We start from the raw sequence: 136,110 nt of genomic DNA, 5'->3' as shown, positions 1-136,110 counted from the left end.
GAAAAAATTAATTAATTGGGGTGGGAGGTACTGCCTCACCCACCATACTCGCCCGATATTTCACCATCGGATTTCCATTTATTCCGATCGCTACAACACTTTCTACGTGACAAAAAATTTGAAAATTTAGATGATATCCAAAATGCCCTCCCCAGATATTTTGCTCAAAATCCAATTGAATCTTATCGATCTGGCATTGAAAATTTGCATATTAGATGGCAAAAGGTTGTTGATAACGAGAGTGATTACATCATTGTTTAAAAATTAAAACTTGTTAAAAATTTATCTGTTTGAATTTAATGTGAAAAAACGACATTACTTTCCGGTCCCCCTAATATATTATATAATAATCGTTTTGATCGTTAAATCGTTAACATATAATTGCACGTGCTACTCTAGTCTTTCTCTCTCTCTCGCCACTTACAGCTTAGATCTACTAATATTAAAAGAGATAGTACAAAAAATGGCTGGGATTGAAGCAGCTGAAGAAATGACGTCTGATCAATTAGATGCAATGGCAGGTGGGGATTTATTGAAGAACGAGGTAAGTCAGTGTCATCGTACGATCGTACACCACCAAAAATATCATTCTACTGCTGAGCGATTGCTCAGTTTGTTTTTTTTTTCTTTCTTTTATGCGATTCGTATAACCAGACGTCATTTATGTTTACGTTTTTCTCTGCCTTGCTTTATCGTAGTCCACGATAGACGTAAGCGTTTAGTTTTCTACCATCGGTCTAACTTGTATGCAATATATATTTTTCTGTATGTGTGTATGTTAAACGCAATAATTACACAGATCGACTAATGCGTGAAAAACCCTATTCTTTCAAGGCCGGTTACTTCAGCCAGGTCCGCAACACGAAGAAATCTTCGATGCGTTTGAAGGATGCTCTCGCCGAGCATGATCTCGCAGTCGCTTTATGCCTGTTAATGGCTCAACAGAAACATTGTGTTGTCTACAGAGAGACCGACAAATCTCACCTCAAGCTTGTTGGTAAATACTACGGAAATACGCGGAATCGAGATAACGATATTTTGTCTCCTCGCTTGTCGACGTTTCCCTCTGACGGTCTTATCTTGTTGCTACAGGTAAACTGTACGACCAGTGCCAAGACACGCTGGTGCAATTCGGAACGTTTTTGGGATCTACTATGACTGTGGACGAGTATGTGAGACGACTACCCTCGATTCACTCTATGCTCCAGGACAATCATATACACTCGGATGTCGCATTTTTCCTGGCGAGACCGATGTTCGCACACGCCATAAATGTTAGTCGAATGTTTACACGCATGTCCGAATTTACCGGTACCGATGCTCGTGTGCGAATGATGCCGCTTTTGCAAAAATCACCGATTTCGAGCGAATCAGTTTCCTTTCCAATTATATCTCGGAGACTTTTGATTTTAGAGGCCACTCTCTCTTACAGACTCTTTGCTGTAAACTCGTTCGATTCGATTATTCAGAATTGGATATGTCAATCTGTTTCCGTGGTTTAGTTCTTAAAATTCGATTTCATATGCTCGTAGACAAAGTACGACTCTCTTCGTAAAGCCGATCCTAATTACAAGAAAATGTCCACGGCCATGAAGCAATTGAAGTATGCAGAGGCCGCGCAGGCCGTTATGGCACCTGTCGCTCAATCAGTAAGACCGTTGCACCCCCTGAAAGTGTGGGAGGACATATCGCCGCAATTCTTGGTCACATTTTGGTCCTTGTCGATGTACGATCTGTACGTGCCGGTTGAAAGTTATCAGAGGGAAATTGGCAAATTGAAGCAATTATCGACTCAAACCACCGATTCCAAAGATTTGGTAAGCGAAGACACTCGGCGCGTTGGTTATCATATTAATTCTAACTCTAACTTTTCGTTGGTAGAACGTGAGTAAAGGGAAGAAGGAGCAAGAGAGGTACACCACTCTTATCGAGAAACTACAAGAGGAAAAGAGGAAACAAGAAGAGCACGTTGAGAAAGTCTTCGCGTATCTGAGGTAAAGTGGCGAATTGATAGAATCTTTCGTAATATTTCGAAGATCGTTTTCGACTCGGGGTATTCTTGATGGTTTACGAAATTAATAAGATCCCTTCTCCCGGATATCTCTCTCTTTCTCTCTCAATAGTTCTAACGATTCTTTCACTAATACACAGACAGGAAAAGGACACATGGTTCTTGTCGCGAAGCGCCAAATCTGCAAAGAACGAGACGATAACACAGTTTCTACAGTTATGCCTATTCCCAAGATGTACATTCACGACTGTGGACGCCATGTACTGTGCGAAATTTGTACATACCATCCACTCCCTGAAGACTGCGAACTTTTCAACCTTGCTTTGCTACGATCGTGTAAGATATCTCGCCATTCGTTCATGCAACATTGATCTATCGATAATCATATGTTTAATTGGCAGAATTGGGTAATAACTAAGTTAATCGGTTAAGAGTCAAGTTAAAAAAATTAATTACTTCCAATTCTTAATTTGGTTTTGTTTAGTTTTGTTTTGTTAACCTTTAACTTGGTTAAAAATTAACTTACCCAATCCTGTTAACAAGTAATTGAGGTATTGATCTGATAAACAAGTGAATTTGTATATCGATCTATAATATCTCTTCAACTTTTAAACAGTTCTTCATACCTTATCATTTTTATGTTTCTGATATTTCCAGCTTTTCTGTGATATTACATATTCAGTCACCTCGTGCACAGAGAACGAAGCGAATCGATATGGCAGATTTTTGTGCGCCATGTTGGAGACTGTGATGAGGTGGCATTCCGAGAAAGCCATATTCGATAAGGTAATAACAATTATAGATCCAAAAATTTCACAAATGAAAAGTGACTTTCAGAAAGAAATTCTCGTAATTTGCACGAACATTGATTTCAATATGTAATAACCTATTGATCAGCATATTATTATTTTTTGTATTTTGCCCCGTAGGAATGCAGTAATTATCCGGGATTCGTGACAAAGTTCCGCGTGAGCAATCAATTTTCTGAAGCGAATGACATGGTCGGGTTTGAAAATTACAGACATGTGTGTCACAAGTGGCATTACAAAATCACAAAGGTACTTTATGCGATCTTGAATGTCTATGCGACGTGTTGTCTTAAAAATATAAAAAGTTACTTCCATACTGACAATGAGTAACACTTCTATAATGATATTTGTTTCTTTTAAATAGGCCATTGTAGTATGCCTCGATTCAAAGGATTACGTGCAGATCAGGAATTCATTAATAATATTGATTAAGATATTGCCGCACTTTCCTGTCTTGGCCAAACTTTCTCAGATCTTGGAACGAAAGGTAGAGAAGGTGAGAGAGGAAGAACGTGGCCAGCGTCAGGATCTGCACGTCCTAGCTACGTCGTACAGTGGGCAATTGAAGGCCAAAACTCCCAGTATGATACGCGAGTCAGATTTTCATCACGTGGGCGACAAGGTTTGGCGGCTCTAAAATGTGTATTAAGACACTGAAAATTTAACTGCAGCATTTATTGGCATTTATTAGCATTTATTTAACGGCGATAAAACGCGAACACCGCGACAGAATTAATTTTGTTTTTGCAAATCACGTTTTATTTTGTTATACATAATCAGTTTTGGTCATTCCTTGTTTTTTTCTTTTTCCATGACTGAGAACTTTGATATTGCATTTTATGTTGTTTCAAGAGAAATAAAGTTATATTTTTTCTGAATCTTTTTTCACATGCGTCATAATTATGCAATTTCGAAAAATTACACTACAGAGCAAGCATTTGAATCGCTACTTTCATTTGTGTAGGCCGGAAAGACACAAGACACTGCAAATAACGATACAAACGAAAAAGTCAGTAACGGAATGGCGGTCAAAGAGATCAATAACGGAGATAACCGGCCGGAGAAAGAAAATAAAGAGCAACGAGAAAAGCGGAATTCATCTAACCCAACACATCAGTAAGTATATAATATCTATATACGTATATTGTGTATATATCTATATACGCGCGCGCGCGCGCGTGTGTGTGTGTGTGTGCAAAAGTTATGTGAAAAAATATCTTAATCATAAATTCTTTTACAGCTGTAGAATCTAAATGTATTTTGAGAAAATCTTACAGATTTAAATAGAATTAGTTTAGAATTATTGTGTTAACTTGTAATTGAGACAATTTTTTAAATCTAATTATTTACTATACATTCTAACATTAGTTTTTTGAACAGTGAAAACACCGAGAAGCTCAGAAAGAAAGAAGATAACAAAGACGTTTCAGAAGTGAAGGAGAAATATATAAAAAAAGAAGAAGTGAAAGAGGATGAGGGATTGGATAAGAAGGAACGCAAATACTACAAGGTAGATATTGCATCAATACATGAGAAAGTGATTTTCATAGATTATGAAGAGGTTGTGAAAATTGAAATCACATGCTTTAACTTTTAGGTTAAAAATAATTAAACATTAGATGTTTACATTACCTATAAATATTAAAGAATATTCTTTAATGCTTAAATATTTATAAGTCTTTTTATATACTCATAGGTTTACTCGTATGTTTTCATAAATTTATACTTATTATTGTTAGTGCCTTATTAACTGTTTTATGTAGTCAAGATTTGCAATTTAAGACCCCTGGGTACTCGCTATGGCTAAAATGTCCGGAGGCTTTCTTTCAACCTCAACAATCAATAAATAGCCGAAAATTTGTACAACATGAAATTTACGTTTTTAACTTATCTTTTTTCGTGATTTCTGTTACATTAATCTTATGACTATTTATTTATTATTCAGGTTAAAGGAAAGCATCCGGATATTTTTACAAGTGTGCTAAATCGAATGTTATTTTGTGTATATATTCTTTCATCTCTACATGTGGCGTAATATATTTTGGCATACGATTTCTCGCTTCTAACATCATCAAAGAAGGATAATTATAGCGAGTACTTTAATTTTCTTCCAGTTTTATGTATTGTAAATTTCACAATTTCAGGAAGAGCACTATTACAGCAGTGGTGTAGACAATTTAGATCGAGATCTTTCTAGTGTGTCAAACAGTAGTGCCAGTTCGGGACCGACACAAGAAGGACTTGAGAGAGGTTAGTGTTGTAACTATAGTTGTAACATTGGTTGTGTTCATATATTTGTCAGTACTAAAAATCTATAGTATACGTGATACGAACTGTAGATTTTCAGCAGTGGCTATGAATATATGAACACATCTATTGTCTATTTCTCTTGATATCCTGGATCCTTGATATCTTCAGGATGTCCTGGCAGTAGTGCCAACATTCGTGAAGGCGTAAAACGGATTAAGGCGAACAAAAAATCCCATACCGTTTTACGATATTCGCAATAATTAATAATTATTATGAATACCTCAAAATAGTATGGGACTTCTTTGTTCACCTCAATCCGTTCTACACCCTGTATATGTATGAAATATCTTAGAACTGCAGTTGGGGGTATTCTACATTATTTAAGAAGATATTTTAAACATCTCTTATATATTAATATAAATAATATAATAATAATGTGTACATTTTTTTATATTTAATTTCAGATGCAAAAAGAAGAAAAGTGGAGAGCACTCCAAAGGTGATTGTATCTACATTATAAATTTTAGCTTTTTTTTTAATATCTCCTTGTAAATAAATATATATTTGTACATGCAGCAGGAAGTAAGACGCGTGGAAGCTGTCCTTGACAAGAAAGAACGCTCCAGCAAAGGGAAAACGCGTGACGAACAGAAAGAGCTCCGCAGGGAAAAGAAACAGGGACGAAAAAGAGTAATATGCGTAATTCTTATACAAAGAGATATATATAATTCGGAGAATCGTACGATTCTTATACAATTTTTTTCTTCCGTAGGATCGGACAGAAGAAACCGTGACGACTACCGAGCAAAAACGAAGAAAGGATGATGAAAGAGGTCCGTAATTACTTGTTTCTTAGTATAAAAAAAATTAATATGCACGAATTGACCTTTCGCGCATAGCAATTGTACAGAAAGCACTCGCAATAGATATTAAAAAATGAATATGTTTCTCAGCCAAAGGGACACATCAGAACGGCGACATTCCTGAGCACAGAGAGAAACATCATTATAGTAAGGTTGGTAGTATTAATTAACATTTCGTTTTAATAACGTCGTAACAACACGATTGAAAGTTTTCAATAGAGGTGTAGTTTTTTTTTTTCTATTACTTAGTTTCACTAATTCTTTCATATTCTATATAATTGATCTCAGGTACAATAAGTGACAGTTTACTGTTACTTATTTCTACTGTATCACAAAATGTTCTGAGTCGCTAACAAATTATAGATTTTTCTTACATATCTCAATTTCTTTTTAATATACAATGTTTTTTCAAGTTGGTTACGAAACTTTTTAGGGCTCACACGTTCGCAGAGCACGAGAAACACTTAAAATTTTAAGAAGTGTCCAGTGCGATTAGATCGATGACGAAATGATATTGTAAAGCGCAGTCTGATGCACACATTTTGTGGGAACTATACTCTTCTCTGAAATATACATAGAATACTGTTTGAATTCTATTCACAGTCCTATACCCTTGGCAAAATGCGCGTGCTTCCGATTTTGTACTTGAAAAATACTTCGATAAAAAAAGAACGTATTACATCGTGTATATTGCAATATTTCTTACGTAGGAAATGCAGTCTTCCTTTATTTTTGTTGTTTTCTGTAGATTTTTCTAATTAGCTGGCTTCTTTCATAAAAGGAGAATCCAGATTATTATTTTCTTAACAACTTTCTATTACTTGACTTCATAGTTGATAAAGACGTCTACTTCGAGTACGTTAAAGGGACGAAATGGACGGCAATAGCAAAAACAAGAAAGTATAGGTGACAGTCTCAAGTACCCAATGTCAGCCACAAGAAATCGTGGCGTACGGCAGATTCATTCAAGAATCTATTTTCAGGAAAAGTCTCCATACGCAAAGGATCGTCCTCATGAACGCGAAGGCCGCGAGAGCCGTGATAAACAATATCCTTTTTCATACTTTTATTATAAACATCGAGCGCAACGGCGCTGTGGTGTGAAAATATTCCCGCTGTCCTTGACGGTTACGATAAACAACGATGATGCGCATTGATTTGAGACGTTCTGACATCTGCATTGCAAATGTTAAATATAATCCTTAACTTAAGTGCACCAGGAGGAGTTCAGACCCGAAACGGAGATGATGTACAACAACGGAGAAGACCTCGACTTAACATTTTCTATGCTATGTTTGGTGTTGCATGTAATGATCGTAGAATTCGAAATAAAGCAAGAAGAAATAGTGGATAATTTGTATATTAAGTTAACATCCAATTTTATAAAATAAACTATCTAATTGTCCGATCATTGACAAAGTTGGTTTTTTTTTACGCTCGTTTCAACTCAGTCTTTCTTTTCCTCTTTAACGCAGGAGGACGGAGGAGAGTCACGACTCTTCTGGACGATGTGTGTGTATGTGTGTGTATATGCGTGCATGGTGTACGTCATGCGACGTTAATCGTAATAATACGGTGATACGACACGTAAATGGATGAACGAATTCGGCGAACGATGTCTCTTCATCGGATATCTTATTGGCTACGAAGAAGCGCTGACGAAACTGCAGAAATACTGATCGGCCTTCGAACTCTCCTCTTCCAAGCGTTTCAGCCTCATTTTCGCGTCCTGCAGGATATCCTCCGTGGAACTGCTCTCGCTGACGACGATCGCGTTCGCGCTGACGGAAACCACCGGCGCTTCGACGCCGACGACCGATCGCAACGAACGCACTTCTTCCAGCTGACGCGACAGCTGTACGCTTCGCATAGTGATCTGCTCTATCCTGGTGCGTTGCTCCTGCACGAGATTCGACAGCTCGACTTTCTCTCTCTGCAGTGCCTTGCACTCGTCCATCAACGCACGGCTCTCGGTCTGCACGTGAATGTTCCTGACATCCGTTGCTTGGCAGTTCTGACTCGGCGCGCCTTGCGACATTTCCTTCTGCATCTTCACCAGCTCCCGTTGGAGCTTCTTCAGATCGCCTTCGAATTTCCTGTAACTATCTCGTTCTTTCTGCAGTCTAAAAATATAATATTCCAGTCAGCCTGGAGTTTTGATATACGCGGAAAGAGATTCCAATCGGGATCACGTAAATGTTAATTATCAATCAACATTTGATAACTATGAGTATTTTCGTCAATTACAAAGATTAGTCTTCTTAAATAGTAACGAATACCTGTTGGCTTCTTGTGTTAAAAAGTTCTGTTTCATAGACAGCTCCATTTCCCTCTGCAAAATATTTCGCGCCTCATTGTCTTCCTTCTCATTCAACTGCTTCTCTTTGAGCGTCAAAGATTGCATTAAATCCTAAATAAATAAACGGGAATTATACTGAGCCTTCTATTTTAATCTATCACATGTTTTATCTTAGTAGGAGTAAGGTAGGAATAAAAAATAAGTTCAGACAAAAGTTATTCGGTCGGTTGAGGGGATCATCTGATGGTGATCTTCATTTGACCTTGGATCAAGGTCAGAGAATTATTTTAAGGTCAACTTTGTTTTTTTTTAAATGAATACTTTATGCGACATTTTACATTTTATACTGAAAAACATCAGAATATCAACGAAGTTAAGGTCACCACTTTATACCCCTCTTCAAATCCTATAACTTTCGTCTGAACTACTTTTTCAATTGCTTCGTTTTCAAGATATTTCACTGTTTCCATTAAAATGGAACACCCGTATTATAATTTAAAAAAAAAAAGTGGGATCTAAAAATACATATAAATAATATATATCTAAAAATATGTACAATTGGATGTGTCACCTGAGCTTCTTTCAATTTTGCATTCAGAGAACCAAGCTGATGTTTTATGATGGAGGCTTGCTGTGTCAGTTTGTTCTCCTTCATCCTCAATTCGTCATCGTACAATTGTTTCTGTCGCATAATTTTTCTCCTCATTGTTTGCACTCTCCTTGCACCTATGTCTGCCTCCAGAGCTAAATTAGCTTGCGTCTCCTTGTCATACAGAGGACCTTCTCTGACCGAAGACTGAGCGCCGACCATAAGAGAGTTTATACAGTTTAGGATAGATAACAGCAGAGGTGCCTCGCTGTTCAGGTAACTCGATATGATACCCTGGGCCTCGGGCTTCTTTGGATCGATGCCCAGTGTTTCCAGGGTATGCTCTATGTAATCACTCTGCAACTTAAGCCTGCTACCATTGCCTCTGTCATTGTCGCCAGAGCGCTTTGGCATGCTGTTGCAAAAGTTTACTAAAAGCGGAACCTCGCTAGCAAATATCGACAAGGTGAAGGAGTAATTGTGACTAAACAGGTACTCGGCTATTAACATATCGTGAACGTACTGTTTCGCCGATCTTGCCTCCTTGCTCTGGCATAGGCCCAAATCCTTACCCTTCAGAGCGTTCACCAAGTTCTGGCGTAGGTGTGTCCTGATATTTGATATGATCCCGCATCTCTCAAACCTGATGAAACCACAATGCGTTGGTATTACAAACAGAAATATAAGAAATAATTTACAAATACAAAGTGAAAACGAAAACTATAAATGATGAATTGTATACACAGGTGTTGTGCGGGAAATATTGTTAACTTTGAATGCCGTTAAATTTAAATACTGCGAAGAAAATTGACATCCAGTTAACCTTGAATATTTCCTTACGTTGTAATCAAACATGATATTGCGTGCACGTTGTTTATGCGCTTACCAAGCATATATGGTGGAATAGTAATCACTGTTCATATCAGATCGAGAGATGTACACGTAAAACGACTTTGACGGTTTATCTGGCAGCGAGCACAGGACGCTCGAAGGTGTTGACACAACACCCGCCACTTCCGCCCGATAAATCAGGGATAGGATTTGCCGCCAATTTTTCCCCGTTGATAAAGTCACCGGTAGTTGATCAATCGGTTACCTTTACTCAGCCGACAAGAAGCGAGAAGCAAGAGTCGCCGATACGTCGCCGATAGGTGTCGCACGAGTAATAAAAAAAATGCAACAACGGTTATTAAATCGCGTCGAATTTTCGTTGTAATTTTCATATTATCGGCTGCCTTGTTATCCATCACATCGGCGGCCACGGCATATAGAAGACCGCATATTTGTCCGCATCGATATCGACGAAACGCGTCGATATTTTTCTTCCGATCGGCGAACAGGATACCCGCGGCGGCAGCGGCAGAGAAGAGCGGGACAGGGCGGCGGGGGATGAAGTGACGGGAGAAAGAGCCGATATGGAGAATCGGCAAAATAGATTCATTAGCGCGACATCACCGCAGCTGCGGCCGCAGTGGTGAGACCTCCGGTCCTGTGTATTCTCAGGTTAGTGGTTTCCGGCGAGTAATTATTGCCCGACCAGTGTTGCCCGAAGTCCCCTCTCCCTCTCTCGCTCATCCCCGGCGGGCCGATGAAGATCCGCCCGGCGTTGAAAGGCCGCCCGGGAACAAAGCGGCAACAAAGAACGTCGATTTTCCCCGTTCCGCGGCGAGCGATGAGCCGATTAACCCCTCGTTGCGCGTCCCGGTTTTGAATTCCGGCCCGGTCTGGTAAACGATATTCGCGAACGAGAACGCTCCACCACGCGGAGATATTATTACCGATGAAAAAAATATCGGGTCGCACAAAAGACCCTCGTCTGGAGGAACTTATCCAGGTAGGAAATGACGCCAAAATGATGTCGAAGTGATGAGAAATGATCGAAATGTGAGTCACTATAGTCATTTTCTCGTCGTTTTGACGTTACCGTGAGAAGCTTCCCAACAAGAGACGCAGTTGAAACAGCTGTAAACACAGTTGTAACAAGCAGTCCTTGTAAGTGACTTTCTATGACGACATAACGTGACATAAGTCGACACAGCTGCATAGCAGAGTCGAATAATTTAATAATTGAACCAGTATCATGGCTGCCAAATTTTTAGCAATATTTATGTAATTTTTATATTTGTAGCATTAAAAATATATTGAAGAATTACTTTCTTTCTTCGTGATACTTTTCGCGGCGATTCTTGATGCTTTAACTTTTTCTTTAACGTAAAGAAATGTAACACGTAAATTATACATTACACTCTATAAAAAAGCTATACGTTCTGTAATTAATAAACTAATGACGGAGTATTAGCAGTGTTTTATGAAGATGAATATAATGAACATTTCTCAATTTCATCTCCGGACGTCAGTATTTGCATTGCCTGCAATAGTTTTGGCGTATTTCAGTTACGCAGGCAGGACCTAATTTCAGATGCGCGCATGGAGACCTCAAAGACTTTTCGAAAAATTTGTAGAAAATAAATTTTTGCTCCCCTTCCTCCTTCAGAGATTGAAATCCCCTATACCCATGAGAATATACATTAATTATTTCATCGTTAAAGTGCTTATGTTACGTCCCGAGTTGGGTAAGTTAACTTAAAAGTTAAAAGTTAATTATGCAAAACTATATATATAAATCTAACCTATTTTCTTTCTAAATTATATATATATATATATTTTTTTTTTATTTATAACTTTTAATTAGTTAGCTTTTGTTTAGGTAACTTTTAATTTAACTAAATTAATTGTACAGGCCACTAACTTTTAACTTAAGAAAAAAAAAAGTTAATTCATCCAACCCCAGTTATGCCATTGCGTCCGAATACTTTATATGCAGCGGTTTTTAATACGCACTGATCCGGCGTAGTGCAGATGACCGAATTCGCTACAAGACCATTAGCTTCTAATTCGACGGCAAATTGCACAATAGCGAGTGACGGGTAACGAGGTCGTGCATCATGAGCCCGCGCGACTAATTACGCCACGCGAGTTGAACGCGACTAACTAACTAACGGGTTAACAACACCGGCTCGGGGGNGGGGGGGGGGGGGGGGGCGGGAGAGAGGAGTCCCCTCCGCGAAGGGGACCACAGTGCTTTGGTCGACGGTCAACCTATAGGCGTGCCGCAGCGCGTGTGCCGAGAACGATTCGCGCGCGGTGGCGGCTAGCTGATTAATTAGAACCTCTACCCTGTCCCCCCTCCCTCCCGTTTTCCCCCCCATCGTCAAGGGAACTCGATGTAATTACGGGCATCGGGCGGTGCGCGCGCGGGGCGAGGAAGAACGGGGGACGAGGGGATGCCTCGGCGGAGAGATGCGAAATGACTGCGCGCGGGTTGGCCGCTGTTGCGAGGGGGGGAGAGGGGTGGCACCGAAAAGCACAGTGGTTCGCGTGCTGCAGTTACCGGCGAACGGATGGACGGACGGACGGAATGGTTGGAACGGACGGATGGATGGATAGATGGTTAGGGATGGATAGGTCGGGGGAAAATCTCCCTGGCGGTGCGCCGTAGAAGGCGGTGGAGTTCGACAAACTGGATTCATTACGCCGCGGGTGGAGGCAGAGAGCGGGGTGACGACGTGGAGAGAGAGAGAAAGAGAGGGAAAGAGAGAGAGAGAGAGGGACTGAGCGGAGAAGAGTTGCGGAGGGTAAAGGGATAGCAACGCGCGTCGCAGAGTACCGCCACTGACGCGCGGACACGAAGGGGTGAATTCCTCCGTCTCGCAGTGTCCGGACGATCTTTGGATCTTCCGCCGTTAATTCCCGTTAATCTCTTCCAGAGGAAGTTCTTTCTTATTTCGGGAACCGTGAGTTTTCTCTCGCGTGCCTGGGCGGAGGAGGTGACGATGGTACCGCTGGGGTGGCTTCTGCGAAGGGTTGAGTCGCGGGCGCTCGTTTAACGGAAGCAGGGTGACGTAGATATGTACACCCGTGGGCAATGACTCGTCCCCTCCTCTCCGCCTCCTAAGTCTAACGGAGCGAATCTAAGGGACGCTTATCCCGTTTTGTCTGAAAGAGTCATCACATAAAGGATCAGGCTAATATCGGAGATTAAGTTCAGATCTACGATAAGTGTAGTAAGCCTTTAGCTTTGAGCGATAAGGTTTAATGTAATTGTTAGAAAGTAGTTCTTCTCGCGAGAAATCGTAACAACGCTTGAATCTCAGTAATTTTCAGCGACGTCCGGTAACGTTTCTCGCTAGTTCAAATTTTTTTCGCTAGTCTGATACGATCTTTACGTGAATATTTTCCTAGTCAGAACAAGTCGGAAAGAGACAGACATCTTTCTAGCATCACTAGATCTGTGGGGGACGAATCGTTGTCCACCGGTGTATATTGAAACGTCTGACTTTTATTTCTTTCTCTCAAAAGATCGAGACGGGTTTCACGTAAACTTCCAAGGTTTCGGCGATACTTCACGATCGCGTTCAGTGGAAAGTAACCGTGGAAATATAAAGGATAACACGCGATAAAGGATTTCTTCTTCGCGCGGAGCCGTTTTCTTTTTTTATTAGAAAGACAGACGATAGATTGGTCTCAGAAATTCACGAGCGACCGCGCGGCGCGAAGAGCAGGCGTTAAATTTCCTGCGCGAGGGACTCCTCAACCGTCCCGTCTTAGCCAGGAAGACTTCCGCTTAATTTACCTCTCATTGGGCTGGCGGGCACTCGCAGTCGTTGCCCATCTATTTAATATGTCGATCTCCCTCCCCGTCATCTCCTCGATCGATCCTCCCTTCGTCTCTCTTCGCTACTCTTTCTCTCTCTCTCTCTCTTTCTCTCTTCCTTCCTTCCCCTTTTCCTTCGCGCAAACTCACTCCTAATATTTCCTTTATTCGCCTCTCTTTCCGCTCGCTGCAGCATCCGTTACGATATCGGATGCGCCTATTTCCGACTCTCACGAAAATCGCCTTTTGTTCTTAGCCCTCCTTTACACGTTTCTGCTCTGCTATCGCGTGTCTAATGCGAAACCAGGAATTACATATCTCCGATTGAAATTCCGAAAGCCCAATTTGAGATATCGTTACTTCCCAAAGTTAACTATCCTGATAAAAAATTATTAAATTTTAACATACATATGACTTTAATTTGATATATTATTGATTTAATTTAATATTATTAAGCATTTAATTTGATATTATATATCAAGTTCCAATTCGATTTCGAGAGCTGACCTCGGGAGGAAAATAAGATAAGACGATTTCATCGGAGATTCTGAAGAAGAGCGATCAGCCAACCGTACGAAGAGAAGAGAGCTGCGTGCACGCGCTGTGGTCGCGACTTCCGATGAGATTGCACACACAATGCCCGGTGCCTTCTCTCCGCTCGTTGCGCCGATGATGGTCGCCGGCACAGATCCGCTTTAAGTGATTACTGCATTTCCATACGCGGCCGGAACGCCGAAGAACGGAAACAATGTATCCCGGAACAAGCGGCTCGGATATCGCGCATTGTGTTCCGGATATCGTGGCGATTCGCTAAACAAAACGGCCACTGGTTCGCCTCCGGTCCTCCTACCCTGTCTCCCTCGCTCGCCCCGTTACCCTTCTGCCTGCTAAACGAACGACGCAACCCTCCTGGAGCCTCGATGGATCCGACGCTCCTTCCAGCAAACCCGCCGCTGCCAACCGCGAGGAATGCCGAATGGCATTCGCTAATGCGCGGAAATAACAACGGCGATGCGATGCGCTTTCACGTCGGTGGTCCGTAATGAGCCACGCGATTCGGAATCGCACGTAAGAACGTGAGGGGATCGGCGAGACGAGGTACGCGGCGTACACCGAGAAAAAGATTTCCCCAGATTTTAATCAATTTTATCGCATCCAAACGAATCTCATCATTGGCATGCTCCAGAAAAACTAACCCCGCCGATTAATAAATATGATTGTTAGGCTTTTCAACGAATATGTATCTTTATCTTAAATAAAAAATTCGCTCGAAACGAAGGACAATTTTCTTATAAAGGAATGATTTGCTTATCGAATGAATTTTACATATTTTTGTTGTGACCAAATAATATTTTATTTGGCTGAAAGATATTATTTCAAATAATTAGCGTTCCTTATGTCAATTAATAGAGTTTTCTCGAATGAGACGACAAAATTTCTATTCAAACAAATATTTTGTATATGTTGTTTCTGTGAATCAGATTTTAGTCGATTAGAATAGAAACACTACATCCAAAGAAACTTTTTTCTCTGTTCTACAAGTCGCAAGCGTGACCGAGTCGCACTCGGTTCCACAAACTTTTTACGCAATTGCGGAACCGAGGTTGACCGAGTTTTTCAATATCTTACGTATGCGTAATGTTATATCTGTTGATTACATCGTTATTGCGTAATGACAGTTACAGGATGAAATCGCGCACGAATTATTATTTATTGCGTTAGACTTCCTTCAAGCTCCGTTGAAATCAAAGTTGGAACGGTTTCACGTTCGGTTATTCGCCACGATAATACATACAAATCCCTTAATTCTTAAACGATTATTATTTAGATCAGTTCTGAGAAGTTAAAGAAAATTGTATGTGTGCACTTTTGAGAATATTTAATCGGTATTGTGATTTTTTCATGTATTTATTATTAAATATTATTAAATTTTTTATGTATTATTATTATTTTCATGTACTTATTATTTATTATTAAAAGCATGACAATGTATCAAGCGTTTCGGCTATTTACTAGCCCTTTTTAATAATCAATTTTCAATAATTAACCATGTCCAAATTCATGTCGTTATCAAACAAAAGTCTATGATCTATAATGGCCGATCTTTGTTGTGAGCAATGTGTCTTCTTTGCTCGTTTTTACCCGTATTTACTTGTGTTTTTAATTTTCTGCTGGCTTGACCTACATATAAAGCGTCACAGTTTTATTTATAGGATTAAACACCACGCCAAAGCCTTAATTAAGAATAACAATAACACATAATTTTCACCGGAAAACAAGTCTATGCTTATAGCCACGTGCGCACGCAAGCGGAACCTGTATTGCCGATGGAGCGTGACACTTTGAAGTATTTCCCATTGTGACCGCGTGGCACGCTGTTGCCGATAAACATATGATACATTCAAATAAAGTGTATATGTGTTTCGGTCAACGGTGTCATGTTGCGTATTAACACTCCGTTGCATTTCGCGATGATTAACAGTGTGTAAAAGTATTGCGACGGTTCAGTTAGCTGTAGGGATATCAACGATATCGGACAATCGACATGGATCGCGTCATGCAAAAGTGGGTGACGCAGCGTGTCTGCCTTTTCATCGTCGTGTTGTTTCATCTCGCGAATACCAGTCATTGTTTACAAAAGGAAAAAAATGCCACAGCTTTACCGGTGCCGATAGTGCTGTGGCACGGGATGGGTGAGTCTTATCACATTACGATTATTTGGACCGCATTGGATCTGCTTTCCTACAACATTCACTTTCTATATTTTCTCACATTATATTGTCCTTCTCTTTTTCTTGTTCTATTCTCCCTTCTAATATAACCGAATTAAATGTAAAACAATGTCGTGATGATCATCTGATTTACATATCAGCAACGTCAGAGTTTAACTAATCGCGATAGTTTTTCTTTTCTCTTTCTTATTGTGCGCTGCAATAGTTTTTAACTTTCCCCTATACATATATACATATATACTGCTGTGGAATTAATTATACTTAATCTTGTTATGAGAAACAGCTGTATCTATTTTGAGATAATTAAGTTTACCAGAGAGAAAATTTTATCTATGCTTATTAACGCTTCTCCTTAATATATGAGCATTGTGATTAGATCCATTACCACTTACAGATGAAATGAGTTATGAATGGAATGTTTTTTTATCCATGATTATATAGCATAATAGTTAAACATTATTAACTTGTAGGATGGATACTTGCGTTAAGTGTTTTACATTTAGCATTCACAGAAATACTTTATTCGTTATTTATTTATCATCTTAGAGATAACTTAAGACATTAAATTTATCGTAAATCAGATAATGTTGTTAGATATCATTGAACTTTGTTGAATATAGAATTTGAAATGTGTTTTTCTTGTAACATAGAATATCATTTTTAATAATTAATCGATATATAATTTCCAGTCTTCTATTGTTTGGTTTATTGAGCATAATATATATTTTACTATAATAATAAAACTATATTTCCTTGCAGGTGATAGCTGTTGCTTCTCTTTTAGTCTTGGAAGAATAAAACACTTTTTGGAAGATGAAATACCAAAGGTTTATGTGAAATCTATACGTATTGGAAATGATATTACACAGGTAGGACATCATTATAAAACAACTTATTATGAAAATAAACTCAGAAAAATATTTAACTTCTCTATTTGATATTTTTTGCTATTGCTATTTTATATATTCTCTCTATTATACTATCTGCTCACTTTTTATGTTCAATTCCTTTTTTATTTTATTGCGGTAGATGAAATATGTTTATATAAAGAATATGTTTACAATTTTATTTATTTTACTTTTACCTTAAAATCACATACAATATAATATTTTTCACTTCATTATTTTAATTTATGCTCTCGTCTCAATATAAAGATATCTTGTCTTTTCTTGCAGGATGTGGAGAACAGCTATTTAGGTAATATCAATGAGCAAATAGAGCAGGTGTGTGAACAACTGCAGCAAGACTCAAGGCTGCAACAGGGATACAATGCTATTGGCTTCTCTCAGGGAGCTCAATTTCTGTGAGTCAGCCAGTCTGTTGCGACTTATAATTTTAATCTGTGTGTTACATTCTTATTAACTAACCTTGTATATTACAATCTTTCGCTATTCTCTATTGTAGGAGAGCAATAGCTCAAAGATGTCCCGACCCACCGATGCGAAATTTGATATCTTTGGGTGGTCAACATCAAGGTGTTTACGGCTTGCCGAAGTGTTCAGGCACATCTCATTTATGCCAATATATACGGCGTTTGCTCCATTATGGCGCATATTTACGGTACATATTGTATATAGTCAGTAATTTGTTTTTACCGTTTTATATTATCAAGTGTCACATGTCCAGTGTTTCTTTAGGTTTGTTCAACGGTCGGTAGTGCAAGCTTCCTACTGGCATGATCCCCTGAACATAGATGAATATGTGGAGAAAAGTATCTTTCTCGCTGATATCAATAACGAAAAAGTAACCAATAAGGTATGCAATCACGAACTATAATTTTAGATTGCTAAAATATGATAATGTGCAAAAGCATCATCAGTTGTATCACATCGTGCTCATTAGCAGTACACGTAGAAAAAAAAGTGTGGAAATTATTAAATAATTAAAATGTTAATTATTCTTTTATGTTAATTATTGACAGACATATAAGGATAATCTTCAGAAGCTGCAAAATTTAGTTCTCGTGAAATTCGAGAACGACACAATGGTGCAACCGGTGGAAACGGAGTGGTTCGGATTCTACAAGCCTGGTCAAACAAAGACGATACAGACTCTGCAGGAGAGCGAATTGTACAGAGACGTGAGGAACCGAGCAATCGATTTAGAAACTTTCGACATGCTGTTTGTAGCTTAACGTATATATTGTTACTTCATTATTCGCAGGACCGACTTGGATTGCACAAGATGGATAAGGCCGGCAAAATTCATTACCTTTCCACACCAGGTGAACACTTGCAGTTTACGAACGCCTGGTTTACTGAGAATATAATTAAGAAGTTTTTAATTTAACTGGCGAAACATCGTGAAATATTTCCTAAGTAAGTTTGAAGATCTTGAAGTTTAATATATGACACAAACACGCGCACAGGAATATAAATGACATGAATATGAGTGATATGAATATAAATATGAAAAAAAAAAATTCATATGAATATTGAATTTGAATGATGAATTCATATGAATATTGAATTTGTGATATGTAACATCGAATAAAATTTAACTATTACTATTTTCAATCGATCGCTATATATATTCTCGCTCCTGTTCTCTTCCTTGATTCTTTACTTTCCGCCAAATATCGGTAACTTAATCTTTCTAGTTTGACATTTCTCTAACTCTTCTAATCGGAAATTCTCCGCATTGCAGTCGTATTGTACACATCGTATTATTCGGAAAGTCGCGAAAGTAATGAGAGACGCAAGATTACGCGTCAAGCGAAGTAAAAGCTGAACGAGCCGAAAATTCCTGCGCGCGTAATACGATCTTTCGAGTGTGCGCGTCATCGTGTCAATTCGAAATACGAGAGATCAAGTCTCGGATGTTATTCTTTTAAGTGTCTCGGGTATCTTTAATCTCTGCTCGTACCTCCCTTTCCCGCAGCAAGGATAACGATAACGGACCGAAGAGTCTCCCTAACGAGAAGGACGGTACATCCCGTTCCATATTTTTCCTTTCACTCTACGATATGCATAACTCGCAACGTATAATTCCTTCTTCGTCAGTACCTTCTAATTTACCTATTTTCGCCGAGTCCTCGCAATCTCACGCTGGTGCCTCCTTTCTGGCGACACGAACAATGACGCGCGGCGAAAGCCCGATCGAAGAGAGAGAGAGAGAGAGAGAGAGCCGCAAAAGAGAATGCAACGTAATTCGTACTGTTCATTGTCGCATGACGCGATTGTATATAGACGCAGGGGGTGGATGAGAGGCAGAGAGAGAAAGAGAGAGAGAGAGAGAGAGAGAGCGCAGGACGGCGGGGGGAACGGCAGAGAGCGCGGCTCGGCTCCGCGGCGGGAGGGTGCGCCGCCACCCTTCTCCGTCCACCCTCGGCGCGCCCTTCTCCCTTGCCCGCTCTCGCCCCCGCGTGGCACAACAAAGCCGCGGGATGAGAAAACATTAATCTAGGCATGTTTTGCAATCTCGCCGCCCGCGGTGTAGCTACATATAATGGAACGCTGTTATTGCTACGCTGTTATGGCGTGCGCACAATGTTCGTTTCGTGCCTCTTCCTCCCGCCACCTCCCCTCCACCTCCTCGCAGTAGTCGTCGTTGTCGTGGTCGTCGTCATCGTCGTCGTCGTCGTTCTCCTCCTCGTACAGATTGCTGGTGCGCACGTGTGTTCGCCAGAAGCGCCCGAGATTAATATTTCGAAGGTAACGAAATGACGACGCGAAGATTCGGGGGCGTCGCGATTCGTTGAGCGCGCGGCGGACACAGGTGTTCCGTGTTGCGCGAGCGGGACGTGTGTCTTTCCGATATCGATACTGTACTCCCGCGGTATCGTAATCATAATTGTAGTAATCTATATATAATAGGAGGACACTTTTGTGTGAGAGATTGTGTAAAGAGAGATTATAGACGGATAGGCGTGAATAGCGCAACATTCTACTATTGACTGTATATAATATGAATTAATAAATTAAGCGAAGGAGAAGAAAAATCACAAGATGAAAAACACAGGGATTTATACGGCACAACTAATTTTATATCATATAAAATATACTATAATATATAAAATTGTGTATAACGGAGAGTTTTGGAAAGTTGTCGGTGATTTGTGAAAAAATTCAAATAATTAGAAGACTGGAGTTCAATATCATTTACAGTCTACCGGTGTGAGAGCTCGGCATATGAGGTTCGAGGTTGCGAAATAAGTAGAATAGGAGCCATTGCATTGACTCAAAAGTTTAAGAGGAACATTAATTTTAACGGATTCGATTATAAGTGGAGAGTCTACCAGCTGATTAAATATGCTAAAGATAAAAGTAAGGTATCGAGCGTGTTGTATTTTTATTAATTAAGCGTGAGCGAGTTGCGAACGATCGTCTCGATAGATTTTCTGTTTTTTTTTTCTTTTTTTCTCAAGATCGCAGGAACGCATGTTTTTTGCATTCGACGTTATCGTGTCTTGCAATTAGACAAATAAAATGTCTCCGCGCGATGTGCGCCTAAACCACCTCCGGACGCCCCTTCCCGCTCCGTTTATTCCATCCCTCATTAAATGCCAACGATGGAGCGGCCAAGGACACCGCGAGGATTATTACCGAGAGGCCGGCACATCCCTTCGGCGTCCAATCGTGGGTGTCCTTAGAAGGGCCGCCTCTCGTTGCGATTTCATCCCTGGAGGGGTGAGCGGCGCCGGAAGGAAGCGAGGGGTGAGAGGCAAGAGTGCAATAAATAGCGGATGGGCCGTGAGACGCATCCTGTGAATGATAAACAGGATAAATCGGGAAACTTGAGATCGACGAGATGAGATCAAGTACAATTGATTCGAGTATACTTGATTGTTCGTCAATCTATGCCACTTCGAAAACGTTTAAATAAGATTGTTGAAACGAATGAAAAATTGAGAATTACATACTTTTTGATGTCAAGTATGTATTATAATAATGTAGAGGAAAAGCATCAAAACCAATCACTTAAGTTTTGAGCTCTGAAACCTTGTTGGAAGTGTAAAATTAAAATTTATGCGTGTTAGACTGAAAAACCAGTTTGATTAGATCAATCTATAGATGGACAACTAACACACGTTTTAGTTAAAGAAAACAAGATTTCTGATTAAACTTTGGAATTTCTGTCGTAAGAACCAAATTTAGTGCAAATCAGCAATACTTCTCTACCAAAATATATGATAGCTTTATGAAAATTATTACATATTTCCTTGCAAATAACTATTTTTTAAGATGTTCGTAGATTGAAATTTCTAGAAATTATTTGTGTTGCTTTTCAACATATATAAAATTTGTGCGGACCGTTTAGGTCGTGTGAGATGTGTTAAATTTAACGCAAAATTTTTACTGTGTACTTTACAACAAGATCCATCGGTATGTCGGCTTATCGCACCTATGTCAGGTTTCGGTGCTTCCCCTCTAATAATTGCATTTTATGCGAAGTACGAGGGTCTCTTATTGTTTTTCGAAACAATAATTAAATATAAATTGGAATTCAGCGGGATTTTCTTGCGACGTCATATAAAAATTCTTTCTCCCAAAATTACCAAGTTAAAGCGTCTACTCTTTTCGTTGCGACACCGCTCTCAACTCCCGCGATTCGCTGGGTATCGACGACGTGTCGCCCTTTTCTCCGTCAACGGAAGTTTTATCGAGGAGAACTTGACAAGTTATTGATAGAAGCCTCTGCTCTGATATCCCGTTCCCGCTTCCGCGAATTAACATCCCTAAGGCTCTCCGGCGAGATCTCGATACGGCGGGAGTACTGACGGGGAGAACACGGGGAGGAGAGAGACCGGAGAAACCGTATAGAGATATAGATAACGTATTGCTCTATGATAAGTTCGCGTAATGTCTCGCGAAATGAATCTTTGTTTATTCGAGAGAAGATATTTTGTCACGAGAAGAACTCGTTACAATGAGATTGCGATTTCATCGCTATAAAATGAGCCTCGTGTTTCCGATTATTATCCACCGTAGTGCGTTGCTTGATTGATAATAACTTCTGTAAAATTTGGTATATAACAAAATGCGAAAGTAAATATGTTATTAGTATCGAATAAATATTTTTTTAATTTTTTTAATTTTTTCTCCTAGTGTATTTATTAATAGTTAACAGTGCTGTTTGCTTCTTGTCATGACTTAAATAAATATCTTTATCTTAATTTTTGATCATCGATATTCTCGAACTTCAGTTCTGCTCACTAAGCGGGCAGGCAATTAAAATTGCGCGTACTTCTCAAAAGAATTCACCGTAAAATATCGTCGTATAACCAGATTACAAATGCTAAGATTCCGTCGAGATAAACGTCAGCCAATTGCGAAAACAAACGGGTAGTTTTGCGCTATTTTCCCTCCCGGGGGCCCGGAAATTTAATTTTCGCCGAAACCACTTGAACGCTTCAATCGTTCATCCCCACCCCCGCTAATCGATGCCTCGACGAATTTTTATCAACGTCGAATCAGCTTTGAGTCGGCCGAGGAACACAGACGCGAGAGCACGAGACGCGCCGCGAGGAGGGCTAAGTTTAATTACGAATCCGAGTCGTGAGTGGTGCAGCGATGTTCTCGCGTCAACGACTCCGAGTGAATTCATCAGCGAGCGACGCGCCCCTGAAAGGGAGCGGATTTTTGTCCGATGAATTAGGAGCGCGGTCGTGCCCATCGTCGCTCCTTTGACTCGGACGTGACAATATGAATATTAAACTATTGTTACGCGCACACGCGGTCTGCGTGCACCACCCTTGTCCATGGCTCAGCCCGTGACGTTCGAGCGGCTCCTGACCGCAGGGATCACTCCGCTTTCGCTTCTTGTCTCCTCCGTTTCCCTCTGCTCGTCGAATTTTAGGGAGCGCGGAGAGCCTCCGTAAATCCCTTTCATCGTTTGTTCAACGACGAGCGTCGTCGAATTCTTTTTAGAGATTTAAAGATCGAAAGTTCTACTCTTATCTTTCTTGGGCCTGTCATGAGAAAACACATCCGCAGATTTTATGTTTAATATGACAAATTTAACATATGGGAAAAATGAGGTGGACATTCATTCATCGTTCCGAAAAATCGAAGTCTCAAAATTCGGAAAATCGTATATTATTGCAATAATTTATCAATTTATTTTCAAAATGAGGTTACTTTGCCAATAATTGGGACGTTCATCTTAAACCTAAATGAATTTTTACTTGAATTAAGTAAATGTTACTTAAATATGGCACTTTTTCTACATTCAAGTAACATGTATGTATGTATTGACTTTGGTCTAAGTAAAATTTACTTAATTCAGGTGAAAATCTACTAAGGAGTATTGGAGTAATTATTTACTTGAATCTGGCATTCTTTTCATCAATATTACCACTCGATTACAAATACAACGAGACAATTCCAATATTTTGGTAAGATTTTATTTTGGGAGATTATGTCGATATTTCTTCGGATTTTGATATCATAGCTTCTTAATTGTGCTACTTTTTAAATTTCAACGTAAGCTTCTTTCAGAGCAATACAATGTTCGCCACAAACTATTCTCCAATAAAAATAATAGGAAAAATGATTTAGCAGTCTTGGATCATCGAACATTGAAATATTCAGATTCGCGGATCTTAGAAAAAAACCGTAATGTAAGGCGTGTCACCGCTTAATTATTCCAATGTACAATTTCCATCGAGTCTCACAGAATGTCATCCAGAAATACACAACAAATTCCTCCCTTTTTCTCTTTGTGTCGTGGATAAAAATGATTTTGTGGAATTCCACTCTTTTTCGCGATCCTAGATCTCTGCTTTCTACCACGGGCAACCCTTCCTTTTCACGTGGCGCGCGCGTTCGCATCGTTTTACCCTCGCCGTCATCGGTAAATTTTCTCTTTGTAGATTTTTGTCGGCGTACCTTCAGCGCTGGGCGTGCGCTGTGCGAAAGATACACACACACACACACACACACACATATACACAATACATACACACACGGCCGTGTGTATTCGTTGGAATTACATTAACGAGATACATCTAGGCGTGCGCTGAGAGACTGAGATCCCGCTAAAATCTCTCGCGCGCACGCGCCTCGCAAATTAAGTAACGCGCCTTTAAAGAGCGAACCATCTGTCCAAATATTTATCATGCATTCTGCAATAATAAAGCGGTGAATAAGACGCGATGACGTGAAGTGAATTTTCGCATTCTCGAGTTTCTTATCTTTATTTCACTTTTTTTTTCTCTCTCCGCGTTCTTCGATTCCTCGAAGATCCCTCTGTCGGACATTTCGCACGAGGGGATAATTCGAATCAGGTTCAACAGTCTCGTTTTTTTTTCTTGAGAGTTTACTTAAAGTTTTTAGTGAATCGTGAATCCGTTTATTTATTCCAATCACTCGATCGACGAGACCGCGACTATTAATCACGATAAATTCGAAGTAGATCGTGGAAATATCGCGGCTAATGTCACGTAATTGCGCCATATTAAATAGGCGGGCGCAATTCACTGGCTACGTCCGGTTATATATCGAGATATTTAGAGCAAGAAATAGAAAGGCAAAGCCCACCACTCATTATCTTTAGGGTGGATTGGCTGAGATATTATGTACCGCGTATACCCCCGTCTACCGACGTAATCAATGAATGGACCAGGCGGACAATCCCTCTGTGACAAAAGCCCGACATTTTCCGGCTTTTCAGTCTCATTACCGTAATAATGCAAATGAAAAGGAATTTCGCGAGTTTGTTCGTTGTCCGCTTTTCTTGCTTTTCGCGAGCGGCCTCTCCATTTTACGGCCGCCGTTCTACCGGCGAACTTAATGCCGAAAAGATAGAACGTTGATTAGCCAGGACCCACGTCCATACGTTTAATTAATTGACGTACCTGCGCGTCCTGTGTCACTACAGTGTGAAAACACCGGCGACCTCAATAACGCGAGTAAAATAAGAAATTGCGACAATGCGCAGTAACAATTAATACAGGACGGCAATTAATAACAATATTCGTGGACAGAGAAAAGGTTCCCTTGGATTTAGTACATGTAAGAAACTTGCTTAAACTTAAGGAAATCTTTTTCTTTGCGTACGTACTCGATTGCACGAAACATACTCGATTGTTGAAAAAATATCTGCTGATCCTACGAAAATTTTAAACTCTACGAAAATATATTAATTTTTCCAGAGAAAGAGAATTATGTAAGAGAATTATATAGACATGTAAATTGTGCAATAACATTTCGATAAACATGAGCTTTCATCGACGGAAAATGTGTAACGCGACGCAAAGAGCGACGTAAGAAATAACGTTGAAAAACTCAAACCGCGGCGAAACGTGATCGATCAAGCGAGAGATTAATATTTTATGCGCGATGGCTTTTCAGATTTTATCCCGGACGATGTTTCGTCCGAATAAATAAATCTTCCCCGCTGCGACGGATGGAAGCACATTCGGAGAGCGACGACTGAAAATTGCGATTGCGAGTAATCGCGATCGTAATCGGCGGACGTCAATGCGACGCGATGCATTGTCTCGACGTGGAAAGTTTTTACGTCCGCGTGATATCAATGCGATAACGAAGAAACTTCGCGGACTTCGCCAGGGGCATTCTCGAGTCCCACCGGACTTCGCCTCGATTTTCGCGCTTCTCCGATATATTTTTACGGTGAAACGTAAAGAGGAGGAAGTGGGTCAAAATTCATCCGAGCGATATTCGCGTTCATTTTACATCGCCCTAACGAAGAACCAACTCTTTAATAAGAAAAATCTTCCACACAATTCATCGGGCAAAATTATTCGTCATTGGGGAAGTGCGTGGAAAAAAAAAGTCGGCAAGGACGGGAAAATACGAGGAGTCACCCAGGCGTTTTCTCTCACGTGGTGAGACGCCGTGATGCCATTAACAACGTGACTTGACGCGGTTTCTCATCGAAGACCGCGCTAAAAAATAAACAAAAACCGCGGAAGAAGAGGACGGGAGGAGCAGGAGAAGGGACAGGATCGGACAGATGTCCGATGATGACCCGACGAGCAGCTCGACGTGCAATATTCGCGACGTAACGAATGCGCGCGCGGTGACCATCGACAAGAATGACTCGCCCGTCGAACGCCGCGCGAGAACATAAGGAGAACGAGAGGAAGAGAAGAAAAGGGGGAGAAAAAAAGACACAGAGAGAAAAAGAGTGAGAGAAGAGAGAGAGAGAGAGAGAGACAAAATCGTGCGCTCGCGGAGGGAAAGAATCGAGAAGCGCGGATGCTCTCGTGCGTCGGTGGTGTTCCTCAGACAGAGACACATAGCCCCGAGCTATGTAATTCATTACTAAAGCAATCTCACCCTGGCACCCTCTCTAGCCGTGCACCCTGCCGGCAGCCCTGCCTCCGCCCCTGACCCATCAGAGCCGCCCGAGAGAGCCGCACGTTATAATATAAAAAAAGAAGATGGTGCGCGCCGGGGTGGCGGCGGCGGCGGTGGTGGCGGCGGCGACGACGACGGTGGCGGCGAGAGGGTGGATGTACCCGGTTCGGGGAGGTCGAAGAGGGACACGGGACGGTCGGAAAGCGCCCGATTAGAATAGCGCCCCCTGACAACAAAACAAAATGAAACACAAAGCAGTGTTTTCATAATTAAAAAGATTGCGCGCGCTTCTTTCTTCCTACCGTTTCTATTCATGCCTCTTTTCATTCCTCCTCTCTTTCTCCGCGCTTCGTCCTGTTCTCCAATCTCTCCCTCGCTCGCACCCACAGGCGCACCATCTCTATTTATCTGTTTATCTCTCTCTCTCTCTCTCTTTCTCTCACTCTGTCTGAACAGAGACAGTACACGCAAGACAGAGAGGCGGAATTCAATAACCGTATTAATACGCGTCGTCTATGGAAACCGACAGACGTATTAAAATGTTTTAATCAACTCACGTGCGAGTGTACGCACGAGAGAGAAAAAGAGAGAGAAAGAGATAGAGAGAGATCGAACCGAAAATGGCGAAATGAATCCAACCGGATTCAACCGTATAGAGTTAAACGCGAACTGTTCTCTCTGCGCTCTCACGAGTCACGGAGTTTTCCGAATTAACCGAGAGTACCGACGTAAGTTCGAAGTTCATAAGGAATTTTCGGTGTCTGCTTGTTAAAGTCACACACCATTTTCCAAGCGTGCACAGTAAAAAGTTCTGCATTAAATTTAACACAATTATTGTTATCTGAGAACCAGACGAGAACAGTTTACAGTTTAACCGTGTGTGGGTTTTAAAGCAGCCGAATGTCCTTGATCGAAATACTGTTCTTCGTCACCGAGTCTTCGCCTGGTTCTCATTTCGTTATACGAAGTGAAATTGTTTTGCGTAATGCCGCGAATTTCTTGAATTAAATAACAATCAATTTTCATTATTTTCATCTGGGCAAAATCGGGCGAACTATCTGTGACGTACGCTTTTGTGATCGCTTTTATTTCAAATTCGTTATCGCGTGATATTTTTAACGCACAGGATCCGATCTGAAATGAAAATTTTGTTCCCGAAGCTGCTGGGAACAGTTCACGACAAAAGTGCTGCCTTACACGCTAACATATTGGAAATATATCGACCCGATAATTAGGACAGATATTCCGATCGCACCGTCTGCCTGTTAATTGAAAAAAAAAGAAAAAGAAAAGAAAGAAAAGAACGAGAGAAAAGCAAGGAACCTGCAGTGTCTCCGCGCTTGCAGTCAATGCGTTAAGTATCAAAGGAACGCGAGCCGGGGGGAAAACGTAAATGACGCATCCCCCCGGGAACGCGTGGCACAATGTATCAAATATATACAAACTTGCATCAATCAAATGATTGCATATTTATCCGTCGTTCCACGACCGCGTCAAGCCCGTCGCTAATTTACGGCGAGTTTAACGGAGTTTAGCTTCACTGTCGATTGCGTCGTCGATTATTTTATGCGCATACAACGCGACAAAAGCGCGAGCAAACGATTTTTCAAAACTCTCGTATCGATCAACTGGTCCTTTTTCTTTTTCTGTTTTTTTTCTTTGGAAAGTAAATGGAAGCTTGCTTCGCCTCCTCCAAATAAGATGATAGTGAAAAGTGTACAGTAGCAATAAACTAATAAGATGCAACAATGCGAGATGGATTACGATTTGTAGAGTTAGTATTTCTGACTTCAAAGGGCAGTTTTAAAAGATGTGTTAAGGTAATTTTCTAGGAAGAATCGCGTAGCGTAAACGCGACTTTTTTTTGCGCGAATTCTGCCGCGGATATGTGCGGCTACTTGTGTATACACGGTGAACCAAAAAATTGCACTCCCCCGACACGTGCACATGTACTGCTAACGGAATTAAAAATAATATTAGCTGTTTCGATTGCAAATTATTATTATTTTTTTTTAATCCTCCATTAGTCATAATATTTTTCACCTTTGAACAGTTGCAATATGTCTCAGATACACTAATTTTCTCATTACTTTCCTCTTTCTTCGTAAAACAATTTTTTCTTTTATCAGCACTTAGCTAATAAACTAGGCATGAAAACAGTGGAAAATAAATCAACAAAGTAAGACGGTATCTATTAGATATTTTAACGCAAGATTAATTAACAAGTGAGTGTGCGTGTGTGTATTGTGAAATCTCGTTGATGACACTTCAAGCAGAATGAAATGAAGTTCTTCGGAAATACGGATAAAAATAATGAAGATTCCTTTCCCGGTTATCTTCACGCAAATTCTCAGTATCGTGTAACGAACACTTCCGGAATACTGTAATATTTACATTTTAATTCACACCGTGAAGCGTGTCCGCTGAAGAATTAGAGAAATCATGTCTAAATTCGCGACAATTAAAGTGAGGAAGCGCGCGACTTCCGCTACACCCGGTGTAATACGTGTCTGTATGCACTCACATGTCATGTTTAAAGCCTATCGATGCTGATCGATGCCACCACCTGCGTGCCGACAACGTCCTATACGATATACCGTTTTACCGAGACCGTTTTGCCCCCGGAAGTCGAAGAAAACCACCTTCGCCGAGCGATCGAGCTTATTTCCGCCTCGGAAAACGAAGACGCGGGAGAGAAGGAGAGTCGGACGAGAAGGAGGAGGAGGAGGAGGAAAAGGACGAAGAAGGAGGAGAAGAAGAAGAAGAAGAAGAGGAAGAAGAAGAGAAGGGTAAAACCTCCTCCTTCCCTCACACACACACACACATACACACACACCAAAAGGAGGAAGAGGGAGAGATAGGGAGAGAAAACGGATAAAGCACGAAAGGAACGGGTGAAGAATGACGAAGAAAGAGCACAAGCGTGGGCGGCAAGGAGGGAGCGACGCCGGCGGGGCCGCTGCGAGGTCGCCGGGCGGGGAGAGGGGAAGAAGAGGACAGAGGAGAGAGCGAGCAGAGGGAGAGAAGAGAAGAGATGAGGGCTGCAGACCGCGATTTAGCGGATTTTCAACATAGCTGCACCGTCGTCGCGGAGGGGTGTGCGCGATTCTTAACGCGGCGGAACCGCCCCCCGGTGGCGACGCGGCCAATGGCGCCGCGCAAACCAGTTACCCCTGATGCGCGAGCTCGCGAACGAGAGGGTTGCTCGCTCCTCTTCGCTCTCTCTCCCTTTCTCTCTCTCTATCCGTTTTTCACCCTCTCGCCGTGCGCCGTTCTCTCACCCTTCGCCGGAACGAGGCGACAACTCGCGGCAGTGCTCTCGCCATGTTCGCGCCGAGCGAGCAGCCCGTCCTGCGACAGTGAGGATCTCCGCTGGAGCCGCCAGTGGAGTCGCCGAGGAGAGTCGCGCGTCGTCGTCGTCATCGTCCTCTTCGTCCTCTGCGCGCAACCCCGGGACCGGTCAAGGTAGCGCCGTAGCGGGACCGACCGCCGCGGCCGCTTTCTCCCCATGGCGGGCCCGTACTTATCGCCTCTCGGGCCCCAGGCCGACCTGCTCACCGAGTACATGTTCGGTCGTCGTCGTCAGGTCAGTGTACGTTTCTCTTAATTCTGTATTCGTTCCCCGTCAGAGTTCTTACGAGCGACCGGGTGCTGATCGGCCCCGTCTCGGTCCCTCGCGCCGATCAGCCGTTTCTTTTTTCGGTTCCCCGAAGCAATTCCGTCGGCGTAACTGAATGTTTCGGGGACCAGACGCAAATTCGTTTGCGGAAACGGAAAGATTCCTGCAGGAGGTTTCCACTCAGCCAATTGTCTTCGGCTGTCTCGGCCGAATTCTAACGCAGCTTCGAACGTCCGACACGAATGTTCTCGGTCACAGAAACAGAGATACCACTTCTTCCCGTTCGGATTTTCATTTCTCATCACCGAGTTTTCACCTGGTCTCTATCCCGTCGCGAGAATCGAGTTCTTTCTTTCACGTGATAATGCTGGCGTTCAGCAGACAAAGCTTTTAATTTAGGTTTAGATACTTTCGTGTTCATCATTTTATTATTCTACAAAATATAATGAACAATAAAGGAAGAATGACGCTTTCCGTACGACAGTTTCCAAAACGAACTTAACCAAATGGCCTCAGTGGGCGCGTAGCGATTATTGATCCCAATTGACACATTCTCTAATTCTTTTTTTCCGTGCAGAGAACAATCACTAAGCGTTCATTGGGCTTTTTTCTCCGATGAACGCTGTTTTCAATTGATACTCCACTACTCGAATCGCGCGAGTATTCGAGTATTCATACGTGATCGCGGATGGTTTGCGCGACAAGGTCTGGGTGAAGTACACGCGGAAGTCGAGATCGGTGAAATAAAGCGCACTGGCGATTCCGGTGAATCGCGATCATGTGAAGTGTAACATATAGAAAAATATATATTTTATATACCTGCGAATATATCACAAGCATCAAATTTATTCAAAATATATTTCTGATATTCTTAGTAAATTTATTACCTCAATTAAGAATATTAAATCAAAATAAGTTTTGCTTATTCAAATTAACTGAATTTAACTTTTCTTTGATAATGTTTATAATATTCCTGAGAAGAGAGAGAATAAATTTTTCTCTTAAGTGTGTGATAACGAACTTTTTCCAAAATTTGTGATATTTATGTTAAAACTGTTATATATCAACAAAATATTATTTTTCGAGGATAATTATTACTTAAAAGAAGGAAAATAAATTGAGTAATCGCTTTTCTTAGCAGTAGAATGATCTTTTTTTTGTGTATGACGAGTAATGAGGCGCATAAAGAAACACTGAATATCCTGTTGAAATTTAATTGCAATTTATATCTTTTTTATCTTTATTCCCTAATTAACAATAGTCTTATATTGTTGTTTATTTGAGTAATACCCGATTGTTAAATACAAATCGTAATACTCGCGGGACTATTCTAAACAGAATTCTATCCAACGAGCTGAATATTTTTTGGAAATTTAATTGCAATTTAAATTTTTCCTGTTTATATACGTAAAGTAACATAATAAATCATCGTAGAATTTATCTAACAGATAATGACAAGTTCGCGTTATTAAATTACAGAGGAGATAACAATATACGATTCTCTGATATAATATCAAGGATCAAAGAGGATTTATATTTTCTTATTTTGTGAATATCTGCAAAGGAATATCGGCGTTAGCTTCGTGTACGAATCTTCGAGACGAATAAGAGAAATATCGTATTTCAGGTATACTCAAATTCACTCACATTTCGTTCAATTCCACTTCCACTTTGATTCTCTGGCACACACGCACACACACACATAAACGGACTAGAAATAATTATGGGATATATTATTTAATTCACGAGATATCTCCTTTTTCCCTCTGGCACATTTTTATGCGCAAAATGTGTGTGAACGTTAATGAAAAAAATATTACCGCGTTCCGACGTGACATATCAGGGCTGATACCATAATTGATAGCCGTCGAGTAATTTAACAGCCGTAGTTTATCGAGAATACGTAATAACGAGCGAGCGCTGAGCTTTGACGTTTCGTGGCGTGTGTAATAGTCGAATCCTTGTGACTTTTTCAAGCAGAGACGCAATCGGACGACGTTCACGCCGCAGCAACTTCAGGAACTGGAATCCCTCTTCCAGAAGACGCATTATCCCGACGTTTTCCTCAGAGAGGAAGTCGCGCTACGGATATCGCTCTCGGAAGCACGTGTACAGGTGAATCCACCATGCGATCACTTCGCTATCGCTGTTTTGCTTTTTTAGTATTTGTTCAGCTCCCGCATCTCAATTTTCCCTCTCTCGGAGATTTTTTTTCTTTTTTTTCAAATAATATAACATCGATTTGAAATGTCCCCAACGAAAACACGATCGAAGCGTCTCGTGCGAAAACAGTCGCAAAGCGGCCGATTAGAAAGATTATCAACTCTACGGTCCTACGTCGATTCGCACATTTGACATCACGATTTCATCCTGTTCGATTCTAACCTTTTTTTTTATTTATTAACAATATGCACGGAGAAAAATAATTTAAGGCTCCAACAAATTGTATGCTGTCGTGACAAATAAATAATAATATACGGGGTGTTTTCTTAATTTTTCCAAGACTTTGAAGACAAGTTTTTACTTGAAGCGGTGATTTTATTGTACTAAAAATTTTCTTTTGCACGATAAATCTTAAAACGATCAATGATATAGAATACGTGTATCATGCTTAGCATTTGAATCTGCAATCCTTTGTTCGCAAGTCTTTTCGCGAAATAAACGAGTAAATGAATAAATCTCCATTGATAGATTACAGATAGATTCCGTGGGTTAAGTATAAATATTTTTTGGTTGTACACGTAAGATATTTGTTTATTTTACCGAAAAATGTTGTTTAAGAAGCGTCGCGATCTCACGAATTTCAACTCAATGGATAATATTTAATCAAAGATCGTTTCGAGAAGAGCGATCTTGAAGGCGATCGGAGATACTCTTCAGTTTTCAGTATTTCGTAGTTTTGGGCAAATGTCGACATTCTTGATCTTTCCGCCGCTCGATGGGTAGGAAGACAACCCTTTTATCTGGGAAACTATTCGAGATAAAAGCCAATGGCCATGCCTTTGCCTGCCCGGCAACCAAAGGGCTAAGAAAACTTGCAACCTCAAAATCTACGAAATGCGAGCTCCCAACGGATTACCTCATTCCCTAAAACCGTTCACTAATTAAAGCCCGAATAAACTATTTACGGAAAACACGCGCGGTTCAGCTCCATTCGCTTTCCGAGCACGCTCGGAAGTTTGATTAACCAGCTAACGATCGTAATTTATTTCCGCGCTCTCCATTGGTCGCCGTTATTCCCGTTATTAGCGAGCGTATAAACATGTGAAACGCGTGTAAAATATTACAACGTTTATGAGACCGCGAATTAGAACACGAGTTTAAATGCGGGACAGCGTGAGGGATCGGATTAATAAATTCTTTTCTTATTTTGGAAATTTGAAGCGTAATTACGAAAGCGTCTTCGCAATCAGCGGCAGTTTGCAATCAGCTCAGATCGGAAAGAAAGACAGCGCGAAATTCAAAATCCTTCGCATTGTTCTCTTTTCTCATTAAAAAGAGAAAAAGAGAGATACACGCCACCTATTGTTCATTCTTTGTTGAAAAACAAACTTGACATTGAAGAACGAACTTTCGTTTGTTTGCTCAATTTCAAATTTAACAAATTTGCTTCAATCAAAGAGATTTCATTGAATCCAAAAAAATCTTTTTCTCTGTGATGTATAATCTGGACAAGATTATCACGGCGCGTTTCTGTTTCATGAATGTTTACATCTTCGTTTACATCATCCATCATCGACGGAGATTCAGATTCGAAAAGACACGGATTGTGATTCGAAGAAACGGTCTTTCAGTCACCCAATCAATCAACTGTTGTGACACGATGTACGGATTGTCCGGTCGATTAATTTCCTCGCCGGGTCGCAATCGAGGAAGTATCGGGGCGATGACGACTTTTCAATTAGGCCGGGTTGTCTCGCGCAGATGTCTCGATTCATTAATGATATTAGAACGCGAACAAAACTGGCCGACTCGATCGTATCACAAAGGCGCGTACATCTGGCTGCGATACGCGGCTGTTACGCGCGCGGACCATTGTGCGGAAACGATTAGGCGGGCAAGGCCGATGAAACGACAACGGGGCGATGCTGCCTTTGCGTAACGGGCGCGAGAAACTCGGAAGTTCGGCAAGCAAATCCGATTAATGCTTTCGAATCTCCTCAGCCGCGAGTCTCTCGTACAAAAGGGGCAAAAGGGGAGTGTAAACTATCTTAGCCGGGGCGTTTGATAATTGGCGGTACCGCCGGAACAGCGCGGATCCTTCGCGCGTTTGATAGATCTCGATGTCGGAGTGCGGCATAATTTAATTTCTTCGAATAGCGCTTAGGAGAATTTGTTAGAACGCGGTTTATATAATTGAAATGTCTCAATTAGTGACAAAGTAACCTCATCGTGAAAATAAATTAATATATAAATTAATCAATTGGTAATATACGTGTTAAATTAGATACGTAAAATTTATTTTGTTCGAAAGTTGGAACATTTTGGATTCTAATTATATTAGATGTTTTATTTAATTTATGATAAAATTTTAGCTAATTTATAATATGTTCTCGAAAGTAACGGAAGTACCATTTAGTGACACGTAATTGTGATTTTGTCTCGATTCGTGACACGTGTACACCTTTATTATCGCAATTGCATCTGCATCTGTAGTATCGAAGTATCGTGTAAAGGCAATGTTTTTACTATCACTTCGGATGAAAATACAGCCGACTTTCGCTTGTTTTGAGTGAGATTCCACTCCGCGAAATCGAGAATGTGCACTGAGAAAAAAGACTTAAGAATTTATTTGCAAAATATACGGCTTACTTCACAGCAATAAGCATTTATTTAAATACGGCGAAATAAAATTTTCCTCTTAGCAATTAATAAGAAAATTTCGTTTATATTTGACAAAAATACATGTCCCATCGTCGCGATGAAATTTTGTTCTAACCAATAAACATCGAAGGAGGAGTATCACAAGAAACATTTATTTCGCAAAATTTCAATCTCTTCTTCTCAGTGCGCCGTCCGCGTATTCGAGCATATCCCTTCACTCATTTGGTCATCGCTTTTTATCACTTTAAGTCTTACTTAGTAGTCGCTTAGACGTTCGCCATTTTTCCTCGCCCCCGAAGCGGTAGTGGTGGTCGAGGGGGCGGAATTACGGCAACGATCGGTCAGGTCAGCGGTTCCTCCGCAGGTATGGTTTCAAAACAGACGGGCAAAGTGGAGAAAGCAAGCTCGGTTACAATTGCTGCAGGACGCGTGGAGAATGCGATGCTTGGGTTTAGGGAGCGCCACTCCGCTGCTGCTCGGCCGGCCGCCCCCTGTCAGCCCCGGCGGCCTCGAGAGAACTGCCGTGGACGCCTCCTCGACCTCGCCGTCCTCCTCGTCGGGAGGGAACCTCGCGGGCTCGCCGACATCGAGCGACAAATTAACCGAGACCGGCGGTCCTATGCCGCCCGCGGTCTGCAGGGACTTCAGGATCCTGCCGCCGCCGCCGCCAGGGTGAGAGACGACTTATTATTTTTCAAACTATATTTTACAACCCACATGTATTTATTACAAAGGAAGGAAAAGGGGTGCTAGAATGAAGTAAATGTAATTATCTATTTTCCAGAGCCTTTTAGATTAAGTAATATTTTTATCAATTCAACTTTATTTTGCTCTGGATTTTATCGTATAAATACTTCCTTGAACGCAGTAATAATTTAATTTGTAAATGAATTACCAAATGTAAGTGTAAGGTGGTTCTAAATTTCAGAGGATATTTACTACAATTAATATTTCTTTTCCGTTGAAGAAACCTAGTGATTTTAAATTTTTTGATTTTTCTGTCCGGTAAATATTTTTTTAGAAATAAATTCTGATACATTCTCCATGTTACAAATTTAATACTTGTCGCAAATGTTTAATATGTACAAGTAAATGAATGCGTTCAGCAAATATCTGGATATCTGGAAAATATCTAATCCAAAACTATCGCTGGATTTGTAGATACTCGGTACCTTGTGACAAGTCGCCCGACCGGATGAAGTGCCGTTGCGCCACGCCGCCGAGGATCTGCGCGAGTCCTGTGGATCGGAGCGACGTCCTGGCGGCGAGGGAACGGCCGCAGGAGGCTGAGATGGACCTCACCCTGAAGGGACACCATCACGCCTCCACTAGGCATCCGCCGGTCACGACGCTCTTTCATCATCTCGGGTCGAGCAACCCTCAGCAGCAACAGGACGTCGCAGCGAGCATGGACGAGCCTCTGGACGTCACCCTCAACAGCAAGAACAACTGAGCTGCGAGCTGCTAGGTGATTTCACTCCGAACGACGAAGACGGTGCGCGATATCGGCCGTTACGCTCACGTTACGTCACAATCGTAGATAATTCCGATAACGCCCACGTCACGGAAAGATATCGTTACTTTGCATCAACGTAGAAAGGAAGATGTCGAGTATACTGAGTCGATCATTACGACGTGGATATCGCGATATCCACGTTCATATCGTTATATATATTTTATCTCGTTACACTTCTTGTATATTGAATGAGAATGCAATTTAGCGGTGCATTTAACGTATCGGGAATATCTAACGATACCGTCTTGTCATGCAGACGATTGTAACATCGAGCGGTGTGTGTTTAGTAATTACGCGTTGCGGATTGTAATGATGATTCAGAATGAAGTATTTTTAAAGCAATATTTTATAATGGCGGGCATATATACACACGCATACACACACACACACACACACATTTATTAGACACTAAATATCTTCCACAATAAGCGATCTGAAAGTACTCATTTTTTACATGCAGAATGGATATATCTACGAGTGATCGGTAATTCGTAAACAATCGTTAGAAATATAACATATTATTATTAAATTGAAATTATTTATTCGCAACTCATGCTATTTATAAATACTCTGGCGATTTAAAAAAATACACTTCTTCTAAAAATACTTCTAAATAATACACTTCTACGTGTAAAGCTAATAATACTTCAAAAAAATGTTTCAAATGCTTCTAGGAATGCTTTTAAAGATAAACCTGAATTAAAACCGATATTTCTATTTGGAGAGAAAATTAAAACCCGACAGCACTTTTTAGCCGGTCATTTCTTGATGCATTCTGTCATACAGAAATCTCGCGTTTAGAGAATGAAATTCAGGGAGAGATCCCGCGAAAACTTTGCATCCTCTATTGCGCGAATTGTGAGAAGACACTGAACGACTATTTCGAGATAAAAAAAGGAACGAGTGTTAATCTTTTTTCGATTATTATTAGCCGTTCCTATCATCACGATTGAAATCGAATCGACGATTAACTCGACGGAATTAATCAATCGCATTAGTTCGGCTAATTGGCCGATAGAATTGGTCGATTTCGTTTAATTAATCGTCAATTGGAATTAAATCGTGATTGTAGAAATAAGCATAAGTCAATTGTTAAATTTAACTTTAGTTTGAACTTTCTCTCTCTCTCTCTCTCTCTCTCTCTCTCTCTCGTATTAACGTGTGTACGCTTTTCAAATAACGTGCATACACACATACACATACACATATACAAAAGCTCTTTCAGCCCTTCAGGCAGAGGTATAATGTTACGAAATGCTACAAAGCATTCTTCAACTTTATTCGCCAAGTACATGTATCGTCTTCGTAGAGAAATTACCATTTATTATTAACGCTCTCCGTAGAAGAAAATGAATAAATAATATTTCTATGATAGAAGGGAAGGACTGAAAAAGGATACAGCGTTAAAAGTGCAAACGATTTTTATTTCAGTAGAGTCGTCTCATGATGAGCATTTTCGGAATTGTGAGATCGTAACGTCGACTAAAGGCTGCATTCCAATATTCATTGGTAGTTCCGAAAATTTATGGTTTATGTTACACATATTATAGATACTCAATACACCGTCAGTGAATATCGAAGGATGCAGGACCTGTAAAATTAAACTTCGCGGATTTGTAACTTGTCGTTGTTCACTCTCTCGATGCATAATTTTCATCTGTAAAAATTCCCGGAGGAGGAGGTAGACGAGCGTTTGCAAGAACGCGTTTCTGTACAATAAATAATAATGTAGCAGCTTCGATCGACAACGATCAATCGAGGAGATAGCTCTGTTAAGTGTCGGAACGCGTCTGAATTTTGGAGAGATTTACGATGTAAGATATCTGGTATGCGCGTATTTGTACGTACGATTATAAATATTATTTCAGGTGCATCCATACACCTCCCATTTTGCACCTGCGCATACGACATGACGACTGAAGAAGGTAGGAAGTGTACTCTCTGAATGAGACTCTTTCGTCAGTTGTTATGCTAGAGTTTTTGATAATAAACCTCGAAATGTTAATGCTCTGTAAATAGGTCTATAATTATAATTTATATATAAATGAATAAATATATATATATAAATATGGCAATTAAAATTTAGGATATATATTTGTTTTAGAAATAAATATTAATCGCAAAGCATGTCTCTTCTCACTTACGTCGATTATTTACAATTCCTTTCCCACATTTGGAAATAAATTACGTTACTCCATCTTATTTCTTCGTCGGATACAAAATTGTTGTATTTCTCTGCGTAAATCCTTCTCAGTTACTAGACAGAAATTAATAAACTGTCCAGTAACTAATCGAAAAATGAAATTTCTACCAGGGGGAAGAAAAATTGTTGTAAATATTTAAATGCTTCTACTTAAAAAACGTCTGTCAAATCGATGAATGTTTTGTAATATTTGTGTCGAAAATAGTCACTTCTTATTTATGTTTCTAAATAAGTGAAAAATGATAAAAGTGAGTCACTCCCATACCTGCATTAACCTGTTAACCGGGGAATTAATTTTTTTTGTTTGCGTTCAAAATATTACGGCAAATTTCCATGACGAAAAATGTCGTCATGCCCATTGCAGTAGTAGTTCGTGTATGAAATATTTCGTCATGCCTAGTTAACAGGTTAAGCACTGACTGAGCTATAGTCTCTGTTGAATATAGATGGCATCTACATGATGCTACGATGCTATGTATGTCCAATTTTTCGATGCACTTGGCATATTCGTTCCTTAGTATTTGAACCTGTCGGGTATTTAGCTATTGCGTGATATTAGATGCCATTTCAAACGATATCAACATTGCATATATTTGACTTATTTTATTAAAAACTTATTTTGCTACATCAGTAGTAAATATTATAATTGTTTTAGTAAATGTCTTTTATAAATGTAGTACGGTTAGAAATGTGTAAACGAGGGCAACGTGTATGTTATCAACCCGACATATGATTTGTTTTTCATGATTCTTGTTGCGTTATCGCGCAACATATACGTGTAAACGTGCAAACGTGATAGTGTGTGAACACAGATGAAGTCCTAAAAGATATCGTTCTTGCATTTCATCGTGACTCAGATAATAATTACGCACGTGAATCGTAGGAAATTCGTGCGACAAAGCATTGGTATATAATTGAAGCCAAGTACGAATCACTGACAATCAGTATCTGAGCCTTCGTAACTGAGTTCACGCTTAATGTTGGTACGGAAATACGGACGTATAATAGTGCAAGTTTTCAGGTAGGCTGTTTCCCTCTACTCGTTTGTGATTGTAACTCCTTGTAACTTGCGAAGCTTTATACGCAAATCATATTTTGATACATGAGTCGTAATAATATTTTGAAAAGAAAGAAATGTATCAAAATTACCTTTTTGAAAGCAAAGAAAGCAAATATCTAAAATATATGAACATTAAATTAAATTAAATAAATTTTGAAAGAAGCATGTTCGGTCGATGTCTTTTGCTTTGCAAGACAAGATTATGATGGAAATATTTTACTGAAAACATAATGAAAATTTATTTGAAAATCTCTCTTAACCGACCTTATTTCATTATCATTTCGTCAATATTTCAGTAAAAAATTACTTTAATAGATATCATTCCGTATCACGTATGAAGTATAATTTTCTCAATTTGAATTCTCTTCTTGAATATATGTGATCTGGAATCTGGTCACAGGATTCCTCGATATAGAGCAATTGAAAATTCATTTTCTCCTTTTATTATAATATTTTCATTTAAGATATTTTTATTTAAGAATATTGCTTATTTTCAGTAAAGTTCATTGTTGACACCAACAAAGCCGTGGGGCGAAGACTAGCACAAGATTATGGAAACTTTGGAAATACTATGCGGCATCATTGCCGTAATCCTTATTATCTATTACTATCTCACATCGACCTTCAACTTTTGGAAATCTCGTGGCATTGCTGGTCCAAAACCAATACCATTGTTTGGCAATGTGAAGGACGCAATGCTTGCCAGAAATGCTATAAACATTTTTGTGGCGGACGTATATAACAGCTACAAAGATGAGCCCCTAATCGGTATATTCATTAAAAGGAACCCTGTTCTTATCGTGAAAGATCCAGATATAATCAAGGACATTCTCATCAAAGATTTCCCCAAATTTGCTGACAGGGGAATATCCACTCACAAGGTACTTTTGTGACGTTGCTTCAGTTTATTTCACGAATTCGCTTTTTTTTCATCGAGTCAAATTACACGAGAAATTTAACGGTAGGATATTAGACACACAATGGGGTCGTCCAGGGTAAGCAAGAACTAACAGTAACGCTACAATAATGTTATAATTTCTCATTCAACAATGCAACTGTTACACAGGCTTTACCAAAAATGGGGAGACAGAATGGAATATCTTGGAAACAGAACAATCGACAAAAAATATAACGAAATTAAAGTCACCGACTTATGTCCCCCTCCAAACCTTACAATTTTTATCTGAGCGATTTTTCTGTTTAGTGGGTAACATAACATTGTCGTAATGTTACTGTCAGTTAGTGTCAATTAGGTAGGAATTATTAACAAACTGTGAGTTCAACGAATCGGCGATTTCAAACGAAAGACTTCTATAATCTATAGTATGTGTGTGGCGCTCGATCGGAATATAAAGTGAGAAATTTGATTTAGAATGATTCGCTGTCGCAACATCTAGTCGCCTTGGAGCCAAAAAGATGGAGACCGTTAAGGACAAAGTTATCGCCTGTTTTTACAGCTGGGAAATTGAAAGATATGTTCCCTCTGATGTTAGAATGCTCCGAACACCTGGAAGCATACGTGGGCCAATTGGTGAATAGAAACGAGCCCATAGAGTGTCGTGAGCTAACGGCCAAATATACAACTGATGTCATCGGTAGCTGCGCCTTCGGTATCGATATGAATTCTATATCGGACGTGGACAGCGAATTTCGCAAAATGGGACGAGAGATATTTATTCCGAGATGGTACAAATTAATACGTTTCGCAATAAGAGAAGGCGAGCCATGGCTTTACAATATTCTCAGTTATGTCCTACCGGAAACGGAGACCAACAAATTCTTCATGCGCATTCTCATGGAAAATATCGACTATCGGGAAAAGAATAATATCGTTCGACACGATTTCGTCGATACGCTACGCGAATTAAAAAAGAATCAGGACAAAATCGATATTGGTGAGTATATCTATTCCATATTATCAGACCATCCATGAAATCAAATATATAATAAAATTATACAATATAATATTATATATAATATTTAATATGTAATACTATAATATTGAATGAAATATCTTGGTATTAATAATATATATAATATTATATAATATAATAAAAAATATTACAATATGAAAGAGAGAATTCTTTTTGATGTAAAAACTGAAGTAAATTGGAGTGAGAAATAATTTCACAAATCGCGCAATAACATTCTACTTATGGTATCTCAGAAGCAACAGATTAACCATTAATCAATATTAAACTAATATTATATAATTTCTTGCTCTACAATCCTCAAATATAATATGATATATGTTCTATATATAACAGTTACATTTGTTCAGTGGGAAATTATACATAATATTATCTATAACATTGATGTAGTAACTGGTTATTCAACGTTTGAAATGGAATCGGAAGTTTCGTTTCAGTTGCATATGATTATTTGTGTTTCTCAGTTTATGTTAATTGTTCAAACGACCAGTCGATGTACTAGTCAAATTGTTTATAAAATTCGGTTTACAAGAAAAAGAGGGTGCTGCATTTCAGAACTGACCGATAGTGTGATCGCTTCTCAAGCGTTCGTATTTTTCCTCGCCGGTTTTGAAACTTCATCGGCCACCATGAGCCATGCACTTTATGAGTTGGCGCAAAATCATACGATACAGGACAAACTACGAGAAGAAATTAACCACGAGTACGCAAAGAATGGTGATTCTTTATCATACGACAACATCAAAGGGATGCCTTATTTGGATAAGGTTTTCAAAGGTACGTTTCTTTCCCGATGCAGATTAGAGAATCGCTGTATACATAAATATATTGTTATTTTTCTCAACGGTACACAGTCTTGAGTTTAAAATAAATTAGTTTTACTTCATATAAATGCGCCATCATAATCATTATCTGATGATTGGTGTTATCGATACAGAAACGTTACGAAAATACCCGCCAGGGCAGGTTCTAAGGAGGAAATCGACTTCGGATTATACCTTGAACGGCACTGAAATTAATTTACCGAAAGGCCAAGTTATATTTATACCAGTTTTTGCAATTCACCGAGATCCTAATATATATCCGGATCCGGATGTTTTCGATCCGGAGAGATTTAACGAGGAAGTTATGCAAACTAGGAATCCGATATTGTATCTTCCCTTTGGCGACGGTCCAAGAAATTGCATTGGTACTATGAATATATATTCTTGATGTGTTTTGTACTACGTACGTAAGTTTAGAATGGCTTGTGCTTAATAGTTGCCAATTTCTCCTAGGTGCTCGCTTTGCTATTTGCCAGACCAAAATTGGACTCATAAAGATGCTGCGGAACTATAAGATTGACGTTTGCGAGAAAACGCAAATACCTTATGAAATTGATCCCAAAGCGTTTCTACTGGCACCAAAGAATGGAATATACTTGAAAATGACCAAAATCAATGTAGCATAATGTATGAATTTGAATTCCGCAAGTATACATTAAGGAAGAAGAGGAAAAAGTGAACACTACTGTGGCTTAAAATAACTAATTCGATATATATAATTGTAATATTATTACAAATATATATGTACATGTATGGATGTACATATGTATGTATGTATGTATGCATGTGTGTGTGCGTGTGTATGTATGTGTCATGTTTCACTACGCAATTTTTTAAATTTGCATAACGAGATTAGTACATATTATATAAAACATGTATAATAAAGAAAAATGTCATTGTTGTATTAAGACAAGAAGGTGACACTATGACCCTTGCAAATATTATGGCCTCTCTTAGGTTGCGTTCGGAAACTTCACTCGTGGTGTACTTTTGTGACTTGAATGACTGAAGTCACAAAAGCACATCAAAGAGTGATGTTTCCGAATGCAACCTGGACGTTTCAGAACAACTGGTGTCTAGTAGTCTGCATGCTGTCTATGTTTCCGAATGCAATTTCAGCGTTTTCGAACGGCTAGTGTCTAGTGGTGCGCATACAATGTGTGTTTCCGAACGCAACATGTGCCAGCCAATCGCGGACTAGTGGTCGTATAACCCCGTTGGCACTTCTTTCTCATAGGCCGATATTCACAGTCAGGTCTAATATTTGAGACAGCCTTAAGTTTCTCTTCAAATTCTATACGGCTTATTTCATTGGCTGCGAAGCATTTGAAGATTAATTTAAGATAGTCTTAAATATTAAATTTAACTATGAATACCGGCCTTAGACGATCATTACTGCGATCCATACCAAAACATTCGCAATTGACAGCAATATACTCGCAGTGAATAATGGAACGCATCCTTGATTTCGATGGTGGACAGACAGCTGATTCTTCCGGCTGCTGAAGATCGCTGGTGTTTCTTTTGACGGGATGAGATTTTCTGTACAATTATGATAATCACTTGTAATTAAAAACGTAAGATTTTGTCTCTCGGCCTCAAAGAATTAAGCGTCAAGCATGAATTTTACAGTCAGAAAGATTTACGAGAGTTTGAGAAGTACGAAGTGTGTGCTCGACAGGAGAGCACACGTCTTACCTTTCGGCGGTGTGAATACTCAAGCCAGATATAAAAGCATCGCAACGAGACCTAAAGTTATAATAAAGAATAAATACGAACAGCACGACTCGGACAGTGGATTGTATGGATATAGCTTGTTGGCAAGTAATGCTACAAACAAATACAATTACTTGCTAATTGTCGTATGAAATTTTGTACATATCACAGTAACAAGTCTGTTATAGTGCAAATCAGGATACGTTAAACTTCCTTGTCTTAACAACAATTTCACACGATATGTTTCCACGTTTTTAAATTAAAAGGCAGCCTCTTTTAACTCTGCCAACAGTGCGAGTTTATTCCTATGTATTACAATTTTTTCAATGCAGGCTATACCCATCATTTGTTTTGGACTTGGCACATGGCAAATCAATAGGCGGCGATGGAAGTTGAATCTAATACACGATTTAGAGCGACGTACTACAATGGAGCCTATCGATCTTCCACTAGAGTAAAATCATAATATCAATTCTAAAATATGAATATGAATTTACAAGAATTTTGTAATTTATCACGTGCTTTATAATTATAATTTAATATGAATCTATTCTTTCAGCCTGGATGAACTCAACGACAAGGAATACTATTGTGTAAAGGTGAGGGGCAAGTTTATATATGAGAGGGAATTCCTGATAGGGCCCAGAAGCCTCATCGTGAAAGGACAAGCGTTGAGTGAGAAAGGCGGTGGTATATTCTCTGGCAGATCGAGCACAGGATTTTATGTGGTCACGCCTTTCAAGCTAGAGGATCGCGAGTAATTGCTTCTTGCTTTCTTTTCTTCTAGTAGCTGATTCATGAAGAGAGAACGTAATAGTTATATTATTCCGATATTGCCTAATAAATATATTGTAATTTACACCGTCACTGATCATTTCAGCATAACCATCATGGTGAATCGTGGATGGATTCCTAAAAATGCTCGCTTAACGTACAAGCAGGAGAAAAATATTACAGACTCGATGGAAATCGTCGGCATTGTTAGACTGGGTGAAACACGACCGCCATTTATACCTTCCAATTCTCCTTCGAGCGGAGTCTGGCATTATAGGTAAAGAATCTAATATCGAAGAATCTACTGATATTATATATATATATCAGAGATGCAAAAAGAATTATAGCATGATCATGACAGTATATAACATTTTGAGGATCGCCTCTATGTTATCGACACTTCTCAAGTTCGTTGATCGACTTTGGCATCTCCTCAAGTTATGTAACAATAATAGACGTTGTTAATAATAATTATAAAAAATGCACATTTTTGCACATGTTTCAGAGATTTAAATGCGTTGGCCAAGGTGGCAGAATCGGAGCCCGTGTATATAGATTTATTGATTGGTTACGGCACGCCCAAAGGTCCGATCGGCGGCCAGACGAAGGTGGTTTTAAGGAACGAGCATTTAAGTTACATAATTACTTGGTACGGACTGTCCATCAGCACTGCGTATATTTGGTACCGGTATTTTATACAAAAATTGCCTGTCATGTAGTTTTATTTGTATAGAGACTGATGTGTGCGTTTCTCTAAAATACATACTAAATTATAAAAATTGTTGAAATATAGTTGTAGATACTCTTGTAGTTTGCGTCGTGTACATCTCGTAGCAGAATTAGACAGGGTGTCCTAGGAGCACTGTATGTTCTTAAACATGACAGTTCCTTCGGGATATTCTGAGACGAAAGTTCAAATGTGAAAATGGCTGCGATATCATTTTGAAATCGTACGCGACTAAAGTTGCCTAATCGTACGGCTGACGTTTCCTGCGCTCAAGTAGGACGATGTGGCGACGGTGATACGGTTTATACCATGAAACGGAAACGACTTTCTCAAAAAATCTGTACAAGCATGCAATGCGGCACGACCGCGTGGGTGACTCGGTGCGGGCGAACAGTCTGAGTTCGCGCTAAGCGAACGGGTGCAAAACTGGAGAAGAACATGCGTAGCTCGTAACATACTTTATTTCACAAACATAACAAGTGCGAGTGTGTATCTCCGTTTCGCAGAAGTGTCGTCTAATTGCCCCCACGGTGGGAAGAAACGCTCACCGGTATTCCCTTTCGCTGACGTTAACAACAACAACGACGTCGACGATGATAATGACGACGAATCGACAGTGTTCTTCGCGAAACGCCGCCGACGGTGGTCATGGTGTATACACAATTCACTTCAACGAAGCGTTCAGCATAAAAAATACCTTTATACAAATATGAAAATATACAATATACAAGTTACATCGATCTCGTGTATATCCGTATACGCGCTACAATATAATAATAATAATAATAATAATAATAACTATAATATAAAGTTAATAATAACAATGACGAATCTCCGATGATGATAAATCTAATAATATAATAACGATATATATATATATATAATTTATAATGACAGTATAAAATCCGACAATCATAATGACAATGTTTAATGAAAGAGAACAACGATATAGTCACATTTACATAATAACGAACACATAACTCGCTCGCTTCGCTACTTCGCTCGGAGCCGCATCGAGATGCGGGCGCTCGCGAAGCTTCTCCGTGAGGTTCACCTCTGCCGCCAAAGCCGCATCTCGTCGTCGAAAATCGAAATTACATACAACGTAAGGTCTTTTTTTACACTAAATGTACAAACTGGCGCCTCGATCGATCGAGCAGGAAATCAAACGACGATCCTCTCGTCGAAAGCGCTCGCGCGGGATTGTATGCTCGAAGAGTCGCGTTTTTGTATAATTTACAGCTTTTATACAAGTTTCATTTATTTACGACAGGCAGTTGAGATATCTTGTTGGGTGTGTTGATCCTTTAATATTAAATTACAAGTAGTTACAGGCTATACCCTCTCATGTTTACAATTGTACAACGTGAAAATTCAAAGTCACTTTCTTGGTTTATATATAACGGTGTCTAAAAACTACTTAAATACGTGATTCTCTCTCTCTCTCTCTCTCTCTCTCTCTCTGTCTCGATCAATCTCATTTCGCCGTTGTTTCGTTGCGTCTTGGGGAATCCTCGCCGGGAACTCGCATGAGATTTCAATGCAATCAACGTTCTCGCTCGGTTAGTGTACGTTTCGTCCAATTCCGGCGGAATTTCGGTGCGACATTATCGCGATTTTGCAAGGCAGAACGTATTCGTATACTTTATTGTCGCGATATCTCGACGTGATATTCGTACGTAATAAATAAACGCATCGGAACATGCATCGGCACGGGCATCGAGCTCTTTCGCACGTGTGAAATGCGTCCTGCGAGAGGTGGATAGAAAAACGCCCTTGTATACCTATTCTTTTTTTCTTTTCATTGATACATCAAATGTCCCGGGGAAGAAGGTGCAGACCGGCAGAATCGGGCTCCTCTCAGCGAAAATTTCACCTGAGACGACACACCGTCTCTCATCACCGCCTTGCAACTCAACTTGATTCATCCTCGCATTGCACAGTCGCTAAGTCGAGCCTGCGTCGATCGACGAGTCAATATACCAGAAACAAAAAGGAGAAATAAACTTCGACTTCGTAATTTCGTCGTGCATATACAATAATTTAATCAACTCTTACAATTACGGTACTTTTAAGCCTAATTTCAAGAAGCCTCCGCTATACGATGTATTTACAGGTTCCGGATATAATAAAACATCTCTCTCTTCCTCTCTCTCTTTCTATCTTTCTCTTTCTCTCTCTCACACATATCCTTCTCGAAGTGTAACAAGGTAGTACGCATAGCGGTGTCGAGGCTCCGTGTTAAATTTAATAAATCTGAGAGAATAATGGAAAGATAAAATCTCTTTATTTTTAATCAACTGTGGTCATAGTATTTACGCATATATATATATATATATATATATATATATATATATACGTGTGTGTATATATGTATGTATAGTTCTCTAAAATCTTTTACGTTGATCGCGCCTCCGACAAAATTCTCGCTTTGGCAACGGTCGGCACACCTTTCTTCGGAGACACCGATTGTACATTTTGTATATACGCGATTCCGTAAAACTAATCTCGTTCTTAATAAAGTTACGGAATACGAAATAATAATAAACTCTCTCTCTCCCTCCTCACTCCCGTTCCCGTCTGCCGTTTAACCGTATTAATTGCGCTAATTCGCTAGATATTTGCTAAATATACTGCTTCGTGCGACGTCCTCCTCTCGTCGCGTGCGCGCAGACGAGTCGAAGGCAGGACGCGAATCGACCGTCTCTCTCTCTCTCTCTCTCTATCTTTCGCTACGCGCTCCAACCGATCTCTCTCGCGCCCTTATTGATCCCACGTGCGCATCAATAAAGATAGGTAGTAGTAGTAGTAGTTACACTTTCTTTCGCATTGTACTATATTAGCGATTAGTCGACCTGTAATTTCACTATGTCCGTGACCGCTTAAAGCCGAGGCTCGTCGCTCCCACGCGGTCTGTCTGCATGGCCCGGTGGCCCCGTCGATGATGATTGAAACCCCCGCGCGTCGCTTGACGAAATTGAAACGAAGAACGAGAGCGTTAACTGGCCCCGGCGTAAGCCGTCGTTCTTCGTTTGGCGAGTAAAAGTGTGTCGGCGTCCTCTCTCTCTCTCTCTCTCATCGAACTATCAACCTACCGTCATAATATCACTATCGTAGTTCGTCACCCGCCTGGTAAAAACGTGCGTTCATTAGCTGAACTTCTGGGCGCCTTCGTAACCACATCTTTCCAATTATACAATAATTTAAACTGACATACATATGTAAATATATATACAGAGGGTGTCACGGTTCTCGTAATATTCATTTTCGCGAGAGATTCTTCGGGCGATTTAAAAAGTTAATTTTGCCCGAACGGGAATGTCGAGGCATCAACAGTTTCCGAGATACAAACGATTGAAAAAGCTCCGCTTTTTCTTTTGCGAGCCAAGCTTCGGGCGATCAAATGGACGAGGAAATTATTTTCTCCGACTAACTTCAAGCGAACTTTAATGTGACTGAGAATTTGAGTTCGTTGGCTACAAAGATACACCGTGTTGAAGAACGGAAAGTTAATAAATAATAACCTCCGACTACGAAATAATTACCTCGCTGAGGAAGAATTAACTCCCGATTGCTCGCGCAACCTCTCAGTAAAATTACGGTCGTGATGACCGGGAAACCCTAACGTATGCATACATACGTACATATATATACACATGTATACGCATATATGCATGTATATTCTTTAATAATTATAACTGTAATTACTTTCAATTGTACTAAATATTTGCAACCGTACAATAGAATTGCAAGATTCTATTATTCTTCTTTTCAAAATCCCATTCTATTCTCGAATTATCCCCCGCGTCTTGCCACCCGTACTTACCGCCATACAGACGTAATCGTTCGCCCACAGGTATTTATATCGAACGCGGTATTCACGTCAAAAGAATAAAACTCGGGGAATCGGGAATTGTTACCTCATTCAGCGGACCAAGCTTCGGGCGACCAAATTGTTAAACGCGATACTAAAAGGGGGGCCTCCGCGATCGACGAAGATCCCTGCGATCTTCGCGTCATCAGGCGAAATGAAGTTTTAACGAGTCGAACTTAGCGTTAAGCGCGCCATCGAATGGGTCTGCTTGCGGACTCGCGATTCTCACGAGGAGAAGCTGCGACTGAAATTTAATCGATCGTCAAACAGCCGCTCGTCACATTTTTCACGCTCGCGCTTGTATTTACGACGAGGCTGGCTTAGCGATAGATGCACATTACACTGAGAAGAAAGCAGTGGGATCAGAGACCTTACTTGGGCGGCCGAGTTTTCACGAGGAAGCGTTTAATTCGATCGGACCAAACTGATGATACGATTGCTGCGTGCCAGCTATCGACGGATACGATTATCCCGACTCAGCCGGTAACTGTAAATTTTTGCTTTTGTCACGCAAATCGCGCCGATTTGCTACACTTCCGCCGGAATTGCTTAAACTCGTTCAGAGGACGCGATAATTTTGCCGACCACTCTTCATCCTCAGTGTAACTCTCGGCAGCACACGTCGGGCGCCGCCTCCTGGCCTCGGCGAATCTCCGTCACTCGAAGCCGAGTGACTCGTCCGGAGAAGCTGCTGGAATCGGTAGCGCGAAAGCTCGCCAGCTTCCTCAAGCAGATCCACCGCTGCTTGTCATTCACCACCGGTCCCGAATATATCGCGATAGGTTAATCCTACAGTTCTACAGTTAATTGTACGCTCTCCAGGTGTGTGCGGGTGTGCGTGTCGATTTCTGTGTGTATATATATGTTTCTGTATGTATGGGTGTGTGTTTGCCCCTAGCGATGCGGCCGCGGCTTTATTATTCGTTGAGCATGCAGGTGCGGACCAAGGCGTCGCAGACGGAGTAAGGATCGCAGTTGCTGCTGGGCCTCCTGTCCTCCAGATAGCCCTTCTTGTCCTCGGCCACGCCGCGCGGTATGCGGATGCTGACGTTGCGATTGGCCACGCCGGCGCTGAAGTCATGGATGTTGCTGGTCTCGCACTTGCCGGTCAGCCTGCGCTCGTTGTCCTTCCCTCCGCGCGGGTCGTACGCCTGGATGTGCCTGAGGTGCTGCTTGCTGAGCTTGTCGATCGCCTTCTCGATCTCGGCGATGCCGTTTTCCGCGCGCATCGCCTTCGTCGAGAAGTTCGTGTGGGCGCCGGCGCCGTTCCACGAGCCATCCACCGGTTTCGGGTCCAAGGTCACGATCACGCCGTACTCCTCGGCGACGCGGTGCAGGATGAATCGAGCGATCCACAGGTCGTCGCTGGCGCTGATGCCCAAGCACGGTCCCACCTGGATCCGTAAATGGAAAGATGCCGTAATTACTCACCGTGGGACGGGAAGCATTCGCTTCCCCTGATATTTATACGGATTCAAATGTTCGCGAAAAGTTAGGGGCAAATTGACGGTAAAACGCGGCTCCAACCCGGCCAGCGAAAGCTGGCATTCTTCTTTTTTCCGCGAGAAAGGTGTATTACCGCGCGCAGATTATCCCGTTTCCGGTGGATTTCGAATCGAGCAAATCACGGGTATGCAAAGTCGCGGAAAATTACATTTCTGTTGAAATAACGCCTCTCCCGAACTGGATTTCCGGCGAAGCTCTCTCGCGTTTCGTTTAACTATCAATTAAACGAGATCCGGGGGTCTTCGCGTGGCGTCTCGCCCGGCGTCACGGAGGACGACGCCGATCGCTCACCTGGAACTCCCACTGCGAGGGCATCACCTCGGCGTTGGTGCCGGAGATCTTCACGCCGGCGTAGAGACAGGCTCTGTAGTGAGCCTCGACGATCTCGCGTCCGATCACCTTGTCGGCACCGACGCCGCAGTAGTAGGGGCCCTGAGGCCCCGGGAAACCGTTCTTCGGCCAGCCGAGCGGCCTGCCGTCGAAGTCCAGCAAAGTGTACTCCTGCTCGATGCCGAACCAGGGGTCCTGATCTTTTACGGTCTCCATCGCTTGGTTCGCGCGATAACGTTTGTTCGTCTTCGTCGGAGTCTTGTCGCTGCTGTAGGTGTCGCAGAGCACGAGCTTGTTGTTACCACAGCGGAACGGGTCGTTGTAGATCGCCACCGGGTACAGGAATATGTCGCTGTTGGCGCCGTCGGCCTGGTACGTCGAGCTGCCGTCGTACGTCCACGTCGGCAGGTCTGCGGGAGACGATCGGGGAACACGTTAATTTTTCGTTCAGGTCCTTGCAAAATCAGTCTCGACGAATTCGTTGGAACTAACTTGCATTTTATACGAGACTTAAATATGACCCGGTTTTGATCTTTATTAGCGCAATTAGAAGACGACTGACCACTCGGGAGCAGAGACATCCGCTAAAAATGACGCTTTTTACACGTATTCTCCGAAGTGAATATATTTGTATTTATATTTAAATGGGAGGAAGAAAACAAATACGATATTTTTTCCGAACTATTCCGATTACGAGTATCTCGACGATCGTAGCCGTTAATCTATAAGATTCAAGTTGAAATTCGCTCGTGGGCAGCTCTGAATTTTTCGCTGCGTTCTCTCAGGAAGTGCGATCCGCGTTAATGGAGAGATGAATATTTAGCGCAATTAGCAGGAACGATCCACGAGCCCCGATCCAATTCCCGAGGCATGTATCGCCATCGGGTAGATAATGCCGTCACTTGTCGAGGCGATGGGTATTTGCGCCATATTTCGGGATAGTGTGCCGCGAGAAATTTATTCCAATTACTCAAGTTGTTGACTACGAACGGAGTTCACTGCTCCCGTACCCGAAGCTTCCATCTTCTGGTAGCGTATTGCGAGATTAGATAACATTTGTTTCATTGACGCGAGCGCCGAGCGAGAGATAAACAACTTTTCGCAACTTTTAACACGTGGCCGCGGGAATGGGCCGTTTGGAATATTCGCAGTCGTTTCGTCATCGTTTTATTAGCGATGCGCATAAGTTAAGGCTCGCCCTGGGGGAGGGAGAGACGTTCCCTGAGGGAAATCGGAATCGAAAGCGGACTCTCTCATGGCTGAACGAAAATGCGGTACATATAAATTCGAGTGAATTCCCGCCTCGGTTATTTTTATATACTCGGAGGATGCGACTGTTACTTTGGATGGGAAAAGTGAAATGTCACGTTCCGACGAATAATCCGACGACGATTCCATTAGGGAATTATCGGCGAATTAGACAGACGTCGTCGGCCGTGAACTCGGCGGAATTGCGAATTAATTCGCAGACATTACATAAACCAGGGACGGAATAGCGATATTATTTCGTTAGTAATATTTTAACGGTATTGTGTACGTCGATATTTTAAAATACCGTATACGGTGTTTTAAATATGTTGGTAATACGGTATTGTAAAAATGTTGGTATAATACCGGTATTGAATGTTCAAATCCGCTATCGTATCGAAATTCTACATAATATCGGTATAATACCAGTATTTATAGATTTCAATACGATATCGGTGTGATATCGGTACTGTGTCGTATACTGTATCACATTATTGAATGTAAATATCGTCAAGTCAATTAGATTCATAATATAATCACAATCAATATGTGTTTTACAAAAGAACGAAAATAGAAAGTAAATAACTGTGTAAATTCGGAGCATCTCGGATGATATTAATGTAATACCGATATCGTACCGAAATCCATAAATATCAGTATTATACAAAATTTTAGTATGAATAAAATTTTAGATTAAGGATCGATATAAATCGCGTGTGACCAATCGACCAGCACGGGTCGTTCGCGCTTACCGGAAGGATGTTTCGGCACGAAGTCCAAAGTCCTGGTCTTGCAGCGTAGTCCTTCGCCGGTACCGTCGATCCAGATGTACTTCGCCTGGATCGCATTGTCGGGTTGCGGCAGGTCGAGGTACTTCTTCAGCAGGGTTTTGTTTAACGCCGCGTTCGGCGAATCCTTCAACATGGTGCGCGACATTGTGGTGGTGCTGCAACAGGAAAGGCAAGAAAAGACGATTAGTCATCGGTCGGGAGGATTTCCCAGCCGAGGCGGTGATGTAAGTAAAACTCCCAGGGTCCGCTACGTTTTTCCATGGAAGAGAAAGAGAGAACTTCATTTATTATGCGCTCTCTCTGAGATATCGTTCCCTTAAAACGTAATTACACGAAAGAACTGTGCAGGAAAATAATATGACGTATTATTACAAAGCTGACGGTGTAACTTATTTCGGAAATTACTTACCAGGTGTACCGGTATGAAGTGAGCGTCAAAATACAAATGTCTCGATAGGGAACATTTATTTTGAACGGGCCTTAATTTTGTTTTGTTTGGTTTCTATGACATCTATCAAACATATTCAGTTTACATCAAGTTATTGAACAAACAACATCATATTTTTTCATCGTGTTAAAAATGTCGAATTTTGTACCAGAAAATGATGATTTGCGGAAAGCATTAATTTTTTGTTTTCATTTGAAGAAAAGTGCTGCAGAGTCGCATCAAATGCTTGTCGAGGCATATGGTGATCATGCTCTATCAGAAGCAACATGCAAAAGATGGTTTCAACGGTTCAGAGATAATGATTTTGATGTGAGAAATAAAGAACGTGGAAAACCACCAAAAAAGTTTGAAGACACCGAATTGCAAACAATATTGGATGAAGATGACACTTTGAGTCAGACACAAATGGCAGAAATGTTAAATGTTGCACAACAAACAATTTCTGACCGTTTAAAAGCTATGGGAAAGATCCAAAAGTCTGGAAAATGGGTGCCACATGAATTGAATGAAAGACAGATGGAAAACCGAAGAAACACTTGTGAAATTTTGCTTCAAAGACACGATAGAAAATCAGTTTTGCATCGAATTGTTACTGGCGATGAAAAATGGATTTATTTTAAGAATCCTAAACGGAAAAGATCATGGGTTAATCCGGGACAACCATCAACTTCGACTGCAAAACCAGATCGATTCGGCAAGAAGACAATGCTGTGTGTCTGGTGGGACCAGAAAGGTGTGGTGTACCACGAGCTCCTAAAACCTGGTGAAACCGTCAATACAGATCGCTACCGACAACAAATGAGCAATTTGAACTATGCATTGATCGAAAAACGACCAGAATGGGCCAGAAGACACGGCAAGGTAATTTTGCTCCATGACAATGCACCTGCACACAAAGCAAAACTGGTTCAGGATACGAGCAAAGTACTCGGCTGGGAGCTGCTACCCCACCCGCCGTATTCACCAGACTTGGCTCCTTCCGACTACCATTTGTTTTCATCGATGGGACACGCATTGGCTGAGCAGCACTTCGATTCCTACGAGGAAGTCGAAAATTGGGTGACTAATTGGTTTGCTTCAAAAGACGAACAGTTTTATTGGCGTGGAATCCACAAATTGCCTGAAAGATGGGAAAAATGTGTAACTAGCAATGGCCAATACTTTGAATAAAATGTTTTTTACTTTCCCATTAAAAAATAGTGTTTTGATTTCACGAAAAAACGCTCACTTCATACCGGTACACCTAGTATACGTATCTCTTAGAATTGCATCGGATAACGCGTCTAGTTAACATCACGATAGTAACATTATTCAAGTGATCAGCTTCGATGGATACATTGCAGATATTCTTCAGTTGGCCACAATGCAAATCACAATATAAGAGAAAGATATATGTGTATTTTATGAAACACTTCGCATCGTGACGTGTTGAAATTCAAAGTCTCATTTTTTGTCGGCTAAACGTCTCGCAATTCACATTGTTCGTCCCGCTGTGCGCCGGCGCAACCGCAGCCGCCTCTCGAGGACGCTCAAGCGACGCGCGTGCCGCATCCACGATGCAACGCGGCACATACGGAACACACGAGAGCTTTCGTTGTGGTGGTGCCCGCCCGCGGAAAGATAGGTGCGCCCACACGGGGCTTCACGCGCGGAGCACGCGAGCCATGCGTGCTGGAGCGTTGGCATGGCCATTGGCGCCGGCGAAAGAGATTTTCCCCGGAATCGTGCACTGAAAAGCTCACGAAACAGAGAGAGAAACCGGCAACGAGCGACGAGCTTCGCGGGAAGCGAGCGGCGCGCGCGATGACTCGCCCGGTGACATCGCGCACGCTCATTGCAAATCTAAATTTACAACCGTTCCCGCGTAGAAGAATGAGGGAGGAGACTTTCCTGGAAAATAGACTTTCCTCCGCTGTGGAGAGAGTTTTCTATATTGTTTTGGAAAAAACCATTTAAAAAATCGATGTCTTTCGCGAATTTTTACCGTTTTTTTCTCCAAGGGTGGAAACATTCGTTTCGAAAAATTCACGTGTGTTCGGTTGAAACCTGCCGCATTTACTTCTTTTCATAAAGAAGATAATTACTTGCATTTAACCGAAGCAAAATGAAGTTAATATGTTATATGTTAGGTAATGATATATGTGATATAAAATGATATATTACCTTCAAACAATCTAGATAGCCAAATAACGTTGGAGAACGACACATTGACGGCAATATGACGTCTATACCGTCAATATGTCGTCCTTTGGTTATTGGGAAATTATAACCGAAAAAATCAGAGGAAAAATGGAAAAACTCGGTTTCAAAACTATAGAGTTTTCGCGTTGTGAGAAATAAAACGCGGTTGAAAAACGCGCAATCGAAGCTTTAATCTCCTTCTGCAGCAAGAAGAGCTTTCATCGGGTGCGTGTGCGTTTGTCGAACTTGTTAATATTTTTACAGTGCCTGGTATCTTATCGTTATATTGTTTATCTTTATAGTATCCTTCATAAAAAGATTTGACGAAATATAAAAACTGGACTTTTTTTCATTTCGCTTCTTTCGCAAGGAATGATTTATCGCTCTATTAGAAAATTAAACTTCACTGGAATGCGTAACTGTATGCTTATGAGGCTCTTTTTAACACTTTAGAGGCCGCCTAGAGGCCTGTTTATAGGCTCTTTAAAAATCATGAGTGTGAAATCAGAGGTAGATATCTAAAATCAATCTGTGCAATTTATAGAATGTCGACACTTCTAGCGGTGGTGCCGGTTAAAAAGGTTACAAGATTCAGTATCGTATTTTCAGTGGCGCATCAAGGAGACCACTCATAAATTTGATATTTATCAAGCAAAATTATGTTTTTATATTTTTATCTCACTATCTGAATAATAATTAATTTGAAACCAAGTTGAGATAAACATATATACATAATATTATAAATACGAAAATATTATTTTTTATTTTCCTCATTATTGCTGTATTTGTACATCAGTTGATTTAATACAAATGGACAAATAATAAAAAGAGATATATATACATGCATATTTTGTGTATTATTATAAATTAGGAACTTATATCGCTGCATTTTCAGAACAAAATGATCAATAATCCTGAAATTTGTGTATAATATCTGCGTATTAGTTTTTAATACCATCATAGTTTTTCGTCATAATCTTCAGAAGATATTAAAAATAGAAATTAAAACCAACACGCTAATTTCAAAGAACACGTGTAAAAAATGTCAATTTTAGTTGCAAATATCTCAACATTTGCACGGCCATTCTTTTCCTAATTGCACAATTTGATAATATTTCAATGTATACGTAGTGCAAATCACAAATTCTTCGATTCTTATCGAAATTCATTTCGTCTTATATATATATAGTCTCCTTAAATAAAATAAAACACAAATTGTTAATATATATCACAATACATGCTTATTCGCCGCACACGTTTGTCGATAGGTTAGTCGATGGGTTAAACGATGCCATATAAAGTCGCTTCGGGAGAGGGAGACGGTCGAAAGGGACGGGACGATGCGAACGGAAAATTTTTCGGCAACTTTCAACTTTCGCCTCGGCAAGGCTGAATACTTCGCTCTTCCGTACATTGTCCGCTCCTCCGCGACGATTACGTAATGCACAATCGTTAATCGCGATCGAATGCACGAATTCGTGACGTGCTGCTTTCACGTATACACTATCTTCGATTTGTACTGATAAAGCGCACGCCTCGGCAACTGTTTTCGATAGATAACGCGGGTTCTATTATTGCCACGATCGATTAATCCATTTGTCCCATTTTTGCGATCTGTCTTGTCCGATTTTTGTTATCTGTTTATATCGCTGCCTTAATGTCTCCACGATGAAGTTCTGCGGAGTAACCGGAATTCGAAATGCGTTGCCTTATTTTATCCTTTGATCAATTTGGAATCACCCGAAGTGACGTCAAAATTGTCGCGACCGACTGAAAGTGGGCCCCGTCCCTCACAAGAACGATTAAATCGTCGGAAATATGAATGAAAAAAATTATATCACGCTAGAATTATTTATACGATAGATAATAAAAGCCAATAAGAGTCAAGCAGGTGGATGGTCGCGATTAATAATTTCTCGCGGATGGATAATAACATCGTAAGCATCAATCTGCGCTACTCTAATTAGCCACTGTAATATTTCCACACATAGAGAGCGAAAATGTCTAAAAAATAAAAAATATTTATTCAGTACTAATAACGTGTTTACTTAAATCTAAATTATTTTACCTAAGTATATATAGAATAACCAATTATCTTCATAAAAGGGTTCAAAAACAACGTTCTATTTCCTCATTTGAAACTAATTTTTTTCCCAATAAATATACATGAAACTGAAAAAACTAAAACTAAAAGACTGTAAAGATGTATATCAGTACAAGTAAATATGTTATTAATATCCACACCGGATAAACATTGTTTTATTTGACAGACATTTTATACATTCTCTCAATGTAGTAATTGAATATTTGAGAACTATAATATAAACTTACTTCTAAAAATGTAGCGATATTCTCGTTCGATTATTCCATGGGTGTTCTATGGCTAATTATTTTTGTCGGGCATGAGAGATATCTCAATGAATCTTTTCTAATTCGGAGTTAGTCGGATATATCTCCGATGCCGACGCTTTGATCGCACGCATATAGCACACAACTAAGCGGAATTATACAAATGGCGGACCCTTTGGCCTTCAGTTTGGAGAGAGCCGAATTGCGGCGACGGTATCGGTCCGGTGATCAGTCAGTCGGATATATGTACGATGGGAAGATATTTGTTCGCGTCACTTCGAAATTACATAATTACCAGCACGTTGGCATTCGCGAACTTGCCGATAGAAGCGTGATCGCGATAACTTTCCTGGCCTAATGTCGCAGTGTTATAAAAGAAACGGAGTTCCTAGAAACCGGCGATACTTTATCTGTTTTCGCATTGCGTTGCGTGTGTAACATTGCATGTTGTTTACCCGGAAACATCTTGTTAACCGCTTGTATAAAACTTGTCCGACAAGACAAAAATCGGCGAGTGCATCGGACAGAGTCGACCTCCTCTACTTCTGCGAGCGCGATCGAGAAGCGACTTTTGCGCAAATCGCCGCAACTGTTGAACCGAGAAGACAATTATGCTCGGCGAACGTTGACCCATTTGTGTCGCAAGACTGAGAGATGATCGCGGCTGATCGAAAGCTCAATTGAAAACCTGGCGAGGACGCTTTTTCGAGTGCCAACTGGCCGCGGGCTACGCATTTACCGTGTATTTTTCGATCCGGCTTCGATTGATTCAGCAACGTACGCGATTTGTCGCAACAATTCCTACCGAATCCAATCCAAAGATCTCTCTCTTAACGCGAGAGGAATGTATTTCTCCGCGATTTCACGCGACAAATTAGAATCTCGCGTGTAATGATCGAATTATGATATCAAGAGTCTTTTTATTATATTTTTTATGAACCACTCGAAAAAAGTTAGGTTGAGATTGTCTTGTGAACGAAGACACCTGAGTTCACCGGTCTTTCAAACGACGTATCCGAACTTTGCAGTGAAATGTCACTTCACGGAATACAATTGAAGCTATCGGTAACCGATTTTCCTCTGTTTTTCTTGTTTGTTTAATATGGTCAGGAAGAAATTAGAGGATCCCTTTCCACGTAATAAAAGACCAATATATAGTATTCTATCTCTCCTTCTATTTCTCCTTTCCGTCGTCCTCTCCCATTCGAGATTTTTCGTGCGTAATTCAATGCGTGGTATTCCGGAGAATAAAGGACCGATGGATGAAAATAAGTGCGGAGGTTAATGCACTTCCTCTCCAGAAGTTGCAAGGATGCAGCCGAGCGCGGATGACGAGCGGCGACCTTTGCCCGATCTACGTTCGTTGTTTTGCCGTGCGAGCGGCCAATGCGCACGTGAGCGCCGCACAGTGCGTCATGTTTGTGTGTCTGGACGCGCCACGTGCACGCGGCCCGCAAAGTGATACCATTGAAAATGAGATCACGCTGTTTATCCGCGATCCCAGTTCACTTCGCGCATGCATTCGCGTATTCTTTTGTCTCGGAAAACTCGTAGCGAGAAAATGAATGTATTCTGGCATGTACGAGCGCTTACTATTCGGATCCTCACGTGATTCGAACATTCATCTGCGTCGCTGAAATAACGTCAATTCGTCGCTCGATATCACTTCGACACCCGAGGAATTTTTCATTTAAATTCATTGTAAATGTACTGGCAAAAATTGTAATTATTTTTCGCCTCAACTATACTCTTTTCATAGTTTTGCCCACTAAATAACAGTAGCACATGCGTAAAGTTGTTATCATATACACACTAACACTATAACAACACTTAGCATTAGAAAAATGGTTCTCCTGTACTATAATTCTTTCACTATGATGTGACTTATAATTACCAATACTAAATATGTCCCTCTTTGTTGTGTTATTTTCCTTTCAAAACTAGAAATTCGTTAAAATATCTTAAGGAAAAAAAAATTTTTTTAATATTTCTCTTATGTGGGTCCCAGAAATCGACCGTCACAGTTGCGATAATTTGCCACGTATATGGTAAAAAATGCGTTGAAAACGGTCCACTGAAACTTATGTTACTTTAACATAAGGAATGTGTTAAAAAGTGCACAGATATGTATTGAAAAGCATACAAGTATAACGTTAAATTAACACAAGTTAACCTTGCCACCATACGTTGACAAAGCGAGTGTCTTTCTTACTGCGTAAATACAATTTTTTACCGTGTATAGAGTGAGTCATGCATAGATACAATGTTTGACCATCCCGATTGCGACATTTGCGACTTTTCTCAAAGAGACATATCAACCTGTTTTAGTTAAAAATGACCGCAAAAGATAGCCGAAACGATTGATACTTCATTGATTTGCATCTGCGTGTACTTCATATCGCAAGATACAAGCGAATTACATCCGCAATCCACTCTTATTGTCCTTATTATACTTATTTATTCAATTTAATCTAATCAAATTTCTCGCAATTGTTTGCTTTAATCAAAAAGCTTCACTATCATTAAATTGACGTTAATCCGTTAAATGTTCATTTTATAACACCAGGAAGACACATCCCACCTCATCGATCAATAACGATTTGAACGATAAATTTGAGCTTCTTTGATCCTCCGCTCGATGTTTCCTTGATAAGGAGATAACGAGAAAAGCTCTATGGAGATAACACTTTCGCGACGTTATTCCACGATAATTCGACGGGAAGAAAGTTTGTTGTTGCAAGCGGAACGTATGATGCGGCAGATCAATCGGCCGCGCATTTTTGTCCGATAATACACGTCGACATAGACACCGGCTCGGCCGGGTCTCATGAGAGCGACTTTGTAATAAAATTTCCACGTATCTCGCGTTACGTAGCTCGCAGTGCGCATTAATGATCCCGCGCAATAAGGTCAGTCGGGATTAAGTGTATAATTTACCGGTTTCCGCGACAGGTTAATCGCTCCGTCTCGAGAAAGCATCTGGGGCAAACGGACGGGGCTCGGAGAAAAGCGAGAAAAACGTACTAGCTCGGCGAAATACATAATGAGAGGAAAGAAAGCGCGGGAGTCCACTTTGGGTGGCGCTATCCTTGACCTCCTATATTTAAAACGCCAACGACTCGTGCAGCAGCAGCGCGTCAAAACTCTCTCTCTCTCTCTCTCTTTCTCTGTTTGGGAAAAGACAAAAATATTATTCTCCACGGCGCGAACAAAGAGGCGAACTTTTCGGCATGTATTTTAACGAAGGAAAAAAAAATATATATGTGTGTGTGTGTGTGTGGCGATAAAAGACCAACTGACGTGTTTGCTTATCAAACCGTTCGGTTTGCGCTTATCGCGGTGTTTTCCGACAGTTAGTGGAGTCGTGAAGCGAGATACCAATTGGCGTTCCATTTTTTCCTCAGGAGGATTATTCATTTGTCTGAGGGAATTCGTTACAAGTGCATGTGCGCTCGCGCGCGTCATACTCGCGTAGTTTATCACGCTCCGCTGTTGCTATCGCGGTCGTGAAATCGAAAATGCCTTTTCCGCGAATTCGGCGAATCATTAGCTCCCTCTCTCTCTCTCTCTATGTGTGTGTGTGTGTATGCGTATTCATCGTACGCTTATCATAGACAACTCGTAATCGATTTCCGATAGTCGGTCTTGAGTTATTTACCACGTCCATATTAATTTCTACGATCGCGCGCTCTCGTTGCGCAGTGGTCTGAGATAGATATTTCTTAGTCGATAGTTCTTAAATTGACATATAAGTGTAGTTTGATAATATCCAATAATGAAATAATCAGTTAAAAATGTTTACCTTCAAATTCTGTGCCGTGCAGAGCATTATAAATACTACCCGACATCGCGTTTTAATCCCAACTCTTGACAACGCGAAGTAAATAGAAGGAATTTCCTCTACTTCTATCCGCTTGAATTATCTGCACTCAGTGTGATCTTTGATCTTACGAACACTCGGATTTTTCCTACCGCTTCTTTTCCCCCTTATCAATATTTTGTATGTCGAGGGGGATATTTTTAACAAGAGAGGAAGAGAGAGAGGAAGTGAGGAGATGAGAAAATACTCGAGTGGCCCTTATGCCACGATCAGTCGTTGCGCAAGAAGAAAATGAGAAAGAGCGCGCGCCGCGCGCTCACAGTTCCGCGCGCGGCTAATTTATTTGAAATTCAATGCGGTCGCGCAGTCGGCGAGCACATGACTCCATTCGTCTCGACTCGACATTTAAATATCAGCGCGAGGATTATTCCGGATTCGCGCGTAATGCCGATCGAAGTGCGCGATTCCTCTTCCAATGGACAGCTGAATCATGCATTCCGACGCATAGCGCCCGTCGTCGTCAACGAACGTTCCGAACGTTGGGAGACGCTAAGTTATCGATTAATTAATGCTGAATTGTCGCGACGGAAAGTAACAACGTGTTATCGCGACATCATGATAAGCGCAATATTGCAGACAAGATTATAAATAATTTGGACACGCGGGCGCGCGCGCGCATACTCGGCTGCGCGACTTCTTCAAAGCTCCGCACATACTTCAAATCAATTATATTTAGATTCTGTCGTACACGCGCGCGCGGAGTGATTCGCTGGAAAGGTAGGTTTTTTTTCTTTCACACCTCCCTCACATGAGAAAGTGTAGAAATTCGACGCGTCGATGCTCGTCTCATAAATAAACGCATGCGTATGTCACAATTATATTAATTAACTTATTTATATAATATATGATGTATTATTATATTATTATGTAATATATTATTTGCTATATATAGTATTATATATTATTATTATTACTGTATGCAGATATGTGTACGAAAAAAAAATTTACTTCACATAAAATCGCTGCAAATATCCTTTACTTTCGGGTAACAACAGCATGTTATAATTATTTCCCCATTTTCAGAGAAAACCGACTCGTTATTCTCGTCGCTGCCCGTTGCTAGTTCCGCCTCGCGCGTATTGCTTTACACTTTGCGGAGCACAACAATTCGTATTTTAATTTCGCCCGGATTAATATATCCCGTTGGAGCGAAATAAATCATTCACGCGCGAGCCCTTTTGTGTACGTGTCGTATAACGGACGTCGCGTCTTTTCATGCCACGAGTGGTCTTCATCAACAACAACTCGCTTTGTAACGGATCGCGCGCGCGCGCGAGAGAGAGAGGGAGAGCTCCGGCTGACGACCGTAACTTGGACCACATTCCATTAACCGCGTAATCATTAATCTCACCAACGTGAACCGCCGATTACCATAATTCCTGTCTCTTAATAGCGCAATGTGTAATCGTGCGCATGAGTAATGCGGTGCAACGGCAATATCGATATCGCCGCGGTTAAATACAATGTTTTGCCGACCTCTACCACTCTCTTTCTCTCTCTCCCTCTCTCTCTCTCTCTCTCTCTCTCTCTCTTTCTGTACCTTGCAATGTTTTCGTTCCAAGTAAATTTATACCTTTACGATTGCGCTTATTCGCGCGTAATGTGTGTGCGTTGTGTGTGTATGTGTGTCGTTTTAAGTCCGGAAATCTGCACTCGCGACCCGTACTTTATCATCTTCAAATAATTCTGATTTACCGTTGTTTTCAGCGTTTCCTCTTTGATGCGAGTAACGGTGATTTACACGAACGATAATTCCGTGCATATTTAAACAAGGAAAGAATAAAACAGAAGCGACAACTCGAACAGTAATAACCAAGCTTTCGGCCGAGATACACGCTTAAATCAATACATTCCGTTATCTACGGGAAAAATTCCAGATCGCAGATAATGGATTTCGCAAAATACATACACACACACACATAGAATCCAGAGAAGTGTTCCCCAGATTTCAGCTGGGAGATCTCAAGAAATCATCGAATCACGCGAGAGGAATACGTAAATTATAAGTTGGCGTTACCGCTCTCGATTCTGTCTCGTTTTGTCGCATAGAACCGGACACGATGAATTGCTTCTAACGCCCGTGATAAAAATCACCCAGGCAAGTAGCCAACGGAAATTATCCGTTAGTATCCGCGAGTTACAGGTGTCTCTTTAAAATACAGGGCGTCTCATAATTCATTAACAGACCACCCGACCAGTTCGATCAAACGGCCTGTCGGAACCTCATTATTTAACGCCATTGTTCTCACGCGAGACAATGTTATCGAACATCTGTGGGCCTGTTCTGTGAACTTTTAACGGCGATATCGTCATAGTTATTTTGTCGTTGAGCGGGCATAGTACACGGTAGAAAAGTTAACGTAACGACAACGTAACGTAACGACAACGATAATGTCGTTAGCGATTACAAAACACGGGCACCGGCCAAAAATATACAGCTCAAGAGAGCTTCGTTTTAACCTTCTACAACGTTAACTGTACATGCGTTTTTTCATATGACGACAAGATCGCGAATATTCGAAGGAAGGCACTTTCGAGCCTTCGAATGGCACACCTTCTTTCTTCAGTCAACGCTTCTTAATCCGTTAATCGTGATTTACTTGCGCTTTAAACTGCTCGATGAGTCAATCGGACAGATCTCCGCGCGATTTCTTCTCGCGCTGCTTACGGACGACGCGCGTCCCGGGGACGCGTAGGTATGAGAGAGGAGCGTGACGAAACGTCAGTACTGAAGAATCGAGTGTCCATTTAAGATCTGATCGATCTTCTCGACCTTCTCGGTCTCTACCAACCTGAGACACCTGCCGACGGTGATCCACGAGTTCTGCTCGGCCAAGGCGGCACGCAGGAGCCTGGGCCCGCAGATCCTGACGAGGATGTTGGTGCTCATCGTGACGGGGTTTCGTGCGTCGCGAGAAGAACGATCCCACGGGTCGGTCAGTCGTTCGCGCGTCTCTCGGGACGTAGAGGAGCCGCGGAAAGCAGGAAAGGCGTAACGACGCCGAGCGGCGAGAAAGAGAGCTCGAGGGAGCAACGCACCCTGAAGACTGGACGACGTGGAGAGAGAGTGGTACCATTTATATGGGCGCCCCTCCCCAATCGGCGCCTCAGGAGGCCTGACAGAGAGAGACCAGCGCTCACGTCTCGTCTCGTCTCTCTTTTCTCCACTGCTCTCCACCCCTCCCTTTTCCTCGCTCACGACGCTCTGTTCGCGACGATACCGCGGTAAACAAACCACTCGGCGACCCCACCTGCTGGCAGTCCACCTGACCGGCGACGTGCCGATTGCGCCACGTGCCGAATACGTATACGCGACGGCCGAGATTTAACACGAGGCCGGTCGATTTAAATGTAGAAAACGGAGCGTGAGCGGGCCAACAGACTCCCGCGGGGGCTCGTCTGTTCTCTCTCTCTCTCTCTCTCTCTCTTTCTCTCTCTCTTTATTTTCTACGAGCGTTCTTGATTTCATTTCTGTCATTCTGTCTCTCCGGAAAAGGGAGAGAGAGGCTGTGTGGTCCGTGGAGAGAAAAATAGAGAGAGAGAGAGAGAGAGAGATCTCAGTCTTGCTTCTTTTTCCTTCATCTCGACGCATTGTTTTTAATTCGCCGCGTAGTCGCGCCGACGCCGGTTGCTTTCTTGACACGTTCAACCACCCCCGTATCCCTCATCGGGCGAGAGTGGTGTTTCGGGATTAACGCGGGGTTAACTGATCCCGGGAAAGAGAGACGGCGCTGAGCACGACGACGACGAGGAGGGCTCGTCCGTTCTGCGTTAGCGTTGATTTGATTTCTTCTCATTTCGGGGACCGACTGGGAGTGCAGAAGCACGAGCGAATCCTGCTTAATTACCGCGAATCGGTGCTCGAGAGACCACTGTGTTATTATGAATTTTTATCGTCACCGTCATCGCAGATATTAGTATTTCGGAAGCGCGGTTCTCTTTCTCTCTCTCTCTCTCTCTGATATATCTCGTCGTTCAGGGATATCCGCATTTTCGACGTATATTGTTGAGTCGGTATAAATAATTATTTTTGAACCGTTTTCCCGGTCGAGATTGCGAGGTAGAGATAGAAGCTAATAAAAACATCGGGTCGAGCGATAGATGAAAACAAGCCATGCGTGTTCTCCACTGGGATGCACGAGTCGAAAAATATGACGAAGTGTCGCACATCAGCGCGATGTTCATTCCAACCGAATATTAGTAAGTATCTGTTTCCGATGGAACGGCGAATAAAAATTGGAAAATGCGCAGCCAGTGAAAACAATCCGATCCAAAGTCGAATCGAGGTTGAAGTTTAAAATAAATAAGTAAATAATTAAATAAAGCGCGATGTAAGAGAAAAAAAAAGGAAAGAGAGATAGAGAGAGAGAGAGAGAGACGAGTTAAAAATTGTCGAGACATTTTGCGGCTGGAACGCCAATTGGTAGAACCGCAGGCGGAGATGAAAGACGAGAAATAAAATGTGTCATGTGTGGTTAATGCTCGTTTATTGACGTATAAAAAATGTTAACATGAGTAGCGGGAGAGGTGGGGGAGGATAGGAAGGGGGAGGAGTGTTCAAAAGAGCGATTGGCCAAGCGGTTAATCGCTGTGAGAACCGCGTCAGGAGCGGAAATGTGGTCAATGACTTCCGAAAAGCCAACCAATGCACTCGGATATTTTACACGGGGATATTTAACGTGTAAATACGAGGCTGTCGGGTTTGAAATTTCCCATTTTCTTTCTCACGTGAGGATCGTATTCGGAGTGAACACAGGCGGGGAAACGTGCGGATTATAAAAGCTAGAACAACACGTGAAAAATTGTGGGCGAAAAGGCTCCGCTCTTTCCGAGTATCTCACGTAGGAAACTATATACGATCGATTGATTATAAGATCGTAAATCCTAAAGATATCGTAAATCCTACAACACGACTGCGGCGCGATTAATTGATACAAAGATTGATTTACTTGCAATGAGTATCTCGCCAATCGAGCGTATCTACAAATTAATTTACGATCGACCGATATTTGAACAAGCTCGACCGACCAAGTATGCATTTTACGTTCACGTGATCGTGACTCGTTTAATCAGCTCACTGACGATTCTATTACGCACGATTAACACATATTCGAAAATAGTATCGAGATATCTGCACGCCGTGCCGAGCAGACGACGTGTGTGGATCGATATTATGTCGCGCGTGCGACCACAAGCACGAGAGAGCCGGTGGATAAATTTCCAAAATTCGGCTTACGCGACCGGTACGGAAAGGTCGATTTAATAGGACCCCCGTACGTGACCAGGTCAAAGTGAATTTTCAACGGGAACATCCGTACTGCGTCGTTAGCGCGCGAGCAGCTTAATAGAAATGCAGCAGGCAATTATTAATTTCAAGGTTTGCAATGCGCAAGGTGCGTTCTCACGTCGAGGCTCGTTGCTTGTTTGAACACTGTGTTTTGCAGAGATATAATTTTTGCAAATTCCACGCACATGTCATTCCGGCGCGCAGAAAAAAACACATACTGCATTTAAGTAAATGTTACTTGGTTCAAATATTTCATAAGTTCATATATCTGCAAATATAATAATTACTTATGCTATAAATATAATAATTACAAATATAATAATTACTTCAGCTCCGAATTTTTAGTCGAACTTTTGGTGTCACTTTTAAATGCAATGTAGACCAATTTGTAATTTTTTCGTGATTTTTTCGTTATTTCGAGTCATGAGCGATACATCTTTAAAACACTAAGTTTGATTTACTTATTCAAATTAACCGAATTTAATTTTTCCCCGTTATGATGTGATATGAAAAGAGAATATATTCTTTTGAACGCATAATTATATTTTAAGACTATTATCAAGAAAAGCGAGTATATTTTAAGACTGTTATCAAGAAAAGCGAGTATATTTTAAGACTGTTATCAAGAAAAAATATTCTTTGTTAAAGATAACTAATTACTTAAAAAAAGGAAAATCAACTGACTAATCGCTTTTCTTAGCAGTACAATGATATTCTTCTCTGTGTAAGCACGATATAATTATGTGTGTGTATATAAAATTGTGTAATCATGCGTCTTAGTATTAATGCAACAGCTTTCAACGTCAATCTCGATTCGCAATGATAAACGTGGAATTTCGTTTCTCTCAGTGTAATATCACGTCCGCTCGTGCGAGTCGTGAAATGTTCGGCAGCGCTCGATAGTCTTGTCGATGGTAATTAGTTCTCTATAAGAAACGTGGTCAAAGAAGGAACAATATATACTGCGGCACCGCTCAAAGTCCAGCGTTAGTCATTTTCGGTGTGCAAGAGCGAGAGGAGAGGTAATGCTTCTCTCTTCCGACCACAATCTCCGAAGAGGAGATCCATTACTTATGCATGCGCATATGCACGAACGGTGCACTAGTCGGCACTAAGAAAATTCTGCAGGAACCGGACCTGACACCTTGAAATGAGTGTAAGAAAAATCCACGCGAGGAAGTTCCTCGTGTGACGACGATGATGCGCATAGGTGTAGCCACGATTTCAGTTAGGGGAAGGAGGAGGTTGAAAATTTATCTTCGCGCAAAATTAATTAGCGCATTTATATTAAAGCCGGTCCTTTTCGGTAAACTTATCTATTCTTCCAGCTTCTAGCCAGCATCATTTTTCCGTGTACACTTAGCACACGTAGCTTACTAAGACGATTTTCTGACATTGCTGACCGCAAGTAGTTCTTCACTCTTTGCAATATATTAAGAGGTCTTCCAGCGATGCTCGATCGTATATGATTGGAGCAAAGAACGTCTGGTGGTGAAATTTGAGAAAATTTCGTTACATTCATTTTCACAAAGTATTGCTAATATTTCGTCATTAGTTTTTAGTTATAGAACATATACTATAACTTTTGGCGGAAGATTGTGAAGTATATCAATTACATTTCTTTATTTTTATGATTTTCATAATTTAATTATTTTTCCTTGCCAAAATTTAGGTGGAGAAGGGGGAAGGGGGGTATTAGCTATATCTATGATGACGCGTGAAAGTGGGAAAAAATAACTGACAAGAACGCGATCGTTTTACGAAATCCTGGAGATGACGAAATGTCGTCACGCTCCTCAATTACCACTCGGCATTTTTCCTCTCAAAATCTTCCATTAGCCCATTGATAATATCACCAATATGCAACCGGTCCCCACTATCTCTGTCTCTCTCTCTCTCTCGCGTATTTTTTACTTGCCATCTTGTGGGAAAAATGTCGGGCTTTCTCTATCTGTACACTTATCGTTGCTTACGACGTTTCTGGCCTTGAGCACGATAAGTAGTCACCTCTCTCTTCCTCTGTCCTTCTCTCTCTTTCTAGTTGTCTCGCATTCTCGAGGAATGGAACTTACCACACGATATTTACGTTCGTCACAGGCAATCGGAACAAGGACGGGTTATTCTTATTATATGCAAAAGGTTCCTGAGAGCCACTTGTTCTTTCTATCACAGAGCAAAGTGCACCTTTCGCTATTCGTTTAAAAATGAAGCAGAAATCGAGCCCGATTCGCTCCTCCTCACGAAGTAGTCCGAGAGATCATGTGTGTGAAACGAACGACGTTATCTATCGTGCTTTGTAAAAGTAAACCTGGTATCACAAGCAGCTATCTGCTCGATAATGTAGTTCGATCACGATGTAGCTTCTAATGAGAAAAAGTTGATTGTATCGTAATTAGCGACTTCTCTCGCTGAGCACGCTTCTTTGTTCGATGAGAATTGTTTTTTTTTTCTTTAAAACTGAGCTGTCGCGAAATTGTCTCTGATTTATTAACACACTTCACCGTATTGATTTCTTCCTTTATTCGAAAATTAAAGTTACATTTTGTAACTGATAGCATTACGAGATCACTACGGGTTATCGGGCTGTCTGAGCGGGTGACTGGCGAACGTCATCACGGAGGAGATGCAACATCGCTATCCGTCAATTGTTAAAGCGTTCATTACGTCAATGCGATTATGTTAATCACTGTGAATTCCTGTTGTTGACGTACTCGTGCTCATTCGTCATTCACGGAAGAAATCACACGTTTTCGCACACGGAAAGTGCCGTTTATTGTTTTGTTATTAGGCAAATGCATACCGATCATGCGACACCGAATTAATCGGCTCGTCAACGTGAGAGAAGCTCTATCGCGACGTATTTAATATATACTTAATCTTTCTAATTTTGCTGCATTAATCTGAATGTGTTTTCTGATAATTCTGCGCGTAAGTACTATATATATGAACTCGTTCGTGCAAAGTTACGCATCTCGAGAACTAGTTTCTAGTCGTTCGTTTGCGAAATTACGATGTCTCATTGACCTCTTACGATGTCTCACTCGTCGTATTTCGCAGATAAAGTCTTCGAGATCCTATTTCATCCGAGACGCGTGTCGCTCTGATGACGGCACCCGGAAAAATCGATTTCATGAACAACAGGACGGAACGGATTGTACATCCGCCGCGGGTTCAAAGATCGACAGGAAATAGTTGCCGGAGTTCAGTTCTTAATCAATTTGCCGCGATACTCACTCAGTGTTGTGTCTCGGAGACATATTAACTTACTGCGGATCGTATCGCACTTGGGAGCACTTGGTGCGGACGTTAATACGTTGACAAATCATGTTAACGACGTTTAATGGTCGTGTTAACGACGTTACGATTGTGTTAACCAGACTTGAATAATAACTAGCTAATTCAATTAAAAGTTAAGTTGAAAAGATAACTTTTGATTTAATTAATGTTAAAATCACCATAAAATTAACTTAGTTAATTTTAAATGAGTTAACTTTTAACGTAAATCAGATAATTTTTAATGTATTAACTTTAAATTGATGAATTTTTTTACATAAGTTAAAATAATTCATTAATATTAAAATCTGGTGACAATATAAAATAACAAAAAATCGAAAATAATGCCAGCAGGATTTTTTTCATCTTTTTGAAGGGAAGTTCTTTTCTTGTATGGAATTTTGAACACAAAACAGTCGGTACCGGTTTATAACAGGTTATTTTTTCTTTATTTAGCATAAATTAGGTCCGCAATTAAAAAGTTATTATGCACAAGTTATTATGCAAAAGATTATATATATGTGCATGGCTTTGCATAATAACTTCTAACGTTAAGAAGATAATTTAATATTAATTATTGATTAAATTAGTTTTGGTTTTGATTAAATTAGTTTTGGTAACATGTAACTGAATTTAGTTAGAAATGCAAATTAATTTATCCAACTAATGTTGGATAAATACAATATAACAACGTTAATATATTGTGTAAAAAAATATTTAACGTATAAATTAAAGTTTGCAGAGGACGTTGAAATGAATAAGACAGATTGCGCGATGACGTCCCCCGAGTTGAAAAAAAACTCGATCTTTAGATACTGAGAATGACCTCTTGCCAAAAGAGGCATTTCTGAACTCGACAAAGATCTAAACATAAAAAGTGACCTGGTAGATATAAAAGGCGACCTAGTATGCGGCAAAATTTGCCACATGTCACAGGTTAAAAATTAGCACGAATCGATCGAAGTGGCGGAGTGCATCATTCTTCGGGAAAAGCGACCATGCGTTCAAGCGTCGAAGCCATCCTTTTGGTCGATAAAAATACAGTTCGCTACCGTGCAGCAGCGATCGATTTCCTTTACACATATTATTCGTCATCATTATGCCGATCGAACCTTGATTCAGCCGCGATTCAGTCGCTCGAATCGCTTCTCCGTCACCGTCGCGCCGAAGAAAGAGATTTCGCGTCAATGGGACGCGATTATAAGGAGAGCTCAGAAGGATAAACGAGTAGTAATTCGACACACCCGACGCCGAACTACTTCGATATCGGTTACTCGTCGCGAACAGTCATCGAGTTCCACGTGGCGAAGTCCGGATAATTTCACAAGCGGCATGCTATACGTCGATAAACGCCCACTTAGCCGCGGATAAGCCTTGCGTGTCGGCGACGAGGAGGCCTCGCTTTTCAACGATCTTTTTATTTTTATTTTTCAGCATTCGAGGAAAGAGGCGATCTCGATGATCGCGCGCGCAATGCTGTGTCTATGTAGATAATCCCTCGATAATTTCGGTGGTGGAAATCAAATCGGCCGGATAGTACCATTTTAAGCTACGTTCCTTGTAAGTGTTCCAGATTCAAATCTAGCCTGATAATCGACATCCGCCGATAAAAGTCAAGAATTTAATGGCGTCGATCGGTTAAAGGTGCTAAACACACACGTAATACGTACCATTGATAAGCCGTAATGCAAATCAGCAGAGTCGAGTAGAAATCGAACATCTCTCGTAGCTTTATCACAATGAGAAGTACGCCATACCGATAAGACCTTAGGCGCGAATATTTGCGTCTCGGTGTTTCATGCGGAAAATTGGTTAACTCAGATCTTATTTAATATCTGTGTTTTTATTTAATATCCGTTCTTAATAATACGTGAATTCCGCGAATATCAAAGCTTCGTGCAGCTCTTTAAATATGTATCACCTAAATAAGTTAAAATAATGAAAAAATACATATTAATCAACATTACATTTAAGAGTGACACCGAATATCTGACAGTATGTATAATACAATATATCACAATTCAGAGCATAGATCAAAAGTGATTCCATTTTAAAAGAGGTTATGACAAAGTCACATGATTTTGATAAGAATTCAATGACATTTGCACATACATTACGCATACATGGAAATATTATCTAACTCATAGCTCGTGAAATTAGAAAAAGACTGGCCATTCGAGAACTGAGATGTTTGTAACTAAACTTGGCATTTTTTATACGTGTTTGAGAGATTAGCGTGCCGCTTTTAATTTTTAACATCTTTTAAGCTATGAGTAATTCCCTTGATATTTGCCACGCTGAAAATGCGACAATAATGAGTAATATAATTTTTAAATTCTTCCCGAAGCATTTCTATCGAAGTCAAAATAGATAACCGAGACAGTGAAATAAGTTTTTAACGACGAAGATTATTAAACATTACAAAGTCGTTCGGAAGCTGTAATTTTCACTTTTCAGAAACGACAAAACTTTTTAAAAACACATAACACTGACTCCTTTGTTTTTGGAAATGTATTGTATTTTTCTGTTTACTCACAAGTCAAGATTAACTTAGCCGACTCTTCATTCGCTTTTCTTCCGATCACGCTTTAGGAAGCAAACCATTTTCTTAGGAGTTCTTTTAAACTTTGGCTGCGAATTGATGGAAATCTACTATCTACGCATCTGTAAAGTTAGAAAACAATTAAAGGCACATGTAATTTTTACAAGTACATATCTAATTTTGACAGCTGTCTGACTATCTATTGCGCACGTTCTTGAATCATATCATAGGTTCGCTTTGTCATAGGTTCGCGTATTTTTTGTATGTTCTAAAGTATGTAAGAAAACAATTGTTGCAACCATCCTGTGAGCGACTGTACATTGATACATATAATCTATTCACAAACATATATCTAACACGGACAGTCCGAGCCAAAAATATTATACGTTGAAGCGCGGTAAACGATTATTTCTTTATGAATTTTTAAACATGTAAGTTTGGTTGATATTCTCTTGTTTTAACTTCAAAACTGTACATCGTAAATCATGTTTATAAATTTAGATTTGTCGAGCTTCTTCGTGTTGTATGAACAATTACCTTTCTAACAATATTGTCACGAACCAACTGTCTAAAATTGCGGCAACGAGGCACCACGTGCACGTCCATGCGCGTTGACGAATGCATTATCAATAACATTTCTCAAAAACCGATCGCTACGTCGCCGATCGTCGCAGAGCGTCTCGCGCATTTTTGCTTCTTTCAGCGCGCAACGTTACAACAAATTGCGAGGTCGCGCGATAAAGTACGAACGAAGGTGGCTCGAGCGTTCTACTGACCTACACTCGCCACCCATCAATGATCCTTATATAGATCCTTCATTTAAGGACTTAACCTCGTTCGAATATATCTGCTTGCGGAAATCAAATATATCGCGCTTTTGCGAGTTGCGCTTCGCGCAACGTCGACACGACTGATAAGGAGATCGATGTCTCTTGTACCGGGGCGAGGGGGACGAGGCTGTGTTCCAACACCTTCCCGATCCGTCGTTCAGGGGATTAGAGAAGTGGTGCGGTGCGGAACCTTGTACTAATCTGTCGTACACCGAAGTAAGTGATATGGCATCGATATCGACTTGTGATCAAATACATAAGTAATGAAGGTACGATAAATCAATGCGAAACGTTGCGTGAATTGTTAATGACTATGCAACTTGGACTCGCTGTACGACTGAGCACATACATACATACGTCTACAGTGTATAGATTTTATATAATACATGGTCGGGGAAGATATTGGCATAATCACGAATCTTGAACGAACGATATGAGTTCGTGCGACTCACATTCCATTTCTCCTTGGCGAATAATTTATCCGAGTTTTGAAAATTGTTAATTATCCCAGTTTCAGTAATTTACGAAAAGTCGTCCAATATAATAAAAAAAATAATAAATCGTCCTATATAAGCAAGAATTTAATTTAATAAGAAGTCCTCCAATATAATAAAAATAATAATAATACGAACAATAATTAGTATATGTATGTTAGGAATTAAAATATTGCGGATTATACGTATAAAAAAGAGTTCTGGATTGAAAATATTGGAAATGTTGAAGAAGAGTAAAAATTGGTCAACTTCAATCGATGAATGAGCAACGTGAATTGATCTCCACTGTCTTTAATAAAATTATGCACAACGTCGAAAAATTAGTTTTCGGAAAAGAGCCTCGTTGTTGAATACATTCTTGGAACTCCTGTACGCGTAATTACATCAAGCGAACGTGAACTCGAGACGCCCGCATATGAAACGCACATTTTCCGCGAAATAATTCACGCATATGCGTGCTACAAGTTTTGATTCATATTTATTCGCACGCGCGCACGCACGGACACCTTCGCAAAAAAATATGCGCGTAAATGCACATGCGGATCTTATATCCACCGTGAAAATAGCGGCCAGCCGCGACACGGTTACAATCGACATTTCGATCGTTCGAAACGCGTAATGGAACACGGAATATTTATAATATCCGGCGACAGATCGTAGAAAATGCACGCGTACGTGCTACTTCGAGGCGACGTCCCGCTTTGCATGGCCTTCCCCTCGTCATCGTCTCGATTTATTCAAACGTTAATGAACCTTCCCCATTATAAAGTACACGGAGAAAATGTTGTAATCAAAATTACTATCGACCGGAATTATCATTGAAATTACTATTTGTGTTGCAATCTTTAATGATGTATACCATGTGCATACAATAATTCATATAATACGATAATATCTCCGGTATAATCCAGCATTTCAAACTTCTGTAGTAATTTTTATTACAATATTTTCTTCGTGTATACGTTGTACAAATTTACCACGCCAAAGACAGTTTCGTATACTTTGTTCCAAAGATTCTCGGAATTCCCGACGCTAGTTGTCCGGCAGGTTTCGTAGGTACGTTCTCAGATGAGCAGCCTCACACGCTGAGCTTCGCAGCCGGTGGACCAAATTGAAAAGAAGCCACAAAAGTCAATCAAGAGCGTCAATTATCGCCGGCCGGGAAGGAGGCTGCTAGTGCGTTTTAGAAATTTCAGATACTCCCCCTGTTACCCCCTTTTACTTCGTAAAAGATCTTTGTACGGAAAAAAATCAATATCAAAATTCGAGACTCATATTCTCATGTATAAGCAAGAGATATTTATAAGTATTGCATATTATACTCTATTTTATATATATATATATATATTTACTTATATATAATAATAAGAGTCTAGAATTGATGGTGATTATTTTTCCGTGTAGCAAAATAACATGCAAATAGGGTTTATAATTCTCATGAACATCATTGTATTAAACGAGTCTTGATGCAATGAAAAAAAAAATAAAATTTGGAAATTATTTCGTTGCACGATGACTAAGCATCTTCCGCAAATTATTTATATATACGCCAAATCGTCCTCGCAATGTGTTGACGACACTTTGGTCGGGATCCAAATTTCGAGATCTCGTCGATATACATTTCGCGAAAATTGAGAATGTTTGTAAATAAACAGCTGGTAGTCCCTCGCAGACAGCGCCCCATCGAAAAATCTGTCCTCTCTGTCGCCTCTCTCTCTCTCTCTCTTTCTCGGCATCAAATAAATATCTGTTGCGGGTGCAACGGTCCAGTAACGTGCCAAGTTTCCGGAATGCACTATTTGTTGCCTCTCAGGGTCGAGCGAACAATCGCAGTGCCAAGTATTTCCGGCGTATCATCATCAAGGACGTTCTCTGCGAATCCGACTCTCATTGCCAAGGATGCCATTTCCTCCTTTCATTCGCGTAAAAATAATAAACCGGCACAGAAAGATACTATTGAACCGTAAGTGGTATCATTTATATAAATAATTTCGTCGAAGATGAATAATCGTTTCCTCAAAAATTTGAAAATGAGAGACAGCTGCTACGAGCGTCTACACAATGAAAGAAATTTGCGTTAAAAACGGTCCAGTGAAATTTTGTGTTATTTTAACATGAAAAATATGTTAAAAAATACATAAGTATAATGTTAAATCAACACATTCACCTTGTCGACATATACGTTTTCCCATGTTAACGTGACACAAAATTTATCTTTTATCTATCTTCTATCTTTGTGCGGGCAATGGATTGCTTTAAGATGCGTTGCGGTTACTAATTAACACGCGCGTATAATCCACGTGGTGGAGATGCAGTCTTGAAGATCAAACGCCAATGACACGCTCTTAAAAGTCACAGTTGAAAATTTACATTCGGTTTAATAATCGCGAGACGTATTGACGGCTTTATGCGACTTTCAAGTTTCTCACCGACAGTCGCTTCGGGATTCATTCCGATGCGATCTGCCGCTGATCGCAGACGCGATGAATGATACGACTCAGTTTACTCATCCCAATGTAAAACGTGTTATCAATTATGTATAAAAGAAATACAAGCAAGTACAAGCCTATATATCGTGGTGTACTAATTAAGCTGCATGACGAGTGGCAACTCGCATATCCTTGCCAAGAACGCGTGATCTATGAGAATAGTATGTGTGTGAGTGCCAATAATACGTTTGGAAAAAAAATTTCTCCTATCGCGATTAATGAATGTGTCAACTCCTATTCAGACTCGCGATCTTCGCGAGTGTATATTTACTCTTATTCACTTCGCTGCAACCCTGCATACCTCGTATGTTTTACTTGTATTATATGTAACAGAAAAAAATTAGTATCAATTCTAGACTCATATTCTCATATATAAGCGAGAATACACAATCTTATATGAAGATCAAATTTGCTCTTATATCCTATTTAAAAGAAATTCTATATAGTTCTCTTGTATTGAGATTAATTTTTTTCTGTTAAATACACAAAGATTTTAGTCAATTGATGAAATAGAATCTGTGCAGGCGTTTTTAACTTAAAAATGAAATACATAATATTTATAAATTAAATCATAAAAGAGTTTCAGCATCGTGGGTATTATGTTTGAGAAATGCAGCCAGCATATAATGTTGGCTGTTTCTTTTTTTACGATCTTAATCGATATGACAGAAGCTAATGATAGAAGCTCAAACACACTTAGGCAATGCAATCGCATTGCCAAGCGCGATTCTTATTGTTAGACCGCGTTCTTTTGAGAAATCTAAGATCGCCGTGCTTATGTAAGCGCCCACTTGATTTAAGTTCCCGTAGATATACGCATTTATTTATTGTTAACCCGCCCTATTTTCGACTCCCATCCATCGTCTCGCGGAATTACAGCCGACGTGGCTTTCTCATGTCCTTAAATCTCTCGAAAATCGTACTACGCGTCTCCAAATAGAGCCTCAGGCGGATTCGAGAATTTTGGCACGTTACGATTTCCTTGGATTTTACACCGTTCGGATCGCGGATTTTCATATCGTCATTACGTATTTCGCGTTCTTTGCAGCGTAAAATCCTTTGATTCAAATTTTCGCGGATTCTTCCAACTTTCCTTTATGCTTTGCTTCAGTATTCCTGGGTCGTGCGTCCTTTTATATCGGTCACTTTTAGATTTTGAATTCCACAGAGGCCAGGCTCTTCGACTTCGGCGTGTCTGAATCGCGGAAGCCGAGTTTCTCTAGAGAACTCACGTTGCAGCGCGCAGGATCCTTATATGACACTCCGCATTCTGCGATTACAGCTAGGTTGCGAGGTTGCTTGCATTCCTGGATTCCCAAGGATAAATCTCTCGGAAAGCCGCAGTATCGGACAAAAGTTCAAAGAATCGCTCGCGAAGCGCGGTCGTTAGAGTACTCAACGATTCAACTTCGATACTCATTAGGATTTCCCTTTGTCTCCTTTTACGGGAATAAATCGGTAACTACGTCGTTTCTACTTGTCTCAAGCCGGATTCTGGTATATAAATCGGCGTATATGCTTTAACACTTAGTGACTAATATCTATAAATCGTATGTGTTCAGATATATGTACAATTATGTATAATCTATTTATGTACAATATATGTACGGTCTCTCTCTTTCTCTCAGAAGATACATTTTCCTATTGGACGCAACGGTCGTTGCGAAACTCATCAAGGAAAAGAGTTGCAACTTTTAATCATCTGACTGTGTGTATTAAAAATATAGTGTAAACTACAGTGAGCGATGTCCAATTTAAGTACGGTAACGAACATGTTAATAAAAAAAGGTACAATGTATATTACAATTTCTCTCGCAAGTCCATGCATAACTGTACTAATTTATCATGACGTCCGTGCATAGTTGTGCTATCCATCATGATGTCCGTACACCAAAAAAAGAAAGGAATTCGTTGTCCATTTAATACGACTGATATTTAGCTGCCAGATCTAGTTTTTAGCTGTGGGAGCTAAAAGCTACAGGAGGTACAAGGACAAAAAGAAATTAGCTAGAAAACTGAATTTCAATTGTATTATGTGGACAGCAAATTTTTACCTATGGGAGATAGTTTTTAGCTGCGGTAACTGATTCTTTTATTCCGGTGAATATTTGTGCTGCGTAGTCTGTACTTCGAGACGAAACTCGAATTTGGCTTCCACCTTTCTTCGCCGATAACCTTCGCCCTGTTTTCATTCCTTCGACCATTCACCGTGCACGCTACTTTTCCTCCACGCTAAAGCGGAGTCTACGGTGCTGCGATGCTCGATCACGGAGAAGAAGGAGGAAAAGAAGGAGAAGAAGAAGAAATACCTTGGCTACGCCGACTTTCTTTGTCGCCGCTGGCGAACGGGGTTGTTCATCCGCAAGGGTGACGCTTAAACAGCGAGCGGAGATACGGGCGCACTGGTGGATGCGGTTGGCGAAGTAGCGGTGCCGGTGCAACAAGACGCCAACGACGACGACGAGGATGTGTATAGAAGACGCTCGCAAAAACAGTGTCGCGTGTGAGTGACAGGTGCGCCGAATGCGGATGTACGCGAGCGCGACGTCGCGACGCGCGCTACGACGACACGACGAAGAGACGCGTCATCCACTGGACGAGGGAGGAACGCGCGGGTCTACCCTCTTTATACTTCCCCACTCCCACTACCGAGCTAAGCACGCGTCGCATGTACACCACGTAAGTCCATTGTATGTACACTTAGACGAGCTGTATCTCTCGACAGGTTACCCTTATTTCGCAAGGCATTCGCAATCAGCACACGAAAGAAATTTCAGTTGACAATTAGGAGAGATAAAAATAGACAGATAAAGAGGAACGAATTTGTCAGACTAGTTCGCACTTCAGACGTACTTTACGAGGTCGTAAGTCATTTTACGCGCACGCGGAACATTCTTGCTGGATTACATACTGATAACATTTAACAGACTTGTATCGCACCGCAATAGTATGTATTCTCATCAAGGCCAAAGTTTATATGTGACAGCAATAAACGAATAGTTCGATCGAATATATTTTTATTATTATATTTTTAACCGGATCCTCTATATAAATTCATCATGTATATATGTACACGCAATATATTTCCTTCGTATAAGACTATGGTGTCTAAATAACGATGTGCAGTCGCAGCTGCGTCGTTGCTTCCCAAAGTTCGATTATTTTCCATCACGTATCTTTCCGTTCCATGAAAATGTCGTGATGTGAGCCGGGTTCGTCGAACGTGCAGCAAATGGACACGCGCGACATAAGCAGCAATGGGAATTCTCTTTCGCGTGGAAAACGCGAGAGTCTGAATGGCGTTTAGTAACTAATTAACGTCGGCTAAGTAGTCCCGCTAATTCGTCCCGTTGTCGTTCCCGTCCGCTAATGCGATAACCCAACACGCTAATCCCGGGCTAAAAGCTTGTGAATTACTCGCTCTTTGGCGAGCCACTCGGCAAACACACGCAGCGGAAGATTTGTCGTCCGACAGGAAGACTCGTTTTCGGAAATACGCATGCAGAGTCTTTGATAGGGTAAAGCTGTTTGTCTCGGCGAGTTTCGCTGTCAAAAGCCGTGGCTTTCAACGGCGCTGTAAAATCCGGTTTAGTCCTCACATAAAGATCTTAGTCATCGCAATTTCCCGAATTCTCCTAGGTCTCACGGAATCTGTACTAACTTACTATGTTACTATCTTTACTAACTTTGCTACTTTTATTGGCAAATTTTCCCAAGTTATGTACACTCGTGGACAGAACTGTTGCGAAACACTTCTTTCCGATAAGTTGACGAGGTGAGTTGAGAGACGACGAAAGGATCCGTAAACTACGTGATTTATTGCAAATCTTCGATCCACCGGTCCTGGGATTTACAGTCCGCCGACGTTGCGGAATCCCCAGTCTCGTTCTGCCGAATTTACGGACCGCCCTCGATCCGGATTTTCGGACGTCGAAGCTGCGCGGATTTGGCAGAGCGTCTCGACACTCCGGCGTCAAAGCAAAATCAAACGATCTATGATTCAATTTCACCTAGAATGGCCATCCGGTCCGTTGTGCGTCACGTATGTTTACCTTAACGTAATACAAAGCCGCCGTCGCCGCCGCCGCCTCCCGATAAATCGCTTCCGATCTATCGCGTCCGACTCCGCGAAGGCTACGCTCTACTCCGAATTCCATGAATACTCGTCGGCTCGTTAATATCTCATTAGACAAATCTAGGCGGGCGCGGATGTATAAGGTCGGCGTGCCAATCGCGTGAGCTTTCGCAGTTTCCCCGTACGTTTCGGGTGTGCGAGACGCGCGCGCGCGCGTGTCACGTGGAGGCAGGTGATTATTACGTGCACGACACGCGCGTCCTGCATCGCCGCACGCGTGATACATACAATCCCGATGGTGGTGGTAGGTAGAACGTCGGCAATCGATTGTGACTTACGTTACATCGCCATGGTGACACGCGAAAACAAATACATGTGCGATCGCGTAGACCCACGCGCTGACCCACAACGAACTCTTCCCGCGCGCGCGCGCGCGGGTTCAGTGTGTCACGTGTACGCTAGAAAAGGACCGAGAGAGAGAAAGAGAGAATGGAAGAAACGGAGGAAAAAAGAGCCAGCAGTCTTTGTGAGCCGCGCGAGGAAAATGGCAAAGTGCCGTAACCACGCGAATTCGAGCAGCTGATCGACAAACTCGAGGTTACACGTGGACGTGCCTCTGGCGGGCGTCCAGATGAAATTAGCTGTCCAGGTAGCCGGCGACCTCCCCGAGATTACCTGCTTGCCTATTTCGCGCAATGTCGTAACGTATCTAGTTATATGTATGTTTGATTACAGTATCTAGTGACTTTTTCTATGTACCTTTATTTGTAACCAGTTGCATTTCTCATTCCATTAAGGGCCACTCTCACAACTTCCGATTAACTTAATCGACCGGTTGAGTATCGGCCGTGATTGGTTGTTTCTGGTCAATTATGCTTAATGACGAATGCGATCGGTCAATTCCAGTGGAATAATCAGCGGATTAAGTTAACCGGTATCTATGAAACTGGCCCTAACTGAATATAACTGTGTATAGTTAGCGCAATTTTTTTACTTTCCTATATTTACAAAATGTGGTGGGAAATATATATATTTTTTTTATTTTGTTCTTTTCATTCAATATATCCCCCGAAAAATATACGAAGTATATCTAGATATATTCTCATAGTATCCATATCTACCCAATCGACATGTTTATTGCAGCTGTATAACATCAAATGTAACAATATCTAGGTATTTAACAAATATATCTGTTACAACACTGATTTTGCCGACGAGCCGACGCGTATCAACTGACGATTATCTCGGCCCCTCTCGATTGAATTCGGGTCACGCACGGTAAAAGATTTTGCGTCACAAACGGTCCAGCTAAGTTTTCCTGTTACCTTAACATATACATTAGAAACACCGATACGTTACACAAATACGTTAAATTAACATATTCACCTTGTCGAAAATTTGGGCGGACCATTTCGCAACGCGAAATTGTTTACTGCGTGTCCCACGCCCGAAACAAGTCGCACTTCCGCCCGCTCGAGAGGCCGCTCGCGAATATCGCGACGACGAGCGTCTCGCCCCCTTCGCGGCTTATCCGCGAATAGCCCTTTATCGACAAATTTATGCCGATGTTTCGTGTCACGGCGCTCGCTCGCTCCCTCGAAACACCATCGAGGCCTCCGCCTCGTCTAGCTCGCGCTACCTTGACCTACACTGCGTAGTTCAGTGTGTCACGTGCACGAAACGGATCGAAACCGAGTTCAGTATTCTCCACGACTGCCTGACTTTTCTCCTCGCGAACTCGCATTCCTCTCTCTCTCTCTCTCTCTCGTGCGCGCGTAACGAGTCCCTCGGAAAAAAATCCCCCACTCTTCACGAGATCTCTTCCGAGATCTTCATTCGACGAGTGTCTTGCGCGCCGATCGCGATCGACACATCCCCTCCGAGAATAATTAATTTTTTGTAACCTCGCTTTGTCTCCTTTTTTAGCCGCACACACATATACGCGACAACGATCGCGATAATAATTGCGAGCGCGGTCGTCGCGCGTGATCGATCATTCAGCGCTATGTTAAGATCTTTATTCACGAGGCGGACGACGATTCGCGAGGCGCGATACGTGCGCGACCGCCTAATTACACGGAATTAAATTCCCACTCGTCGATATCCCCTCCTTCCCCCGCCGGCTAATGAAATTTAATACACCTGTTTGGTTGTATCCCGCCGCATAATGCCACGTATCAATTAATAAGTCAACGTGTGCTTGATTACCGCGGCGATAATGTATAATTTGAATTCTGGCTTTTCGCTAATTGCACCGCCGGAATAAACGCCCGCAACGATCTCACCGCGACGTTATCTCCCGTTTCTAATTATTTCACGTATATCACGCGAGCTCGACGACGACAACCGATCAGTAACAAATATGTTGTTGCGCATCCACTCGATCCGCGAGCGGCTCACGTGAGAGTTTTCGCACCTTGACAACCGAGCGCAAAAACCAAAAAAAAAAACCAGCTATCTCTCTCTCTCTCTCGCTCGTTTGCGAAAGCACGTCGTCATTAATAATGATCCATCGGCTCGCACATTGCATTGTTTCACGCGGCAGGCGAACTGCACATGGTAGCGTTATTTTCCATATCGCGCGGGAAAACATCGTTCACGTGTTCGGGCGATGTTTTCCGCCGGGACAGATTCGCGAGACCAATTAATTAGAACGTAATGCGAGTCTGTCGCGAGAAAATCGAACGGACCCACATGGGTGTGTGTGTGTGCGTGTGTGCAATCGGAGAGATATCGTGTGTAGAACAAAAAAAGTAAGTGAAAAGGGGAATCTACCGTTACGGGTGGCATTAGACAAAAAGGGCAGATAATGCACGCTGCGCGCATTTGAAACGTCAGCGACATAAGTGTGCGATAAAATCAAGCGCGCGATGGCCAATTAACGTTCGGTGTGAATTAAAAATCGCTCGCAAGCCGCGGTAGACACCGGACGTATATCGTTATTCCGCGGCACGACGACTGTCGCGCGTACGTAAGGGATTTTTCCGGAAAAATTGAAACTACAAACCGTCCACGGATTTTCCGCCGCTTTCGACGAACTATTCGGAGAGCGTTCAGAGACAGGACCGAGGAATCCGAGTCGCGTTCTCACTGTGTTTTGTCGAATTACAGATTTAACATAAGGCCAAAATTTCGACTTAAATATAGTTTTACAAGTTTGTAAGGCGCGGTTGTAAGTTGCTCGTTCCTGCAACCATAAAATAATATCGTAAGCGAAATAAAAATAATGTATTTCGCTTATACACGACCTTGCATTGAGACCTGCCATACCGGAACTGGTTCTTACAGACAGTGTCTTACAGATTTACATCCGTGCTCTCACGGACTTGTAGAATGGGCTTTACACACTCGTCACAGCGGAAGCACAAGAAATGATGAAAGAAAAAAGGGAGGAGAGAAAAACAATTATAATTACTCGGCCAGGTGTGACGCGCTCGCAGCGCGCGCGCAAGACTAAACCCAACGATTGTATCCGGTGCATAAAGCTTTTACGAGATTCGACATTTTTCTATTCTCGCGATGTGGGTCAGTGTCGGCAGCAGGTAGTTCATTTACTTACGAGCACGTCACAAAAGATCGCCTCGCGCGGCCTATCGCGCACGGAATGACAGGACAGCTTATCACGGAAATTAACATTGCGGCACTGCGGTCTAAAACTTGACAGTTTTGCGAAAATACACACAGACATACACAACACAGACACATGCACCGTTCGCGAATATAAGAGTATGCAATTTTTAATTCGACCTCGCGTCGCCGCGTTCCGATGTGAAATTATCCTGGTAAAAATTAAATTTGCATCTAACATTGTTGATAACTAATAGTGTAATACTCGCTTCTCCCAGCGATTAGATAATAACTAGAAATAAGTTAGCTGATGATGGGACGGAAGAAATTACAATTACATGATGAAAAATTACAACTAGTCGCCAAGCGGTGATGTAACACTCACTTCTGCTTTTTTAAAGATTTTTATGGAATAACGTACCACACAATTCTGACTTGCAGTTTTTAAATGGTAGTAGCTGGTATACAGTAGCTACATTATATATTTTAGAATATATAGCGCTATCTACTCTATTATATTTATATATTTATATTACATTGATATGTAACGGCTAGATAACGGTTAGGTCACGAAAGAGATTCTACATTTTCTAATACAGCTAATCTAGCCTGTATTAGTCAGCTACTAGCTTTTGACTCAGGCGGACTAGATAAATTTCTATTTTGGTAGCTCGTGTCGCTTCTCCTGAGGAAAAAACTATGAGAATATGAAAATTTACTTGCTATACTATTGAAGAACATTAATGATACAGCAGCATGGAGTTTCTCCATGATACAGCAATAATTTTTTTTGCATCCTTGTAGATTTTCCGTACGAGTTCGATTAGCCTTGCTACGAATCGCACGTGTTCGCCTTTGTATATTAAAATCAAAAACGTCCGAGTGAACCGAAAAATGCGAACGAAGGGCAACTTTCCTCATGAGAAGTCGGTCGTGCGAGAAAACTGTCTTTGCACGTCGTCGACGAGGACGAGAGCTTGTTATAATTTTGCGTCTTTTGTCGCGCGCGAACAAAGAGATCGGGAGCAGTGAAAATTCTGCGCTCGCAAAAATAGCGACTCGGAAGCTTACTCTAGCGTGTCCAATTCCGAACGAGAGAACGTATACCAGTCTCGCGACGCGGAACTGGTGCATGGCAACATACCGAAAGAATGATAGCCAACAATGCCATTACGAACAATGAGCGCATTACGGCATAACGCGTTTGCCGGCTCTTCAAATGCGGATCCGTGTTACCTGGCGAATTGCTAATACTGAAAATCATACTGAAAGTCGCTCTCGAATCTCTCCTCAGTGCCGAACAAAAAATATGACGGTCAGGAGGAAGCAGCACCAGCAACTAAGAGTAGCGAGCACGGAGCGAAATTAACTTTGAAGAATGTCCTGAAGTGACGCGAAACACGCATGGAAGGTCTTGTTCACGGTAAGAGATGAATTGCCGCCCGATGAAAACAAAATTAGCCGCAATTAAGAGAGGTGCGTTTGTTTACGCTCACGTTTATGTGAACGTAACACACACACAGGATATTCGTAATGGCACCGAGGCCAGGTAATCATTTTCGCGGCGATAACTTGTTATTGCCGATAACGATAACGAGAGAGGAGATATACGGATGCATCGAGCATAATTAAATGCAGCCGCCCGGTTGCCTTGACATTGACCACGTGAATGCTAGGAGTTTCCCGTTCGTTACGGTAAAACCTTGTCAAATCGTAAAGTTTACGCGGCAATCACGATAACAGGCGGTGCATTTCTACTTCGCAAACGAGGAAAACTGTGGAATTTCTCTCTTTCTCTCTCTCTCTCTCTCTCTTGTGTTTTTATTTAATTTATTTATATTTCTCGATTTATACTTTATTCTAGTTTATCTTGTGCTGCTTTAGTTTAAGTCTTACTTTTATTTATTATTTCAACGCCCGAGACGAAATTTTTTTGATGCTATTTTGACGCTCTCAAAGATGGTTTACGCCTGCTTAGACGGCCTTTAGATTAATAAAAGTTTACTTTGACGATACACTTTTCAACTTCTCTTTTGAACCTTTAATTCTACAGATTGAATTTTAATGCTATCTTTAATAACATATTTTGACACAAAAACGACGAAATAAAAATTTAAGGTATCATCAGGTTCAAAGTAGGAGTATAATTGTATTATTAGAATTTAAATTGAATATATTCTGCTATTTTAACCCTTATTGTGTTATAAAATCAAAGGTTCAATATAAGGCCAAAATTTCGACTCGGGTTTTTAATTATAGTTTTATATAGTTATGTAGTTTTAGTTATTATTTTTATTAATATGTTATATAGTTCATAGTTTTTGTTACTACTCTAGTTATATTTTTAGTTTTAATATGGCAAATAACTTGACGTGCGAATTTGCTTTCCGTGGTAGCCTCCGGCATTAATGTAAGTACACCTTATACTTTGCACAATTAATTACTTTGTTCTACTCATATTACTATTTCCTTTATTATTAGCTTCGTCTATCCTGGCGCTCCACTTATATCCTATGAGGATACTGTATCCCCAGGATGTATCAATAAATATTCTACTCTATTCATTCTTTCGTCGAGCACTCGTTAAAATTAGGCCGATATTCGTAGTTCGATCTTATGTTTAAGACCGTCTTAAATTCATCTTCGGATGCTTCATTGCCAATGAAACGAACTGTGCAGCATCTGGAGATAAATGTAAGATCTTGCAAGCATAAGATTCAACGACTACGACTGTACAAATACACCGGCCTTAATCTTTCGCCGACCGAATTCACGCGATATGCTTACATGTCGCTTGCACAGTTAAACTTAATAATCACTCGGTGTGCGACAAATCGAGGCGTAAATAATACTCGCGAACAATTTCGAAACTGTGTCGTACACTGCCAATCTATCAAACGGTTGATGGTGAATCACTTTAAATGAGAACGGAAAATGGAGCTGAGGTAATAGTGAGAAACTAAGTGCAATTTGCAATAATATATAATTATGTAAAGCGCCTCAAAAGCGGAAATGTAGGTATTCATACACTGGCAATTTGTCGGGAAATATGTTTTGATCGTCTCAACTGTGCCCTGCAGCGACGTAATATTTTTCTAACGAATCACTGCCATCTTTGATGAGCCCATAATAATTATCGTGTTTCTCGCCGAGAAGCGTATCCTCCAATGTCGTACTTCTCTCATTGACCTAATCAATTTTGACTATTCTTCGAGGGATTTGATTCGTAATGTGCGCTATGAGGTGATAATTGTACGGTGGGCCACAAACCACAAACCGAATAACATTCCGCAGCAGATATTGCAGCAGATATTAATCTGCAGTAGATAATACAAATTCTGCCCTGAAGTACGACAAAAGTAAGGCGTGAATATAAATAGCACTAACTTTCACATTTAATCGTCTTAAGCTTCAATGAAAAACTTTAATTTTCAAAATTAAAGAACAATTAAGGGTCTTTGATATACAGTCATAAATATAATTCAGACCTATAGAAGCCAGATGTCAGAAAAAGGCGTTATTACGACGAATACAAATAATGTAATGAATTTAATTACAGCTTGAGTTACATATTCAAAAATGCAAAAATACTAACGTTCCAATTTCTTTCAGACCCTTTCCAATTTTAATATTAAACATACGGAATTTAATTTCAATGCAAAGAATAATGTTCAAATCAGCGCAAAGGTTCTTAGAGCTACATTGAAAAAAAAAACAACTCTTTTTCTTTTTCTTTTTTCTCCTCTGTGTTGAGCGGAGATTAGCAGATATATTGGACAGAAAAATCGCTGATTTATCGTTCGAAAATCATTCGAGTCAGCGACATTTGCAATTGTGCTTCTCACGTCACTAGATCGTTTTAAAAGGAAATCAGATTTGATGTAGAATTTTTTAACCCTTGATGCAGCATCGTAATATTAATTAAATTAACATGTTCGTTACTGCGGTTTATTTGGAGAATTCTCCCCACAGACCACTTCATATTTGTTTTCACGTAATTGTGTAAAACAGACTTAACTTTGATAACTTAGACATAAAAAAGAAATTTACTGTCACGCGCTAATTTTTCGTGAAAGGTTGCAACATTTTTTCTTGTAAGTTTCGAAACATATCCTGCGCAATAGGAAAATTTGTTTTTTAATAATTCTCAGAAAGTTTTCCTCAAACATTTTCCTATTGAATACGAGATGTGCTGCAAAACATATCGAAGTAGCGAAAAAAGTATCGTAACCATTTTATGACTGATCATACATGTGTGACACTCGCGAGATGTGTCAGAGGATTAATTTATCCCGTTAAAACATAAGTAGATTATTTCCTTCGCTCGTTGGAAGATCTCTAAGAAAACTAAAAAAAGCGTAAGAATCGTGAAATATCAATTCTTACGAGCGGTGAAAAAACTGCCGAGATAAGAAATTCAAAAACTAAAATCGATTCCAAGGAATGCCGCGACGAGGCACGCTGAGGGTTGAACAAAATCGATGAAAACTCGTATTCGTTTAAATTTTTAGACAGACGAGTTTCACGACACCCCCTTCGGAAAACCACCGGTTGCATCGAACAGACTCACCTTAGGCTGGTTCACAAACGACGAGGGCTGCTTGCTCGGACGTCTTGCTGAGATATCCTAGGACGCGCACTGCTCAGCTACTGCCTGATAACGCGATCCGCGATACTGTCGCGGCGGCCGGCCCGCGATACTTATGTAGGGGAGCGTTTCAGCGCAAGCGTCGCTCACCCCGCGCTGGTCGGCGGCGGTTTCCACCTCTCCGTGATGGGCATGATTATCCAGCATGATCGTGCCTTCCATCGTAGATCGTTACATGTCGGAAATTCTCCCTGGTGGACACGCGGTGCCCGCGAATCATGCAAATTGGACGCGCAGGAAGACGCGCGATCGGGCTGCGAAATTAAAGTATTCGCAAAATCAGAGACGAAAGATCGGTCGAATTAACGCGATAATGTACGAACCAAATGCGTTTTGGTTGAAGGAAACAGAATTTCCGTTTCGTACGAACAAAATTTGTCTTAGGCATTCTCTTTCCTTTCCAAATCAAAACACGTTCGATTCGTTCTCTTTTCTCCGTGCAGACCTGAGTCGAAATTTCAGTTCTACGTCAAGTCTATTTGGTTCTACATTAAGTCTTCTTTAGGTTTGGTCTTCTTTAGATAGCTATTGTGCTCATTTGATGCTACAAACGGGAAATTATTTCCGTTTTCTCCACTTGAAGACTTAAAGAGAACCAAATGGGACTATAGTTTCGGGAATACGGACACAAAGGGTTAAGATTTCTTTACTCACAGAGGTGCCTATTGGGAAATCAGCTTTGGGATGCGCTTGTTGTTTTCGAGTTACGCGGTGTATCATAGACGTTTTCCTTAGATGTCATGATCCTTTCATCGTCCTCATCACCTCTTCGATCAGGACCTTTAGAAGCGCGACGGTTTCAGCCAAACAAAAGTTCAAAAAGATTTTTTTGTATTTTACCATCTTTGCGTTGCACGCTAAGTGTACTGATTGTGATTGCATTAACAATTCTGAGAGAGAACTTTAGAAAGTGTTAATCTGATTGATATCGCGGCCTGTGATATATATTTCACGCAAGTCATGAGATCTCGCTGTCAACCGCAATAAACGTGATCGTCACCACAAAATATAATTTTCTGTTCCTCAAGGAGAACCGGCTTCGCATATCGACGTTTTCTGTTCATTATTCAGTTCGTTCGAGGAAAATTCTGCATGATAATAACTGCATGTTTTAGGTATACGATAAAGAAAGTTTATTTCACCATTGCGAAAGTCTGTTTCATTTTTAGTCGAAAGGTATCATAACGTATGCTTTCTGCAAAAAAAAAGAACCATGGACGAGACCGTTCATGAATAGGTGAATATCGATGCGGTAATCGATGCCACCACCATTCACGGGAGAATTTTCGAAATTATCCGAATGTGAAAGTCGAGCGCAAGAATTGTAATACAAAGTTTTCCAGTGCGTATGTTAACATGTATAAATAGCTTTATAAGATGTTATCCCATGGTAAAAATCTCCATAAATGAAATAAGTATGTGTGCACACACAAGTACAAAGTACGCTTCAGATAATGATGGTATGAAAAAATTTGCTTATATATGAGAATACGAATTTTTAATTGAACTCGTTTTTTTGCGTATAGCGAATTTTTTAAATCAATTTTATCGAAAACAAAGTTTCGTGCAAAAAACATATAATCGTGATCGCATCAGTGCTGATCTAATATAATGTTTTGATGATTGCCTCTACTCGCACAAACACTCATATATATATAAAATTTCACACAAATGTCAGAAGTAGATATAATACTGTCGACATATTTTTAACTCCATCAATCTAAATCAAGACGTATTTCTCACCGGAGCTCGTAATTTTAGGGTCTCCTTAATGAGTTACTAAAAAAACGAGCAGTATATAATATTTACCAACGTCTACGAAAAAACTTTTATCGGCGTACATCTGTAAGTAATCATAATCACGCATATGTAATTACGCGTCATTAACTTACGTACCGGATACTTATATGTGCAGTTAGTTCTATGTGTTACGTAACGTGTATACTATACTCAGAACAATTTCGTTTAATAAAAATAACAAAACACCGATTCTTCTTGCGAGGTGTGTGAAAGCGATCGAAGATATAGGTTCTTCCACCGTTTGAATTTCGTTTCAATAATAAAAGAAGATACACGAGAAAAAATACTGTTGAACTCATAAGGAATTAAATAAAATGTATAAAAAAATACATAAAATTTATAAAAAAAAAAAATAAAATATATAAAAAATATATAAAATTTCCAATAGTAGCGTAATTAAAATTAATATTATTCAATGGCAAATATCATTAAAACTACTGTTATATATTGTTTCGCTAATTAAAGTATTAGTTTCAATGATGCCGCTATTGAATCGAAAAAATTTACTCCAATTACGCCTGCTGTTGGACATCCTCATCAGATTCAACGGTATTTCTTTTCCGTGCAACGTGTAAAAAAATCTCTCGTCTCTCGTGTAACCCGTCATCGTGTAATTAATCGCGCAATCAAAATCAATCTTTTTGATTCGGTAGCGATATCATCAAAGCAAAATGCGCATAATATAGTAGTTTAAAATGATGTTTGCCATGCAAATATCGTTTTAGCACAAATATTATCGAGCGTTTCATCGCGCTGAGATCTCTAGCGATCGAGCGATCGCGTGAAAAATATGGCAGTCGGTCGCGGGAAACGACGACGCCGCGGGGAAGATACGTCTTTAACCTGAACGACGCGCGCTCCGCGTCCGGGCTCGTTGTTATACAATATATAACGACGCGAATTAAATGTCGAGAAAATACCATTCGAGAGAGATACCAATTTATTCGACTCACTTAAGGGGGAGGGAGGGGGGAGGATGAGACAAAGGCGCGGGGTCGTTTTTGTCGTTGCGTGCTACGAATTTCCTTAGGTTCGGATGTCGTGACCAATTGACGGCGGCCGTTAGTCGTGGGGTCGCTCAGATGAAAAATTGGAGCTTGCGCAACCGATGATCGCTAATGGTAACTCGCTCAGGGTCGCGCGGACACACGCGTCCTGGAACGGAGATGCACGCACGCGAGTAACGTCAATGCAATTGCGTTGCCGCCGTCGTCGCCGCTGGCTGTTGCTTCAACGACGATACGTACCACTTTAAAAAGGTAAATCGCCACTCAAACGCCATCCGTCAATAAATGACGTCATGAGTGTCTTCCGCGCGCACATCGCGACGCTAGGCTAAATTTGAGGGATTTTGATTTCAAGAGAAACACGCCATCTGACTCCCGACAACCGATCTACGCCATGATACGTATTTGAATTTTCGAACTTTCGAAACGCACAGAACAGAGGAATCGATTTGTGTTAAGAAAATTGTATAATTTCATAAAAAAAATTATTAAATTTATACCAGGATCCGGAAAATATTTTGAATAAATTTGACACTTATGCTGGACTTGTGACATGTTTGCGGATACCTGAACTTATGAAATACTTGAAACAAACAACGAATAACGTTTACTTCGAACGCAGTATGTATTTCTCTGTGTGTACTGCGAGCCAGCGCGAACAACGACGACGGCGGAATAATCGAATCGAGAAATGCCGATCGCTGCAAGATCGCTAGAGAAGTGCCGTTATTTGTTTGGTTAAGGGTGCGCCTCTCGGCGATCCCTCGCCGCACGCAATTTTCGACGTGTCTTTCTCTGTTCTGATAAATGGGCTTCTTTAAGGTCACATATTAGATTAATCGTTAATGGGCACGCCGTACGCCACGTGCATTAACCGTATCGCCCCATACTCGGAGGAAATCCGCCATTCAGGGGCCCCTCAGCTGGGAACACAGCGCGAAACTCGTTCCAAATTATTATGTAATCGCGCGTATCAACACGCACTCGAGCGACCTGGGGACGCGATTGACGTAATTCACCGCGATACGTCCCGTTCGCAATTCCACCTAATGATGATGTATCAATAATCTCCCCGTTCGACCCTCTTAAGAGGATATCATTTTAGACATCGTTTTGGAAGCTCTTAATTCCGCGGAGTTCCTTTAGAAAATCAAAACGATGCCATATAAAGTTGGAAAGCGATAAGCTTGAAAGTCTCCACCGTCGGAAGAAATCGTTACTTTCTATTTCACGAAAATACAAAAAATAAAAAACATTATTTATAAATAATCATGGTAAACCACGGTCGAGCATTCGGTCGAGCACGATCGAGTCAATTAAAATTTATCTATAATCATTTAAAAAAAAAGAAAAAATCCAGTTGATCCGATTAAATATTCCCGAAACATAATTTAATTATTCCCGAAACATAATTCCCGAATCGAAATCTCATTTTCATATGTTAATCATTTATGCTTCAATAACCTTGTTGAGAAAAACAATATCACTTCCCGCTCCGAGTATGTTAATTATCAAATTACTGGATAATTATAGAATGATAATGATATAATAATAATAATAATAATCATCATCATCATCATGAAAATCATAATGATAATAACGCCATCGCTTCAAGAATAATATATGTTGTTAACTATCTCATGCATGGGACGGCAAAACTACATATTGCGTTTCCTGCTTCAAGGATGCGATAGTAATGCGAGCTTCATCGGCACGACAAAATGCGTAATACAGTGTTATTATATCGTGCGTAGGTGCGTACGCGCTGGAATCAGTCGAGTAATCGGCGTATCGCGCATTATTCTCTATCGAGATAGCGTGGCCACTTTAACCCCTCGCACGCTTAATGAGAACCATTTTAGCAAAGCGGCCGCAACTGTATTTGTGAAAGACGTAAACCACGGACACGATCGAAGCCTATTAAAATATTCGAAACATCAAATCGAAATGCAAACAAAAGTGCAAATCAAACGAATGGTAACATACAGTTACAAGAGATGAACCGCGAAGGAATTTCACGAGAATTTCTCAATTTTCAACATTCTGAAGGAAACGAGGTCGGAAGCGTCAGAAATGTGCACATACATACACATTTTGATGTTGTTTAATATGTATTTTGTTCATCGGTAGAAGCAAACTGACGAGTACATAGTGGATCGATGGGACGGTCTTTAGATAACATCACTATTCGGGGACCGTCTTCTCTCCCATCGCGGAAAAAACAACTGAGATTTGCAATTCACGTGGGACGAGATCACACGGCAACAGAGAGTAATAATAAATGTGCGTTTGATTCACACAGTTCAACAAAAGAATTATTTTTTTGTGAACATTTGAAACGAGACTAGTCATTTTCTGTAATTTTTTTGGATGCTGCAATACGAATCCGGCTTCCAAATTGCTCCATCAGTTTATCGCAATTTTGAGAAATTTGGCTATGGCGTTGATAAAATATTCGTGGTTAAATATGGGGTTTCCCGCGGAACATCAAATATCGTAATTACGATATAATAAAATACGTGAAAATAGCTCTTTTTTATAAACTGCAAATCTTTCAAAACCGTAACGTGATGGAGCAATTTGGAGACCGGATTCGTATTCAGCATTCAAAAAGACTACGGAAAATGACTAGTCACGATCTGGTTTCTTTTTTTTTGTTGAACCATGTTAAATACACAGAAATCGAAATCGAAAAATCCCTACGATAAGGTCCTCGAACGTCGTACGGTGCTTCGATCGATAAATGACAGTTCAATTAAACATCGACGGTAACATTTATTCCCTACGAGTAAATGTGAACGACTCGATCTTAGAACATAATTGGTACAGTGACTCACGACACAGTAGCTACGCACATTCGCCGATCTGCGATAATATATTGCGGGCGATTACAAGCTTTCAATCTTTTTCGTGTATCCCATCGGCGTACTTTTCGCGACGGAACGTTACACGCTGAAGTAGCAATTGCGTAATCTCGTCGGCTACGATCTTTCTGCCGGAGGCAATAATCCGCAAGTTCAAGTGTGTGTCTATCCAGGCATTTCGTTACCGCGTAGAATTTCCTGCTCCTTTCCCGATATCCTGCGTACAAAGAGTGTAAGACAATTTTAAAAAATTGACGTTATTTTATCTCTTACTTATATATATATATATTGCGTATTTTTATCTAGACGAGAAGCTGTGAAGTTTCACCGTTACAAAATTATCGGCCCTTTTCTGAATTAATCATTCCGTGATCAGGTGCAAATACTTGTGCAAGTGGTTTTAATTATACAAAAATCTCAAGTCAGATCGTCTGTACTCGGGAAACGGGACACGGATATTTTATATTCTATATACAACTGAACTAGACAATTCTGGAGCAATTTCTCTGAGTCACTAAATCACGAAATGTGTTAGGTAGTACTCGAAAATACAGATTGCACAAATAAGCCTGACTATGGAGAATCTGTGTGCCCGTGGAATTTTACGAATAAATCTCGCAGATGCAGTCCAAAGTCTCGCCGAAGCAAAAGTTTAATATAGGTAAACAGGTTTAACATATGTAATCCTTTTGCGTTATGTTTATTTAACGCTTGCTTAAGCATGACAAACGAGTGCGAGGAATCTTAACGATGAGCATGATAAATTCATACATTTCGTTAAAACGTACGTTAACCTGTTTTTATGCAGCGTAGTTACAATAATTTTTCAAAATCGCTAGTACTTGCATCTTACACTAGCCCGACGCGTTCTTAAGCGCTTTTTCGTGCATTACAAATTATTTAATAATATTTATTATTTGTTTTCGAAACCAACCATTTCCAACAGATCGTTCGTCAAGTTGCCGAGATATGAGAATGAAACATTTCGAGTATGTTTGATTGAATTTATTGAATTTTTTTCACTTGCCCACAACACGTTCGCGCGAATTGGAAATGGCGTATTTCGTAAATGCGATCTGCACGTTTTCTGTCGCCCGCAATATCTTCAGCTGTGATCTTCGTTTCTCAACGATATTACATGTACATGATAGTACATAGAGATTTGCGTTTATCCGGGCTAACAGTGGAAAAGCTTATAGAAATGCCGAAGTACATATCGTTCCGTAAATGCATCGAGTATCGGAAATAAAAGAAACGAATGAGGAAATAAAACGTAAAAAATAAATTTATTATTTTCTACAGTTTACACAAGTCGGAATCTTTTCGATTATAAAATCACAAACGGTAAAATCTCAAAACTGATATTCTATTTGCCGAAATTGTACATATTATTACACAAAACAAACCATCATCAAATCATAAAATCCACACGAAACAAAATATCCCTTCAGTTTTCTATGTAGCACGTATTTGTCTAGTAAGTAAAATCAATCCCCGTAACACACGGAAGATAACTTTGAGTTAAGATCAAGCTGTTAGACAGTAATATTGACCGCTGAATATTTGGCGTCTATTGAGCCGGAAGACGCATTTAACATTATGCACAGTGATGCATTCCACACTAAGATAATAGCAAATAATTTTACCAAGGAGCGAATAACTTGGTAGTCATCTCGTTACCTTTGTAATTAATATTAAAATGTGGTCTGTCTGCAATGACAATATCGTCCTTTCTTGTATATATAGACGATATTACGGTATATAATAAATATTTGTATAGAGTATATATCAGGAATTTTTTTTTTAACCGGTATATCAAAAAATACCGTTTTCACACCGATATTTTCCAGTATTATTAAAAAAAAAACGATCCATGCATTATAGACCAAGATGAAACAAATAAATGTGTCAAGGAACGAATAACTCAACAGCTATTTTGCTCTTTCATTGTTAGTAATGATTATAGACTATGGATAGCATAATATCATCCTCTCTATACGGACGATATTGTAGTATATAATATATATTTTAATATATTATACACATAAAAAAAAGCAATAAATGAATTTGTCAAAGAGCAAATAACTTACCAGTTGTTTCGCTCCTCCATTATTAGCAATGACAGGTCTGTAATAGTTTCTGGTATAATATTGTCTTCTCTAGAAACAGACGATATTATAATATAATATCTATAGTGTATTATATATTATACACTAAGATAAAATAGCAAAAGAATAAATTTGTCAAGGAGCGTATAACTCGACAGTTATTTCGCCCCCTTAATTACTAGCAGTTCCACGACGTTGATATCATCTCTCCTATATAGACGATATTACAGTATATCTACGTAGTGTAATATTATATGTTACATACTAATATATGTATATATTTATAGGACCTATAAGCGCCCGTGCACGAATATTATAGTGCAATGAAAAATAAAGAAAACATTAGTTGAAATATCTGAAATAACTTCAACTAACTTCACACACTTTCGATTATGCATCGCGACAGAGCTCCTATTTCCTTTATTTTTAATTTTACACCCATGAACTCTGTAATGTTGACCTTCCTACAAGACGATGTCAGTATAATATATTATATAGTATAATATTATATATTATATACACTCTATGTGATGATAGGAAATGAATTCATCAAGGAGCGAATAACTTAATAGCTATTTCGCTTTTTCGTGATTAATAATAAACTACATATCGTGAATAGCATATCGTCCTTCTCCCTATACGGGCGATATTACAATATATAATATTATATATATCATATATTATGATAATAGAGCAAATGAATTTATCAAAGAGCGAATAACTCAACAAATTACTTCGCTCCTTTATTAACAGTATTGAGACCACTGCGAGAAGTACGGCATAATATCGTTATTTCTATACAAACAATATCATATCCATAATAGAATAATACTATGTATTATATATTATACAACTTAGATAATAGCAAATGAGTTTATCAGGGAGCAGATAACTCAACAGCTAATTCACTTCCTCTTATTATTAGCAATAAACTGACGTCTGACGCTATAAATCGTCCTTTCTATATAGACGATGTGTTGTTATATAATATCTATAGCAATAACATCGTTATTTCTATATATTATATTGTAACGTGGCATTCCTGGGAAATGCAACTACCGCTTTTTGCAGTTTTTGCGATTGCATTGTCAACATATTATTATCTTATCGTTAAAGCACCGAACTGCCGACGAAGCTAACGATAAAAATACGAAGTGCTTTAACTCAAGACAAATCAGTTAAGTTTGCAATCTGGTGATAAGTAAAAAAGAAATCATCAGTGCAGATGGGAGAATACCCATGTTGGCATAAAAATTTGCTATTTATTATTTATTTATTAATTATTCACCGTGTCGATTGAGTAAGATTATACGCGGTGCGGCATTCACAGGCTGCGGCCCGATTCATACTTACACCGCTGCAGGCGCGTCATACTATACTAATATCCGATCCGTCAATTTCTCAAAGTTTACGCCTTAAATTCTTACTGTGAACTCGACCTTGGTGAACAGTAAAGATAAAATGACACTGCGCTGTAAGCGTGAATCAGACCGCAGCCATAGTCCGATCTTATATTTAAGATCGTCTCAAGTTCATCGTAAGATGCTGCAAGAGCCGCTCTGTTGGCTATACAGCATCTTGCTAGCTGAAGATTAAGACCATCTTTAAATATAAGATCTAACTATTGAATGCTATCCTACGGTAAAGAGAGAGATGAGGTCGAGAGAGGGACTCCTAGTGTACCCGCCGCAATTCAAGCTCTCTTCGAGCCGAACTGACTTATGCGGTTCGCTGGATGATGTGAATTCCGCTATCTGTATGCACAGGCGAAGATAGCTCGCCGATCTTCAGCGCGAACGCGGCCTGCTCGAAGGGCTTCTGCATTGCGCCCCGACTGAAGGGTCCGAGGTCACCGCCGCGCTTCGCTGAGCTGCAGTCACTGTATTTCGAAGCGAGCTCGGCAAACGTTGCCTTACCAGTTGCAATTTGTTCTCTAAAAGCTGAGCGAAATATTTTCAGTATAAGCGGATCTCACAGCAAAAACACGTTCGCGGTAGATTATAAAAAATATAAGGAAATGATTGAAAGTATAATTAAAACGGTTCTTTTCATAGAAAATATTTAAAATTTTACAGAACTCCGGACTTACATTTCACCAATTCGAGAGCTTCTTCTTTTGACCTGGTGATGGTTTCTTCTCGCCATGAGGAAGGTCGACGTGAGCCTGAATGTTTTACGAGAAGGTGAGAACATTGTACTTCCTCCGGTCCGTCGACCTTGCCATTGCCGGATGGATCGGCTGGCTTGTCAGGCCTGTCCCATTGACTTTCCTTGGTATAAATATTTAAATAATAGTGTTGACCTACAATAGTTTCGTGTGTCAGAGATAGAAATGAAGACCCAAGCTGTGCTGTGTTAGTCAAGTTACGCTTGGCTTAGCTTGCACTTGTGCGTTATCATGTACATAAAAGACAAATTCTCACAGTGGATGAAACGGAGCGAGATGTCCGATAAGTACGTAACAAACTTGCCAGTAAGTTGAACATTAACGGAACAATTAATAAACTCTTATAACACAGATTCTCCTACCATGACTATAATTTTACGCTGGACTCATACATCGTTTAGTATCTTCCGACAGGATTCCGAAATGTAGTCGTTCGAAGCAGCCATAGGCTGGCGTGCGTTCGTTAATTCTCCTCGAATCGAAAATTCATACTCGACGTACCAATATTACAGCCGGTTGGGAATGCGAGGCAAATTAACTCGAAGAGCGTACTGCCTCGAGCGCATCGGATTGATCGTATCAGCGAACGGGGAAAAAATGCCGGCCGTATACGCGGGGCTCGTAATCTCGCCGGTGATAAGCGCCCGCACGAAATTACGACTCCAGCCAAATTCGCCGATCGTGAAAATGATCGTGAAATGATGCTGTATCGTTCGTAGATCGGAAATCGCCGATCCCGACGCACCTGTCGATCTGCTGAGGCGTTTCTCCCAGCCCGATGGTAGTTCCTCGTCCGCCATTATCGCTGAAGTATTTTCGGTATATTTTGCTTCTCCTCTCTCTGGCTCACGTCAAACGTCGCTCGTCTCCATTGCGCTGAATCCGACGTCGTGTGCCGCCTCTCTGCGCCGTCGTGCGCTGTGTGCCTCCAGGTCGGCCAACCTGCCAATTACGAATCACCCGTAAACATGACGTGTAACCGGGAATCGTCACTAGGAAAAATAGTTACTCAGTGCCGGTCCACAACAGGACCAATCGCAGTTAATTATTTTCTTCATATTTTACTGTCAACTTCTTAAGGCTTAAGGCTTAAAATACCTATTGTAACCTATTGTGGACCGACACTTACTCAACGTGATTCTTCTGCAACTTCTAATTCAATTCAATCTCAATCTCCAATACGTAGTCCGATACGGGCTTAACGGAGAACGTCACTTTCGTCACCGACGAGATAAGAGCGAAGACCTTACTCGTCAACCTTACCCGAGATTTTTAGAGTATATGAAGAATTTCGCTGCTTGATAACCTCCCATCGGTAAATTTTGGCCGCCGATTTCCGACTCACGCTTACAGCGCAGTGAGCGTCACTCTCTGTCTTTATCGTTCATTAAATGCCAAAGAAAGATAGAACCGCAGCCTTTGCTGTCGAATCAGCGTACGTAATAACTAGAAAAATGCGGTCTCATGAGAGATATTATTGTAAATCCGCATGCATATCGATAAAACGTTGAGGTAATTGGTAGTTTACAAAATTAATTCTTATACTCTAAATACATCCGGACATTTGTATCGGATAACCGAAATCAGTCGATAACATCATCCTCCTTCAATTATCCCCGCTCCAGATCCTCCGTGTGGCCATGAAAATTTGTCCAAGACTGACGGTCTTCAACGATACCTTGTTCGTGGTTTCGTTATCATAACTGTCTCTAGAATCCACATATGAGACCGTCCGACTTTGTTAAACGTTTAGTATGATAGGTTATTTGTAATCGATGTTCAACTAAATTTCTCTTATTTTATGTAAAAGCGCTATATGAGATCTTTGCACGTTCTACAGAGCTACAGCAAATTCCAACAGTATGGCAGCCGGAACACTGTTACACCTAAGTTGTACAGGGAACAAATGGTGCGGAGGATTTTCATATTTTTTTCCATAATTTAATTATCTCTTCCAACTTAATTTTCACGTATCTTTTTTCTACAAATTTCTTCCGTATTTCTTAAAGATTCTCCACGTTTCTTCACTCTCTTTAGCGTTATTTGTCAAGATTTTTATATTAAACACTACTTTAAAATTTCTCATATGCAATCTATTAAGAAACTTGCTAATTTTATGCCCATTGCGAGAGCTCGCTTCAAAATTGGTGCAATCTTGAAAAAAATACATTACATTACATTTTCTTTACTATACTATAATTACTATACTATATTATAATTTTGTTATTGTTTACTAATACTGTGGAAATTGTGCCTTGAAATTTAAATATACTTATGGGATTTCAGCCTGTTTGCAACTGCACGATACTGCAAGCCTCAATTACAAGTATCGCAATATAGGCAGATAAGGAACTTGAGGAGACTCAAGCTTCCTTTCCTGAAATCTGAAATTCCTGTTTCAAATGTCAAGATTGGCATAGGCCCTTCAAAGCTGTGGATGCACTTAGGTTTTGCTACTGCAGTAAGCAGATAAAATTTATTATAAAATTGTTCGTTTCTCATCTTCTGTCAAAAACAATGAATTTTATACTTTCAGAAATAAAATATATCCCTTTATATTTTATATGTGTGAAAATAAAGTCAACAAATTAACAGTAACAGAAAAAGCAGTATTACCAGTATATCTATTAATATTAAAGTAATTGCATGTATCTTATTAGAAATAAAATCTGCATGATGCTAATTCTTAATAAATGTTTTCTCATATTTGTTGTTTTTTAAATATTATTAGATAAAAAACTTTTATATAACCACCATAATCTTCTTCCTTGTATCAGTTTAGCGGAGCTTCCATTGTGGGTGCTGCAATTTGGGAGTATGAACACATCAGACAAGGAACTTATAAAATACTTAATCATTATAACAACCAGTTTCGAATTAACGTATGTCTTGGTTGAAAGAACACTCAGCAGAGAGGTAATTTTCTGTATCGTATTAATGTGTATAATGATACGTTGTTTAGCGAACAGGATGGAGAGGCAAGGTGGAGAAATGGTGGAAAACATTGTCAGACGGAGAGAAAGTGTTCGTGCCTATACTTTTTCTAAACACAGTTGTATTCTTGGCTTGGCGGGTACCAGCATTGCAGAAGACTATGGTGCGCTACTTCAGCGCTAATCCTGGCTCTAGTAAGCTATATCGTTATCTTAAATCTGCAACTTTCAGCATTTTTACGAACGTTGAGTGTTGATTGGAACCAATTTTTATACAAGGTGTGTCATGTTGGCCTATGATATTCAGCGCATTTTCCCATCACAATATATTTCATCTGGCTGTAAATATGTACGTATTACACAACTTCAGCACTTTAGCCGGACAATTTTTGGGGAAGGAGCAATTTGTGGCTCTTTATCTATCGAGCGGAGTGATATCAAGCTTCGCTGCTTACCTGTATAAAACCATTTACAAAATACCATTCATGTCTTTGGGAGCGGTAAGTATCTTTTATTTATGAAACGAAAATGAGAAATAATTGTGTGATAAAATATTTGTCGTACTAATGAATTTATCGGTTTAACATTCTTCAAAGTTTCATCTTCTAATTCATTATTTTGACCTCAGTCAGGGGCTATCATGGGTATTCTCGGATGCCTCCTCTCGGAATATCCTGATGTAAAACTACGCATAGTTTTTCTTCCTATGTTCGAATTTACAGCCGGTGCAGTATGTATTATATAAACAATATTGTCACACTATTATGTGCGAAATATGCGTATTTTTCTGTAATACATATTTCTTATTTAGGGGCTCACGGCATTAATGCTCATTGACTTAACTGGTTGTCTCTTACGGTGGAAATACTTCGATCACGCGGCACATTTAGGCGGTGCATTATTTGGAATGTAAGTTGTGTAATTTAAATTAAGATCAGCAATTCTAGAAGATCCAAAAGCTTTCTTTCTTTATTTTAACAAGAATTATTTGAACAGGAATACTTGTTATTTTGTAAATTTCAACATTAGCTATACTTTGATATGTGTAACCATCTTTTTATGTTTGTTAAATGTAAATACATATGTATATAGGTATGTACATGCATTCAGAATCACTTTAAAAAATTCTAGATTCTGGCAGGTTTGGGGAATCAAAAATATTTGGCAGAAGCGGGACAGCATTTTGGCTTGGTGGCGTGAATTTCGAGAACCTCCAGGATCAGAATGATGTTTTTCTATTAAATCTATTTAAATCTAAACTCTTATTTATTGTATCATCCAATAACGTGTTCTCTACGTATCAATTGTAAACTTCCTGCTATGAACGTAAGAACAGATCTATCGCAAGCAGCATAAAAATTCCGAAATATATTATACATTTCTATTGTTTATATAGTACCTATATTTCTACATAACGAAATATAATTTTACCGTTTTTCAAAAAGACAACAACGTTATATATAAAAGTTATACAACTTCAACTTGACTTTAGAAAAGTTTCAATTCTTTAATTTTTTAATTTGTTTCTGTAAAAAATATGTAGATTGTTAATCTCAAAATCTTATTGTTTCATAAAGTAACAGTAACATCAGGCGGGTCTTAGCTTTTAAGAAATTTCATGTGATGTTTAATATGATCCTCGATAAATGTAGCTATAAAATAATAGCTATGATCGTAGCCCTCTTGAAATCTGAGAGCGAGCGCTATGCCGTTGTCCTTTGCAGCGTGTAGTAAATTCTCCGGTAACAGTTGTCCTTGTTTCAGGAACTGATCCTCCTTGCCCTGAAATCATTTTTGTAATTTTAATTTTGAAATAAAATCCGTATATGTATTTCTATATGCCGCAAGGCATAACTCAAAGGAAATCAATCAGACCTGATCGATTAAAATATCTAGAGGTGGGCCGTTGTACTTTTTTGCCAATTCCGTGGCATCCCACTCTTTCCATGCATGTTTCGCTTCTCCCAGATATCCTGAGAAAGCTTTCTTTCCCCATGGACATTCCATTGGATTACTTATGGGTGCAAATGCCGAGACTGCCTTATACTGTCCAGGATTCTTAAGAGCACATATCAAAGCACCGTGTCCTCCCATACTAAGAGTATATAAAAAAACAAAATAGAAGATTTTTTAAGATAAGCCATTTACAAAATATTCATATGAAGATTTATTTCTTCTCTCTCTCTCTCTCTTTTCTATACCTGTGGCCCATGATAGATTGCCTATCTGGCAAAGCTGGGAATTCTTTATTGATTAGAGCTGGCAATTCTTTGGTAATGTAACTGTACATTCTGTAATTCTCCTTCCATGGTTCACATGTTGCGTCCACATAGAATCCTGCGCCACTGCCAAAATCATAACTGTCATCCTCTCCAGGAATACTCAGTCCTCTTGGACTAGTATCTGGTATAACAAGCAGTACACCGTGCTGTGCAGCGTGCCTCTGAGCTCCAGCTTTTTCAGTAAAATTCGCCTCCGTACATGAGAGGCCGGATAACCAATAGACAACTGGGACAGAACCCTCCTCGGCTTGGGGTGGCAAGAAGATGGCAAATTTCATTTTGCATCCCAATTCTGTGCTATAAAGCAGGTTACAATCGTTGTTTCGAACGCATACAGAGTATTTCTCAGAGAAACGGAGCAAATGCTGACGTAAACTACAATCTGACATATCAGTGGATAATTATGTTTCTATACGGATCACGATGTTTACCTGTCATGCGAACACACTTTCTGCCATCCTCCGAAAATTTTGTTGCTCTGCACTTGCGTCAACGTAGACATTTGGAAGTTATTTGGGATTCTCGTGGCCACGCAAGTTGAAGCAGCAACGTCAGTTTACGCGACTTGATCCCAAGCAAATGGAGGAGAAATGCGATTGGCCAATTCCAATGGAATAATACTTGCGTGTGAGCCTGCACAACGTTAGCTAATATGGTGGCTCGCATGCGAGTTAACATGAAAACAAGTATCATGTGACGCGCGTCTTACCTCTTACATTTTTAATGTGCTCCCGACCTAAGTAAACAGACTAGTTGAACTGTTTACCGGTAAATTGTGCACGATTATCTTTCTCTCACAGTCAAAATTCACTCGTTACTAGTATGAAAAAGAAAAATTTTATATGGGAGAACCTCGGCCCTGAATGCCATTGTATATTGAATCAAATTTTTGGAAGGCAGCAATACGTTGTCCCGTCTCAATAATTGACAAGAGAACAAGTCTCATCTTGATGGAGAATATTTTGTAATATACTTAGGTAATATAAAAAACAACGCACTATGTACTACTTGATTTAATATATCAAAGCTTAAAGCTTAATGATAGAAGCAATGTTTCACTCTTTCTGACATGAGAAATTATCGCGTGTATTATTACATCAATTTTTCTTTTATTACGACAGAGAAATAATAAAACAAAATATGAGAAAAATCATGAAAGAGCGTGTGGATTAATTCACATCCATTCCGCAATTCTAATTATATAATTATAAAATTATCACGATTTTCTTGTGCGTGTAACAGTAGGCCGCTTCGACGTGGCGACTTTCGCATAATCGTATTTTACACTTTTCTTTGACGCACTACTTGTTGCTGAAATCAAATATAATATGCAGATTATAAATTATTATTAAAATTATTATTGAGGGCTGTGGGGAGAAATAATAACTTATAAAATGTATTATTTCAAATTAGTCAACCGTGGATTGTGCTCCTGTGATTGAAAGAAACATTCATGAAGGAGTTAAAATTAAGAACACAACATTAATCCAGATGTAATTTCATTCAGAGGAATGCATTATAATGTTAATGGGTTATTTAAATAGGAATGATAATCCAGGGTTGATGAATGAAAATTTCTTTCCACTTAAGCAGCCTCGACAGAGTAGAAATATCACGGTGATCCGAAAGATACTGTAATATGACACGTACGTTCCTCAAATTGCGGTTCTATTTTGATTACACTGCCGATGCTTTCTCTCGATGATGTGAAAACGCTTGTACGGCTGGTACTTTTGAAAGGCTGTTCCGCGGAGCCTGTGGAACTGCCGCATGAACTAACGGGCGATTTAATCGACGGGGGGAGGGACGGGGAGAAGGACGGTAACTCGATGTTTTTTGCCATCAGTAACTTCTTGACATACGCTTCGGCTTCCACGTGACGAATCGTGAATTCCGCGATGTCTTGAAGGACCAGCGCGTTCTGTTCCTGAAGTTCTCGCAGTTCGACCTCCCTCTGAGGAACATTTCAAGATGAGGTCGTTGTTGTTACAGCGTTACAACGCGGAATAAAATTACTAGCGTTACCTGTTGCAAGAGGACAATGTCGTCTTTCTTATAAAAATACAAATTTTGTATATCCTTCTGCACCTTGCGAAGGCACTTATCCGCCCTGGACATCTTCTCTTGCTGTTCCGTTACTTGTTTCTCGACACCCGATAAGAATCGCTGTTTATTCTCCTTCTCTTCTTTTGTCCTCTCGATGTCACTGAGCAGTTGAGAGTAATCGTTCTGCGTTTTCTATTCACGATAAGTTTGCATTTTTATTCCCAGATTTCTCCAACATCCCTATTTGATTTCGTTTACAACATACCACGTCTGTTTTCATATTTTCAGGCATGGGATAGTTTTGCTTTTTTTATTTGTAGATGAAAGCTTAAAAATAAAGTCACAGTTCACACTTTATGAACATTGTACCATCCGGGTCATTGTTACTATCTATTTTCTTTAAATCTTTCGTTTCGTCTTTAAAAAAAGCTGGTTACTGAACATCATTTCTTGTGATCGTTTTTTTTTCTTTGAAAGGACTCAAGAATAGAAAACGTGAGGAAAGTGAATTTCTTTCTTAAAAATGAGAAAAAGTAGAACGTTCCTGAAAAAAAAAGAAAAACTGAGAGAACTGAGATTCGCTTCAGCTCTTTTTCTCTCGCGAATTTCTCGTTTTACTCTTTCTCTACCTTCATCCAGCGTGTCTATCGTACGTTCTTCGTTCTTTCGAAAGTAACGGATTTAGATACTAATACATGCGTGAGAGATGACCTGCAATTCATCGAACAATCGTTGCAGCTGCGACTGCCTCTGGCATTGCTTCTGCCGCGCCTCGCGCAGCTGCTCGTCGAGCCTCTTCTGTTCCGTCTGCTCCGGCCCGTCCTGGTCGACCGCGCTCAAGCTGTCCTTGTACTTGTCGTTGCACACGTTCACCACGCGCAACGTGTCCTCCATGCTGCGTATCTCCTGTTCGGTTCGCCTGATGCTCTCGTCGAGCTTGTCGCCCTGTTCCCGCAACAGATACCGCTCCTGGGCGCTTTGTATCTTTAGATACGCGGTGCTCATCGGCGCCCCGTCCGGTGTGGCACCGGACGCCGCGAGGCTGGTGTCGTATCGCGTTTGCAACTGCCGCGTCCTGCCTCTTCTCTCCGCGATGGCGACGCGCAGCTCTGAGCACTCGTTACTGGCGATCCTCTTCTGCACGGTGAGCGCTTCCTTCTGCGCCGAGATCTCCGCTGCGCGCTCCTTGAGCGCCTACGAAGAAACGTGAATCAATATTCAAGCCCTGATCTGACGATTTACTGATTATTATGTTCAAAAATTCGATCTCGGACTTCAACAAGATCCTTCATCGTTAAATTCAGGGTGACTTTCTTTTTCTTTTTTTTAATTTATTCGAATTGATCGAGCAACGATGTTATGTTACTAGAAGGTAGCTCACCGCTTCGAGATGAAGACGATATTTCTCCAGATTGTACACCTTGTCGTTCACATTCGACGTCATCTGCTCGAGCTGCGACACCCTGAGGCGCATTATGCTCTCCTCCACTTGTCTCCCCTCATTCCGGGACTGCGCGGCCTTCAGCCGCTTCTCGCCTCCGTCCAACAACAGCAATAGGTCTTGCTTTTTGCTCCTCAGCCGCTCGATCTCATCGTTTTTGCTTGTCAAGCTGTTGGTTATTATCCTCATGTCGTGCTGGAAGAATACTTAACTAAATCACACTCAACCGAGTGCTTCCCTCAGTCGTGCACCTTGATTATATTTTTCAAAGGTGGATTTTTGGCCGACTGAATTTTGCTCGTACGTTATGAATCTAAGAAGTGATTAACCACCTCCAAAGTGGCGATCTGGTTTTGCAGCAGCTTGGACGCGGCCGTCTTCTCGCCCAGTGCAACCTGCAGCTCTTCGATCCTCTTCTGCTTCTTCTCGGCTTCGCTCTTGTCGTGCTCGAGGCCCCTGATTCGCTCGAGCTTCATCTCGCACTTCTGCAGATTAAAATCCACATGGTAGAGCAGCTCCTTCTTGTCCTCCAGAACCTTTCTCTCTTTCGCTAATAAGCCGGCGAGCAGATCGATCTTCTTCTGTTCGTTCTGCATTTGCATTTGTAGAGTTTTTCTCTCGTGGCCCAGCTCTATAATTTTATTCGTGGTACGCAAAACCATGGTTTGCAGCTGTTTTGATTCTTTGGTGATCGTGGCTTTCCGTTTCTCGTTATGCTGAAAGTGAAAAATGGACTCGTAATATAAATAGTTCCATTTTAACGGAAGTTAATGTGATGTTATCGAAAAGTAGATATTTTATGTTAGTAAATATTTCACACTTTATATTGAAAAATATTACGAAATAGGATGCACTTTGTACAATAATAAATAAAATTAGATAAATAATAAGAGAAAATAAGTAAGTAAGTAAATAAATAAATAAATAAATAAATAAATAAATAAATAAATAAAATCATCACCCCTCAGAATCAGTTTTATTATTCTGGATTCGATCTTTGAGATCGACCTATTTATCTTACAGTTTTAGACTTGCACGAAAGAGATATACTTCAATCATCTTTTCCAATCGTTTCGTCCTTTCCTCGACGTTCAATTTTTGGCCTTCGATTTCTTCTAACGTTGATGTTAGATCTTCGATCCGCTTTTTGCAACTGTCCACCTTTGCGCGTTTATCATCCATTTCGATTTTCTTGCTTTTCGTATTGGCACGAACTTGTTGCACGCGACGTGCGAGATCTGCTACTAACTTCTTCTGATGGTAGACCTATTTCGATCATTAACGATAAGCAATTTGTTTCATAAAATTACGAAGATATATCCACACATAAATAATTAGGAGAAGAGGGGAGAGCAGTTGTATATATTTAAGTTACCTCGACGTTGTAACCACCGATCATCTCCGTGATTTTACGTTGTTTGTTTCGAATCGCAGCAAGTTCCTTTTCCGATTGCTTGATTGATTCCTCCAGCTGCCTATTGTTTACAATTTGATCTTGCAAAAACTGTCCCGTTTCTTCGAAGTCTTTCTTCTTCTCCTTATCGATCTCCCGCAACGTCTCGATTTCCTGCAAACAATTAGCCGCGAGTACAGAGTAATCGCAGCATCACAGAGGCGGGATATTAGTTCTCAATAATCTCACCTTCAGGCAATTCTGTATGTCGTTGTCCCTCTGTCGCAAAACGTTCACGCTTTGCGTCCACTGATTTATCATCTGCCTGCGCTCCTTCAACGCCTCCATGTACAATTTTGCCGTGCGATCTAGAACGAGCTCCAATTCCTGCGCCTCGTCAACGGCTTTGACGATAGCTTGACGATAAGTCTCAAGTTCTGTACCGAGCTTCTGCCGTTGCTGTTCCAATTCCTAAAGATCCAATTTTTCTCCCCTCATACAGGACGTTTTGCAACCAAGTTGGGTATAATTTCATAAATGAATTCAGGACACAAAAATAACACGAAAAAGTTCGCATTAATACGAAAATGTCCGTAACACGGGAACAAGGCCAGATGGACAAATGTTTGTATGAACTTTTTCTGTTATTTTTGTGACAGGGATTAATTTCTGAAAATATGCTCACATGTTATGAAACGCTCTGTACATTGTGTCACACGTAAAGATAATTATTTGTCGATTATTGATAACAGATATGCACTTTGATTATTCTTATACCTTATATTTTTGCGCATCCTGCTTCATGTAGTTCTCTATCAGCTGATTGTCCTCTTCTTTACGTGCGAGTGTTTCCTCCCACTTGCATAGACTATTCTCGTCGAAGTGGACCATTTGCTTGGTCTCAGTCAGCTTCTTTTCCACCCTCAGCAGCTCCTTCTCCACGTTTGATACTCTGCGATTCACGTCTGTCCATTCTTTTTCAAATTCGCGCGCTTCCTGGCGCAACGACGACTCCAAGTTGCCGCTCAACCGGTAGAGGTGATCCTCTGCCTCCAACTGGATCAAATGTTCATTGAGCAACTTCTGGTTGAATTCGTGACGCGACGCAACGTCGTTGGCATGCTTTCTCATCATCTTCAGCCGCTCCTCCAGGCTCTCTAGTTTTGTGCTCAGCGATATCCTGCATTCCGTTTTCCTAACAATCTAAAATAACAAGAAATGGTCACTAGTTTGAACTATGTAAGTGATGATCTTTTTTAAATTAATTTTTTAAATAATTTTAAATTAACTCACAGTATTGAAACTTAATTTAACTTAGCGTTACATAATTGCTTTTTATATTTATTTTAAACTATCTCTTCACAATAATTATGCAAACTGAAAACATTTTTGAGAAAAATTTACTCGTTGATAACGATTACTTTATTGTTATCCCCAAAGTTGGATAATTTATATTTTTAATAAAGTTAAAAATTAACAGCCTATAAAATTAACCTAGATAAGTTTCAAATTACCTAAACCAAAATTAACTTAATTAAAAGTTAAATTAATATTGAATCAACTTGTTAAAGTTAATTATGCAAAATGTATGTACATATATAAATGTTTTTTTGTATAATCAATTGTTTAATCATAGATTAAATTTATGCTCAATAAAGGAAATGTAATCTATTATAAAAAATACCAACTGTGTCTAGTACTAAGAATTATATACCATTTATACAAAAAAGTTAATAAGTGAAGATTGATGTATTTTAAGTTAAACTTAAATTAAATAAAGTTAAAAGTTATTAACTGCTTCTTAAAGTGCTTCTAAAAGTGGCTTAGGAACCATCCAATTAACTAAGAAGCTACATTTAAAGCACTTTTATCGATAAAAATTTCAAAATATAGACTAAAGTATTCGGATACGAGTTGATATCAAAGAAAAAGAAAGACAACGAGAACTAATGATGTCTGGGCGTCTTTACTTCTTCCTCCAAACATTTGTTCTCCTCATTAGCTACAGGAATGCGAAAGCCGTCCTGCCAGCCGAGTTGATTTAGAATCACGTCCACGTCAGTCGTCATCGCGATTCTGTGTTGCAAAATTAATCGCAACAATGCGGCGTAACAATGCGGCGCCGGCCGAGCCACGCGAGACGCGGCGAAGTTTGTATTTAGACGTCACTATGGTAACCGACAGTCCTACCAATAGGCGGATAAAGATCCTTGTACGTAACAAATTTCTCGTAACTTTGAATCTGCCTTCTATTGTTGCACTGGCTGCACTAGTTCTCTTTTCATCTCTTCCTCACCGAATCTCAGGAAAGACAAGAAAAGAGAAACTAGTGCAGCCAGTGCAGCAATAGAAAGCAGAGACCCTTTCACCCGCAAGAAAATCGACCAATCACAGTCCATTATTCTTCGACCGCTAGGGGAATTATCAACCAAGAGATAATTGGTCAATTTTCTTACGAATTTACAGTTAGTCCGGATCTACGATAGGTGTGGTAAATTTTAAGCCGTAAGAAATTGACCAATCACAATTGATTATTCTTCCACAATTCGACTGTGATTGGTAAATTCCTTAAAACCTACAGAATACGGACACTGGGCTGCGTTCAGAAATCCTACTCAACGAGCTTGAGATCGACCAATCATCTTAAAGAAATTTTCGCTCCTTTTGTCCTGATTGGTCAATTAAATATCACTGTCGAGGATAGTTTCAGAACGCAGCCCTGGTGATTTTCGCGGAGCAGCAGCGCAATTCCGCTCGCGTTAGCCGCCCCTCTAGGTGCTCTCGCGGCGGCCGCGACTTGCGCGACTTCACTTCGATGGCAACAAAGATGGTGGGCCCAGTGCGTGCATCGGGTGTGTGTCTCCGCTGAGGCGCGTTGACGTCCGCGACGAACGTCGTACGGCCCGGACGGCGGGCAGCAGCAACAACAGCAGCAGCGGCAGCGAGCAGTGAGTGAGCGAACGAGTGAGTGTGCGAGCGTGATCACGCGTGTTGTGTGTCGCGCGTTGCGTGCGTGCGTGCGTGTGAACGAGCGACAGCGAGCGAGTGTACGTCCGTCTGTCCGCGAATAAGTTCGTTCCTGCTCGCCCGCCTGTGCGTGAGCGCGGGGGCCGCGTTTCCGAGTGCGACGAAATATGTCCGAGGCTCCGGAAGCATGAGCGAGGGAGCAGACTCGGTTGCGCAAACCTGCGGGGATTCGCTCACGACCTTGGCAATCGAGGGCGAGCGGGATGGAACGACGAGCGCGACGGCGTCGCAGCCACCGACCACAACGATGTACACCGGTAGGAGGCCGCGCTGCGGCACCAGTGGTCCACCACCGTCGCCCTACATGTGGATCGACGGCCGGCAGCTGCGGAGCGCCTTGGTCTGGGCCAAGAAACCGTCCGAAGCTGGTGACCCGCCCCGACGAGTCAGCTTCCCCCTGAGCGACAATCACCTGGTAACGGGCTACTTGGAGCCTGCCAATCCCTGGCGACACGGTGAGTACCGTATAGCTGTGCTGTCTGTACTGAATATCATCGTGCCAGTGCACTTTGAGAGATAAGCTTTGAAGTACTCGGGACTGAATAGCTCTGGCTAGGCTCTATTTGAAGGTCTCTGCGAAGGAAGGAGAGTCTCTGAATCCGGGGATCTATTGTGACAGCTTGATGATTTGGCACAGAATCCTTGGAGACGACTGGCTCTCAGTATTCTTATGACATTATCAGAGCATTAACGATGCTTGTTTCCGAAAATTTCAAGAAGATCTCATTAATATTATAAACACTTCATTTTCATGGAAAATCACAGATCAATATGATTCTATGTAGAAGCTGCAATTTTTCTTTTAATTCACGGACAGAAGTGGAAATTTAATGTGATGTAACTTAATGAAAATTTAGGACTGACATTTTTATATGCGTGGAATGGTATTACCTATCGAATACATCTTTCCAGTCTTATTTTCTCAGTATTATATTCTATAATATAGCGTCATGTCTTATCTGTTTCTCAATGCAGTTATATTTCGCTGTCACTATGCTATTAGGTTTTTTATAGACAGTCCCAAGTGAGGGATTTCGCAATGCGAACCATGTACTAATTATAAGTTTGACGTGATGTTAAAGTATCTCTATCTATCTAGTACAACATATAACGAAGCCGTAGCGATTATTCCTCTTCCCCGACTTGATAATCGTACGAAGTCTGATAAAATCGTAGAATCACGGATCGTTCTTCAATTTTCGGCCACGTGCGTCCCCCGTCTCTTGTGGGAAGACGTTTGTAGAAAAAGAAAAAAAAAATCGGTGCTCGCGACCCGGTCTGCGTGTATTAAGAAGTGAAATCATTGTCCCCAGCTGAGAATGTGAGTCGTGAGGATTTAATATTCGCATACAAGGAGTCCTGCGCACGTCACAGCACCGAACCCCTACAGAGCGTTTTAGCTCAGCTCGAGGTAAATATGTCTCCGTTTCTTCGTTACTCCTACACTTCTACGTATAATTCTTAATAGCTATTCTTTCCGACATAAAACACAAGCGATGTTAATGAATTCAGGTGTGAGCATGTTGCAACAAAGTAATGATTTCACACAAGGACCAAATTTGTATGTATACGGAAGTATCGAGCTTGTTCACTTAAACGAAAAGCAGCTGTTATGGAAACGTGAAGTTTCGTTTTCCCTTTTTTTTTTTTACTCTTGTCACGGCATTTTGGACACCGCTACCAGTTCTAGCAATTCTAGCGTTCTAGCGAGATTCTCTTGTCAGAGATTGTACATTGGGCCTTAATAGTGCATGGACATAGCTCCGCTGCTTTCAAGATTACGGCATTTCACAAGTTTTCCTCAAACTTCGACTCCAATCCGCGGCCAATCTCACGGGGAGGGGAGGGGGAGAAAGTCTCGCTTTGTCTCTGTACGCCTCTGTTCTTGTTACATAGAATCTGGATATATCTCACGATCGTTGTGAGGAGCTGAACTTGGAAGGGGAAACCTTGGATCAGGGTCATTGCGAGCCATTGGAAGAAATACTGAAGAGAGTACAATTTAACAGAATTAATTTAGAAGGGACATCTTTAACCGACGAGGTGGGTTCCATCGAAAATTATCTTGCCGGATATCTTCCTCCTCGCGAATTGTTATTATTAAGTGTATGATTTAACACAACAGCGTGCGCAACTAATCGCGTACTAATGGACGGTTATTATTATTATTATTACAGAGCTCCATAATATTATTTGATATGCTGGAATATTATGAGTCCACGAAACACTTAAATATCTCGTCTAATCCGAACATCGGGCCACGCGGCTGGCAAGCGTGCTCGCATATGATTAAGAAGGTACCCTGTGCACTCAGTCTTAAACGAGAGAAAACCCACCGTTAAACCGCCTCACATGCCACATATCGATATTAGCTTTTTTTTCTTCTCTCTTTTTTTTTATTTTTATCTTCGCTTGCACACACAATCTATTTAAATACCGTCTAGTATGTCTAGCACATAGGAGATAGAGAGAGATATTATCATCACACATTGTTACGTCTGAAGCAAATCGCCGAGAGAGTGTAATTAACGCAGTCTCATTTGTTTAGACTCAGTGTTTAGAGCAGCTCGAAGCGAGGGATGTAACGCTTAACGAACAGTACATGAACATTTTGAACCGTGCATTGCGATTAGTCTGCCATCTGCATGTCCTTAAATTGGAAAATTGTGGACTGTCGGGCAGAGCAATCGTCATACTTGGTATTTATTATATAACAATACTCTTCTGTGCACTTAGAATAGTCGTAATGTCATCGATAATTCTCACTTGTGTCGTGTTCTAGTGATTTATTAATTGTAACAATATTTGCTGGGCATTTAGAATATTCGTGTGAATAAAATAATTGTGTACGTTGAAGCGCGTCGATGTTATGGAAAGTAAAAACATAAAAGCATTTTTTTCTTTTTCTTTATATATATATTATATATTATAAATATATATATATATATTTATTTATTTATTTATTTATATATAAAGGTTTATACGGATTATGATTAATAATCCGTATAAATCCCTCTCTCGGAACAATCTGTATATCCTCGTTTTTGTAACAGTTACAGCTCTAAAAATGAATAGCGGTATACGGGAACTATATTTAGCCGATAACGGGCTCGACCTGTACGACGCTATACAGCTCGGATCTCTCTTAAGAATGAACAATCACCTGCAACTGCTCGATATCAGGTATGCATTATTCGACAATTACAAATGAATGTGATTGGAGAAGCGTTTTCCTTCTCTCGTATTTTCCGACTTGTCCCGATCCGTGGATTCCCGCGCGTGAAGTTTCGAGTTTTCTTCGGAATTTGATAGAAATCACGATAGAGCAGTTTAGATGCACAACAACTCGGGCTGATTTTTCCGGCGCGTTCAGGTTTTGTACAGGTTGCGTTAAGTGTTTGCGTTTGTTTCACACCTGCGTGAAGCATGCGCTTATTTAAGCGAGCGAACTGTGTTAGCGCAGATTTTCTTCTTGGAAATGTTCTTTCCTTAGTAATAATAACGTCCAGGACGACGGTGTACGGGATATATTGGAGGGCCTGATTAATCAAGTGAACGAGGACAAAACCGGCAAGGGACTTAGTATCCTGATACTCTGGAATAATCGTCTAACTAAGAAATCGTCACCTTACTTTTCAAGAATTATAGTATGTATATTATACAGGTATCTTGCAGAAATCCATATCCGTGCTTTCCCCTCGAATCCGCGATGTCACGTTGTCATCGTTCTCACGATTCGTATAAATTTATTACATATCGTCCCGCGCGTGCGACGGTAGTCTGTCTTACCAATGGACCTTATCTTAACGATGTTATACATTTTTGCAGTTGTTTCGTTATATCATTTTCTCCCTCTTACGTACTTTTGCTTGTATACACATTGCACCATTATTAATAGATAAATTAACACGGTTGGAGAGTAACAGATGGGGGCAATTAAAATTGACGCACACGCACATACACACACACGCACGCACGCACACACACACAAACATTGTGGGAATCTCGAGCTATCTTAAGTCTGCAACGATTAAGAGAGAGAGAGAGAGAGAGAGAGTACAAGTAAAGAAATAAAAGATGTGCTATTTGTAGCGTAACGCGTTTGCTGCTCTATCACGTCCGCGATAATTGTGTTCAGGCATTGTCGAAAACATTGGAGACCCTGAATATTGGTCAGAACATGCTGACGGACGAGGTATTGAGCATCGTGAACGATTCGCTGAAGAATAACCGTGTTCTCTTGCAATTGGGCATGCAATCAACGGAGCTCACGTGCGACGGGATAGTCACGCTCGCCGAGATAATGGAAACGAATCAGGTCCTGCAGGTGAGGCAGCTCTCTCGCTCGTATCTCCGCTCGTATATACGACTCGCTACGGTTCCTATCTATGCTCTACACATGCCTTTCGCTCTCGCAGAGGATAGATTTACGGGACAACAGCATACAGATGCGCGGGATGCACGCTTTAGTCAACGTGATGAAGAGCAACAAGAGCATCACGCAGATCGATCTGGACGACAAACCGCGGATAAGAATAGTGAGTGCCGTCGCTTGTCGCGCGCGCGACGAGAGCTTCGCCCGCTCGTAAAACCCGCTTTCGACCTGGGGAAGTATTCACGGTCCGTTATTATTGTTACCTTCAAGATCATCTAAAGTTCATCTCGAGATGCCACGTGGCCGATGAAACGGATCTGTGACAGCGTCTGAAGATGAATCTGAAGATGAACCGAACGAAACAGTATCGAGGCCTAGGGTGTTTACGCGCAGATAATGTAAACTATAACACGTCATCTGTGTAGACAATAAGTAATCTACGAGCTGTCACGGAACGGCTCGTCTTCTTTTTGGATCCACGATATTTGCAAGCTTTCAGTCTTCTTTTCTGATCGATGAAATGTAATGTAATTCTTGACAAAAGGCGTTTCCTGCGCTGCCGAAAGTCGCATTAACGCTCGATCAACTTGACTGGAAAGCTGAATTTCGCAAAAGTGCTTAAGCCGGCGGAAAATGAATTTTTACAAGTTAAGCAATGTCATTGTTAGAGTTTCGTGTTACTGTTTACGAAGTCACAATTTTTCCAACTCAAAAGGGTGGACCCAATATATGGCGACTGAAATTATAATTTTGTTTTTCATCAGAATAAAACTGGACATCCGTAAATTCCATACATATAACGTATTTTTGAGTTGTTATAGTTGCGAATTAATAATCAAAAGTGCTACTTTAAAAATGGTGCCTCTCCAATATGGAACTCATAAACGTTATTTTGTTTAATTATAGTAAAACTCTGTAAATTTAAAAAAGTTACTTTCGTACATTAGTTGGTGATTATTTATGTAGATATTATTAATGTTACGTTACAATCTAGTGGTCAGAGCAAAAGGCTAAAGGCTTACTATATCTGTTGTGAATCCAGACTTACATTTCGTAAGTCTCATTTTTATATTTTTATTTTTATATTTTGTTTCTGTTGCGAATATTCACAGGTAAACCTGAATAATAACATTTGTGTATTAACAGCATGAATACACCTTTCATATATCATTATATAGATATTTTAAATATGCTTACAGTGAATTATGTTTAACTTGATCTAATATAACCTAATATAACCTAATAAAAATTTATAAAATTTGTTCAAACATAACGGCACAATTGTGGTATCTTACGATGCCACGAGAAATCAATAATGGATTTGGCGAGCTTGATTTCACGCTGAAGAAAAAGGGAGAGAGGAAAGTACTGTGGACGTTGTACCTGTGGTAATCGCGAACATAAAGGAACACTGCCTTTTTCCGTTTGAAAGTCCACAGGTGAATTTAAACGATAACATTTCTGTGTCACCTGCATGTATACGTATCAGCCTTTCAATATTTATCATATTAAATATCTTCTCACACAATTAACATAAAAATCGGATACGTGGACTGTTTTATAGTTGAAATTATTTATATTCCTATTATTTATATTACATTTAGCTTACTTTATAGCTTAAATTAATTTAGATTGATAACTTATCCTTTCCCTTTGCATCGTGCTGTGCAATTTATAATACTTCATATAGTTTGCATTGTCTACATGAAGGGAAGTCCGTTTAAACATCATGCGAACAATTACGCCGATATGAACGTAAATTATCCATGTATAATCTCGAGATGTCTACGGCGCGACCCTGAGTCGAGGTTGTCAGACAGCTCCGGTAACGCCTGAGTCTGAAAGATGAACTCGGAACGGATCCGAGACGTAAGATCGGACTTTGAATACCCTCCCGGTTAGAAGTCCGCTCGGCGAGATCGCGGCGACTAATCGACTCCTTTCTGCCCAAGGACGGCGCCTTGCATCAGTACATCGAGCTGGTGTCGGAGATACGCGGCTACTGCGGCCAGAACGGGGAGCGCCGGCTGCTGGAGGAATCCGCCGAGGACACCGAGAGCCCGCAGCACCCGAGCCGGCTGTTGAACGCGAGCTCCCGTAAGATCTCGCTTACCTGTCAGACACTGCCATGCCCATCGCGACCGGCGGCGGCGTCGTTGGTCGAGGAGACGGCGGCGCGCAGCATGCTGGAGCCGAAGCGCACCAGCGGTGGCCGCCTGCGTTCCCCGGCTCCCAGTCCCATCCCTTCCCCGGTGGCGAGTCCGATCCCCAGTCCGTCCCGCAACCGCTTCGTCGTCTGCCGGGTACCGGAGGCGTCGCTGCGCTCCACCGACTCCTCGGCCTCCTCCTCGCCGGTCACCCCACCGTCGCTCGGCTCCTCTCCCACCGGTCTCTTCGTCGGCGGCAGCCCCGGGCCGTCGCGGTTCCGCGTCTCGGTGGTCGAGCCGGTGAGCGCGCCCAGGTCGGTCGTCACCTCGCCCAGCGGCAACGTCACCATCGGCTTTAACTTCAGGGTGTCGGCCGACTCCGGCGACGCCGGTCGCGGGACCAGGACCGACGTGGCGGCAGTCTCGGCGGCGAAGGAGACTACCTCGTCCTGTGAGAGCGTTGCGAAGCGCGAAGGCCCGCGTCTCGACGTTGCGCGGTCGCGTGGACGCGACGACGAGGAGGAGAAGGAGGAGGGGGAAGCGCGGAGCGAAGGCGTCGGAGATCCCCGCCACGGCGAGACCACCGCGGGTCGGGGCCGCTACGTTGGAACGGATCTCAAGAGCGTCACGACGGCCTGCGCGGACCGCCGTCGTATCGTGTATACGAGTACAAAGGAGCTACAGGTACCTGCATATCCGAGCGAAGGCACCTCTTCGCCGAGGATTAGCGTAGTGGAGGAGGAGGACGGGGGTGGAGCGTCGACCGGCTCGCTCGAGGCGAGGCCGGCGGGAGTCCCGATCCGCACCGCCGACTCGCAACCGCAGGAACGGGCGAGCACGTCGTCGGTGCAGAGGCACAAGTCCAGCCTGGAGAAGCTGCTGTCGCTGTTCCAGTACCCCGGCAGCCTCTTCTCGGACTCGTCGAGCGCCGCCGCCGCGGACAGCAGCAGCGGCAGGACAACAGCAGCCTCCCTGCAGGAGAACGTGAGCGGCGTGATGGCATTGGGCGACAAATTGCAGCAGTACCTGAAAGAAGGCCGAGCCAAAGTTAGCACGGACGGCTCGTCGTGGTCGTCCGCGGAGCAACACGGGTCCCCCTTGAGGAGCAGGTCGATTAGGTTAAACGTGACGCAGCTGCAGAGCCTGACAGGTATATTTGCGTCGTTCAAGCTCGACCCGCACGCGACCCTCGTCGAGCAGAGCGCGAGGCTCTTCGGCCAGCCGAAGAGCCAGCCGGCGAATGTCGACGAGAGGGCGCCGGAGGCCGTGCCGAACGAACAGCAGCGGGAGAGTTTCGTCGGCGGCCAAGAGAAAAGTCAGCTTGCCCGAGAGACCGGTGAGATTCTCGAGGGTACTCCCTTCGATCGCGATGACGATGAGAATCCAGCCGTGAGGAGGAGGGCGAAGGATTCGATGGAGGATCGGGAGAAGAATCGTCGGGAAGACGAGCGGGACTTGTTCGGTCGCCACGACCGCGTAGGGGATCGGGTTGCGCGAAACGACGACGACGGCAGTAATTCGATGGCCGATCATCGGGCGAAGAATCAAATTACGAGGGACGCCGGGAGCAATTTATTCGGTCAGAATCGGATTACGAGGGAGGAGGGTCTCTTTCTCGGCCGGGGGAAGAGTCAGGTTGCGGGGAACGACATGCAGAAGCCAGTCGATGATCGGGTTGCGAGGGTCGGCCGGGGGAACACGACGTCGGTGGATCGGGAGAGGAACGAAGTCTCGAATAACGGGGATAATTTATTCGGTCTGGTGAGGGATCAGATTTCGCGGAACGACCGGCAGGATCCGGAGGGGGCGGGGAAAAACCGGCTCGCCGGCAACGTGGAAGAGGAGGACCTCGATGCACAGGGGAAGAATCCGCTCGTCGATGGTAGCGAGGAGGTGACCGTGGAAGACGACGACGGGGCCCCGGAAGATCGGGGGAGAAGCGGGGATTCCACGAGGGACGAATTCCGGGAGGACTACTCGCGCGGCGTGTGTGAATCACGATGGACCGACCGGGGTGATCGACCGTTACCTGAAAGTGTGCAATCAAAGGACGATTTTGCCGATAAAGATTTAGTATTAGAAAGCGGGTGCGTCGCGACGGCAAACGCGATGCAATCGTCGTCGTCGTCATCGTCGTTATCATCATTATCGTCGTCGTCGTCGTCGAGCAAATTCACCGCGTGCGTAGCTGTAAAGTTAACGGACATACCTGAATACTCTGTTTTAGAATTAAGTCGGGCCGACAGCGGGGAGTGCGATGACGCGAGGCGTCCCTTACGTAGCGACGACGACGACGACGACGAGGGCGGTGATTCAGAGTGCGTGGAGCGTGACGACGCCGAGGAACGCCCAACGCAGGTCGCGAACCCTCGGCGTCGGGGACGCGACGTGGTCACCGGAGCTAACGACGCGAAGTGCTCGGAACGTGACGACGACGACGAAGCGGCTGGGGGCGCGCGCGCCGCGACGGAGCCGAGGACATGTGATACAACCACGACGGACAGTATTAATCAGACTAGTGATAGTAGTTTTCCGATTTGTAACATAGCGCGCGATAGGGAAGTCGTAGATAGCTTAAGTACCGCGCCGACGGCGAGCGTCGCGCCGGACGACGTCGGCGGGACGACGTTTGCACCGGGAGGCGACCAAGGGACGTCGGGGCCGAGGGACGCCGACGGTTTTGACTCAAACGACCAAGTTACCAGTGGCACGCGCCGCGTCGCTGACCAGGATCACCGGTGCGACTTCACGGGGGCGAGAGGAGAGGGGGAGCAACGAGAGCCACAGCGGCAGGATCACGCGGAAGTCCCCGACGACGACGCTTGCCGCGACTCCGCTCATTGCAGAAGTACAAGTGTAAATATTAATAAGCTAGAATCTTCGACGAAGAATACAAGTCCTGTCGCGGTGAGCGAGGACGGTGAGGCGCCACCTCCGTCGGAGAGGCTCCGCCATCAGTCGTCCGTGCCAAATAACGTCGACGTACATCGAAGTATCCTTAAGGACGCGGCGGGGGGCCCACCGGAAGCCGACAGGCGACGCAGCGATCCGACCATCCTCATCGTACCACCGTACGAGGAGGCGTCCTGCGCCAACCTGGACAAGTCGTCCGACGTGGACGAGCTGATCTTCTGCATGACCGACATCTCCACGGACGGCACATCCGTGGAGGACGAGCTGTCGCCGGGCGTGACGTCTAGATGCTCGCTGAACGCCAAGGTGGCCAACTCGAGCTACTTCGAGCTGCCGATCACCACGGCCACCTCGACGACGACGAGCACGCTGCTGATCGGGCATCCGGAGGGTCTGCACAGGAACAGTCAGGACTCGGGCATCGACGAGACCGCGATGACGATCGACGACTCAGTCGCAGCGGACGCCCATCCGCTGCCGCCGGCGCGCAGCAGCCTCCAGGAGAGCGTGGACTCCGGGATCGAGTCGGAGTGCTCGTCGATCTGCATCAGGGTGGACTGCGCCGCCGTCGAGCGGACGTTGGAGGTGAACTCCTCCAAGAGACCGGCGCGCAACGACAACAACGGCGCTCGTGAGGACGGCGGGGTGGCCGACGACGAGGACGACGACGGTGAAGGTGGCGGCGCCGCCGGCGAGGAGGAGGATGACGATGACAACGACGACGACGATGACGACGACGACGACGACGATGATGACGGGGACGTCGACTTTGGGGAGTTCGCGTCGGGTTTCCTCGCGAAGGAGGCGCGGCTAGTAGATAACGATAGCGTGAGCGGCATCGCGTGCTCGTACCTCAACAGCATCAAGTGCGCGGTCGTCAGCGCGGCTCGGCCGGGCGCCGGGATGGCGAACAGCGGCGCGCTGGGAGTCGTCGTCGCCGACGAAGGCGTCGTCCGTCCTTCGGCAGCGCCGGTGATCGCACACTCGCCCGCAGCCGTGCACGGCACCAGGTGAGTACACTAGGTGCGACTGGGTGCTTCTTCTTCTTCTTCTTCCTTCTCTTCTTCTTCGGCTTGGGAATTTCCCACAAACGATCCTAGAATGCGTCCATGCTGCTCGTCCTGGCGCCGGTCGTCTTGAGCGCAAAGTCCTCTGTGTGTCCTCCCGAGACGAGCCCGGCCATCCAGGATTGCTCGATTGCCACGTGAACAAGCTTCATAAAGTCACCATTGGCCACTGTGTTGGTGTGTGTGTGTGTGTGTGTGTGTGTGTGTGTGTGTGTGTGTGTGTGTGTATCTGACGAGAACATCGTGCAATCTAGGAGTTAACGTGACACGTGCGGCTGACGAGAGGAATGTTTCTTTCGTTGTCGCTCGTGCCCCCCTCTGTTGTTTCGCTTTTCGCTAGAGTTCAACTTGCACGCGCAATCGGCTTTGCTATTGTCGTTGTCACTGTCGAACGCTGGGAACGTGCGGTTTTGCAGGAGAAAACGTGGACGCCTCGAAGAGCTTGTGTTTTGCTTATTGTGCGAAAAATCGAACGGTGACGATGATAAGGTGCAATCGCCAGCGTAGGAAGTGCGGTGGTAATTATTATCTCGCCAGGTTCCACAACGAGACGCTCGAATCGCGCTCCCAACGTCTGCGAAGGCTCACGTTTTGTCGTCGTGGAGTATTCCTACGAAGTCTTCGACGCAACGTTTTACTTTGCCCTGCCGGTTCTTTCTTTGCAAGCTTCTTCCTCGCTGAATCGAGCCTCAACCTCTCCTCTTCTCGACAAGCACAGTAACGTCTATGCCTTGTTAATACATTAAAGCGCCAGGTGTTCTGTCTTCACGCTTTAACGTGTAACTCAATTCACCTCGGGCGAAATAACATTTCCTTGTTTTTTCCCCCCATGCTCACTAACATTCTCCGTAACAAAGCACTCGGGTACGTTTCAACATTTTAAGGGAAATTGGCGGTGGTTGGAATTTCAACGTCAGCACTACCATCCAATCATTTTAAGTCACTTTTTGCCACTTTTTCTTGACAAGTCGATACAAAAATTCGCTGTCGTCCAAAATGATTAATTATAATGACTTTTTTCCTGAGCTGCTGTTAAATTTGTAAAATATTAGCGCTATATATATTTGCCGCCTCTCTTAATAAAACTGCTCCGAAAGCGTACTTACTTTTAATCGTTCATGTCTTTGATCTTTCCCTGTTATAAACTTTCAAACTGTATTATGAAAAGAACTCACTATATGTTATCTGAAGGTAAACCTAGGAAGATAAGAGTGTTACTATTTTGCTTAAGTAATTTTGCTTGGTTATTCTCAGAATTTGACAAAATTAGTCACTCTTTCGATGTCTGAGAGGTCAATTTTGCGCTTCTTTTTTTTTGCCAAGAAGCATCACGTAGATATTTTTTTTGTGCACACCAACATTGGCGTGTCGGCTTTCATTTGCCCACTTATCCTTAATTGTGTGATTGCTTATTTTTTTTATTTTTAATCAAAAGAAAACGATAGGTATGTAGTCAGACTCTGGTGTTAGATTTAACCAAATTTAGAGATAAGAGTATTTACATATAAAAAACACCAGCGTCTGACTCTTACTTATCTATCGTTCTCTTTTGATTGTATATTTTAAAAGCCGTTATATATTATGCTTATTTTAAATTCAATTGAATTATAACTGCACCAGGGTTGGCAAAATTCTAGGTTTTTCTGATACAGTCCATACCAGTGATAAGAACCGATATTTTTCGAAAAAAATCCAGCAAAAAGTGGTCTTTTTTATTTATATAAGGGCATTAAAATAAATAAGTCCTTTTCATCGATATTCTAATTTATAAGCAGCCTGCGATGCCTTATTCAACACAATGTTTAAAATCTAGACATAAGACGTTTTAAAAATATCCTGAAGACGTCTTCAGGACATTTTTATCATTTATTTATTAAAATAAAAATGTCACTTTGCATAAAGTTATAGATAAATATATTTCAATATTATTACCTATTAGTCTTTTTATAGTTTTTGCCAATTTATTCCATCGGATAAAATTCGAGACAGAAGCCGGCGTATACCATGGTTTCTTCCACCTACTGGAATTTTCCGGTCAACCCTGAACTGCAGTCTCTCTCTCTTTCTCTCTCTCTCTCTCTCTCTCTCTCTCTCTCTCTCTCTCTCTCTGAAAGCTTTGTACAACTTTGTCCGTGGGAAATGCCAAGCGCAAACACTTTCATTCGAGCGTGCACGAATATTGGTTTATGGAACAAGGACGATACGTTTCGTTTTTTGCAGCCCGAAATAATGCAGCACAGCGAGGGGAGGAGAATAGGGGCAACAAAGGGAACGAGATCGACAACGCGGTCGAGTATGACGACGAGGATGACGAAATCGATGAGTTCGAAGAAGTCATGAAGCAACTCGAGCCAAAGTATCGGCGCTATGCCAACTGGCGAATCTGAATGCTGTTTGAAACTGTCTATCGTTATTTTCGGTGATCGTCGGTGCAAAATGGGTGCGTGCTCGGCTGCAAGGACCAACGATTTCATAAACACACTTAACATTCTTCATCCCTCTGCAGGCCTCTGAATTCGTGGATACCAAGTGAATCTTTGGTATTCCAAATTCTTCGACTGCTGCTGATCCCGAAATCTATAGTACGCGTAACATGAACTATAGATTTTCAGCAGTGAATATCGGAACGCAGCTACATAATTTTCCTTTGAACGGGGGGGAGTGAACATTTCCATTTGGGCTTAAATAACATTTGGCTCTCGAATTAAAAAATTTCTATTTTTCATGAATTCATGCTAGTGGAAAGAATGCATGACTCCCTGGAAATTGATCATGGACCTTCTCCTCCAGCGTGAATTCACGAGAAGTGTAATTTTTTAAATTTGAAAACATTGGAATTTTCACGTTTCCGTCCTAAGGAAAAATTATATGATCGATATTACCAGGTTTTTCGCATCATGAATCTCTGACTTTATGTGTCTCAGTGCTGCCATTCAGTCATTTAAATCACTTTTTTCCTGAGCTGCCGTTAAATTTGTAAAATATAGGCGTCCTGTATATATTTGTGCCTTCTCGTCTGCCGCCGATTGTTTCCGAAAGCGTACTCATATTGTATCGTTCATGTCTTTAATCTCTATTATGAACGTTCGAATCGTACTAAGAACTCGCCACATATTAAATTATCCAAAGATAAACTCGGAAAAGTAAGAATCAATATTACTTTTTTGCTCAAACGGTCTTAGTTACTCTCAGAATTTGACAAAAAATGTCACTTTTGGCGTCACTATTTTGTTATTTGAAAAATTACTTTTGTCACCTGTTCTGCTGAGAAGCAATCACTGTTTCTTTTTTTTTTTTGTACCGATGAGTGAACGGCAGCCCCGTGCATCCGAAAGAGATCTCACGTCCGAAGAGTCAGGATCCAAGTATCCCTCGGCATCACGAATCCTGGACTCTGATAGATAAATCGCACGCACGTTGCTGAAAATTTTTATCGGTACCATCGTAACAATACCTTTGATATCGTCTACGTGGCTACCTTAATTCCCGTTTGTCTTCGTCGTGCGGATCTTTTTCGTTTCGTGGACTCTTGGATCCGCAGAATCCCAGTTTCTCGCGGATCCACGTTCCATGGGTCCTTGGAGCCGCCGCCGCACACCGTTGTTAGGAAAATAGCAGCGCAAATCGTTGACGAGCCCGCGCCAGCCGAAATTATACATCGTGCGACAGCGAGCGTTGTAAACTTAATTTTTAACTGTAATAGGTGTCAATAGTGTCTTACGTATTAGCTAGTTAGTTTGTCGGCCATTTTTTATTTCGCGACGAGGGAGGGGGGACGAATGCGGGTCGGGAAGCAGGGAAGAAGGGTTATATCGAGAGTGTACAGTAGACGATCGATTCTAGTCTCGAAGACAGTCGATCTGTCGGAAAATTGTAAAAAAAAAACTTAATCGCGCATCATTCGTGTCTCTCTCGCCGCGCGACGGTGCGCTCTGCTGTGCACGCGGCGGTGGATCGATGTCGCGCGCGACGCCAGTGCTTCTTAAACTTACAGATCACGGGAGACCAAAGGGTAGAATCGTTTCTTTCTCGCATCCGTGAGAAGGTGTTCTCTGATGAAAAGAAAAGAAGGGAAAAGAGAGAACGACGGGCGACAAAAGTTACGAAGCGTGTCCGGGTGTGTTTCGTTGCTGATTACTACAGGGATATCTTTCGCGATCGGACTTAGCTTGTGGAAGGCTGAGCTGAGTAGGAAAAGCGGTGATGATCGTCCGAGTGCTGACGTGTATCTGATAGGTAGTTAAATAGAGATATCAAAAAATAGGTAATTTTCTCACTAAGGGACTATCCGTGCCGTGAATCAAAGAATCCGCAACTGAGAGGGCATCTGGGCTTGACACCACAGCCTGCGTATGTAAGAGATAGGTAGCAGTAAAGTTTTACAATTAACGCGTGAAAAACGGAAGGGTTTGCGCCGGGTTAAAAATCAAAACGGGGAAAATCGACGGAGCCGACGACGGAGTTCCGGTCGCGCTTACTTACCATACCCGCCCCACGTCGATTTCGCTCTGCATTTGACCGGATCGGCTCTGGACGGACTTATCCGTTTTCTCTGATTTTTACGGTTGACTTTTTACGGTTATCTCTCCGGTCGGCTGAACAGTAGGGTAGACGTTGTAACTGGCGGATGAATATTCGTCGCAATTATCTTAACTAACTAACCGTAGAGGTTTCTTTCTTTTAGTTTGCGTATCTCTCCAGATCTTCGTGGAAGAGAGGTTTAAGGAAACACTGACCTAAAGAACGTGGCGATTACCTTAAAACGAAACACTCTAACGAATTAATACTTAAATCGTACATCACTGTTTAACTGCAACTGGAAAAGAAAAACCTTCCCGAATGCCTTGCGTATACAGTATGTTATAGAAAATGTGAGAATCAGTAATAGGTTACTTTCGGAGGAACTTGAAAAGTTTCTTTTTTATTTTATATATATATTTATATGTGAAGAGAAAATTTAATCGTGCTGGCACTTGATATTGAGGATTAAAGTATGCAACTAGTCAAAGTTTTAAAGGCATAAATAATTACGAAAACGTTACTTGTTAATTAGAGTATATTGTAAATAAATTGTGTTTTAACGAAATTTTAATTGGACGGATGTAATTGTCGAGAAGATTATAATTGAATGTTGAAAAAAAATTAAAAGTTGCTTGGAAAGGGAGAAGAAGCGAGATTTAAGAGATTTTGTTGAACAATGTATGTCGAGCTTCTAAATTTAATTGGAAGAAAACGTTCCTATCACTGGTTATCATATTCTTCGAGATGTTCTGTATATTTACGTATACCTGTGGATATGCGCGCGTGTATGTGCGTGCGTGCGTGCGTGCGTGCGTGTGTGTGTGTGTGTGTGTGTGTGTGTGTGTGTGTGTGTGTGTGTGTGTGTGTGTGTGTGTGTGTGTGTGTGTGTGTGTGTGTGTGTGTGTGTGTGTGTGTGTGTGTGTGTGTGTGTGTGTGTGTGTGTGTGTGTGTGTGTGTGTGTGTGTGTGTGTGTGTGTGTGTGTGTGTGTGTGTGTGTGTGTGTGTGTGTGTGTGTGTGTGTGTGTGTGTGTGTGTGTGTGTGTGTGTGTGTGTGTGTGTGTGTGTGTGTGTGTGTGTGTGTGTGTGTGTGTGTGTGTGTGTGTGTGTGTGTGTGTGTGTGTGTGTGTGTGTGTGTGTGTGTGTGTGTGTGTGTGTGTGTGTGTGTGTGTGTGTGTGTGTGTGTGTGTGTGTGTGTGTGTGTGTGTGTGTGTGTGTGTGTGTGTGTGTGTGTGTGTGTGTGTGTGTGTGTGTGTGTGTGTGTGTGTGTGTGTGTGTGTGTGTGTGTGTGTGTGTGTGTGTGTGTGTGTGTGTGTGTGTGTGTGTGTGTGTGTGTGTGTGTGTGTGTGTGTGTGTGTGTGTGTGTGTGTGTGTGTGTGTGTGTGTGTGTGTGTGTGTGTGTGTGTGTGTGTGTGTGTGTGTGTGTGTGTACGTGCGTGCGTGCGTGCGTATGTGAAACGTGTGTATTAAAAATATGGAGAGAACGCGATCGAGAAATACTCGCGATCACCAAGTGATCGTGTCTCACATCACAGACAGTAAGTTTCGAAGACGACTCGAATCTGTGCTCCGTGAAAGAAATTAAATGCATCATATAAGAGACATAATAATAACACGATAACATAATATATAATGCAATGAAACTTAATTTTTAGCTCCGATTCTTTAGTGGACGAAGGCGAAATTCTTATTATTTGACGTATACGTACACATATTTTTAATACGCCAGGCAGATCTTTTGTTTTTATAGATATTTTTATGTAAGCGTAATATTTTGTACCTCTTAGGATTAAGTTTTTATTAGAGAGAGAATTAATTTTTATCGCATTTTTCTCTTCTTTTTTATTTATTGATATGCACAATTTTCGAATATTGCGGCAGTTTCTATCGAACAACAGTGTCCTGTGAAATAAATTTATATATATATGTCGTTGTTAAGAAACAGATTCGAGCCCCGACGAAGTTATTGTCCGAGTTATCGCGTTTAGGTAGCTCGCAATTTCATGAAAATCGACAACACAATGTCGAGATCTATTATTATATACCTTAAATTATATCTCTCGTTTGTCGTTATTTACTTACAAATCTCGTTAAAAAATGTAAATATATATAGATACATAGATACATATAAATATATATATTTGCCACGTTGCTGGTGGCTGATGTTACGTAGAACAAGATCGTCGCACTCTCAGGACGACGACAAACAACTATCAACATTCTTATACCTGTCTCGCGCTGAGCAATAATTGCACGTGCAATTACAGCGTTTTTATTCTGTATCTCGCGATCTGTGTCTCGGACGAGAAATGCAAGCGCAAATCTTTTATAACACATTGACAATAAGTGACGAGAGTATTTGCTTTTTTGGTAAACTTTCTACACACACACACACACACACACACACATTTGACCAAACGATCGAACACGGTGTTTTCGTAAGGAAAAAAAAAGAACGTTGAAAATAAATTAAAGCGCTCATCCGTAGATTTTTTATCAATGTATCTTTGTCTTCGCGAACGCGCAAAATGATACTTTGAGTCGTTAATCGTAATCGGCCGATTGATATATCGATAAATAATATGAGTTCGAACCAAACAAAAACGCAAGAAAGAACCGAAAATCTATCGGGTACTCGGATGTGTTGCGCGTGCAATTAGAGCGTGTGTTCCACTTTGCGACATGTGTAATAATAATTATAATGATGATGATGATGATGATGATGATGATGATGATGATGATGATGATGATTTCCGTATTGTAAAGCTCCTTTTGCTGTGGTTATTCTACGAAGCAGTTGCAGTTGCACGCGCACTTATTTCCCAGTGAAACGCGAATACTATACTTAGATTACTAGGCTTCACCGTGCTCCAAAGTCGTGATCGAAGACGGTCACGAATGTGACAAACTCAAACCGAACCGTGTACAAATCGTATAAATGTGTTAATCGTACAAAGTGAAAGAACGATCTTTCATCATCAGCCCTTTCGTTCCCAAGATATATATACCTCCCGAAATACCGCCGGGGGGCGATGTTTCTTCAAACCGTGCTTGCAAAGATTTTTGTATGACCGATGATTTCATTATTTAAGCGTACTTTTCATACGATTCATGCAGCTACGCTCCGGGAAGGAAAGGGTCGAGATTTAGATTTCTTCCACTCTCTACAACGCGTCTACAATGAATCTCTCTCTCTCTCTTTCTCTCTCCCTCTTACTCTTTCTCTCTCGTCGGCTCAGCGATCACAGTTTGTAACCCGTTGACGAAAGGAGCAATCGTTCCTCGCTGAAGTCAGAAGAGGTTTTGACGTTTCGAAAACAATTTCGGAAATTCAGAGACGAACTCGAAACGACCCGAGCCCATGTCGTTTGTCGAGCTCACTTTTCTAAATCACAAATATGTCCGCGTACATACGAAGGAAACATATGTTTCGTCCTATCCGGTGAAAACCAGTTGATTTAATCGATACGAGTGAAATCTTTTCTTACGATTTTCGAGCTGTTGTTTCATGTGCAAATCTATTCTCACTCTTTCTTTCTCTCTCTCTCTCTTTTTAAAGATCTATTTGTAAGATTCTTTCTTAGGCCGGTGACTGTTTGCGAGTATCTTGTTGCTATATATTGTAAAACGCGAAGGAAGCTGGACCTTTCGAGGTGAGAGTTCTGGGAACAATAAATGAAGATTGGTTTCTTAAATCGCTTGAAATATGCACATGTGTGGGTGTTTATGTGCACGTGTGTGCGCACGAGTGTGGATTATGGCGGTGATGATGATGACGTTGCGTGTATGTGTGTGAGTGAGATAGACTAAGTGTGTAAATAACTATCGCGGATTGGCACGTTCAAAGAACGTCCTGAGAATAGGGAATAGCGTACGAAAGAGAATTCTATGTATATGAGAGACAAATTGAGTTTGAGAGATTTTACTGAATCGACGTATAAACGAGAGAATAAAGATGATTTAATTATAATCGCCTCTTGATGATCTTCTCTCCCCTCGGACGTCCATTTTCATCCATTCACGTTATCCAGACATGGAAGCGACTCTCTTTTCTTTCACCTTTTCCAATTTACTTCAAAACATCTCATTTTTCTCCTTTTCAAGAAAAAATTCTTTTTTTCTTATTTTTTTTAATCGACTTATATGTGTGAGCTTTTTAAAAAAATCTCAATGACAAGAAATTATGCTCAGTTCTAGCTTTAAGGAGGAAAAATGGCTCAATATGAAAATAGAAAGTAATAATGACTTCGATAACACCAGTTGTTCATAAAGTGAAGAACTGTGATGTTAATTTTAAGTTATTTTTATCAAGTTTGTCAGAAAAATAGACCAATGACCGTCATGAACACATTAGTTACATTTTTTTTAATTATATAGAATTGATGTATACGATTTGTCCATGTTCGTGCATCCATAATCTTATTTGTCTACCAAAACGAGTTATTTACAAACGAAACTGAGAAAGACAGACAATGACTGTCAGCAATACATCTGACTATATTTTCTTTGAATTGGATATTATTAAATATTATTGAATATTCTTTTAATATTATTCTTAAAACGTTGACTCGTTAATTAGTCTACTTTCGATGGAAAAAAATTTGTTTCTCAAAATTCAAGTTTTGCTTTCATTGACTCTCACTACAAAGTCAGTATTTTTATCCTCTTAGAAGAATGTATAATAAACAATTTAATTCTTTATATATAAATTATTTCGAAAAGACTCACTCTTTTTATTCCTTTTAAAGCTTACTCACCATTTTCTTACTTTGTCCAAAATGAAGTTATTTTTCTCGCTATTTTTGGCAGTTAAACCACTCCTGTACCTGCGTTATCTTATCCCATGTATCAGCCATATGCGGTTTCATCTCGGTTATTTTCATCTAAGGATCGTGATGTAGTTTTTCGAGGGTGAAGAGAGAGAGCTCCGGTTTTACGTACGTTTATTAAAGCTTCCGCAATACAATTCATTTACTCATCGTTTGCACAACCTTACGTTCCTTCGCGCGGCGCGGATCGAAGAGGGTAAATACCGCGCCTTCGTGTTGCAAGTGTCCGACGTGCACACCGCGTATTCCTTTTCTTTCTTCATTTGTTTCTCTTCTTTTTTAAATTTCTCACATTTTTGTCGTTTCACAACCTTTACGTACTTCCTCGATCGCACTGTGCAATACTGTTGCCCGATTTCTATTTTTTTTTCTTTGCATTTCTCCATGCGATACAATGCCGGCATTGGAAGATTATCGCTCTCCGCTGTCGACGACGCGAATATATATATATGTAATAATTATATATAAAATAGAATATTTCGGAAATAACGCTCAGATCTGTACAACCGAGAAATTATACATTCACCGTCTCGTATTTATACTTTTATATATATATATATATACTCGCGTAATACGTATATATATAATGTATTCGATATATCTCTTTCCACACACACACACACACACACACACACATGTGTATAGATATATATATATATGGTAAACCTATATAAAATGTACATATATTATCGACTCTGTGTACTTATACAGTAGCTCATACGCTTACACACGGCACCACGCGGCTGAGTATTTATGACAACGCGATTGGTCGTGCGCGAATATGAGGATCGTCCTCGTACTGATCCTCGTTATCCGACGTCGTGCGGATAATATCGAATTACGTCTTAATCCTTCGCCTCCTAATTAACTTCCGTCGCACCGAACTTCGCTGCGGATCCTCCAAATTTGCATCGCGAACGAAGTTCCCCGAGAGACTCACGTAGACGATCCCCCGGGGAACGCCAGACCTCGTCGTTCGTGCAACTTCGAAGGAGCAGTGGGCGGTGTCGAGAATAGGAGAATTATTGCACATTTTTGGGGATCTATAGACTGTTGGAATCCTACGGATGATTTCGGATGCGGTCGGTGTCATGCGTGCCGTATCGTTTCCCAAATGGGAAATTACACGATTTTCAATCTTACACATAACTCATAAGATTATAATTATAATGACTCTGATTAAGATTATAATTATAATGACTCTGATTATACTCAGACAGCAGGAATGTCCGAAAGATATCGTAAAGACATCCTGAAGACATTCTAAATCTTTTAGTCGTTTTTCGACATTTTTGCTGCCTGAGTTACGGCTTCGGCTTTATGTATAAGCCTGAAAATCGTGTAATTCTGCATCTAAGGTCGGTATACACAGTCGGATGTTACGTACAAGACCGTATCTTAAGTTCATCTTCAGATGCTGTACGGTTTACTTCATTGGCTACAAAGCATCTGAAGATGAACTTAAGATGATCTTAAATATAAAATCTGACAATGAATATCGGTCTAGGAAATGGCACAGTATACATGACGCATACTGTACAAGGAAGCATCGTCGACTCCACGGATGCTGCGAGTACTCGCGGTTTCATATTTTCCGATGAAACCAATTTCGAAACCCACAAATCCGGACTCTTCCTTTCTTTTCTTCGTTCTCTCATGAATCTGTGGGCTTCACAATCACAGATTTTATAAGTGAGCTCGTTTTCACGGATTTGAGTCTCGCGACATCGTTACAGTTTCACAGCGAGTCCGGAATTTAAGATGGGTGGATTTTCGCTTGAACTTGAACGCTTCGCGCTTTAACGTTTGCGCGTAATTCATGTAATCCCGCGATTCCTTGGATCTATAGATCGCACGTATCTATCGCAAAGCAAAGAGAGAGAGAGAGAGAGAGAGAGAGGAAGCGCGATGAACAAATAAGAGCTGCGCCGGTATCCGACTGGTAAACTGATAACGAAAGTTCCATCTGTATTGCACGCAATGACGAGACTTATGTGACAAGAAAAGGCTCTGAGATTCAACAGATTGGTCGTGTCGTGTGTGTGTTTGTGTCGATGTGTGTTCGCTTAATAATTAATCAACGAATAGCGTTTTTCTTCCACTTGTTCGAGGAGCGTCCTCGTGTGTTCCTCCGGATGGCGCACGCGCCTCGTTTACACGATACACGACGAGTAAACGCACATATGAGAGGCCTTACCCTTTTATCCCCGCAACATAACACCGTCTTACGCTAAGCGGTGAGAACGATACACGAGAATAGGTAACGACACGCGCTGTCCTTACCCAAGAGATATTCCCCAGGTGCTTGAGAACGCGCTGAAAACGTTCTCGGTTTTGTTTCGTCGGAATTTTTCCTGTGGAAAAACAGTCTCCGCTCTCTCTCTCTCTCTCTCTCGAAACTTCTTGGAGCTAAAATCTCACTCAAAATAAGCGAAAAGTGATGTTTTTATGAGTAAAAATACCGCCGCTCGAAGTCGCAAGAGCGAACGTTTCACTTGAGCTCAGAATGGATTCCGATTTCTCACACGAATAAATATTTTAATTCGAGTGAATTTATTCCTGTGAAGGTCGGCATCGTAAACTTTACTATTTTCTGGATCAAAAATTACATGATTTCAGCCTTACATGTATATATACAAAAGGTAGAAACCGTTATAATTAGAATCATATAACCCTACCATTGTAATTAGAATGACTTACTGCGACTTTTGACCTTAATCGTACATATGTAAGCTTGAAAATCATGTAATTCTCGATGTAAAGAATGCTAAGATATACATGAAATTTTGTGTGTGTGTGTGTGTGTGTGTATGTGTGTATCACGTAGCAGGATCACGTATGCTATACCAGATTGTAACTTTTTACTATTGTACAAATTTAATTTTTCACACGCACGTCATATATATGTCTCACCATTAAAACTAGAGTTACGTATGCAATTTTCAACCTTATGCGTGTATATATGTAAGGCTGAAAATCGTGTAACTCTCGATCTAAGGAGTGGTAAGGCACACACGACGCAGTGTATGCGTATACATAAGTTCGAAATTATTATAATTAGAACTATTAGAGCCTATTATTATAACTAAAGTCACTCATGCGATTTTCGACCTTATGCGTCACGTGTATAAGGTTGAAAATCGTGCAACTCTTCGTTTAGGGAATGGTACAACACACATGACGCCGTACATCGGATTCACTCTTCAGTTTCGCTCGACGATTCAGGGACAGAGGATCTACACTCTACACACAAAAACCACACAAATCCGAGCGACTCGTCGCTCTGCTTCTCCGAGTGGAGTTTCACAACCGGGAAATTTAGAGAGCATGTGTTACACCGTTCTCGCGCCTCTTACAATGATTACTAAGCACGCCAATGTCAATACGGTTACAACACTCACGTTATACGTTTTGATTAATATGTCGTCGTTATCTCTGAATGAAAACCGCCTCGTTCAGAGCTGATGAGCTGGGATGGTTGAGCCTGAGTCGAGCACAAGAGCGTCTTTCGACCGACCGGCGCGCGCGACGCCGGTCCTACAAAAGTCTGTGAGGTTTTTGCCGCTCGCAAGTTTCGCGACCCTTCCGCGCGTATGTATGTACAACAACCCTTCGCCGAGAGAACACGAACTTCCCGTCCTCCCTCCACGCGTTGTTTCTTTTTGCTTTTTTTATCTGTTTACGATAAATAATACAATAATTAATCATAGGACGC

General features: G+C 41.3%; 12 protein-coding genes across 22 annotated transcripts in view; 7 read left to right on the top strand and 5 right to left on the bottom strand.

Moving 5' to 3' along the window:
* LOC106747821 (THO complex subunit 2) overlaps positions 1–7,286 on the top strand; it is a 12,533-nt gene extending 5,247 nt beyond the window's left edge. The window contains exons 11-28 of one of the 4 annotated variants that reach the window (XM_014625743.1): positions 427–544; positions 835–997; positions 1,093–1,274; positions 1,533–1,817; positions 1,882–1,994; positions 2,152–2,347; positions 2,669–2,797; positions 2,941–3,069; positions 3,185–3,442; positions 3,785–3,936; positions 4,201–4,330; positions 4,965–5,070; positions 5,535–5,569; positions 5,650–5,760; positions 5,843–5,903; positions 6,024–6,085; positions 6,917–6,981; positions 7,151–7,286. In XM_014625743.1, coding sequence (XP_014481229.1) covers positions 427–544; positions 835–997; positions 1,093–1,274; positions 1,533–1,817; positions 1,882–1,994; positions 2,152–2,347; positions 2,669–2,797; positions 2,941–3,069; positions 3,185–3,442; positions 3,785–3,936; positions 4,201–4,330; positions 4,965–5,070; positions 5,535–5,569; positions 5,650–5,760; positions 5,843–5,903; positions 6,024–6,085; positions 6,917–6,981; positions 7,151–7,181 — 2,326 coding nt within the window. In that variant the 3' untranslated portion in view covers positions 7,182–7,286. Of the gene's footprint in view, positions 1–426; positions 545–834; positions 998–1,092; positions 1,275–1,532; positions 1,818–1,881; positions 1,995–2,151; positions 2,348–2,668; positions 2,798–2,940; positions 3,070–3,184; positions 3,443–3,784; positions 3,937–4,200; positions 4,331–4,964; positions 5,071–5,534; positions 5,570–5,646; positions 5,761–5,842; positions 5,904–6,023; positions 6,086–6,366; positions 6,525–6,766; positions 6,840–6,916; positions 6,982–7,150 lie in introns of those variants that run through there. The other 3 variants (XM_014625742.1, XM_014625746.1, XM_014625745.1) reach the window with 3 other exon arrangements.
* Positions 7,287–7,377: 91 nt separating this feature from the next.
* LOC106747823 lies at positions 7,378–9,827 on the bottom strand. 2 transcript variants are annotated; one of them, XM_014625749.1, is made up of 5 exons: positions 9,708–9,827; positions 9,345–9,464; positions 8,804–9,191; positions 8,213–8,343; positions 7,378–8,056 (listed from the first exon to the last, which is right to left on the bottom strand). In XM_014625749.1, the coding sequence occupies exons 1-5, from the start codon at positions 9,740–9,742 to the stop codon at positions 7,576–7,578; spliced, it is 1,155 nt and encodes a 384-aa protein (XP_014481235.1). In that variant the 5' UTR covers positions 9,743–9,827; the 3' UTR covers positions 7,378–7,575. The 2 variants fall into 2 exon arrangements, with proteins under 2 accessions (XP_014481235.1, XP_014481234.1); XM_014625748.1 differs by having other exon boundaries at positions 8,804–9,464.
* A 6,051-nt stretch (positions 9,828–15,878) lies between these two features.
* LOC106747813 (palmitoyl-protein thioesterase 1) lies at positions 15,879–18,634 on the top strand. The gene is made up of 7 exons (XM_014625730.1): positions 15,879–16,168; positions 16,967–17,076; positions 17,383–17,510; positions 17,612–17,767; positions 17,845–17,962; positions 18,129–18,287; positions 18,371–18,634. The coding sequence occupies exons 1-7, from the start codon at positions 16,021–16,023 to the stop codon at positions 18,494–18,496; spliced, it is 945 nt and encodes a 314-aa protein (XP_014481216.1). The 5' UTR covers positions 15,879–16,020; the 3' UTR covers positions 18,497–18,634.
* An 11,346-nt stretch (positions 18,635–29,980) lies between these two features.
* LOC106747832 (homeobox protein aristaless-like 3) lies at positions 29,981–36,368 on the top strand. Its single transcript, XM_014625762.1, has 4 exons — positions 29,981–30,058; positions 32,072–32,206; positions 35,280–35,587; positions 36,077–36,368. The coding sequence occupies exons 1-4, from the start codon at positions 29,981–29,983 to the stop codon at positions 36,366–36,368; spliced, it is 813 nt and encodes a 270-aa protein (XP_014481248.1).
* Positions 36,369–39,472: 3,104 nt separating this feature from the next.
* LOC106747831 (cytochrome P450 6A1-like) lies at positions 39,473–43,212 on the top strand. Its single transcript, XM_014625761.1, has 6 exons — positions 39,473–39,655; positions 40,192–40,575; positions 41,067–41,589; positions 42,181–42,402; positions 42,563–42,814; positions 42,903–43,212. The coding sequence occupies exons 2-6, from the start codon at positions 40,246–40,248 to the stop codon at positions 43,073–43,075; spliced, it is 1,500 nt and encodes a 499-aa protein (XP_014481247.1). The 5' UTR covers positions 39,473–39,655; positions 40,192–40,245; the 3' UTR covers positions 43,076–43,212.
* A 508-nt stretch (positions 43,213–43,720) lies between these two features.
* LOC106747816 (surfeit locus protein 1) lies at positions 43,721–46,400 on the top strand. Of its 2 annotated transcripts, none has more exons than XM_014625736.1 (5): positions 43,721–44,269; positions 44,498–44,619; positions 44,725–44,922; positions 45,046–45,216; positions 45,445–46,400. In XM_014625736.1, exons 1-5 carry the CDS (start codon positions 44,069–44,071, stop codon positions 45,656–45,658), a joined length of 906 nt encoding a protein of 301 aa, XP_014481222.1. In that variant the 5' UTR covers positions 43,721–44,068; the 3' UTR covers positions 45,659–46,400. The 2 variants fall into 2 exon arrangements, with proteins under 2 accessions (XP_014481222.1, XP_014481223.1); XM_014625737.1 differs by having other exon boundaries at positions 44,168–44,273.
* A 2,302-nt stretch (positions 46,401–48,702) lies between these two features.
* Positions 48,703–89,502, bottom strand: LOC106747815 (glutamine synthetase 2 cytoplasmic). Of its 2 annotated transcripts, none has more exons than XM_014625735.1 (4): positions 89,401–89,502; positions 53,377–53,570; positions 51,338–51,786; positions 48,703–50,934 (listed from the first exon to the last, which is right to left on the bottom strand). In XM_014625735.1, exons 2-4 carry the CDS (start codon positions 53,558–53,560, stop codon positions 50,458–50,460), a joined length of 1,110 nt encoding a protein of 369 aa, XP_014481221.1. In that variant the 5' UTR covers positions 53,561–53,570; positions 89,401–89,502; the 3' UTR covers positions 48,703–50,457. The 2 variants fall into 2 exon arrangements, with proteins under 2 accessions (XP_014481221.1, XP_014481220.1); XM_014625734.1 differs by lacking the exon at positions 89,401–89,502 and adding an exon at positions 65,066–65,337.
* A 4,865-nt stretch (positions 89,503–94,367) lies between these two features.
* Positions 94,368–100,750, bottom strand: LOC106747829 (putative peptidyl-prolyl cis-trans isomerase dodo). 2 transcript variants are annotated; one of them, XR_001374688.1, is made up of 5 exons: positions 100,688–100,750; positions 100,170–100,366; positions 99,347–99,559; positions 97,240–99,197; positions 94,368–95,366 (listed from the first exon to the last, which is right to left on the bottom strand). XR_001374688.1 is itself a non-coding variant. In XM_014625758.1 (4 exons), the coding sequence occupies exons 2-4, from the start codon at positions 100,222–100,224 to the stop codon at positions 98,977–98,979; spliced, it is 489 nt and encodes a 162-aa protein (XP_014481244.1). In that variant the 5' UTR covers positions 100,225–100,366; positions 100,688–100,750; the 3' UTR covers positions 95,834–98,976. The 2 variants fall into 2 exon arrangements, 1 of the variants encoding a protein (XP_014481244.1); XM_014625758.1 differs by lacking the exon at positions 94,368–95,366 and having other exon boundaries at positions 95,834–99,197.
* Positions 100,751–100,800: 50 nt separating this feature from the next.
* On the top strand, positions 100,801–103,748 carry LOC106747827 (presenilins-associated rhomboid-like protein, mitochondrial). Of its 3 annotated transcripts, none has more exons than XM_014625753.1 (9): positions 100,801–100,859; positions 101,265–101,333; positions 101,711–101,885; positions 102,202–102,306; positions 102,387–102,552; positions 102,637–102,857; positions 102,986–103,087; positions 103,169–103,266; positions 103,489–103,748. In XM_014625753.1, the coding sequence occupies exons 1-9, from the start codon at positions 100,816–100,818 to the stop codon at positions 103,583–103,585; spliced, it is 1,077 nt and encodes a 358-aa protein (XP_014481239.1). In that variant the 5' UTR covers positions 100,801–100,815; the 3' UTR covers positions 103,586–103,748. The 3 variants fall into 3 exon arrangements, with proteins under 3 accessions (XP_014481239.1, XP_014481240.1, XP_014481241.1); XM_014625754.1 differs by lacking the exon at positions 100,801–100,859 and adding an exon at positions 100,860–100,936; XM_014625755.1 differs by lacking the exon at positions 100,801–100,859 and adding an exon at positions 101,031–101,171.
* Positions 103,749–103,822: 74 nt separating this feature from the next.
* On the bottom strand, positions 103,823–105,244 carry LOC106747828 (S-formylglutathione hydrolase). The gene is made up of 4 exons (XM_014625756.1): positions 105,071–105,244; positions 104,559–104,936; positions 104,233–104,452; positions 103,823–104,139 (listed from the first exon to the last, which is right to left on the bottom strand). The coding sequence occupies exons 1-4, from the start codon at positions 105,139–105,141 to the stop codon at positions 103,957–103,959; spliced, it is 852 nt and encodes a 283-aa protein (XP_014481242.1). The 5' UTR covers positions 105,142–105,244; the 3' UTR covers positions 103,823–103,956.
* A 611-nt stretch (positions 105,245–105,855) lies between these two features.
* LOC106747812 (coiled-coil domain-containing protein 39) lies at positions 105,856–111,588 on the bottom strand. Its single transcript, XM_014625729.1, has 11 exons — positions 111,490–111,588; positions 110,297–110,722; positions 109,769–109,990; positions 109,502–109,693; positions 109,177–109,392; positions 108,459–108,842; positions 108,067–108,321; positions 107,397–107,879; positions 106,665–106,877; positions 106,290–106,593; positions 105,856–105,950 (listed from the first exon to the last, which is right to left on the bottom strand). Exons 1-11 carry the CDS (start codon positions 111,586–111,588, stop codon positions 105,856–105,858), a joined length of 2,889 nt encoding a protein of 962 aa, XP_014481215.1.
* Positions 111,589–112,355: 767 nt separating this feature from the next.
* LOC106747830 lies at positions 112,356–128,391 on the top strand. Of its 2 annotated transcripts, XM_014625759.1 has the most exons (11): positions 112,356–113,001; positions 113,860–113,957; positions 114,443–114,589; positions 114,724–114,843; positions 115,095–115,245; positions 115,600–115,729; positions 116,040–116,193; positions 116,685–116,873; positions 116,965–117,084; positions 118,874–122,991; positions 125,269–128,391. In XM_014625759.1, the coding sequence occupies exons 1-11, from the start codon at positions 112,674–112,676 to the stop codon at positions 125,276–125,278; spliced, it is 5,565 nt and encodes a 1,854-aa protein (XP_014481245.1). In that variant the 5' UTR covers positions 112,356–112,673; the 3' UTR covers positions 125,279–128,391. The 2 variants fall into 2 exon arrangements, with proteins under 2 accessions (XP_014481245.1, XP_014481246.1); XM_014625760.1 differs by lacking the exons at positions 112,356–113,001; positions 113,860–113,957; positions 114,443–114,589; positions 115,095–115,245 and having other exon boundaries at positions 114,765–114,843.
* Positions 128,392–136,110: the final 7,719 nt, after the last annotated feature.

This window comes from Dinoponera quadriceps, unplaced genomic scaffold, assembly GCF_001313825.1.
Source record: "Dinoponera quadriceps isolate SergipeBrazil2010 unplaced genomic scaffold, ASM131382v1 scaffold2358, whole genome shotgun sequence".
Lineage (NCBI taxonomy): Eukaryota > Metazoa > Arthropoda > Insecta > Hymenoptera > Formicidae > Dinoponera > Dinoponera quadriceps.
The sequence above is the reverse complement of the archived record's forward strand: the minus strand, read 5'-3'. Positions and strand labels throughout refer to the sequence as shown.

Bases quoted from the DNA above. Each gene is read 5' to 3' on its own strand.
- LOC106747831 (XM_014625761.1), top strand. From the start codon at position 40,246: ATGGAAACTTTGGAAATACTATGCGGCATCATTGCCGTAATCCTTATT. The intron at 41,590-42,180 runs GTGAGTATATCT...GCTGCATTTCAG, and splicing joins TCAGGACAAAATCGATATTG to AACTGACCGATAGTGTGATC. The intron at 42,815-42,902 runs GTACTATGAATA...AATTTCTCCTAG, and splicing joins CGGTCCAAGAAATTGCATTG to GTGCTCGCTTTGCTATTTGC.
- LOC106747828 (XM_014625756.1), bottom strand. From the start codon at position 105,141: ATGTCTACGTTGACGCAAGTGCAGAGCAACAAAATTTTCGGAGGATGG. The intron at 104,453-104,558 runs GTATAGAAAAGA...ATATACTCTTAG, and splicing joins CAATCTATCATGGGCCACAG to TATGGGAGGACACGGTGCTT. The intron at 104,140-104,232 runs GTCTGATTGATT...AAATGATTTCAG, and splicing joins TAGATATTTTAATCGATCAG to GGCAAGGAGGATCAGTTCCT.
- LOC106747832 (XM_014625762.1), top strand. From the start codon at position 29,981: ATGGCGGGCCCGTACTTATCGCCTCTCGGGCCCCAGGCCGACCTGCTC. The intron at 32,207-35,279 runs GTGAATCCACCA...GTTCCTCCGCAG, and splicing joins TCTCGGAAGCACGTGTACAG to GTATGGTTTCAAAACAGACG. The intron at 35,588-36,076 runs GTGAGAGACGAC...CTGGATTTGTAG, and splicing joins CTGCCGCCGCCGCCGCCAGG to ATACTCGGTACCTTGTGACA.
- LOC106747830 (XM_014625759.1), top strand. From the start codon at position 112,674: ATGAGCGAGGGAGCAGACTCGGTTGCGCAAACCTGCGGGGATTCGCTC. The intron at 115,246-115,599 runs GTATTTATTATA...TTTTTGTAACAG, and splicing joins CAGAGCAATCGTCATACTTG to TTACAGCTCTAAAAATGAAT. The intron at 115,730-116,039 runs GTATGCATTATT...TTCTTTCCTTAG, and splicing joins CTGCAACTGCTCGATATCAG to TAATAATAACGTCCAGGACG.
- LOC106747829 (XM_014625758.1), bottom strand. From the start codon at position 100,224: ATGGCGGACGAGGAACTACCATCGGGCTGGGAGAAACGCCTCAGCAGA. The intron at 99,560-100,169 runs GTGCGTCGGGAT...AAACTATTGTAG, and splicing joins ACGCCTCAGCAGATCGACAG to GTCAACACTATTATTTAAAT. The intron at 99,198-99,346 runs GTAAGTCCGGAG...TATTTCGCTCAG, and splicing joins AGCTCTCGAATTGGTGAAAT to CTTTTAGAGAACAAATTGCA.
- LOC106747813 (XM_014625730.1), top strand. From the start codon at position 16,021: ATGGATCGCGTCATGCAAAAGTGGGTGACGCAGCGTGTCTGCCTTTTC. The intron at 17,077-17,382 runs GTAGGACATCAT...CTTTTCTTGCAG, and splicing joins TTGGAAATGATATTACACAG to GATGTGGAGAACAGCTATTT. The intron at 18,288-18,370 runs GTGAGGAACCGA...CATTATTCGCAG, and splicing joins AGAGCGAATTGTACAGAGAC to GACCGACTTGGATTGCACAA.
- LOC106747812 (XM_014625729.1), bottom strand. From the start codon at position 111,588: ATGACGACTGACGTGGACGTGATTCTAAATCAACTCGGCTGGCAGGAC. The intron at 110,723-111,489 runs GTAAAGACGCCC...TTGTTATTTTAG, and splicing joins ACAAATGTTTGGAGGAAGAA to ATTGTTAGGAAAACGGAATG. The intron at 109,393-109,501 runs GTAACTTAAATA...TGATCGAAATAG, and splicing joins TCGGTGGTTACAACGTCGAG to GTCTACCATCAGAAGAAGTT.
- LOC106747827 (XM_014625753.1), top strand. From the start codon at position 100,816: ATGCCAAAGAAAGATAGAACCGCAGCCTTTGCTGTCGAATCAGC. The intron at 102,553-102,636 runs GTAAGCTATATC...TTTTTATACAAG, and splicing joins CAGCGCTAATCCTGGCTCTA to GTGTGTCATGTTGGCCTATG. The intron at 103,088-103,168 runs GTATGTATTATA...TTTCTTATTTAG, and splicing joins TCGAATTTACAGCCGGTGCA to GGGCTCACGGCATTAATGCT.
- LOC106747823 (XM_014625748.1), bottom strand. From the start codon at position 9,742: ATGAACAGTGATTACTATTCCACCATATATGCTTG. The intron at 9,465-9,707 runs GTAAGCGCATAA...TGGTTTCATCAG, and splicing joins TATTCCACCATATATGCTTG to GTTTGAGAGATGCGGGATCA. The intron at 8,344-8,803 runs GTGACACATCCA...TTATTTATTTAG, and splicing joins CAAAATTGAAAGAAGCTCAG to GATTTAATGCAATCTTTGAC.
- LOC106747815 (XM_014625734.1), bottom strand. From the start codon at position 65,163: ATGAGCACCAACATCCTCGTCAGGATCTGCGGGCCCAGGCTCCTGCGT. The intron at 51,787-53,376 runs GTAAGCGCGAAC...CGTCTCCCGCAG, and splicing joins CGTGCCGAAACATCCTTCCG to ACCTGCCGACGTGGACGTAC. The intron at 50,935-51,337 runs GTGAGCGATCGG...TTACGGATCCAG, and splicing joins CCTCGCAGTGGGAGTTCCAG to GTGGGACCGTGCTTGGGCAT.
- LOC106747816 (XM_014625736.1), top strand. From the start codon at position 44,069: ATGAATTTTACAGTCAGAAAGATTTACGAGAGTTTGAGAAGTACGAAG. The intron at 44,923-45,045 runs GTAATTGCTTCT...TGATCATTTCAG, and splicing joins TTCAAGCTAGAGGATCGCGA to CATAACCATCATGGTGAATC. The intron at 45,217-45,444 runs GTAAAGAATCTA...CACATGTTTCAG, and splicing joins AGCGGAGTCTGGCATTATAG to AGATTTAAATGCGTTGGCCA.